General features: G+C 44.1%; 7 protein-coding genes across 8 annotated transcripts; 4 read left to right on the top strand and 3 right to left on the bottom strand.

Moving 5' to 3' along the window:
- Window positions 1–4,393: 4,393 nt before the first annotated feature.
- Window positions 4,394–4,762, bottom strand: LOC308258514 (small cysteine and glycine repeat-containing protein 9-like; the record flags this gene model as incomplete). 2 transcript variants are annotated; one of them, XM_080689144.1, is made up of 2 exons in its annotated part: window positions 4,394–4,611; window positions 4,717–4,762. In XM_080689144.1, the coding sequence occupies 2 exons, from the start codon at window positions 4,760–4,762 to the stop codon at window positions 4,394–4,396; spliced, it is 264 nt and encodes an 87-aa protein (XP_080545270.1). The 2 variants fall into 2 exon arrangements, with proteins under 2 accessions (XP_080545270.1, XP_080545269.1); XM_080689143.1 differs by having other exon boundaries at window positions 4,394–4,762.
- Window positions 4,763–6,847: 2,085 nt separating this feature from the next.
- LOC308258518 (uncharacterized protein) lies at window positions 6,848–7,177 on the top strand (the record flags this gene model as incomplete). Its single annotated transcript, XM_080689148.1, has 1 exon — window positions 6,848–7,177. The coding sequence occupies one exon, from the start codon at window positions 6,848–6,850 to the stop codon at window positions 7,175–7,177; it is 330 nt and encodes a 109-aa protein (XP_080545274.1).
- A 19,118-nt stretch (window positions 7,178–26,295) lies between these two features.
- On the top strand, window positions 26,296–102,921 carry LOC308258513 (uncharacterized protein; the record flags this gene model as incomplete). The annotated part of the gene is made up of 2 exons (XM_080689142.1): window positions 26,296–26,458; window positions 102,566–102,921. The coding sequence occupies 2 exons, from the start codon at window positions 26,296–26,298 to the stop codon at window positions 102,919–102,921; spliced, it is 519 nt and encodes a 172-aa protein (XP_080545268.1).
- On the top strand, window positions 42,870–51,474 carry SLC19A3 (solute carrier family 19 member 3; the record flags this gene model as incomplete). Its single annotated transcript, XM_080720040.1, has 5 exons — window positions 42,870–43,019; window positions 44,460–45,273; window positions 47,796–47,988; window positions 50,192–50,333; window positions 51,298–51,474. The coding sequence occupies 5 exons, from the start codon at window positions 42,870–42,872 to the stop codon at window positions 51,472–51,474; spliced, it is 1,476 nt and encodes a 491-aa protein (XP_080576166.1).
- On the bottom strand, window positions 101,117–101,455 carry LOC308258517 (uncharacterized protein; the record flags this gene model as incomplete). The annotated part of the gene is made up of 1 exon (XM_080689147.1): window positions 101,117–101,455. One exon carries the CDS (start codon window positions 101,453–101,455, stop codon window positions 101,117–101,119), a length of 339 nt encoding a protein of 112 aa, XP_080545273.1.
- A 9,097-nt stretch (window positions 102,922–112,018) lies between the features above and the next one.
- Window positions 112,019–112,378, bottom strand: LOC308258515 (uncharacterized protein; the record flags this gene model as incomplete). The annotated part of the gene is made up of 1 exon (XM_080689145.1): window positions 112,019–112,378. One exon carries the CDS (start codon window positions 112,376–112,378, stop codon window positions 112,019–112,021), a length of 360 nt encoding a protein of 119 aa, XP_080545271.1.
- An 8,343-nt stretch (window positions 112,379–120,721) lies between these two features.
- LOC308258519 (uncharacterized protein) lies at window positions 120,722–121,003 on the top strand (the record flags this gene model as incomplete). Its single annotated transcript, XM_080689149.1, has 1 exon — window positions 120,722–121,003. One exon carries the CDS (start codon window positions 120,722–120,724, stop codon window positions 121,001–121,003), a length of 282 nt encoding a protein of 93 aa, XP_080545275.1.
- Between the last annotated feature and the right edge of the window lie 11,159 nt (window positions 121,004–132,162).

Below are 132,162 nucleotides of genomic sequence, written 5' to 3' on the forward strand. Positions count from 1 at the left end.
CCAGCCTCGGAGGCCCCAGCACCGGCCTTTTTCACGGCAGGCTCTGATCCCGGCCTCGCTGGCCCCAGCACCAGCCTTGCGTCATGGCAGGCTCCGATTCTGGCCTTGCTGGCCCCAGCACTGGCCTAACTCCTCCTCGGCAGGCTCCAATCCCAGCCTCGGAGGCCCCAGCACCGGCCTTGCCTCACCGCATGCTCCGATCCCGGCCTCACTGGCCCCGGCACCAGCCTAACCCCTCGACAGGCTCCGATCCTGGCCTCGGAGGCCCAGCACCGTCCTTGCCTCATGGCAGGCTCCGATCCTGGTTTCGCTGGCCCCAGTACCAGCCTAACCCCTTGGCAGGCTCCGATACCGTCCTCAGAGGCCTCAATAGCAGCTTTGCCTCACGGAAGGCTCCGATGCCAGCCAGTGGCCCTGGCACCAGCCTAACCCCTCAGCAGGCTCTGATCCCAGCCTTGGAGGCCCCAGCATCAGCCTTGCCTTGCGGCAGGCTCCGATCCCGCCCTCGCTGGCCCCAGCACCGGCCTAACCCCTCGGCAGGCTCCGATCCTTTCCTCGGAGGCCTCAATAATGGCCTTGCCTCACAGAAGCCTCCAATGCCGGCTGTTGGCCCCAGTACCGGCCTAACCCCTCGGCAGGCTCCGATCCTGGCTTCAGAGGCCCCAGCACCGGCCTTGCTTCACAGCAGGCTCCGATCCCGGCCTCGAAGGCCCCAGCACCGGCCTTGCCTCACGGCATGCTCCAATCCCAGCCTCGTTGGTCCCAGCACAGGTCTAACCCCTCGGCAGGCTCCAATCCCGGCCTCGGAGGCCCCAGCACCGGCCTTGCCTCATGGCAGGCTCCAATCCCAGCTTTGCTGTGTCCGTCGCCGGCCTCACCCCTCGGCAGGCTTTAATCCGAGCACCCTCTTCGCCCAACTATTTGTCCCACATTCTCGAGGGTGCGTGGTGGTGGTAGCATTCTGCATCTGGGGTCATTACTTCAAAGGTTCCAGGTGTAATGCATTAGATCTCTGCCTCCCCTGAGTACTGGCCACTGCCATTGCCACTGCCTCCACCATTTCAAATCTTTCCCAAGCTCTTTTTCCACTCTGAATGTTGTCCAGTCTTCTAAGCATGCAAGACGGTAGCATTCAAACTTTGGTGTAATTTCTCAAAAAAAAAAAAAAAAGGAAAAAAGGTTGGTAGGATCCGATTTCTGCTTCTCCTGAATACAAAATACAAGTCTCCACTGCCAACTCGGAGACCACTTTCAGCACCGCCTTTCTCCTTGGTCTCTGCTAAAGTCTCTCTCCTTAAAGGTGAGGTCCAAGATTCTTAACCATGTAGAGAAGAAGCAGTTTTCCTTAGTGGGGAATTTTTCTAATAATTCCAGTTCATTTGGATAAGTTTTGTCTGCATCTCCAGTATCCTGGCATCCACCACCTCCTTGACCCCTCTCCGATATTTTCCTTTTTTCTTTTTCTTTTCTTTTTTACAGGGTCCTTCCGGGTGGATAGGGGTTCACCTAGGGGTGCCCCGCCAGCGCCTGCCCACCCGCCCAGGGTGGGGGCCAGGGGCCCCGGACCACGGGGTCCTTCCGGGTGGAGAGAGGGTCGCCTAGGGGCGCCCCACCAGTGCCTGCCCACCTGCCCAGGGTCGGGGCCAGGGGCCCCGGACCACGGGGTCCTTCCAGGTGGAGAGGGGGGTCACCTAGAGGCGCCCCGCCAGCGCCTGCCCACCCGTCCAGGGTCGGGGACAGAAGGCCTGGACCACGGACTCATTCTTTATTTTGAAACAGGGTCTCACTAAGTTGCAGAGAGCCTCGCTAAGTAGCTGAGGCTGTCAGCGAACTGCGATCCTCCGGTCTCAGCTTCCCAAATGCTGGGATTACAAGCATGAGCCACCACGCCCGGCTTCCGTCCCACTTTCTAGAATGTTCTTTTCCCCAGCAGTAGGACAGTTCACGCCCTCGTCGCTCTGTAACTTTGACCCCTTGTCACACCCCACCTGAGTCCTAGTTAGACCCCACAACTCTGCGATGCTTTATTTTTTCCATAATACTTAACTCATTTTAACATAATTTATTTTTAAGGAGCACAAAAAAACCACAATGGACCCAAGTCTGCTTGCTTCATAATAAACTCTAAGCAAAGCCTTCTTTAATTTGCTGCTTATTTTAATATTATAACAGGCCAGGTTCTTGCAAATATGGTCTAACACTAAGGCTTGTCACCCACAACCCATCCTCCTGCACCCTGACTACCAAGACAGCCCTGACCCTAAAGCCTGAATTCATCTTTCCTTAGCTTTTCTTTGGATGAGGTTTTTACTACATATAAAAGCATCCCTTTCTGTGACTGTGCCCCAATTTGCTTGTTCATCTTCTCTCCAGACGGTAGGAATTCTCATTGTTCTCAGGGTTTTGCTATTTTTGATACTGCTGCTTAGAGCATCCTTGCATGTGTCTGCTAGAACACTGGTACAGGGATTTATACACACTTGGAGAGCCCTGGGCCTCATGGGGCTAAATGAATCAAACAAGCACAAGCAAAGGCTACTTTATCCACTGTTTGCCATAGCGAAGGGATTAGTCACTGCTCCTAGCACTTTGGCAGAGGAGTGGCAAAGATTTGCAGAGTGGAAGAGTGAGACTGAGATTCATGATGGAGATTCAGCCATGCCCAGTTGGGACTGGAGGCGTTTGCATAGGGAAGCCCAGATGAGCTGACTAGCGATGGGACCTCCTTATGATTGTGATTGGTTAGAGGAGCTTATTTGGTTTTCTCTAATTGGTCCTAAGTTGGAAAGAAGGACGAAATTTAAAGAATCTTTCAGTTCTTAATCAGGCCTTGGCTACACCTTTGCTAGATAGTGGTCTGACTTCCTACACATTTCCTGTGCAAAGTAGATTGGCTGTGGGCTGGTTATGGCTGATGGTGGGTTGGCTTTCTGGGATGGCTGCTGCAACCACAGGTCAAAGTTCTCCCTGTACAAGTTGCTGGGCCATGGTTCCCATAGACATTCGATCATGACTAGGTTATCAGTTCTGTGAGCGCAGGCATTAGTCTCTGCTCTGTCATCAAAGTATTCTTGGTGCCTAGAGCAGTGTGTATAGCCCATTGTAGGTAGTAAGTATTTGAGTACCTACAAAATGAGTAGGCATAATGTCCCTATAAGAAATATTATGCTACTGGTGCATAGTTTTTAATTAGGCTGTTATTCTCAATAGTATAGGTGAACACATATCTAAGCCCTTCTAGTGATGCAGTAATGGTCCCAGTCTCGTGTGTGTGTGTGTGTGTGTGTGTGTGTGTGTGTGTGTGTGTGTGCGCGCGCGCGCGCGCATGACACACACATGCACACATGTACTGCTTCCCTTTGTTTGAAGTGCGATCTCACCATGATTCCCAGGCTGGTCTTGAACTCCTGGGCTCAAGTCACCTCCTGCCCTAGCCTCCCAAGGATCTGGGATAATTGGTATCCCAGACCCCACCCAGCTTCTTACATATAATTAAATAAGTTGTTTCAGCAAGTCACAAATTTTACTAGTAGATTTATTCATCTATGAACATACAAATGTTTTGTGACCATAATCTGCCAGACAGGTAGTTAACTAGTACTGATAATGGGATAAAAACCATGAAGCTATGATCAAATTTTAATCTGTTAATAGAACCAAACTGAAAATAATCAAGACCTAAATTGATTCACATTGCTTTTGGTGTTGCAGCTCAGCTGGCCTAGACACTGAGATTTAAATCTCTTAGCCAAGTTGAATCTAGGGGTAAAGAGAGTAATGAAATTTGAGTCCATGGATACAATGCTTGGGAACTTTTCCTGCCTTATATATAAGGAGAGTTGAAATCCTCCAAACTTTACAATCTGTGAAAACCTATAAAAGACAAATTTTCCATGATTATTCTAAAACCGTCTCAGATCAAATTTCTGGACTCTGACTTTTCTGGGTTGAATTGCATTTTTGGTTAGACACGTAAAAATAAAGAGAGGAGATGATGAGTCTTTGATGCCAATTTAATGTGGTTTATTGGGAAAAGATTGTGTTGTGTTTACAGACACAGAAAATAGTCTAAGCTGTTATGCTGTTATCCTAGTAGTATAATATTATAGTATTAATAAAGGAAACAGAACGCATAAGCGATGGGGGCAAGCATTTTCAACAGGGACATTTCAAGAGAGCATAACCTTAAGAACCATCGCTCTGTTTTGCTGAGCTCATGCTCTGATTGATGATCAGTGGAGAAGAATCGTGTTGGTGGTTTTCACTTGAGGCAAAACCTCAGAGCCCAGAGAATATCCATGCAACGCCCGGTGACCTTCAAATCGAAGAGACCGGCAGGGAGAGAGAAGATAGGCCCACCGGACAGTTGCCTGAGAGGCCAGTGCAGGTCTCCCTAGCAGCAGCACTGCTTCTTGCAGCCGCAGCCACACTTCTGCTGGCAGCAGCCGCAGGAGCCGCAGCCGCAGGAGCCGCAGCAGGTGCGGCGGCAGCAGCAGATGACGGGGGTGCTGCAGCAGCCCCCACAGCAGCCGCGGCAGCAGGGGCAGCAGGACGTGCAGCAGCCCACCCGGTAGCACCTGCACGTGGTGCAGCTCCCGCAGCCGCCGCAGCCTCCGCAGCCTCCACAGCCGCCACCGCAGCCTCCACAGCCTCCACCGCAGCCTCCGCAGCCGCCACAGCCCCCACCGCAGCCTCCACAGCCTCCACAGCCGCCACCGCAGCCGCCGCAGCCACCGCAGCCTCCACAGCCACAGCAACCCATAGTGTCAGTAGAGAGGACTCAGGTGAAGAGAGAGAGAGAGGACTCAGGAGAGGACAGGGAGGTCTGATGCTCCTTCTACTGGGAGGCCCTTAAGTACCCCCTCTGAGGAAACAGAGGCAGCGCGTGACCACTTCCTTGTTGCTTCTACAAGAGAATCTCATAATATATATTTACTTTCCCTTGGAATGCCACCTAGGTTTATTAGAACACATCTTGTGTTTAGTTTTCCAAGTGAAAGGCCATAAAAAAAAATGCAGTAAGACCTGGTGGAAGCCGTGGGCACAGCCAGGAGGCCCACATGATGCAGCAGGGGTGTTACTGAAGGTCTCGCATCTGAACAGCAAATAGACATGACCAGGAGGCGACTGCTTGGTGGTGGCCTCGTGTTCTTTCTGGGAGCTGGAGGGATGGAAGGGGCCTTTCGGCACAAATGGACCGGGGAAGCAGAGCTTGTCAGATTTCCTCACCAGAGCTCGTCCGCCCAGGAAGGGGAGGCACTGTCACCTGCCACGTGCTTCTAAAGCTTGGCGCTGCTAAGCTTTATATTCAGTGTGTTTACATGGTGTAATTGCATAGAAAGAAAAAATAAATCTTTGCCATGGTCTGGGATTTTTTTGTTTGTTCTTGCTTATTTTGTTTTGCTTTTCAGGTGGATTTTTATTGTACTTAACATAGGTAAGTGCTTTGTAAGTTCAGTGAAATTTAGGTGCTTAAAAAGTTTTCTCGCCAAGCATGGTGTGGCATGCTTGTAATCCCAGCGCTTGGGAGGCTGAGACAGGAGGATCGATCGTGCAGGTTCAAAGCCAGCCTCAGCTACTTAATGAGGCTCTCAGCAACTTAGTGAGACCCTGTTTCCAAATAAAATATAAAATAGGTCTGGAGTAAAGCCTAAAGGTAGAAAACCTCTGAGTTCCAGCCCAGCATCACAAAAAAAAGTTTTCTCAATTGATATCCAAAAGGAAAATCTATAGGCCAAGTAAGATAGCCCACCATAGCAGACAGATCAAGAAAAATAAAGCAGGAGAAAAGGGGATTAAATCAGAGTCGAGAAAAACAGTTGAATTTGAGGGAATTCGATCACTATAGGCTATTTGACCCATAACGAGCAATACACTACAAGGTAATAATCAAGTAACCATCAATTATGGATTTTACTAAAAATAATGATACAGGTATATCAGAGGTAACAAAAGGGAGTTAAATCTCCTTTGACTTGTAACAGAAACCAACTAAGCAGCCAAGAAATATTCATATAAAATAAATAATAAGAAATAGGAAGGCGGCCACTGGCAGAAACATCCAGAAAGATCACAAGTACAGTGCTGCCTCTGACAGAGGGCTGGAGAGAGACGTGGGATGGGAGCGGGGCGTGGAATTGTTTTAACCATGTATGCCTAAGGCGTTAATTAATACTTGAGACTTGTCTGAAGTCAACCGGCAGGACCCGAATTGCACAGGGTGGCCACACCACCCACCTCATTCCTTCTCCGAACAATAGCCCCCTACAGAACGTCTCAGCACAGCACTCGGTACACGACAGGGCTCCTTCATGAGGCCTCGCTAACTGAGAAATAACTTCCTTTTAGTTATGTCCCCGGCAACTCCATTGTGTTAAAAAAATATAGGAAAATGCTTCAGGAGATTCAACACCACGGTAAAGCTTCTCCATCTCGGTGCTGCTGACATTTAAGCCAGAAAATTCCCTGTTGCAGGGGATCGTCCTGCACATGGTAGGACGTCCAGCAACGTCCCTGGCCTCCAACACCAGTTTTGATGACCTCTCTCCCAGTTAAGACAACCAAAAATGTCTCCAGACTCTACCAAGTGTTCTCTAGAGGAAAATTGCCTCTCGGACTTTGGTTCACTGCTCTGCAGAAATGAGACGTGAGAGAGTCTGACCAGGAAGGACACCAAGGCCTAAGGAAGTGCTCCCGGGGCAGCTGGGGACAACCAGGAAGCAGCTCCCGGCCACGTGCCGGCCTTGGCGGGTATTTAAGGACCCCTGGCAGAGGGCAGCATCAGACCTCCTGTCCTCTCCTGAGTCCTCTGTCTCCTCTCGTCACCTGAGTCCTCTCTACTGACACCATGGGTTGCTGTGGCTGTGGAGGCTGCGGTGGAGGCTGCGGAGGCTGCGGAGGCTGCGGCTGTGGCTGCAGAAGTTGTGGGAGCTGCGGTGGCTGCGGAGGCTGCTGTGGCTGCGGAGGCTGCGGAGGCTGTGGCTGCTGCGGCTGCTGCGCCCCAGTGATGGTCTGCTGCTGCAGCCGCCCCTGCTGCGGCTCCTGCGGCTGCGGCTCCTGCGGCTGCAGCTCCTGCGGCTGCGGCTCCTGTGGCTGTGGCAAGGGCTGCTGCCAGCAGAAATGCGGCTGCTGCCAGCAGAAATGCGGCTGCGGCTGCAAGAAGCAGTGCTGCTGCTAGGCGGCCGCTGTTTCTGATCTGGGCAAGAGGCCTGGAGGCTGTGTGCAGTGCAGGGAAGGCCAGCTGCACCCTCCTGAGCCCCTGGCTCCCGCCCGCCCTGTCCACCTGCAGCACCAAGGGCTCCCTCTGACCTGGGCTCTGAAGGCCAGGGTTGTTTCTTTCCCTTCACAGTGATAGCGTGACGACTTCAGTATCTACCCTCTCCACCTCTCCAGTGCCTTCCTCCCTCTTCAGCCCTTCTCCTGTCTTTCCTTTTCCCTCTCTCTCCCTTTCTCTCTCTCTCCCTCCTTCCTCCCACCTCCCTCCTTCCCTTCTTTCTTTCCTTCCTTCCTCCCTTCTTCTCCTCCTCCTCATTTTTTCCTCTTCTTCTTCCCCTTCCTCCTCTTCTTCTTCTTCTTCTTCTTCTTCTTCTTCTTCTTCTTCTTCTTCTTCTTCTTCTTCTTCTTCTTCTTCTTCTTCTTCTTCTCTTCCTTCGTTTCTTTTTAGGACTGAACCCAGGAGCATTCTGCCTCTGAGCTACATCCACAGCCCTTTTTCATTTTTATTTTCAAACAGGGTCCAAGTGGCCACACTCAGGCCTCACTGAGATTCTGGTGGCCTCATGCTGTGCCCAGGAGGCCCTGGAAGTCGCGCTCCTCCTGTCTTGGCCTACCACGTGCTCCAAGTGCAGGCACCCGCCTCCGCGCCCAGCTGTGACCACATAAATTGCTTCACCTGTATCTTCCTGGCTTTAGCATCTGGGAAGTATTTCCTCTCCATCACCTTGGTAATCATCTCTTCATTTGAGGAAAAGATAAAATACCAGCATGTCATCAGTGCTGGTGGTAAAACACTGGAGACGCCACTCATGCCGACAGTATGTTTAGATTATGAGTTTAAAAGGAAAATATGGTAGCTAATATTTTATTTTCTTGAAAAACTTGTTTGTGATGATAAACTTTCTATTCTTTTGTATTGCAAGGTCACTCACTGCTTTCCTATTTCCATGTCTCTGTAAGAAGAAAAAGGCAACTTTCTCAATAAATGTTTCTAAATGTCTCTGCTGACTGGCTGTGTCTGTGTTCTGTAGGCGGTGTTCCTCACACAGGCGAGGACAACAAAACAAGTGACACCGGGTACCGTGCGATGTCTCGGCGTGGGTTGGGTTAGTGGACCAAGTGCCCTCCCTAAATTTGTCCTCTGGTGTCCTCCCTAAATTTTACAGTAAATTGAAGGTGAGTTCTGAACCCCTGGCCATCAGTGTCATGGAGGAAAGTCCCTGCCCACTCCTCCAGGTGCCCTGAGACGTGTGTCTGCAACGATGGCTGCTGGTGGTTAAGGGGCCACTTTACTCCGTGTCCCCAGAACTTCCACTCCCACCACTCACAATAGATGAGTGAGTATCCCCCGGTGTTCAGCCCAGCGCTGGAGACCTGCTGACAAGTAGCTTTGGCCTCCAAGAGTTCACATCAAAGAGGAAAACACATGGGTCATTCTCAGTTATAACAGATTCCCTGTGTCAAATTTTCTTTGGTCATTCTGTCTCTCTACTAATATAGCAACTATTCAAACATATTAACACTGTGTGTATGTGTTTGTGTGTGTGTGTGTGCCTGTGTGTGTGTGTGTGACAAAGAACTGAACCCAGTACCTTCTACCTCTAAGCTATATCCCTAGCCCTATTTTATTTTGTATTTGTAAACAGGGTCTTTCTATGTTTCTGAGGATCTCGCTAAATGGCTACAGCTGGCCTTACACCTGTTTCAGTCTCTCAGGTACCGGGATTGCAGATGTGGCCAGCACACCTGGCTCCCCTTCTCTTGTTCATCAGACTGTATTCATAGAGGATCTCCTCTCTGTTCTAATTGTCCTTTCCACGGGACTGACCACTCTCTAACATAGCACCCAATTTCATCTGCTTTTCCCTACTGCACCCCCTCCACACCAGATCCACAAAATCTTTGCAGATGGAAAGACTGGAAATCTGGATTTGATTCCATAAAATCCAGGGATGGGAAGGGTAGGGGTGGATCTTAGATGCCAAGAGTGTGACATCTGTTGATAACTGTTACCTTGAGCAAAGGTGCTTAGGTGGTAATGGTAATAGTCTCCACTTTTGTGTATGTTGGGCATTTTCTATTAAAAAAATAATAAAGAAGACATGAAAGTCCACTCTGACTATCAATCCCGTCCAAATCTTGGAAGTTTGTCTTCTTGCAGACAAATTCTATTCAGCCAGTGCTGTGTATTTTAGCCAAGCTGGTTCAAGATGGTAATGCAGGCCAAATATGAATCCAACAGCCCTTGTTTATTACTTAGTTATTTTTAAAAGGGTCTCACTACTTTGTGCTAGCCTCAAAAATCACAATCTTCCTGTGTCAGCCTCCGAAGTACTGAGATCCCGGGCATGTGAAACCTGGGATCCCATTACCTGGACTAAGACAGGTATATTTAACTTTGTTCATTGATCTATTCCAGCAACTAGAACAGTGTCTAGTACATAGTATTCACTCAATAAGTAACAATTTAATATCCAGACATGGTGGTACATGCTTGTAATCCCAGCATTACGGAGCCTGAGACAGGAGGATCACGGTTCATAGACAGCATCAGCTACTTAGTGAGGCCCTGTTTCAAAATAAAAAGAATGAAAAATAGTGCAGAAGGTGTAGCTTAGAGGTCGAATGCCCTTGAGTTCCACCCCCAGATCCACAAATATAAATAATAAATAAATAAATAAATAAATAAATAACAATTTAATCAGTTTTTTGTTTTTGTTTTTGTTTTTGTTTTTTGGTACTGGGGATTGAACACAGTTCAATCCGGGACAGACTCTATGTTCAAGCTATACCACCAGTTCAATTATTTGCTTATTTTGAAAAAGGGTCTTATTAAATTGCTGAAAGCCTCCCTATTGCTGAGGCTGTCCTTGAACCTGTGATTGCCCTATTTCATTCTGCCAAGTGTTGAGGTTACAGAAGTGTGCCAGTATGCCTGTCTATGATGATTTTTTAAACATTTTTTATTACAAAAAATTCCTAACATTCAAAAATACATTAAATTTCTAAGCTCTACTGCCAAGTCAACGTTATCAAGAGATATCACTACCTTGGCATCTCTGACCCACACCTACCCGCCCCACCCCTGGATCTTCTGGAATCAAATCCAGACCTCAAGTCTTCCCATCTCCAAAGACTCTGTGGCCGCCAGTGTGGAAGCTGCTCAGGCTCCTCTGACTCAACGGCGGTCAGAGAGCAGAAGGAAACATCTTCAGACCGGGCATCCTGCATCCATGACACGAAATGGAAAGCGAGTCAAGGACGGTGTGGGAAGGCTACAGGAAGATGGCGGAGAGAAGATGTCTGTGTTTAGTTTAGAATAAGAGAGATATTTTCAAGAGGCCACAGGTGGGGAAGGGAGTGGCAGTGGAGTATCTTGCTTTAAATAGAACTTTTTAAATGAATATTTTGAGCATCTTCCTGATAAAAAATGTCCTGCCAAAGATATTTGACATTGGGCATAAAAGAAAAGTTCATTCACTGGTCCCAGGTTTGTTGTACATATGACATTTGCAGAGCCCCTGAGAGGTAATGAGCAGCCACGCTCTCCTCCAGAAGAGAGATGGGAACCAGCATTCCCGAGAGGGAGAAACTCCCCAGGGAACAAACCTGCACTGGCCACCACTGTACACAAAGTATATTAAAGACAAAATGAGAAAAATGCAATTACTGCTGCTGGTGTTGGTGTCCAGAGTTACATATGAACAAATCAGAGGTACCTGGAATTGAAACCACAGACTCTGAAGAAACAGAGCAGACACTAGAATGGAGGCACTGGGGTCCCTGGCTGGGGCTCAGCAGAGTCAGGCAGAGCTGACTTGGAACCCTGGCTCAGACCCTCCCCGACACACACACACACACACACACACACACACACACACACACGCACACACACACATATCACACACACACACACAAACACACACATATCACACACACATCACACACACATCACACACACATCACACACACACACACAACACACATCACACACACACGCACACACACATCACACACACACATCACACACACATCACACACACATCACACACACACATCACACACACACACATCACACACACACATCACACACACACACACATCACACACACATCACACACACACATCACACACACATCACACACACGCACACACACATCACACACACATCATACACACACATCACACACACACATCACACACACATCACACACACATCACACACACATCACACACATGCACACACACATCACACACACACGCACACACACATCACACACACACATCACACACACATCACACACACATATCACACACACATCACACACACGCACACACACACGCACACACACGCACACACATCACACACACGCACACACACACGCACACACACACATCACACACACACATATCACACATACATCACACACACACATGCACACATCACACACACACACACACACAAACACACCACACACACACATCCCTTAAACACTCTGGACCCAAGTGCTCATGGGATCCCCTCCTCATAGGACCCATGTAAGGATAAATACGACTGTCCACCTGGAACCGAGTTATGCTCATGTGAATAGCTTCTGTCTCCAGCCTCAGCTGGAAGTAGAAGCTGCAAATAGAACCACAAAGCAAGTTTCCTGTGGTTTGGGGAACCTGATCAAGTAGCACTCAGGCTGAACGTGGGATTATTTCATGTCTAACAACTTGCACCTAGGCAGGACATAGACTACGTTTTTTCTTAAAAGTCAGACTTGGAAGACCCTGGGTCCCGGGCAGGGGTCAGGCGGGACACGCCGGAACCCAGAACATCCGGGTCCTGGGTCGCAGGACTCTGGGCCCCGGGCTGGACCGTGCGGAGCACGCCAGACCCCTGGAAAAACCGGGGTCCATCATAAGACCCTGGGTCCTGGACGGGGATCAGGCGGGGCATGCCAGACCCCGGAAGAGAAGGGCTCAGGTCGCAGGACTCTGTGCCCCGGGCTGGACTGCATAGAGCACGCCAAATCCCTGGAGAAACCGGGCCTAGATGTAAGATCCTGGGTCTCCGGCAGGGGTCAGGTGGGGCACGCCGGAACCTGGACAACCCAGAGCCCTGGAGGCAGGACTCTGGGCCTCGGGCAGGATTGCGCAGAGCACACCAAACCCCTGGAGAAACCGGGGCCCAGTCGCAAGGCCCTGGGCCCTGGGCAGGGGTCAGGTGGGGCACGCTGGACCCCTGGAAGAGCCGGGGCCCAGGTCGCAGGACTCTGGGCCCCAGGTGGAATCATGCGGAGCACTCTGGACCCCTGGGGAAACCGGGCCCAGGTCACAGTGCTACTGAGTGCCTGATCCCACAACCTCCTCAAACCACATATACTGTCTTCTCTTATTAAAAAAAAAAATGAAAAGAAAAAGAAAAAAGAAAAATAACAGAGAGGGGTTAAGAAAGCCGTGGCGGATGCCAGGATACTGGAGATGCAAACAAAACTTATCCAAATGAACTGGAACTTTTGGAAAAATTCCCCGCGAAGGAGGACTGCTTCTTCTCTACATTGTTAAGAATCTTGGACATCGCCTATAAGGAGAGAGTTTAGCAGAGACCTAGGAGAAAGGTGGTGTTGAAAGTGGTCTCCGTGATGGCGGTGGAGACTTGTATTCAGGAGAAGCAGAAATCGGATCCTACCAACCTTATTTTTTTGGAGAAATTACACCAAATGTCGAATGCTACTGCTGCGCATGCTTAGAAACACTGGACAATATTCAGAGTGGAAAAAGATCTTGGGAAAGATTTGAAATGGTGGAGGCAGTAGCAATGGCAGTGGCCATTACTCAGGGGAGGCAGAGATCTGATGCATTATACCTGGAACCTTTGAAGTAATAACCACAGAGGCAGCATGCTACCACCACGCACCCTCGAGAACGTGGGACAAATGGCTGGGGGAAGAGGGTGCTCGGATTGGAGCCTGCAGAGGGGTGAGGCCGGTGACGGAGACAGCAAAGCTGGGATTGGAGCCTGCCATAAAGCAAGGCCGGTGCTGGAGCCTCCGTGGCAAAGATCGGAGCCTGCCAAGGGTTTAGGTAAGTGCTGAGCCAGTGAGGCTGGGATCAGAGCCTGCCATGAGGCAAGGCCAGTGCTGGGGCCTTCAAGGCCGGGATCAGAGCCTGCTAAGGGGTTAGGCCGATGCCGGGGCCAGTAAGGCCAGGATCGGAGCCTGCAATGAGGCAAAGCTGGTACTGGGGCCTCCGAGGCCGGGATTGGAGCCTGCCGAGGGGTTAGGTCATTGCTGGGGCCAGTGAGGCCGGGATCAGAGCCTGCCGTGAGGCAAGGCCGGTGCTGGGGCATCTGAGGCCAGGATCAAAGCCTGCCGAGGGGTTAGGCTAATGCCGAGGCCAGTGGCCAGCATCGGAGCCTGCCGTGAGGCAAGGCCAGTGCTGGGGTCTCCGAGGCCGGGATCGGAGCCTACCGAGGGGTTAGGCCAATGCCTGGGCCAGCGAGGCCAGGATCGGAGCCTTCTCTGAGGCAAGGCCGCTAATGAGGCCTCCGAGGCCGTGATCGGAGCCTGCCTTGAGGCTAGGCCAGTGCTGGGGCCACCAAGGCCGGGATCAGAGCCAGCTGAGGGGTTAGGCCGGTGTCAGGGCCAGCGAGAACAGAATCAGGGCCTCCTATGAGGCAAGAACGCTGCTTGAGCCAGCGAGGTCTGGATCAGTCCACCGGGTAGCCAGGCCACTACTGGGGCCATCAAGATGGGATCGGTACTTGCAACGCAACATGCACAGAGAAATATCGCAGAAAATTAAAACCAGATGCTTCCCCTAATCAGCAATAACTAAGAGGAAAGGGGCAACAGGAAGAGGTCGAGCTATAGAAAGGGCCCTATAGTGAAGCAATTAAGGTGACCAATCAGAGGGTATGGAATAGAGGAGGATGGAGCCTCTTAGAAACGCAGGAGGTACATAAACAAATGTATCAAAGTTAATCACCAAACAAGCATGGGATCAAAGGAGGGGGAGGGAATGGATGGGGGCTGAATGAGGGCTAATTGGATGATGTGTGCTTGTATATCCTCTCAGGTCTTATATTCCAATGTGATGTATGATTACAATGCACCAATAAGAATAAATTTAATAAATAAATAAATAAATAATGAAAAAAAAGTCAGACTTGAGTTAGGGCAGGGTGGCATGCACCAGTCATCTCAGTACTTGAAGGCTGAGATAGGAGGATTGAAGTTTCAAGGCCAGTCTTAGTATCTCAGCAGGACCTACTGAAACTAAGTGAGGTCCTGTTTATAAATAAATAAATAAATAAATAAATAAATAAATAAATAGTTGAGGTTAGAGGTAGAATGCTTCTAGTTCATCCCTGAGTTCAAAAAAAATAAGACTTAAATTATTATTCCAACTATATGACTTTCTGATAAAGCCAAACTACAGAGATAGCAAAAAGATGAGTGGTTTCTAGAGGCTGGGGGCAGGCAGGGATGGCCAGGCAGGGCACGGAGGATCATGGACAAAACTGTTCTTTAAGACGCATATGAGGAACATGAGCAAACTCCACCCATCCCAAGCCACACAGTGGCAGCACCAAAAGGAACCCCGAGTGTCGACTACTGAGGGTGGCCAGTGACCTGTCAGTGTGGTCTGGTCACTTTAACCAGTGTCCTACTCCAGCAGGGGCGGTACTGCCAAGAGAGGCTGCATGAACGGGGTTCATAGGAAAGCACCTGACTTTCTTCTAGATTCTTCTGTGAAACTAAAATTGTTCTAGAAAGTACTTTCCTTTTAACAGAAATTACCATGGCTTAATCTAAACAAAGAAAACTGAGTCAGAGAAGGGCTGTGGCTTTCTTTCGGACACAAAGCCAGCTTGCAGCGGAGGACCTTGGCTCAGCCGTCCACTACCCAGCAGTGCAAGAGAAGAAAGTGGGACCTCACAGAGCCGAGCGCTCATTTGAAACTCATCATGGCCCAGGCCTCCTCCCTGCTGCATCTTTGGTCTTTTGATTTGTGAATCCAGAACACACATAGAGCTGTAAATAAAGGGAAACTTCCTGGCATTCCCATATTAAAAGCTTACTACAAAGCTGGGCATGGTGGCACATGCTTGAAATCCCAGCATTCCAGAGGCTGACCACAGGATCATTGGTTTTTGGACAGCCTCAGCTACTTAGTGAGGCCCTCCGCAACTTAGTGAGACCCTGTTTCAAAATAAAGAACAAAAAAATAGGGCAGGGGATGTAACTTGGAGTTCAAAATCCCCTAGATTCCATCCCCAGACCGGAAAAAAAAAAAAAGCTTAGTAAAAGGTTGTGGTGGGGCACACTTGTAATCTCCCCACACTTGGGAGGCTGAGACAGGAGGATCACGGAGGTTCAAAGCCAGCCTCAGCTCCTCAGTGAGGCTCTCAGCAACTTAGCAATACCCTATTTCCAAATAAAATATAAAATAGGACTAAAAGGGTAGCCTGGAGGTAGAAAGACCCTGGGTTTCATCCCAAGTACCTAAAAATAAATAAATAAGTAAATAAATAAATAAATAAAAACTTAGAACACACTGGAGAGGCTGTGAACTTCTCCCTGTTTGCTGCTGCCGCTGTGTTCCGCAAACAGTCTGGAGCTCAGCAGGCCTCCTGCACCCGGAGCATGGCACCAGGCGCTGGGCACCCGTGGGTGGAGAGGAGGAGATGCGTTGGCAAAACAGAAGACACCCCGGGAGGTCACAGGAGCGCTGGGCACCTTACTTAAAGATAAGACCAGATCCTGTAGAAACCTGTTAGTCCCAGGAGCAGAACTTGAGGAAGTAAGGGTCAAACAAGCCGCTCTGTCAGGTGAGGGAGTCTGACCAGGAAGGACACCAAGTCCTAAGGAAGTGCTCCCGGGGCAGCTGGGGACAACCAGGAAGCAGCTCCCGGCCACGTGCTGGCCTTGGCGGGTATTTAAGGACCCCTGGCAGAGGGCAGCATCAGCCCTCCTGTCCTCTCCTGAGTCCTCTGTCTCCTCTCGTCACCTGAGTCCTCTCTACTGACACCATGGGTTGCTGTGGCTGTGGAGGCTGCGGTGGAGGCTGCGGAGGCTGTGGAGGCTGCGGTGGCTGCGGCTGTGGCTGCAGAAGTTGTGGGAGCTGCTGTGGCTGCGGAGGCTGCGGAGGCTGTGGCTGCTGCGGCTGCTGCGCCCCAGTGATGGTCTGCTGCTGCAGCAGCCCCTGCTGTGGCTCCTGCGGCTGCGGCTCCTGCGGCTGCGGCTCCTGCAGCTGTGGCAAGGGCTGCTGCCAGCAGAAATGCGGCTGCTGCCAGCAGAAATGTGGCTGCGGCTGCAAGAAGCAGTGCTGCTGCTAGGCGGCCACTGTTTCTGATCTGGGCAAGAGGCCTGGAGGCTGTGTGCAGTGCAGGGAAGGCCACCTGCATCCTAAGCCCCTGGCTCCCACCCGCCCTGTCCACCTGCAGCACCAAGGGCTCCCGCTGACCTGGGCTCTGAAGGCCAGGGTTGTTTCTTTCCCTTCACAGTGATAGCGTGACGACTTCAGTATCTACCCTCTCCACCTCTCCAGTGCCTTCCTCCCTCTTCAGTCCTTCTTCTGTCCTTCCTTTTCCCTTTCTCTCCCTTTCTCTCTCTCCCCTTCTTTCCTCCCACCTCCCTCCTTCCCTTCTTTCCTTTCTTCCTTCCTCCTCCTCCTCCTCCTCCTCTTCCTCTTCTTCCTCCTCTTCTTCTTCTTCTTCTTCTTCTTCTTCTTCTTCTTCTTCTTCTTCTTCTTTTTCTTCTTCTTCTTCTTCTTCTTCTTCTTCTTCTTCTTCTTCTTCTTCTTCTTCTTCTTCTTCTTCTTCTTCTTCTTCTTCTTCTTCCTTTGTTTCTTTTTAGGACTGAACCCAGGAGCATTCTGCCTATGAGCTACATCCACAGCCCTTGTTCATTTCATTTTGAAACAGAGTGTAAGAGGCCTCAGACCTCACCGAGTTGCTGGCGGTCTCATAAGCGGCCCTTGGACCCGCGCTCCTCCTGCCTTGGCCAACCACGTCCTCCAAGCACAGGCCGCGCCCGGCTGTCGTTACTTCAATCGCTTCCCTGGATCTTCCTGGCTTTGGCATCTGGGAGATATTTTTTCTCCATCATCTTGCTAATTATCTCCCCATTTGAAGGCAAAGATAAAATACTAGCATGTTATCAGAGCTGGTGGTAAAGGCATAGTCACTCATGCCAACAATGTGTTTAGATTATGAGTTTAAAAGAAATTACGGTAGCTAGTATTTCATTTTCTTAAAACACTTGTTTGTAATGATGAACTTTCAATTCTTCTTATTGCCTGGTTGCTAACTGCTTCCCTATATCCGTATCTCTGTAAAACAAAGAGGAAACACTTTCAATAAATGTTTCTAAATGTCTCTGCTGACCTGGCTGTGACTGTGTTCTGCAGGTGGTCTTCCTCACACAAGTGAGGCCCATGGAACAAGCGACACTGGGTGACATGCAGTGTCTCGGCTTGGGTTGGGTTAGTGGACACTTGGTCCTCTGGTGTCCTCTCTAGATTTTACAATAAATTGAGGGTGAGTCCTGAACCCCTGGCCATCAGTGTCATGGAGGAAAGTTCCTGCCCACTCCTCGAGGTGCCCTGAGACGTGTGTCTGCAACGATGGCTGCTGGTGGCTAAGGGGCCACTTTACTCCGTGTCCCCAGAACTTCCACTCCCACCACTCACAATAGATGAGTGAGTATCCCCCGGTGTTCAGGCAGCGCTGGAGACCCGCCGACAAGCGGCTTTGGCCTCCAAAGGCAGGAAGAGGAAAACACATGGGTCGTTCTCAGTTTAACAGCTTCCGTGTGTCAGATCTTCTTTACTTGGTCATCCTAACTCTGCTCCTAGAACTATTCAAGCACATTAACACTGTGTGTGTGTGTGTGTGTGTGTGTGTGTGTGTGTGTGTGTGTTTGTGTTTGACAAAAACCTGATTGCAAACCTTCTACCTCCGAGCTACACCACAGACTTATTTCATTTTTTATTTGGAAACAGGGTCTTGCTATTCTCTGGGGCTCTCGCCAAATGGCTACAGCTAACCTCAAACTGCAATCCTTCTGTTTCAGTCTCCCAAGTAGTGGGAGTGCAGATGGGGCCACCACACCCGGCTCCCCTTCTCTTGTTCATCAGGCCTATATTCTTCTATGATCTCCTCCCTTTCTTAATTTTCTTCTCCACGGTTCTACCACTCTCTAACATGCCACCCTATTCATACACTTTTTCCTACTGCACCCCCTCCCGACCAAATGTAAGTCCCTCAAGGCCGATGTATTCTGTTTGGTTTGCTTTGGTGGTACTGGGAATTGAATCCAAGGGAATTCTACCACTGAGCTGCACCCCTAGCCCTCTGTGCCAGGCACTTTCCACCAAAAGCCGCTGCTATTAGAAATCTCCACGCATAAAATGACTCGGAGTCAAAATTACTATTATTGCAGAAATATACGGGGCAGCTGGGGAGAAGCCAGGAAAAGCTTCTGCCATTCCTTTACCCATTCCCTTTTTATTGAAGGTATAAACAAAGCATCACAAAATTATTAAACACAGAGGCCAGCAAGGCAATCACTGGTTAAGATAGGGAAGAACAGTAAGGCAGTCATGAGTTAAGCTTTAGGGGAGGGTCAGCACTGTTGGCAAATGAAGAAGACATTAAAATACACACTGCCGCCGAGCGCGGTGGCGCACGCTTGTAATCCCCACGCTTGAGAGGCAGAGACAGGAGGATGGCGCAGGTTCGAAGCCAGCCACGCTGGCTTAGGAGACCCTGTTTCAAATTAAAATGTAAAAATAGGTCTAGGAGTGTAGCCCGGAGGTAGAAGGGCTTCCAGGAACCTCAGTACCACAAATAAATAAATAAATAAATAAATAAATAAATAAATAAATAAATTCCACACTGCCAATCCATCCCTCTTGATCCAGGTACTGTGTACTTCAGCTGAGCTGCTTGAAGATAGTAATCTCAGTATGCAGGCCAAATATGATTCCAACAGCCCTTTATTATAATTTATTTATTTGGAAAAAGGTATCACTACTTTGTGCTAACTTCAAACTCACAATCCTCCTGTGTCAGCCTCCCAAGTACTGAGATCCTGGGCATGTACCACCTGGGATCCCATTACCTGGATTAAGACAAGTATATTTAACGTTTTTCATTGATGTATCCCAGCACCTAGAATAGTGTCTAGTTATAGTATATACTCTATAAATAAGAACTTAATGAAGGGGTTTTTTGGTACTGGGGATTGAACAAAGTTCAATCTGGGACAGACTATGTCCAAACTACACCACCAGCCCTATTTTTTTTTTTTATTTTGAACATGCTCGGCTATAAGCTGTTGGTTTTTTGTTTTTGTTTTTGTTTTATTACAGAAAATGTCTAACATACGGAAAAGTGAAAAATAGTACAATAAATTTCTAAGCTCTACTGCCCAAGTCAAGAGTTATCAAGAGATGTCACTACCTTGGCATCTCCGACCCACCCCTACCCGCCCCACCCCTGGATCTTCTGGAATCAAATCCAGACCGCAAGTCTTCCCATCTCCCTGCAGGGACTCAGAGCGAGTGCAAAACCATTGAAGAAATACGCCAGACTCATGGCCGAGGGCGTGACAACGGCGCCATATTGCCACCAGCAGCAGCAGGGAATTCACAGAGTCCACTACATCTCCAACAGCGGACTCAACAACAGTGAGTCAAATTGCGGCCCCTAGAGAAGAAATCCCAGTACAGCACTCCCAGGGACTTGACCCAGTGGGGGAGGGGCGGTGGCAGAGATATCACGCCATAGGAGAACGTGCAACCTGGCACCCCCCACAGTCTAAAGCAGCCTCTATCGACTCTCTGGGTCGGAGACTCTGTGATACAACCCAGTAAAGGAGTAGTGGGGTCTGAGATACTACTGACTCGAGATCCAGAACACCTTAAGTGAAGTCATAGTGACCCAAGGGAAGAACCCAGAGAAGGTACAAACTTCCAAAACCATGGGAAAGAGGAATAATACTGGAGCAATGAATGCCTACAACCCCACAACATCAGAACCCGATAAAACAGAAAATCAGAGATTTCTAGAAGATCAAATCAGGAAAATAACTGTAGAAATAATAGAGGTGCTTCGAAAAGAACTCAGAGAGAGCCAAAAAGAGATAAAAGATGCAATTAATGAAGTAAAGGCCTCAATTCAAAGCACAAACAACCGATTAGAACACATGGAGAATAGAATCTCGCTCTTAGAAGATGATCATTCCAAAAATGAACGCATAGTTTCTAATCTAGGAAAAAATATCCGACAGCAGGAATCTGATATTGAAGAAATATGGGCCCATTTTAAGAGAGCTAAGCTAAGAATAATTGGAATAGAGGAGGGAAAAGAAAGTGAAACCAAAGGGATCAACAATCTCTTCAAGGAAGTAATAGCAGAAAATTTTCCAAACGTAGAGCAAGAGGTTGATACACAGGTCCAGGAAACTTATAGAACCCCATTTAGACAGGATCGGAGAAGAGGATCCCCACGCCACATAATTGTCAAAATGACCAATGTGGAAGCCAAGCAGAGAATCTTAAAGGCAACAAAAACAAAGGGCCAAGTGACATTCAGAGGCAAACCAATTAGAATCACTCCAGACTTCCCAAACCAAGTCATGAGAGCCAGAAGGGCTTGGAGTAACATATTCCAAACTCTGAAAGAAAACAACTTCCAGCCAAAAATTTCCTACCCAGCAAAACTTTCTATCAAATTAGATGGAGAAATAAGAAGCTTCCATGACAAACAGAAACGGAAGGAATTTATGTCTTCAAAACCAGCACTAGAGAAAATACTCAAAGAGATTAACTACAAAGAAGAAATAGGTAACACACACCAGAACCAGAGAAACAAGAGTTTCCATCCAACAGACAACTAAGATTGGTTATCTTTGGAGATTCATTATTTATTTTAGTCTTTTACCTATCTCTAAATTGTATTGTTTGCTTTTATTGTTGTTAATTTTTAGGATTTCTAGTTGGAATATTAATATACCTTCAGATATAGCATTTGGAAATATTTTATCCCATTCTATCAGTAACTTTTAACTCTGTTTACATTGTCTTTGGATATATGATATTTTTTTAATTTTTAGGGAGTTTGTTTACCCTTCTGTTGCCTGTGCCATTGAAAACATATCCAAGAAATCACTGCCAATTTCAGTGTTGTGAGGTTTTATGACCCAGATTTTCTTCTAAAAGTTTATAGTCTTAAGATTTATATTTAGGTCTTTTATCTATTTTGAGTTAATATTTGTATATGGTGTTAGGTAAGGGTCCAATTTTATTCTTTTTCATGTAATTATTATTTTTCAACAATATTTAGTAAAAGATTATTATTTCCTCCACCAAATGTTCGTGGAAACCTTGTAAAAAATAACTTGACAATATATGGAATAATTTATCTCTAGGCTTTTATTTAACTCCAACACTTTATATATCTGCCTTTATAATGGTACTACACTGTTTCAAATATTGTAGCTTTATATGGTTTGAAATCAGAAAATATATATCTTCTAGCTTTGTTCTTTTTCAAGATCGTTTTGGGTATCTAGAGTCCATATTCCACATTAGGCTAGATTTTTTTCTGAAAAATAAGTAAATAAATGTATGATAGTTTCACCTAAAAAAAAAAGAAAAAGAAAAAAATATTCTCTGGTAAGAAAGAAAGCAAAAAGAAATATTGAAATGGTATCTTTAAGTCATCAAAAGCTTGGTATCAGACAAATGAAACTGTTCTGTGAGATTATCATTGTTAATTTTGGATAAATTGCTATAATACTAGATGTCCACCACTAAGCCAAGCATGGGAAGGAGGGATGGGGAGGGAAGGGGGTGGGGATCGGGTAGGGGCTAATTGGGCGATGTGTGCATGTATGTCTACAAAAGTTTTTTTATCCCATTATGATGTATGAATACAGTGCACCAATAAAAAAAAATTTTAAAAATGACTCAAAGTCAAAATTCCTATTATTACAGAAATATATGGCGCAGCTGGAGAGAAGCCAGGAAAAGCTTCTGCCATTCCTTTACCCATTCCCTTTTTATTGAAGGTATAAACAAAGCATCACAAAATTATTAAACACAGAGGCCAGCCAGGCAATCACAGGTTAAGATAGGGAAGAACAGTAAGGCAGTCATGAGTTAAGCTTTAGGGGAGGGTCAGCACTGCTGGCAAATGAAGAAGACATTAAATTCCACACTGCCTATCCATCCCTATTGATCCAGGTACTGTGTACTTCAGCTGAGCTGCTTGAAGATAGGAATCTCAGTATGCAGGCCAAAGATGATTCCAACAGCCCTTTATTATAATTTATTTATTTTGAAAAAGGTATCACTACTTTGTGCTAACTTCAAACTCACAATCCTCCTGTGTCAGCCTCCCAAGTACTGAGATCCTGGGCATGTACCACCTGGGATCCCATTACCTGGATTAAGACAAGTATATTTAATTTTCATTGATGTATCCCAGCACCTAGAACAGTGTCTAGTACATACTATATACTCTATAAATAAGAACTTAATGAAGGGGTTTTTTTGGTACTGGAGATTGAACACAGTTCAATCTGGGACAGACTATATCCAAACTACACCAACAGTCCTATTTTTTTATTTTGAACCTGGGTTTGCTAAATTGCTAAAAGCTTCCCTACATGCTAAGGCTATCCTTGAACCTGTGGTTGTCCTGTCTCATTCTTCCAAGTGTTTAGATTACAAGAGTATGGCAACATGCTCGGCTATAAGCTGTTTTTTTTTTTTTACATTTTTTTATTACAGAAAATGTCTAACATACGGAAAAGTGAAAACTAGCATGATAAATTTCTAAGCTCTACTGCCCAAGTCAAGAGTTATCAAGAGATGTCACTACCTTGGCATCTCCGACCCACCCCTGCCCGCCCCACCCCTGGATCTTCTGGAATCAAATCCAGACCTCAAGTCTTCCCATCTCCAAAGACTCTGTGGCCGCCAGTGTGGAAGCAGCTCAGGCTCCTCTGACTCAACGACAGTCAGAGAGCAGAAGGAAACATCTTCAGACCGGGCATCCTGCATCCATGACACGAAATGGAAGGCGAGTCAAGGACGGTGTGGGGAGGCTACAGGAAGATGGCGAAGAGAAGATGTCTGTGTTTAGTTTAGAATAAGAGCAGGTATTTCCAAGAGGCCACAGGTGGGAAAGGGAGTGGCAGTGGAGTATCTTGCTCTAAATAGAACTTTTTTTTTACGGGTTTGGGGATGGAACCCCAAGCTAAGCCCCCTGCCCTATTTGTTATTCTTTTGTTTTGAAACAGGGTCTCACTGAGTAGCTGAGGCTGTCCACAAACCGTGATCCTCCGGTCTCGGCCTCTGAAATGCTGGATTACAAGCGTATGCCACCACACCCGGCTTAAATAGAACTTTTTTAAATGAATATTTTGAGCATCTTCCTGATAAAAAATGTCCTGGCTAATGTCCTGACAAAGATATTTGACATTGGGCGTAAAAGAAAAGGTCATTCACTGGTCCCAGGTTTTGTTGTACATATGACATTTGCAGAGCCCCTGAGAGGTAATGAGCAGCCATGCTCTCCTCCAGAAGAGAGATGGGAACCAGCATCCCCGAGAGGGAGAAACTCCCCAGGGAACAAACCTGCACTGGCCACCACTGTACACAAAATATATTAAAGACAAAATGAGAAAAATGCAATTACTGCTACTGGTGTTGGTTTCCAGAGTTACATATGAACAAATCAGAGGTACCTGGAATTGAAACCACAGACTCTGAAGAAACAGAGCAGACACTAGAATGAAGGCACTGGGGTCCCTGGCTGGGGCTCAGCAGAGTCAGGCAGAGCTGACTTGGAACCCTGGCTCAGACCCTCCCCAACACACACACACACACAACACACACACACACACACACACACACACACACACATCACACCACACACACACGTCCCTTGAACACTCTGGACCCAAGTGCTCATGGGATCCCCCTTCCTCATAGGACCCATGTAAGGATAAATACGACTGCCCACCTGGAACCGAGTTATGTTCATGTGAACAGCTCCTGTCTCCAGCCTCAGCTGGAAGTAGAAACTGCATATAGAACCACAAAGCAAGTTTCCTGTGGTTTGGGGAACCTGATCACGTAGCACTCAGGCTGAACGTGGGATTATTTCACGTCTGGCAACGTACATCTAGGCAGGACATAGACTACGTTTTTTCTTAAAAGTCAGACGTCAGTTAGGGCATGGCGGCATGTGCCAGTCATCTCAGTACTTGAAGGCTGAGATAGGAGGATTGAAGTTTCAAGGCCAGCCTCAGCATCTCAGCAGGACCTACTGAAACTTAATGAGGTCCTGTTTATAAATAAATAAATAAATGGTTGAGCTTGGAGGTAGAATGCTTCTAGTTCATCCCTCAGTTCAAAAAAATAAGACTTAAAATATTAGTCCAACTGCAAAACTTCCTGATAAAGAAAAACTACAGAGATAGCAAAATGATGAGTGGTTTCTAGAGGCTGGCGGAAGGCAGGGTTGGCCAGGCAGGGCACAGAGGATCGTGGACAAAACTGTTCTTTAAGACGCATATGAGGAACATGAGCAAACTCCACCCATCCCAAGCCACACAGTGGCAGCACCAAGAGAAACCCCGAGTGTCGACCACTGAGGGTGGCCAGTGACCTGTCAGTGTGGTCTGGTCACTTTAACCAGTGTCCTACTCCAGCAGGGGCGGTACTGCCAAGAGAGACTGCATGAACGGGGTTCATAGGAAAGCACCTGACTTTCTTCTAGATTCTTCTGTGAAACTAAAATTGTTCTAGAAAGTACTTTCCTTTTAACAGAAATTAGCATGGCTTAATCTAAACAAAGAGAACTGAGTCACGGAAAGGCTGTGGTCTTCTTTGGTACACAAAGCCAGCTTGCAACAGAGGACCTTGGCTCTGCCGTCCACTACCCAGCAGTGCAAGAGAAGAAAGTGGGACCTCACAGAGCTGCGCGCTCATTTGAAACTCATCATGGCCCAGGCCTCCTCCCTGCTGCATCTTTAGTCTTTTGCCTTGTGAATTGAGAACACACATAGAGCTGTAAATAAAGAGAAACTTCCTGGCATTCCCATATTAAAAGCTTAGTACAAAACTGGGCATGGTGGCGCATGCTTGTAATCCCAGCATTAGGGAGGCTGAGATGGGAGGATTGTGGTTTGTGGACAGCCTCAGCTACTTAGTGAGGCCCTGTTTCAAAATAAGAATAAAAAAAATAGGGCAGGGGATGTAGCTTGGAAGTAAAATGCCCCTGGGTTCCATCCCCAGACCCGCAAAAAAAAGCTTAGTACAAGGGTGTGGTGGCACACACTTGCAATCCCCATACTTGGGAGGCTGAGACAGGAGGATCACGTAGGTTCGAAGCCAGCCTCAGCTCCTCATGAGGCTCTTAGCAACTCAGCGAGACCCTATTTCCAAATAATATAAAATAGACTAAAAGTGTAGCCTGGAGGTAGAAGGCCCCTGGTGCCATCCCCAGTACCTCAAAATAAATAAATACATAAAAATTAAATAAATAAATAAATAAATAAATAAATAAATAAATAAATAAAAGCTTAGGACACAAGAGAGGCTGTGAACCCTCCACCTCTCCCTGGACGAGGCTGCTCCTGCATCCACAGACAGTCTGGAGCTCAGCAGGCCTCCTGCACCGGGGCACGGCACCAGCGCTGCGCACCCGTGGGTGGAGAGGAGGAGATGCGTTGGCAACACAGGAGACTCCCAGGTATGTCACACGAGCGCTGGACACCTTACTTAAAGATAAGACCAGATCCTGTAGAAACCTGTTAGTACCAGGAGCAGAACTTGAGGAAGTAAGGGTCAAACAAGCCGCTCTGTCAGGTGAGGGAGTCTGACCAGGAAGGACACCAAGTCCTAAGGAAGTGCTCCCGGGGCAGCTGGGGACAACCAGGAAGCAGCTCCCGGCCACGTGCCGGCCTTGGCGGGTATTTAAGGACCCCTGGCAGAGGGCAGCATCAGCCCTCCTGTCCTCTCCTGAGTCCTCTGTCTCCTCTCGTCACCTGAGTCCTCTCTACTGACACCATGGGTTGCTGTGGCTGTGGAGGCTGCGGTGGAGGCTGCGGTGGAGGCTGCGGTGGAGGCTGCGGTGGCTGCGGAGGCTGCGGTGGCTGCGGAGGCTGCGGTGGCTGCGGCTGTGGCTGCAGAAGTTGTGGGAGCTGCGGTGGCTGCGGAGGCTGCGGAGGCTGTGGCTGCTGCGGCTGCTGCGCCCCAGTGATGGTCTGCTGCTGCAGCCGCCCCTGCTGCGGCTCCTGCGGCTGCGGCTCCTGCGGCTGCGGCTCCTGCGGCTGTGGCAAGGGCTGCTGCCAGCAGAAATGCGGCTGCTGCCAGCAGAAATGCGGCTGCGGCTGCAAGAAGCAGTGCTGCTGCTAGGCGGCCGCTGTTTCTGACCTGGGCAAGAGGCCTGGAGGCTGTGTGCAGTGCAGGGAAGGCCAGCTGCACCCTCCTGAGCCCCTGGCTCCCACCCGCCCTGTCCACCTGCAGCACCAAGGGCTCCCTCTGACCTGGGCTCTGAAGGCCAGGGTTGTTTCTTTCCCTTCACAGTGATAGCGTGACGACTTCAGTATCTACCCTCTCCACCTCTCCAGTGCCTTCCTCCCTCTTCAGTCCTTCTCCTGTCCTTCCTCCTCTCTCTCTCCCCTCTTCCCTCCCTTCTTTTTTTCCTTCCTCCCTCCCTTTTCTTTTCTCATCTCCCTCCTCCTCCTCCTCCTCCTCCTCCTCCTCCTCCTCCTCCTCCTCCTCCTTCTCCTCCTCCTCTTCTTCCTTCCCCTCCTCTTCCCCTCCCTCCCTTTCTTTCTTTCTTTCTTTCTTTCTTTCTTTCTTTCTTTCTTTCTTTCTTTCTCTCTCTTTCTTTCTTTCTTGGTATTTTACCCAGGAGCATTCTGCCTATGAGCTACATCCACAGCCCTTTTTCATTTTTATTTTGAAACAGGGTCCAAGTGGCCTCACTCGGGCCTCACTGAGATGCTGGCGGCCTCATAAGCAGCCCTTGGACCTGTGCTCCTCCTGCCTTGTCCTACCACGTGCTCCAAGCTCAGGCTCGCGCCTCCGCGCCCGGCTGTGGCCACATAAATTGCTTCCCCTATATTTTCCTGGCTTTAGCATCTGGGAAGTATTTCTTCTCCATCATCTTGGTAATCATCTCTTCATTGGAGGGAAAGATAAAATACCAACATGTTATCAGTGCTGGTGGTAAAACACTGGAGACGCCACTCATGCCGACAGTGTGTTTATATTATGAGTTTAAAAGGAAATTATAGTAGCTAATATTTTATTTTCTTGAAAAACTTTCTTATAATGATGAATTTTCAATTCTTCTTATTGCCTGGCTGCTAACTGCTTTCTTATTTCCATATCTCTGTTAAAACAAAAAGGCAACTCTCTCAATAAATGTTTCTAAATGTCTCTCCTGACTTGATTGTGTCTATGTTCTGTAGGAGGTGTTCCTTAGACACTGGGTGAAATGCGATGTCTCGGCTTGGGTTGGGTTAGTGGACACTTGGTCCTCTGGTGTCCTCTCTAGATTTTACAATAAATTGAGGGTGAGTCCTGAACCCCTGGCCATCAGTGTCATGGAGGAAAGTTCCTGCCCACTCCTCCAGGTGCCCTGAGACGTGTGTCTGCAACGATGGCTGCTGGTGGTTAAGGGGCCACTTTACTCCGTGTCCCCAGAACTTCCACTCCCACCACTCACAATAGATAAGTGAGTATCCCCCGGTGTTCAGCCCAGTACTGGAGACCCACCAGCAAGCAGCTTTGACTTCCAAGATTTTGCATCTAAGAAGAAAACACATGGATTATCGTCTCTCTTTTTTTTTTTTTTTTTTTTTTGCGGGTCTGGAGATGGAACCCAGGGGCATTCGACCTCCGAGCTACACCCCCTGCCCTATTTTTTATTCTTTATTTTGAAACCGGGTCTCACTGAGTTGCAGAGGGCCTCACTAAGTAGCTGAGGCTGTCCGCGAACCGTGATCCTCCAGGTCTCAGCCTCCCGAATGCTGGGATGACAAGCGTGCGCCACCACGCCCAGCTGATTATCGTGTCTTATGATAATAGCTTCCCTGTGTCAGACTGTCTTTGCTTGGTCATTCTGTCCAACTATTCAAGCACACTAACACTGTGTGTGTGTGTGTGTGTGTGTGTGTGTGTGTGTGTGTGTGTGTGTGTGTCTATCACCTGAACCCAGTGGCTTCCTACACCTGATCAACAGTCCTGCCCTTTTTATTTTTTATTGTGAGACAAGGTCTTACTAGGTTGCCAAGGTTGGTCTCGAACTCACAACCTTCCTGCCTCGGCCTCCAGAGTGTCTGGGTACATTACCAGACCCAGATGGCCTTTTGTATATATCAGTATAGCCAGGTGCCCCCACAAGAGACCCTCAGAACCCAGCCTAGGTGGCTGGCACACCTCCCGCAGGACTCCATATGGCCTCCCAGGACCTTGTGAAACAGCTGGGCAGTCCCTCCCCCGACACAGGACACAGGTCCTCCCCGACTCACGGTGTTCCCTCCCCTCCTCTGCCCTTCTCAGCCTCCTCCGCAGAGCAGAGTCACCCCAAGTGTCAGACCCTAGTCCTCTTCCCTCTCTTCTCTCTTGGGGGCTTGGGAGAATGGGGATGGAACCCAAGGGTATCATACCTCTGAGCTACATCCCCAGCTCTATTTTGCTTCTTATTTGGAAACAGTCTCTCTAAACCACAGAGGGTCTCACTGAAGTGCTGGAGCCGGCCTCAAGCCTGCCATCCTACAGTCTCAGGCTCCCAAATCCAGGCAATAGAGGCGTGCACCACCACGCCCAGGCCCTCCTCTTGCTCCTCAGGTCCATACGCTCACACATCTCGTCTCTTTTTTATTTTTCTTTTCCATGGCACTTGCCACTCTCTAACATACCACAGAACGCATGCGTTCTTCTCTACTGCACCCACCCACAACCAGAAGGTCACTTCCTCAAGGCCCATAGTTTATTTTTTAGTTTTTAGTTTTTGGTGGTAATGGGAGTTGAACAGAGTGGATTCTAACACTGAGCTACACCCTAGCCATTATTTTTTTTTTTTTACAGGGTCTCAAAGCCAGGCATGGTGGCACACACTTGTAATCCCAGTATTTGGGAGGCTGAAACAGGAGGATTACGGTTTGAAGACAGCCAGAGATAGTACTTAGGCCCTTTGCAACTCAGTGAGACCCTGTTTCAAAATAAAGAATAAAAAATAGGGCTGGAGTTGACACTCAAAGTACTGCAAATACACACACACACACACACACACACACACACACACAAACAGGGTCTCACTATGGCACTCTATGCTGGCCTTAAATTCGCAATCCTCCTGTCTCAGCCTCCCAAGCACTGGGATCCCAAGAATGTGCCACCAGACCTGGCTTGAGACAAGTATGTAACTTTGTTCACTGATGTATCCCAAGCCCTTAGAACAGTGTGTAGTCCATATGCTCCATTATTAACTTCTTAATAAGTGTTTTGTTTTGTTTTTGCAGTGCTGAGGATAGCACTCAGGGGCATTCTACCTCCGAGCTACACCTCAGCCCTATTTTTTATTCTTTATTTTGAAACAGGGTCTCACTGAATTGCAAAGGGCCTCCCTAAGTAGCTGAAGCTGTCCTCTAACTGCAACGCTCCTGTCTGAGCCTCCCAAATGCTGGGGTTACAAACACGCCACCATATCCAGATTGAGTGTTTTTTAAAACATTTTTATTATGGAAAATGCCTCACATACACAAGAGTGGAGAACAGTGCAATAAATATCTAAGAGGCATCGCCCTAGGCAACAGTCATCCACAGATGTCACTCCCTGGATATCTCTGACCCGCCCCTACCCTTCCCGCTGTGTGTTATGGAATCAGATCCAGGTCTCAGGTCTTCCCATCTGCAAAGACTGCGTATCCACCTGAGCGGGAACTCTTTAGTGCTCCTCTGGCTCTGTGCGGATCTGAGAAGCAGAAGGAAGCTCTTCAGATCCCAGCTGAGCTCACCTCCCAGGGAGAGGCCTGAAGGAAATCCTGACACCTACCTTTTTAGAAGTTTCACAATGTTCTCAGTCAACAAGGGCAACCTGCTGCACAGGGGCGGGGCGCTCCGGCTCCCAGGAGCCGCTGTCAACTTACAGACCTTGCCAAGGCTCTGTGATAAGAAGTATTATTTTATTAGATGCACTATTTGTACCAGATATTCTCAAAGGGCCAGGAAACATCCCACCCTTCCTCTTAAAACAAAACAAAAGAAAGAAAGAAAGAAAGGCAATGATTATAAACATCTAGGAGCCAGGATGTGTCAACTAAAATCAAGGCTCTTGTAAGTATTAGGTGTACTTCCTCCTCGCCGTCTTCATATGCAAAATAGGAATCTGGCCAGTTCGAGGGCCGGCTAGGGAGGCCTAATTAGCATATGCAAAGTGGGGGCGTGGTCTTCGGGTCCAATCCCTTAGCCCCTACCTCCGCTTATCCTGGATCCGGGACTGACATGGGAATACAGGAAGCGGACAGTGAGCGGCACTGCCTTCTCCAGGTAAGGACATCTCTCGAGCTAAGTTAACCCGAGAAGCGCCGTGGGCCTGGCGCAGCCTTCGCCCCTCTCCCCTGTTTGGAGGCCGAGGGTGTCCGAGGCAGCCCGGCGGTTCGGTTCGGCAGAACTGCAGGACGCACGTGGGAGCGAGCCCGCCGCTGCCTGGAGCCGCTGACCCTTCCTTCCATCCCCGGCTGGGCCCCGCGCGGCCAGGCCTGCGGGCTAGAACTGTCCTGTGCAGCCACCTGGACGAGCAGGCAAAAGAAATCCAGGATTCCGGGCCGGTGCCAGCAACTCCCATAGGTACACCTGTGTTCACAGGTGCTAACCACGTAGCGGCGCATTCACACATCCCAGCCCAAAGAGAGGTTCCTGGAAAAGAAACAGACCTGACGCTCTACTGAGAGCTGCTTTAAGTGAAACTAAAACTAAAACATAACTCATTTTCCGGATATGCTTTTTTTCAAACTTGCCTTATAGTATCTGGAGTGGACAAAAATACCATGTTGTTCAGTCACTTTTGGTAACAGAACAAGAGGTCGTATAAGAGAAAAGTGCTACTCAAGAATGTCACAAAACAATAGAACAGCAGTTTAATCACCTTAATTGGCTTTATTCTGTATTCTGGCGACACTTCATTCCATAAAATAGAATAAATGTTCCAATGGGCTGAGAGGAGGTTGGTTTTCATAGACAGAAAAAGGGTGAAGAATACAGAAACTGAACAAAATACCAATTGACCGTTTTTAAAGCTACTTTTTTATGAAGTGGGGACATAGACAAAAGAACAGGAAAATAATTAATTAACTTCAAATTATGTCAGGTTACTTCTCTTATGTAAAAATTAAGACCGTAGGCCTATAATTCCTGCTACTCTAGAGGCTGAGGCAGGAGAATCACAAGTTCAAGGCTAACCCTGCCCAGGTTCAGAGAGACCCTGTCTCAAAATAAAATACAGGTTGGGATCTACTCCAGTGGCAAAGTGTTCCATCGAGCCCCAGTACTCTTAAATAAATAAAATAAAAAATAAATTAAAGTGGAAAAAGGTAAATTGGAACTCTGCGGGGAGGGAGGCCACTGGTGTTTTCGCCCAGTCTCTGGGGCCCTCGTGCAGGAGTTTAGGCTGAGATAATGGTCTCCTATGATTTTTATTTATTAAACATGAATAGTCAAAGATGAAATTCTTGGCCTGTTGCGCCTGTTTAGGTAAAATTACCTACTATGTACCTTTCTGGAATTACTGTCCCCGGACTATGAGATGCAGAATTATCAATTCTGGTTGAATGTCTCCACGTTGATTACATTGGAAGGAATGAGAAAGAAGGTTTCTTGAGCACCTAGTATACGCCGAGAACCAGACTGAGCACTTTCTGTTTTTTAATTTTTATTTTTATGTGGAACGTAATGAAAATGGAATACATTCAGACTGTGCTTAGTACCCTCTCCCCCCACTTCCTCTTCCCCCTCCCAACAATGAGTGTCTTGGTTAACCGTGCTATATTTACATTTTACACGAATTCGGATATAGCTCCTTCATTAATCAACCTCAGCCTTCTTCCTCTCCTATCCTTCCATTCTAGCTTTGGTGAGGTTTTACCTCCATTGCCAGAAGAGTCTCACTAAGTACCTGAGGCTGGCCATGAACCTGCAATCCTCCTGTCTCAGCCTCCCAAGTACTGGGATTACAAATGTGCGCGTGTGCGCCCCACCCCAGGTAGACCGTCTGTATTCTAAGAGATGCCACGAGCAGGGACGGAGCAGCGGGGACACAAAGCTTCAGGCTCCAACCCCACTGGCCACTGCAAATCCAAACCTAGAAAGAGGGCCAGGGAGACTAGCTCAAGGTAGGAAGGTTTGCAGGAAGATATTAGGTTTTTAGAGCTGGTTTAATGATTTAACAACTAGTACTGAATTATATAAATTCAGAGAAACACATGGAGGGCTTAGTTGGTTTGATTAGATACATGATGAATAGTGACCAGTAGTAAAATCATTTTCAGAACCAGCACAGCAGTATAATCCCAGTACTTGGGAGGCTGAGAAAAGAGAATTACAGGTTCGAGGCCAGCCTCGGCAACTTAGCAAGACCCTTAGACCTCTGTTTCAAAATTAAAATAAATAAAATAGAGCTGGGAGTGCATCTAGGAGGTAAAATGCACCTGGATTCAATCCCCAACACCCCCATACACACACTCCAAAAAGATAATTTTCTGAAAATAGAGTTGTGCCTCTCATGCAGGTAAAAAAAAAAATAAATAAACACATTAAAGATTTTATTTTACTCATTAGGAAAGTGGAAGGCTCTTATAGCCGGATGGAAAGAGAAGCCATGGGAATGGGTATATTTATAAAACAGGGATATGGAATAATGCAATATAGATCAGGAATATTAAAACTAGTTTCTCAGGGGGGGAGGGAAAGGTTTGTCCCTTTACTGGATAAATAGAATTTGCATGTCAGAAATATTAAAACTGATTTCTCGGGTTTGGAAGGGAAAGTTTTATCCCTTCACCGGGTAAAACGAATTTGCATGTCTGTAGACACAGATTTCTATCAGTTATTGTGACTAGAGTTGTAAGTGAGCAGGAGCATTTCAAGGCTTTCCCTTGGAGCACAAAATCCTTTCCCCGCCACTAGGTGGCGCCTGTGACCAGATACCCACGGGGCATCTCCAAGGCTAGATTGGTTGGTTCACGACCCACCCGTGTTATGGTTTCCTTAGGCTAGTCCTGCCCTCACTCACACCCGAGAGAAGACGGACCGAACCATGAACATGCAGAGAAAATAACATAATTTGGGAAGTGATTCATTCCTGAGCAATGCCTCCTATAAAGAAAAAGTAGACCATGAAGTGTGTATTTCCGGGTCATTTTTTTCCTACGTTGGCAGTGGTTTTGCCCAGAAGCAAAACTATCCTGGCCTGTTTATTGAACATCTGAGCCCAGTTCACACCTTTTGAAGTTGTGTGAAGTGCTGGACAGAGAGAGGGAGAAACTGTGTGTGTGTGTGTGTGTGTGTGTGTGTGTGTGTGTGTGTTTTATACCTCTCTAATCATTTGTGTTTCAGAAAATCTGAATCTCTATTCTCTATGCTTGGTTTTGTTTTTTGTTTTTTCTTTTTCAGTAAGATTCCAAAAGAGAGGGCAGGTCATATGTTCCATGCTGAAGGCCTGGGGAAAGGGGTGGGAGCTACTGCTCTGACCAGCTTGGTTCTGGGAGGAGCAGAGTCCCAAACCAGGAAGGGGCTTTGTGGCTGGGATTTGCAGGGGCTGGCTGCTGGAAGGAGCACAGCTGGATCTGAAGGCAGCAAGCCAGTCCCAATTTGAGGACTGACAGTCAGGCCACCGAAAGCTCAGGTAACTGACTCCACCTGAATTAATTTAAGGACTATTCTGTGTGGCCAGACTTACAAGGTTTGTTGGCCTGTCCAAGCTTTAATTTCTGGGCACTATTTCCACTCTAAACTTTTTGGGACAGACTCAAATTCCAAGATTCTGTTCTGATTTTTGATTTAGATAGAGACCTTGCCCTGAGGTGAAAAATGTGGAATAAACTTGATCATTGTGCAAATAGAAAAAGTCCAGGGCTGCAGAGACCTGAACACAGTAAAACCTTTTGGCGATGGTGGTAGTGAGGTGGGGGTGAATTTACTTAAATTGAGGTCTAACTTACATACAATATAGAGAGAGATTTTGAGTGTTTATAATTGTATATACCCATGTATCTCTCTCCCATGAAGATATAGTATATAAAAAAGATATAGGATATTTAATCAGCCCCAAAAGTCCTCCAATGTAACTCATTCCCTCCAACCCCTACCTCATAGTCGACACAGTTCCATTATTTGTCCCCATGAAATATTATAGTTTTATCTGCTTTGGGACTTAACACAAATGAAATTAATAAGTATGTCCCTTTTGTATTTGCATTCTTTTGTGAAGCATAATGTTTGACATATAATTATTTTATTCCATGTATCCAATCATCTTTGTTGAGGGATAATTTAGTTGTAATAAGAGGAACATTATAAGCTTGCAGTGCATGGTTTTGGACAAGTGTTTGTAACCATCTCCACTCTCAAGTTAGAGAGCATTTTCATCACCCCAGAAAATGTCCCATTCTACTTTGCAGTCATCACCCCAGGGAGCCACTGATCTCATTTCTAGGACTGTGCATTCGTTTTGCTTGCTATGGGACATTATATACAGTTTTGAGTCTTGAGTTCTGATGTCACTCAAGTTTTTGCAATAGTGGACTACTTCTTATTGTTGACTATTAATTATTTAAATATGACATATTTTGTAAATTCTCCCATTTAATGGACACCTCAGTTGCTTCTCTTTTTCTTTTTTTCTTTATTGTTATGAATATGAACTTTCTTGGACAAATTATCAAATTATTTTCCAAAGACTTGGTACCATTCAACATTCCCACAGTGACTGTCTACAAATTCAGTGGCTTGAAATCTTTACCACCCTTTGGTATGCCGGTTTTATACTGATAGAAGATGTTTTTTGCAGTTTTAATGTGTCATTTTTGATGACTGATGTTGAGTACCTTTGTGTGTGTTTTCAGGCAGTCATTTTTGTGAAGTGTTTAGATCTTTTGCTAATATTTTATTATTGAGTTGTTATCATTATATAGAGTGGACGGTATATATACTGAGTATATAATAAGCATATATAGTGGGTATAACTCAATATACTCAATATATTATTAATATATTAATAATTATATAACCATTCTTCAACATATATAGAAGATGCAGTTCCTTTGTCATCTGTTGGTACCGTGGCTGTTTTAAGTCTATGGCTCTCCTTTCCAGTTTTTTAAGAGTATCTCTTGATGCTTCTGATTGATGGGGGCCTTGGCTCTAGCAGTTTTGTAAGCCAGAAAGGTGGGCCTTTTGAAAAATGTAACTGGTCCAGTATGAAATATGCAGTATTTGGTCTTGGTCCCTCGTTTCTTTGGGGGAGCTAAACCAGCTAAAACTCCTGGAAATTCCTGAGTGGTGAGAGTGGTTTTGTTATTTATAACGAACCTTTGGCTAACACCTGGTCTATGCTAATGAGCTTATTTTTTTATTTTTTTAAGTTTCTTTTTTAAATTTTTACTTTTTATAAGTGGAACATATTGAGAGTGGTGTGCATTTACATTGTGCTTCATGCCCTTCCCCCTCCATTCCCCCTCCCAATAGAGAGTGTCCAGGTTAACCATGTTGTATTTATGCTATTACACATATTCGTATGTAGCTCCTCCATTGAACAACCTCAGCTTTCTTCCTCTCCTATCTTTCCATTCAAGCATTTTTGAGATTTCCCCTCCATCATCTGGAATCCCTCTGGTATTACCACTACTCCCTAGCTTGGACATATTAGAAAAAACATATGTCCCTTCTCTTTCTGTGCTTAACTAATCTCACTTAACATAATGTTCTCTAGTTTCTTCCATCTTCTTGCAAATGCTATTATTTTATTTTTCTTTATAGCTGAATAGAATTCCATTGTGTATTTCCCATAATTTTGCAATCCATTCTTCTGTTGATGGAGATCTAGTCTGGTTCCATATTTTGGCTATTACAAACTGTGCTGCTATGAAGATAGGTATGCATATGTTGCTGTAGTTCTCTGATTTCAACCCCTTTGGAAAGATACCCAGGAGTGGTATAGCCAGATCAAATGGTGGATCTATTCCCAGTTTTCTAAGGAATCTCCATACTGATCTCCATAGTGGCTGAACTACTTTGCACTCCCACCAACAGTGTAAAAGAGTTCCTCTTTCCCCACATCCTCGCCAGCATTTGTTGTTTGATTTCTTTATGCTTGCCACTCTGATTGGGGTTATATGGAATCTCAGCATAGTTTTGATTTGCATCTCCCTGATGGCCAGTGATGAAGAACATCTTTTCATGTATCTATTGGCCCTTTGTATCTCTTCTTTTGTGAAGTGTCTATTTAGTTCAGTTGCCCATTTCTTGATTGGGTTGTTTGTTTTGCTAGTGTAGAGTCTTTTGAGATCTTTGTATATTCTGGATATTAGCCCCCTATCAGAGTGGTGGCTGGTAAAGATCTTCTCCCATTCTGTAGGCTTCCTCTTTAGGTTCTTGATGGTTTCCTTTGATGAGAAGAAACTTTTTAGTTTGAAGAGATCCCACTTATTAATTCTTGCTTTAATTTCCTGTGCTTTGGAAGTCTTATTGAGAAAGCTACTCCCTGTGCCTATATGTTGGAGTGTAGATCCTATGCCTTTCTCTAATAACTTCACAGTCTCTGGTCTAATTTCTAAGTCTTTGATCCATCTTGAGTTGATTCCTGTGCATGGTGAGAAGTAAGGATTCAGATCCAACTTTCTACAAATGAATAGCCAGTTCTCCCAGCACCATTTGTTGAAAAGGCTGTCTTTTCTCCAGCGTATGAGTTTGGCCCTTTTGTCAAAGATCAGTTGACTATAGATGTGTGGGTTTGTTTCTGTATCTTCTATTTTGTTACACTTGTCAGTGTATAGAGGAAGAAAAGACCCAGAATAGCCAAAGCAATTCTCAGCAACAAGAACCAGGCAGGAGGCATCTCAATCCCAGACTTCAAGTTATACTATAGAGCAATAGTAGTAAAAACAGCATGGTATTGGCACAATAATGAGCTTATTTTAGAGTGAGGCTTCTAGACAGACTGCGGACTGGAAAGACCACAGAAGCAAGTGGTTAAGGATTAGCGGGACAGAGCTTTGGGCCTTCCCATCAGCCTCCAAGAAGCGAGCCTGGGAGGGCCTGAATGCCAAGCTCTAAAACTCTTGAAAGAGTCTGAGTTGCTGAGCAAGTGGGGGTGCTGGCTGGGTGGCACCCCGAGAATGGGACCTCCAAGCCCCCAAACGTCGCCTATTCATCCTTCATCTGACGATCCATCTGTATCTTGTGTAGTATTTCTTGTAAAAACCCAGTAAACCGGTTTCCTTGAGTTCTGTGAGTCACCCCAGCAAATGAACTGAACCCAAAGAGGGGTAGTAGGAACCCTAGTTTACAGCTGGTCTGTCTGATCTAGGTAACAACCTGCCATTTGCAGCCTTTGGGGACTTTTCCCTTCACCTGGGGGATCTGACACTATCATGGTCTCCAGCTAGACAGAGTCAGGATTGAACTGAATGGTAGGACACACAGTTGGTGTCCAATGAGAATTGCTTGGTGTTTGTATAGAAGTGGTGTGTTGAGCGTGCAAGAGAGGGGGATACAACAGCTCACTTTTGAAGGCGGGCATGGTGGCACACGCTTGTAATCCCTGCACTTGGGAGGTGGAGACATTACAATCGCACAGGTTCAAAGCCAGCAGTGCTGTAAGTGTAGCCCGGAGGTAGAAAGGTTTCCAGAAACCCCAGTAAAAAAAAAAAAAAAAAAAAAAAAAAAGCTCACTTTTTGCCGTCATAGCAGATACCAGCTCGTTGGGCCCTAGAGACGAGTGAAATCACTTGCAAACATGCCTGGCGCAGCTGCCCAAATCCTTTGGAATTTGGAGGTTTGTAACTGCTTTAAATTAACTATCATTCACGCTCTTTTGTCTGAGATAAAGGTGTGGGGAGTAATGTGATGATTAGGCCACCTCATGAGGCACTGGGTCTAGTCCAGTGCGGTCCAGTTTGAGAGGTCTGGGATGTTTAGTAGAGGGTGGGCCAGAACTGGGAGGCGACTGAGATTCTAGGTTCCCTTTCACCCTATCAAGCATCTGGCTCCATTCTGGCCATATCTTCTCAGCAAACAGGAAGAGGATTTGATGAGGAGAGTCCTTTGCACTGTCCTAATCTTCAGTCTAGGCGGTCTGCTACGGGAAATCTATGTAGAACCTAAGCTGGGGAAGTCCTCTGCCTCGGGGAGCCCCACCCCTCTGAGCACATTGACTGGGAGAGGAAGAATTTCAACCTCTCAGGGGAAGAGGCTGTGGAATCTTGCAACCAAGGCTCCTCCTAGAAAATATCCCACCAAGTTTCTACAGTTCTTGCTTATTAATATGTTGCTTATCACTCACAAATAGAAAATACACCTAGAAATATCTGCAGCCATGGTTGTTTTGACATACACACAACCTAAGAATTAAGAGATACCACACTCTCTGTACCTGACATTTAGGTAAGGTATAGATTGGCTTAGGTCCCCAACTAAGGTTATGCAGTTCCCCAATGTACAATACATGAAACACTTTATGTGCATAATTATGGGAAGGTTTTAATTCACACAATGGCTCTGTAACTTAAGGCTAACTGAAGGAAACTCCACAGCGGAACCAGGAAATGGGTTCCGGCTTTCTCTTGTAACTCACTCCAAATGGGATTCTGCCAATGAAGTCGTTGTGATTTACTTCCAAAAAAAAAAAGGAAGACATCTTCCTTTCCCCCATTCCACAGAACTGAGATGACAGATGAGCTTATCTTAGAGTCAATATGAGAATTAGTTTCCAACATATCATTTTTTCCTATTATAAAGGAAAGAATGATTTAAGGAATTGGTGAAAGGTAGGGAAAAAATGGCATGGTATTGATTGGAATAAAAAAAGGAGAAAAAATTGAGCAGATACCAAGAAACAACAAACATGTAAGAGATGACAGAAAAACTTTCCCAAGATGGATAAAAACAAGAGCGAGAAGCCCCTCCCACCAACCTTGATCATAGCCCAGTGCGAGCAAATCTTACATTTTATGGGTAATAAAGACAAATTTTGAGCAACCTAAGATGATGTAGGTTTAGATATACTAGCAAGGGGATTATCATTTTTTGAAAAGCTACAGCACCTAACATTTCTCGAAGGAGAAGCAGCAGTAAAATACATGTCCTAAGGTGGATATGCAGAAATGTGTCCCAAATGGACTGATAGCAGCTGGACACATAATAATAATAGTGGAGAACTGGGGGGTTACTAGTGGAGATGCTGGGGCATTCTTCATAACACACAAAATAAGTGACATTACTACCCTACCAGCAAAAGGAGAAAGGAATGTGTTGGTTCCAAAATAATTTAGGTGGTCATGTCCAATACAAAGGTTTTAGTCGTCTGTGGAACCCACTCAGGGTCACTCGGGATAGCTGGGTCCATGTGTCTACTGCTACAGTTCCCGGGCCCCACGTGGTGTGCAGCAAGCAACTGAGGCAGAGGCCACGTGGTAGTCTTTGTTCTGCTAGGCAGACGGGACAGCCCTGTGACCCACTGTCCACTGGCTGAGGAGAAGAGCTGAGACCAGAGCTGCCTGCTGTACCCAGCCTGTGCTCTCTTGCAAAATCTCTCCTGCAAAAATGTCCCAGCCCATCATAGTAAGCCCCGATGTTGATTTAGCTGCTTCCGGTCCTTGTTAGAAGGAGCAGCTGGTGAATTTCTTATTATTTATAATCTCATATTTACTCCAACATGATATTGACTGAATGTGTTAAGTTATGATAGCTGGATGGGCTATTGGTTTTTTTTTTATTTTTAGTCCACTGTCCACATAGGGCTCTTATACTTAAAAAAATAGTGCTAGAACTTAGGAATAACACATGAGGATTACTGCCACAGGTGACTTTTTGAAGGATTATCTTCTTTGGAAAGCACAAAAAAATGAAGAGGGAAGGTCAATCTTGCTTTCCAAAGTGTCAACTCAGAATATCAGGCCAATCTGCATCCTTTAGGAGCAGTGGAGCAAGGAGGCGTTCAGAGAACTTTTAGGAGATGACATTATGGGGTCAAAATGGAACAATAAAAAAGAAAATAGGAGACGAACAATTTAGTTCAAAACAGTACGTGTCTTTGAAACCTGACGTCCTTCAGCCTGCACAAGTGTGCTAAGATGGCATTCATAGGTATGAATATGAGGGGCATGTAGACATATTTGCTCCTCTTCTTTGCTATGTAACTTCTAACCCAGTGGCTGTGTCCCTTGGTGTGCTCGTATAGATTGTGAACGAGCATATGTGTAGGTGTACATGTCTATTTACCTACTGCTAACCCCAACAAAAGTTGCGGAAGGAAACTTAGCCTTACTCTGTAATGAATTTGGATATTTACCATTTTTATATCATTATCTAAAAAGAAATCCTGGTAGCAACCCACTAAAATTTTTGACACTACTATCTGAAAAACACTAATTTAAAAAAAACTATAATTGATATTTTGAGGATATAAATGGGCTCCCTCAGCATAAGGTGATAGGGAAGATTAATAAAGTCAGAATTAGAAAAACTGAGTCTAAGGCCAAGCTCTAATGCAAAACCTGGCACAAATCTCATCGTCTCTGTCCTTCCATCTTCCCGTCTATAAGACGAGGGAAGTACTACCTTTATATACTCCACAGAGAGCTCACAAATTAATTTTCCAAATAGAAAAATTATATAGAGATCACATACACAACTCAGTTATAAGAGCTGTAGTCATGACAACAGGGAAGAATAGCATCTTCTCAATGGAAAGAAAACATAGGCTATGACCAATACTTTTTGTCTGTGTGCGCAGTACTGGGGGTTGAACTCAGGGACCTTCTATATTCGAGCTATACCTTCAACCCTTTTTAATTTTTTATTTTGTAACAGGGTCTAAGTTGCTGAGACTGGCCTCAAACCTGCCATCCTCCTGTCTCAGCCTCCCCAGTAGTGGGATTACAAGCATGCATTACCACAACCGGCTGGTGGATACATTTTTAAATTTAATAATATTTTAACATTTTATATTGTAAAAAAAAAACTTTATACATGCCACTGTAACAGTGAATCCCTGATCAAGCAATATTCTAGTTTTGTTTTATTTGTATTGGTGCATTATCGTTGCACGTATGTGAGAGTCATGGTGATATATTCATATATGTGCATAGCATTATCTGGTCTGGTTTTTTTCCCAAAGCTCCTTTTTCCCTTCCCTCCTTCCTCTCCCAGCCACCTTCCACTCCTCCACTGGTCTCTCATTATTCTCAAGAGGCCCCTTTTCTTTCCTTTATTTCTTTCTAGCTTCCACATAGGAGGAAAAACATGCCAGTCTTGATTTTCTGGTCTGGCTTCTCTCACTTAGCATGATGTCCTCCAGTTCCATCCATTTTCCTGAAAATGACACAGTTTTGTTCTTTATGGATGAATAAAGCCCTGCTGTGTATATATACCACATTTTCTTTTTCTGTCCCTCTGTGGACAGACACGTAAGTTGCTTCCATAACTTAGCTGTCATGAATCGTGCTGTTACACGTGGAGCTGCATGTATCACTATAGAATTCTGACCTTAATTCTTCTGCAAACATACCCAGGAGGAGGGCTGTAACTGGATCATATGGTGATTTCATTCTGACTTTTTTGAGGAACCTCCTTCCTGATCTCCACAGCAACTGAACTAATTTACAATCCTACGGTGCACAGGGCTTCCTTTTTCCTATCTTTGCCAGCATTTATTAATATCTGGACCCTTGATGATTGCCATTCTAACTGGACTGAGATGAGATCTGATTTGCATTTCCCTGATGATGACCATTACTTAATGACTTTTCATGCATTGGTGAGATCTTGACACCAAGCTCCTTTGGAGGAGAGGTAAGGATCTTGGCACAGGAACAGCCTAGTAAGAGATGAATGTGTGAATAAACAAATGATCATTCAGTGTGCTGAAAGTTTCACAGTCCGAGTGGGCAGATCATAGAAGGTTTGATGAGTTCAACCTGTGTTTTCTTGAAAGTACCTTACCTGCCACTTGTACACCGTTACTTTATTAGCTCCTGTTTTACTTAGGTTCAAGCATGTGTTGGGCCATTGCGTACCGTTAATTAGTAGCTACTCATCGTCATTATTGCTTCACCCGGTAGTAATGAAAAAGAAATCCATTGACAAAGAGGGCATGGCTGGCCGACCTAGAGCAGGTAAAGCTCCTCACTGAGCTTTTTATTTCAACTGCAGATGGATGAAACATTATCCTTTTATAAAACATCCAGAAAGCACCCAGATGTGTAGCTCAGTGGTAGAGCACTCGTCCAGCATGCATGGAGTCCTGGGATTAATGCCCAGTGCCATAAAAATAGAAATAATCAGCTTCTCATTTCATCCAAGATGCCAAAAAGTATAAACATCAGTAAATTTTTGCTGTTTCCGTTTGATCAGCCATGGATTGTTTCCGAACTTCACCAAGCAGTTCCTGGATCTATCCCACTGTGATCCTCTGTTTGTTTGGATTTTTCTCCATGATGAGACCCTCGGAGCCATTCCTGATCCCATATTTATCCGGACCAAGTAAAAATCTGAGCAGCACAGAGGTAAGTTAGTATACATATGTACTTAATGGATTTGATTTTATAGGAATTAAAAAGTCCATAGGGCTTCATTGAACTTGAAATAAGATGAACAGTTTGACCTCAATGACCCCATTTTTTATTTGTCACTTAATATAACTACTCTTTCCTCCTTACACCTGAAAAGTGGCAGCCAAAACACCCTCCGTGAGAAATAAATGTTTTAACTTTTAACTTTTATTGAGTCCTAATGTGTGTGTGTGTGTGTGTGTGTGTGTGTGTGTGTGTGTGTATGTAGTGCTGGGGATTGAACCCAGTGGCATTCTACTTCTAAGTTATTCCCCCAGCCCCTTTATTTTTTATTTGGAAACAGGGGAGGTCATTTACTCTTTTTGCATTCCCATGTGTGTTCGCTCCAACTTTGGAGTGGCTGAAATTTTTGACATATAGTGATGGATCAAGTTTTTAAAGGTCGATTTTAATGGGCCATAGTGGTGCATGTCTGTAATCTCAGGGACTTGGAGACTGAGGCAGGAGGATGACAGGTTCAAGGTCAGCCTGGGAAACCTCATATCAAAAAAAAAAATTTTTTTTTTAATGGGGATGGGGAGAGCGCTGAGGGTTTGGTTCAATACCTAGTACCAAAAGAAGGTTCCTTGAGTCTTTAGCATTGTAACTGCTTTATTCAATGTTGTTACTCTTAAACAAGAAGAAAAAGGTCTTTTTAAGAACTTTGAAAACCCAGAAGTGTCTGAAAAGCTTTTAACTAATTTTCCCAACTGTACATACTATTTAAACTTTAACCTAACACTTACCTCAGGAGGCCCATTGTCCCGCCATGTTCCGCTGGAATACAGCTAAGTATATGAATTAATTGGAGTTTCTTTCCTTTCTTTTTTCCTTTATCCCCCTCCCCCCACGTGTGTGTGTGGGGGGGGGGTACTCGGCTTCCTGGAAATCCTTCTACCTCCGGGCTACACTCCCAGACCTATTTTTTATACTTTTATTTGGAAACAGGGTCTCCTAAGCCAGCGGGGCTGGCTTCGAACCTGCGTGATCCTTCTGTCTCCGCCTCCCAAGTGCTGGGATTACAAGCGTGCACCACCACGCCCAGCTATTCCCCTTTTTTAATATTATTTTTACCTCGGGTTTTTTAAATTTTGTTTCGTAATTTTATTCTTCTTCTTTTTTTTCTCCAATAGAGAAGGGTTTGCCTTTTCTCCATAGTTTCTTTGAAACCCTGTTTTCTCTTACCCTTTTTCATGAGACAAAGAGATCTGATTGTGTGCAGAATTTTATTTATTTATTTATTTTATTGGCACACTACAGTTTCACATCATAATGTGGATCATCTTGACAATGGCATACACTCACACAGCACTCCCCCTCCCCCCCCCACGTGCTTGACTCACGTCCCTTAGAGCTGCTGCTGCCCCGCGGTCACACTGCCCATCCACTCCACAGATCACAAACGAGATCCTCCCGGTCTGGACCTACTCTTACCTGGCGCTGCTGCTCCCAGTGTTCGTCCTCACCGATTATGTCCGCTACAAGCCGGTCATCGTCCTACAAGGGTTCAGCCTCGTCGCCACCTGGCTGCTGCTCTTGTTCGGCCAGGGAGTGAGGGTCATGCAGCTGGTCGAATTCGTCTACGGCCTGGTGACCGCCACCGAGGTGGCCTACTACGCCTACATCTACAGCGTGGTCCAGCCGCAGCACTACCAGAAGGTGAGCGGCTACTGCAGGAGCGTCACGCTGGTGGCCTACACCACGGCCTCCGTGCTGGCCCAGCTGCTGGTGTCCCTGGCCGACGTGTCCTACTTCCTCCTCAACGTCCTGTCCTTGGCCTCTGTCTCCGTCGCCTTCTTCTTCTCGCTTCTTCTACCCATGCCAAAGAAGAGCATGTTTTTCCATGCAAAGCCCGGCCAGGCAGCTCCTCGGAGGCCAGCAGGAGAGGCCGCCGGCCCAGAGGATGCTCACAAGGGCCAGAGAGCAGTCAGCCAGGAGCCGCTGGCTGCTTCGGGGGATGTGGAGGGCGGCCCGCTGAGCAGCCCCCAGCCACCCAGCGCGGCCCTGAGGACCTTGGTGCAGTGGCTCCGAGACCTGCAGGAGTGCTACACCTCCAAGCGTCTGTTTTACTGGTCCCTGTGGTGGGCTCTTTCCACAGCGGGTTATAACCAGGTAGTGAACTATGTCCAAATCCTGTGGGACTACAAGGCCCCATCCCAAGATTCTTCAGTCTACAATGGAGCGGTGGAAGCCATTGCGACCTTTGGGGGTAGGTAGACATCGCTGTATGTCCCTTAGGTGGGCTAGACCTTCTGTTCATTTCTCCTACACTTCTCCACAGTGGTGATTTTACTCTGTTCAGAGCTAGTTGCATTTTTTTTTTCAAGAATGGAAGGGAACCTCGGCATGGTGGTGCACGCTTCTAATCCCAGAATTTGGGAGGCTGAGACAGGAAGATCGCCATTCCTGGACAGCCTCAGCTACTACTTAATGAGGCCCCTTGCAACTCAGTGAGACCCTGTTTCAAAAAATAAAGAATAAAAAAATAAGGTTGGGGGTGTAGCTCGGAGGTAGAATTCCCCTGGGTTTCATCCCCAGTACCACAAAGAAGAAGAAAGGAGAAGGAGAAGAAGAAGGAGGAGGAGAAGGAGGAGGAGGAGGAGGAGGAGGAGGAGGAGGAGGAGGAGGAGAATAGAAGAGACTGGTAAAAGAAAGAGTACCATGACCTTATTTATTTATTTATTTATTTATTTATTTATTTATTTATTTTAGTGGTACTGGGGATTGAATCCAAGGGCATTTTATCTCCTAGCTACACTCCCAACCCTCTTTTTAATTTTTTTGTCTTGAAACTGAATTTCGCTAAGTTTATGAGAGTCTTGCTAAGTTGCTGAGACTGGTATTAAACCTGCAATCCTCCTGTCTCAGCCTCCCAAGTACTGGGATTACAGGTGTGTGTCACCCAGGCCTAGACACCATAACCTTTTACTTAAAGTGTTATGGTTACAAGTAACTCAAGAACTCAGAGCTTAGAACTAAATTATTATATTGTAGTGAATCCCTCAGAATCTATTTCATTAGGACAAATGTTGATCATGTGCCCTGATCTTTTAGACTCTTTTTTTTAATTTAATATTTTTATTGGTGCTTTACAGTCTCACATCATAAGCAGTTGACTTTGTTTTTAATTTCAAAAGGAAACTATTTGCATAAGTAACGGGTCTTTATTAGATATTTTAGAAAACACATCAAGTCTTCTAAAATCTCACTGGGAGAGCCTCGTTGTACTCAGTTTTAGTGATCCTAGCCTGTACTACAATTTCAAAAGTAGTTTCTTTTGAGTTTGAAATGAGGGGTGGGAGAGATGTGTGAGTCAAGAGCCTCATATCAGAAGGAAATCTGCCTTTGAAGTTGACTCTACACTAAATATTTATATCTTAGTAAATGGAAACTTACATATCAAGGGGGACTTTTAAGGTGTTTTTTAAGGAAGTGAGATTTTTCCACACCCTTCTATACAAGTTTCAGAAAACTCACGTGGTCTCTGTTTTATTTTGTCTCCTTTTTGGAAAGGCTTCAGCTTAACTTCTGAAAACCAAGACTGTGCCCCAATTGGCTCACTAAAATAATTGATCCTACATTTCAAGTTCTGGGAGGAAAATAGACTTGGGAGAGAGGGCCTTTCCCTAGATCACATATGGGGAAAATTTTAATTTTTGATCATGTGAAACCTAAGTACCCTTCATTTTGTTAAAGTGAACCATAGTTACTAACCCAAATTACTGTCCATTAGTAAACCTATTAACTCTAAAGGTCAATATAGGTTCTTTCATCCAATGCCTAGAGAAAATGAAGTCAATAGAGTGTGGTGGTGTGTGCCAATGGCCCCAGCTCCTTGGGAGGCTAAGGCAGGAGAACCACTTGAGGCCAGGAGTTTGAGACCAGCCTGGTCAACATAGTGAGACCTGACTCAAAAAAGAAAGAGAGAGAGAGAGAGAGAGAGAGAGAGAGAGAGAGAGAGAGAGAGAAGAAGAAGAAGAAGAAGAAGAAGAAGAAGGAGGAGGAGGAGGAGGAGGAGGAGGAGGAGGAGGAGGAGGAGGAGGAGGAGGAGGAAGAAGAGAAGGAGGAGGAGGAGGAGGAGAAGAAGGAGAAGGAGGGAGAGGAGAGAAAGGAATAAGGGAAGGAAGGAAGGAAGGAAGGAAGGAAGGAAGGAAGGAAGGAAGGAAGGACAAGTCTGAAAGGCTTTAAGGAAGAGAAAAACGCCATGAGCATGTATCACTTCGAATCTCACCTTGATGCATAATGACATTGTACCAAGACGAGTAGAAAAAGAGTTTGATGAAAGCTGAAACTGACTATTCAGTGCAACATATCTGGTCTCCATCACTGAAAAATATACAATTAAAAGGAAAAAATATGAAAAAAAAAGATAAAAGAAAGGCCAGTAGAGCAAATGCACTCCCAGAGATGTATCTCCTCTTTTTCTATGCTGCATGTTGCATTAATGGCCGCGTACAGGCACCTTCCTGGCCTCTCTGCAGTCTGTCTAGTTCCTGGCACCTACTTGAGACTAATTAACAGTGTGATGACCAAGTAACTGAGAAAATAGGAAATGAAGAGACAAAAACTTGGTTGAAAAAAAAACCTTATCTCTTTGTTTAGACAGGTCACATGGTTTCTGCTAAAGCAACATATACATCTTTTCCAGGGTCGACCGGGGTTGGAGGAGTGGTGAGACCTGGCGCCCGTGGGCGACGTCGGTGCATTTGTTCTCCCCCTGTGTCGCTGTAGGGGCCGTGGCTGCCTTCGCCATGGGTTACGTGACCGTGGACTGGGACCTCCTGGGGGAGCTGGCCCTGGCCGTCTTCTCCGTGGTCAGCGCGGGCTCTCTGTTCCTCATGCACTACACACTCAACATCTGGGCGTGCTACGCGGGCTATCTGATATTCAAGTCCAGCTATATGCTTCTCATAACCATAGCAGTGTAAGTATGGCCAACCATCGCTTCTCCTCTTTCCTCTTCTCCTGAAGTTCCTCCGAGAACTTTCGAAGGATTTTAATCAATGGCGGTATCACATGTTAACTACACCATTTTTAAACTGAACACCACCAAGGCGTCTTTGCATTTCGCTCTTTGCCCTGAGAATGTTGGTAAGATTAGTCATCAAGGTGAAAAGCTCTGACACATTATAAACCAAAACAACCACGTGTTACCTGATTTTGATTTTGATTTTTTATCGCCATAAATTTGTCATGATAAACCAGAGGGAATGCTGCATTATTAGATTATTTTTATTTCCAATAGTTTGCCCTAACAAGGTATGGTGTGATTTACATTGAAATGCTTAAGTTCAGATTTTATCCCTAATTTTATGTAATTGATTCAGAAATTCTAAGCACATACTTTTTCAATGATCAAAATATTCTCAGGAAAGTCAAAAAATTGGGTATTGAAAAAAGTAAATGTAAAGGGTATAAGAAACCTTTAGCTGCACTGATACATAGAACCAAATGGTGCTTAATCATTTTCTTAAAATCTCTGAGATGTTATTTCCTGTCATCTTTGCATCCACTTTTGCCAGACATATATTGTCAGAAATTATTAAAAATGATTTGGTTCATATAAGCACAGTTAAAACTGAATATAGGAAATGGTGCATCGGTATTAACCAAGGGAGATAAGGAACATTTGAATTTCAAGTTGTATGAAAAAAGTGAAGACCAGCTTTATCAAATTTGTTTTTAACTTGTAAAAGAAATGTTTGATAAACAATTGAAAAAACACAGAAATATGCATCCCAGGGAAAATATTATGAGACAAAGAGATGAAACAAGTTTGCAAATTACTTTTTTTTTTTTTTTGGCAATACTGGGGATTGAGCCCAGGGGCATTCTACCCTGGAGTTATACCCCCAGCCCAATTTTTTTCTTTTTTCTTTTGAATCAGGGTCTCACTAAGTAACTGTGGCTATCCCTGAGCCTGCAATTCTCCCATCTCAGCCTCCCAAGTACTGGGATTACAAGCATGTCCCACCATGTCTGGCTTACCCTATAGGATCTTGATTTAACAAATGAAATGCATGCGTCTTGAGTTCTTTTTTAAGGTGAAGACTTTCAGGTAAGACTACATTTTTTTTTCTTTGCAATTAAAAAAAATTCAAGCTGGACACTGTTATGCCAGCTACTTGGTAGGCTGTAGTAAAAGGATCACAATTTTGAGGCCAGCCTGGGCAACTTTTACTGAGATCCTATCTCAAAATAAAATAAAAAGGGCTGGGGATATAGCTCAGTGGCAGAGAGCCCCTGGAATCAATCTCTAGTGCCACCACCGAAAAAATAAATAAATAAAAGAGAGAGAGAGAATTCAAATAATGGGGGGGGGGGGTATTGGGGATTTAACAAAGGAATATTCTAGAGGGACATTCTATAGAATCTCTGAGATATACCTCTAGACTTAGTTAGTTAGTTAGTTAGTTTGAAACACAGTCTTGCTAGGTTTCTGAGAGTCTCACTATGTTGAGAATTCAGAGACTTTTACCTTCATTCCAAGAAATGTAGGAAGATTTAGAAATCTGTATAATTAAAAATTAAATTAGCCGGGCATGGTGGCGCACACTTGTAACCCCCGCGCTTGGGAGGTGGAGACAGGAGGATCGCACAGGTTCGAAGCCAGCCGCTCTGGCTTAAGAGACCCTGTTTCCAAATTTTAAAAAAAAGTATAAAAATAGGTCTGGGAGTGTAGCCTGGAGGTAGAAGGGCTTCCGGGAACCCCAGCACCACCAAAAAAAATTAAATTATAGGTTCATCGTATTGTATCACAACACATGCTGAATCTTCCAAAGACTCATTCACCACCAAACTTTATCAAAGCAACTAATTGACGATAAACTGAGTAACACTCAAAAAAAATTTTCTCAAATTGAATAGTATTTTCATGAAAATTCTTGGCAAAACAGTATCTAAAGTCAGATAATATTCCAATAATATATTCCAATAATTATTACAATAATACATCCAATAGTCTCAAACACTAAATTGGATAGGAGTTTTTCCGTGTTACATTTAATTCAGCCTTTAACAATATGTAATTCCATTTCTTACCTCCATGTTCGTCTAGCTGAGATTTAGACAGGAAGCGCCATTAACAACATTGTTTTCTATTTCTTCATATCTCATATGACGATTAGGTTTCAGATCGCAGCTAACCTCAGCGTGGAACGCTATGCCCTGGTGTTCGGGATGGACACGTTTATTGCCCTGGTCATTCAGACCATCATGACCGTGGTCGTAGTAGACCAGAGAGGGCTCCACCTGTCGGTCAGCATTCAGGTAAACCGTAGCCCTTCTGTCTTTCTACTAATGGAGTTGCCGGGAACTTAGGATAGCTACGTTACCTCCAGAGTTTTTCAACCTTGAAACTATATATTTAAATTTCTTGAATTCCTTGGCTAGGCAAACTTAAAAATATGCGATTCTGCCAGGCATGGCGGTGCACGCTTATCATCCTAGTACTTAGGTGACTGAGACAGGACGATTGCCAGGTTTGTGACCAGCCTTAGCTATTAGTGAGGCCTTCTGAAACTTAGTGAAACCCTGTTTTAAAATAAAGAATAAAAAAGAGGGCTGAGGGTATAGCTTAGAGGTAGAGTGTCCTTGGGTTCAATTCCCAGTACCACAAAAAAAAATGCAATTCTTTAATTATATGATGACACCAAATAGTTTTTGAGTAATAATTGAAACTAGGTCAACATGTACTTGGATAAGGGAGGCAAGAAGTAGCCTCAGGTCTTCAACTGATTCTTAAGAGACACTGCACGTAAGTTAGGCATAGTAGAACGTGCCTTAGTCCCAGCACTTGGGCGGCTGAGGCTGGAAGATCGCTTCAGTTCAGGACTTGGAGACCAGCCTGGGTGATATAACACGACACTGTCTGGGGGAAAAAAAAAAGAGTTTGAGACCTTACTGGTAGCACTGTACCAGCTTCCAAACACAGACATGTCGATTGGTGAGAGTTATCATTATCTCTAACCTCATTACACTACCGATAATAGCTAGGGTTTGAACCTGTTATCTTCTCCAAAGCCAGCCACTCACAGTCCCTACACTGTTCACATTTCTACATATGCTTTTTCTAAGAGAGAAGAGAGGATTGTCCAATCTCCGTGACCCATAGAAAGATCCTGGGTCTCATTTACCCGGTGACCCAAGCACACTAACAACATCATCACTGATATTTTACCAGGGATATCAGTGGTCAGATTCCGTATGTGACTAATTCCTTGTTTTCCTCCAGTTTTTAGTTTATGGGAGTTATTTTGCAGTCATTGCTGGAATTTTTCTAATAAGAAGCATATACATCCTCTATTTGGCCAAATGCCGGAAGGAAGCAGCGAGCCTGGCTACAGCTCAGAGTCCAGCGAAGCAACACCCACGAGACTCAAATGGCGCCGTCCTGTCCACCAAGCTCTAACCTCATGACATCAACTACTGTGGCTGTCCAAGTCAGTGACCAGAACGGACTTGAGAAGGGTGGTATGATTCCCTTTCCCACGAATCTGGGTTCCAATCAGCCTTTTCCAGCCCACAAGGAAGGAAACTTCAGCTTTAGACCAGGTGTCTGTGCCGGCCTCCGGAAGCTGTTAAACAGCTTCTCACGGGGACCGCCCTACATAGCAGTACCTAGAAACTTCTAGTTCTGACCACTCGTAAGAGCTTGCGTGTGGCACGGAAACAACTGAGAACACTCCAGCGCCCTGGAGCGGATGCTTCCCGGTTAGTGAGCCTGTTGGCCCCATTAGGACTGTCACGTGGCTTAGATGCTCCTTTGACCTAAGCGGGCCGCACGGGGGCGTTTATGTCACATGAGCTATTTTGCTGGTCCTTCCAGTAAGTGTCTTTCTGTTTTAATTTACAGTTCTCTTACAGAATTTTAGTGCGTTTGGTCCTTTTTCTAAGGCCTGCTTTGTAACACCGAGAATAGCATTATTCATAAGCTGCGATCTGATCATTCTATCATTGTAATTTTTTCGTGCTTATTTTCTGCTCTGTGCTCTGCTGAGCTTCGTGTTGACACTCTACCTCCGGAATAGCTCCAGATGCCCCTGTGTGGCCATCACTTCGATTCCCAGTGGCTTGGGAGAGGCGAGGAGCCTTCTCCCCACCAAGACGCCAGAAAGGTGTTCACATGCGGTTATCAGCGTGGTATTTAACACAGAACACTGTAGAAGGGACTTCCAAAGGTTTCTACCAGTGTTTATAAGTAAGAAACCATTTGGGGGAGTTAAACATCTAATTTTTTATTTATTTTCATGTTTTTGGTGCTAGAAATTGAACCCAGGGCTTCACACATGCTAAACATGAGATCTACCTCTCTGTATTATACCCCAAGCCTCCTTAACATCTGATTTTCAAATACAACAAAATAAATAAAGTGTATCTGAAATATTTAAAGAGTCTAATTTTTGATGGGTTCTTCTGACAATTATCGGAGTGTATCTGTCATTCGTAATGTAAACAGTGTAGGCTGTTTTGAACAGTCTGCTCTGGGAATGAAGTATATCGATTTAAGATTTGTTCAAATACACTTCACTACAAATCCCAAAATTTATTCATTGGACTGAAAATAAAATTCAGACCAAAAGCCAATACAGTATGACCTGTTATGACAAATTTCATTAAATGGGGCTAGAAAAATGCATCACGGTACATTAGTAAACTCAGCGGTGATAAAAATGGGTTAAAAATAAGGAAGATCTTTAAGCAGCAACACAGAAAAAGCTCTAAAATAATCAAGTGGAATAAAGCCAAGCACCAAATTATAGTAAATGCAGAAATTCATTATTTGTGTAAAAATAAGGAGAAAAAGAACTGTACTGGCCTATTTATGTACATACAACTTTTTAGAACAGCAAATGAAACTAAGAATAACGATTACCTGCTCTGGAGTAATGGAAAAAAGGAGAAAGACATTTTTTTCAATGGTGATTAATACTTATACCATATGAAGTACCCACCTTCATGCTCAAATAAAATACTACTTGCAAAAAGTATTTAACCTTTGGCAAAATTAGCATTGAAAGAAAAGGAGCAAGAGGTTTGTTATATGTAACCATTGTGACGATTTTACATTTTTTGCAATTTGCATGGGTAACTAAATGTGCATTTGGCTTAACTCAAAGAAACAAACAGCAGGAAAAAAAATTGCAGACCTGGAATTAAAATGTTAAGTTATTTAAGCAGGGCATGGTGGCGCACGCTTGTAATCCCAGCATTTGGGAGGCTGAGACAGAAGGATCGTGGTTTGTGGAAAGCCTCAGCTACTACTCAGTGAGGCCCTTTGCAAATCAATAAGACTCTTGTTTCAAAATAAAGAATAAAAAATAGGGCTGAGGGTGTAGCTTGAAGGTAGAACATCCCTGGGTTCCATCTCCAGTAACACACACACACATAAAAGCCCTCCCATAAGTACCAGTCAACCAAAGATGCCGGATGATTATCAGTCCCAGCTGCAGTTCCCCAGTCATTTGAGAGGCTCGTGGTTATTGTGAAACTGGTCCAAAGTCTAGGACATAGGAAATAATGCAGGTGCAATTTGAATTCAGGTGCGTCTGATGGCCAAAGCTGCGGCATTTCCACTCTGCCACCTCCTCTCCTGACTGCCAACCCTCAGGCAATGCGTCTACTCACAAAAGATGAAGACCTTCAGAGGAGCCCACTGAACAGCAAAACTTCAACTTGTAGTATCGTGGGGAAATGAGGGATAGGATCTTAAGTGGGATTTTATTCAGATGTAAGTACGAAATATTTTGAGCTAAAGAATATATATATATATATATATATATATATATATATATATATATATATATTTGGTGGTACTGGGGGTGGAACCCAGAGGCTTTCTACCTCCAGGCTATACTCTCATACCTATTTTATATTTGATTTGGAAACAGGGTCTCACTAAGTTGCTGAGAGCCTCACTAAGTAGCTGAGGCTGGCTTCAAACCTGCGCGGTCCTCCTGTCTCAGCCTCCCAAGCGTGGGGATTACAATTGTGCACCACCATGTCCAGCTAAGCTAAAGAATATTTTGAGCCGGGCGTGGTGGCTCACGCTTGTAATCCCCGCGCTTGGGAGGCAGAGACAGGAGGATCGCGCAGGTTCGAAGCCAGCCGCGTGCGCTGGCTTAGGAGACCCTGTTTCCAAATTTTAAAAAATGTAAAAATAGGTCTGGGAGTGTAGCCCGGAGGTAGAAGGGCTTCCAGGAACCCCAGTACCACCAAAATTTTTTTAAAAAAGAATATTTTGAAAAATACTTTATAAGACTTCTTTACAGAAAGCCAGAAAAAAAAATCAGTGATGATAAATTTAAAAAGATAACATGGTTACTCTTTTTTTTTTGAGGTACTAGATATGAAACCCAGGGGCATTCTACCTCCAAGATACACCCCCAGCTCTAGTTTTTATTCTTTATTTTGAAACAGGGTCTCACTGAGTTGCAAAGGGCCTCACTAAGTAGTAGCTGAGGATGTCCTTGAACTGGATACTCCTGTCTCAGCCTCCCAAATGCTGGGATTACAAGGGTGTACCACCACACCCAGCTACACAGTTACTCTTTCAAGGAACTCACTTAGAACCTAGCAGGAAGATAAATAAGGTCAATAGACAAGCATGCCCTTCCAGAGAATGTTAGAAACGGAGTGACGAGAGCCAGGATGACCAACTCAACCTGCTGGAGTTAAGGAATTCACAAGAAGTTACAGGTGACTGAGCTGACTCCTGAGTCCTGGGCTTGAGTCGGTGAACACGCTTAGAAGGTTTAGGGTATTTGTCTTCCCTTAGAAGCCATAAAGCAGATCCAGTGGAATAATACGTAAAGATATCGTGACATCCTCTGAACATCAACATCCTCCTTTATTTTTATTTGAATTATTAACATAGATGGTTTTAACGTAGGGGCCTGCCTTAAACCTCAAAGAAAAAGTTTTGTGATTAATTTTCAATATTTCTTCCCAAATATGTTGTTTTGGGTTGCTATGTTCTTTTTCTGAAATTAAAAATTAAAACAATGATTTATTTGAATAGAAAACTTTCACAATTAAGGGCCTACGATCTGTTCATACTCGCTTGACTGACGCTCTAAAATAAACCTCTTACCGCATCTATATTTATTAACTTTTATTTCACATGTAATTAAGCCAACCTTAAGACACATTTTTGAGAACACATGTACCTGACTACATGTTTCCAATTTAGTAGTATCTGTGGTCTGAAAACGTATCCAGTCTATTGGCAATATTGTAAAGTCTCAAAGATTTGATCCTTAAGATGCCTATTCATTGCTTTCCCTTCCCAGCAATAGTCTATGTATTCTGTCTTACCATTTTAATTCTGTACTAGGACACAGTCTCAGATGTATTGTGAGAGCATCTGGGAGCGATTGTTCGCTAGTGACTCCTCCATTTCTGCTGAGGGTAAACATCTTGGCCTATAAATGTCTCAAAAGAACCATTAAGTTTTACTCATTAAGAGCAAGGAGGTAGAAAGTCATTGGTCAGATGTGCTCTAACCATATTATCCTATAGCTATGATTTAAAGTGTTTGGGAAAGTAGCCCCAGTTTTATAAAATATAACCAGGCTGATTTCTAATGACTTCCCAATGGGCAACCTGCGTATCTGCTTTTGGCAAGTCTTGGGTCACTGACAAAATAGACGGAGCCTATCATGAGCGGTTTCTACAGTAATCATGTTGATATAAATTTTTCTCTCTGCCAGCCCGTTTTTCATCTCTCAGCAAATTATCTTGGCCAACCTTGGTGGAGGGATGAAAAGATTTCTGTAGCCAGGCGTGGTGGCGCACGCTTGTAATCCCAGCATTCAGGAGGCTGAGACTGGAGGATCACAGTTCGCAGACAGCCTCGGCTACTTACTGAGACCCTGTTGCAAAATAATGAATAATAATAGGGCAGGGGGCGTAGCTCAGAGGTCAAATGCCTCTGGGTTCCATCCCAAGACCAGAAAAAAAAAAGAAAAGAAAAGAAAAGAAAAGAAAAGAAAAGAAAAGAAAGAAAAAAAAGAAAAAAAAAGAAATACACGTCCCATATTTCACTTCACACTGCATCAATGCCAATCTGTGAACTGCATCAAAACGAGCTGCTGAGCTGACAGTACTGCATATGACTCTGCAGGGATAGTAGATTACTGCTGTATTAGAAATGCCTTTAAATGTCATAATAGGTTCAAGAATTCCATCTCAGTGATATTGGCAAAGTCATACATGCAGAAAGAAAGACATTTTTTAAATCTTTGCCTTATTGTTTCAGTTTTTTTATTTCTGATAATTGTATATAGCTCATAAAAGATTCACATGGTAAAACAACTATATATATATATATATATATATATATATATATATATGTATTGTGAGAGTATACAACTATACACACACACACACACACATGCTTCAAACTCCCTTTGAGAGTTCTTATTTAGGTCTTTTCTTAAAATAAATTTACTGATTGATTATTAACAGTTGTTGATTGTACATTTTGTTGCCGCTTAGTAACTTGATTAGAGCTCAAAAAAAGAAAGTCAAGAATTAAGCCAGGTGTGGTGGCGCACATTTGTAATCCCAGTACTTGGGAGGAGAGAAAGGAGTATCACAGGTTCTCAGCCAGCCTCAGCAACTTAGTGACACCCTTCACAACTTAGTGACCCTGCTTCAAATAAAAGAATAAAATAGGATGGAGAGTGTAACCCCCAGAGGTAGAATGTCCCAGGGTACAATCCCCAGTGCACGCACATGCACACACACACACACACACACACACACACACACGCATGCACACATGCACACACACACATACACACACAACGAAATAAAGTTGGGAAATAAAGTGAAAATCCTATCAAATCATGTCAGCACATTTTAATCCAAAATGAAACATCTTTAGGAGAAAGTAGAGGCTTATCTCTAAAGTGGAGGGACTTTGCTCACTTCCGTGTGATCTGCTCCTAACCATAGTTACCACATCAAGTCAAAAGCAACCTTTCATATTTGTGAATGTTGACAGTAAAGACCCATTTACAGACACCATTGCTTTCTGTTACGTTCTTATCGTGAGCAGGTTTTGTGAGCGCCTTTGTTCCTGCTGATTGGACCATAAAACAAACAGAAAGGCTTATCTTACAAAACCCACGTCCATGATATAAACATCATTCTGCAGGCACATTTACAACTTTTAGTCAGATGTGATGTTTTTAAAGCATTAAGATTTTATTGGCGGTGGTGCTGGTCATTTTGGCCACTGGTAGGTCAAAGGTGCAGTTATATTTGAAAATGTTGGTCAAAATGGAATTCACCATTTATACCTTATGCAAATTTTCACTCCATGCTCAAAGAGCTACTGTGTAAACCAATCCAGTTCTGGTACCTAGAAATGGGTAACATTAAGGCTACTCTGAGCTTCTCCCATTATCCAAAATGATGGTATTTCACAGCTTCCTTTAATATGAGTATGATTTATTCTAAGAATTGGAAGAATAATTCCTGTAAAGGAACTACAAAGTGTGGCTCCAGTGTCTCCACATGTGGCTTCAGAAAGTTGTGTTTCATTGAAAGTCACCTTCACACTGAGCTTGTGTAAAAACCAACTGTCACTGGCAAATTATTCAGACACCCACATAGAGTAAATAAATATGTTTATATGCAATGTTATGCATATTAAACAGAAGTATATCATTGGCCCTATTTAGCTTTCTAAAACAACAGTTTAGTGCAGTATCTGTTTAAAAGAGATAATGCGCAGCTTAACAATAAATAAAGGGAAAGGAAAATAATATTCGGTGACTTGGTGACTCATGTTATTTGCTTGCATTGAAATGTCTTACTTCTGTGGAATACTAAAATACTAAAAACCTAAAAATCTATAATGTGTCCTTTTTGAAAGATAGTTAAAATAATTCAACACTGCTTTGTTCTTATATACTTTTAAGACACAGCTACATGAGGTTTTTTATAAATTACTTGATCACTAGTATACATTTACTCTTGGCTATTAGCTACTAACAGAATTTGAAAAGCCTACAAATTGTGTATGTAATTGTCTAATTGTTATCAGTAAGTTTACAAAATAGATAATTATCAGCAACAAGAATTTGGTTATTCTAGATATAAATTTACCTACCAAAAGCTAGAAGTGCGAGAGTGCGAGAGAGAGAGAGAGAGAGAGAGAGAGAGAGAGAGAGAGAGAGAGAGAGAGGATGAATGTTGATGGAAATTGAACCTGCCAGGGCTTTGTACATGCTGGCATTCTCTACCACTCAATTATACCACCAGCCCTAACATCATTTTTTCAATTAACCATAAAGCAAATAAAATAATGAAAGTGAGCAATGCTTTCATTCTCCATTTTAAGTGACTACCAAGCAGCATCTGAAACCAGATGACAGCCAGACACATTTTTGCAAGTTGTTCTGAGTGTTTGAAACATTAATGATTAAGCAAATATTAGAATATTTTTCTAGGAATTTTACAGTGATTACTATATTGATGGATATGTAATTCAAAAAAATAAACATTACTTAGTTACATTCCTTTCTGTATCTAATTATTCTCACTGAAAAAGATATATCATCAACAAATACCTTATAATAAAGTAATAAATTATAATATAATAAAGTCTAAGTTGCTCAATCTGGCCTCAAATTTAGAATCTTCCTGCCTCTGTCTTCCAAGTTGCTGGTATTACAGGTATATGCCATTTTACCTGGCTCCCACACTACTTATTTGTTCTCTTTGCTTGCTAAAGAAGAGAGTTCATAGCTGGATGTGGTGATAAATGTCAATAATCCTAGTACCTGAGGCTGAGACAGGGGAAACACAGGTTTGAGGTCAGCCTCCATAACTTAGTGAGACCTTGTTTCAAAATAAAATATTAAAAAGTCTGGGAGTGTAACTTGAAGGTAGAATGCCCCTGGGGTTCAATAACAAGTACAGAAAAAAGAGGAGGAGGAGGAGGAAAAAGAGAAGGAGGAGGAGGAGGAGAAAAGGTAAGAAAAGAGAAGGGAGGGAGGGAAAAGAAAGGAATTCATAATTGGTTTTTGTAATGTATGATTTTTTTTTTTTCTGTTCTGGGAATGGAACCCAGGGGCTTTTACCTCTGACCTACACTCCCAGCCCTGTTTTTTTTTTTTTAATCTTTATTTTAATAGTTTTTTGTTTTTGTTTTTGTTTGTTGTTGGTTTTTTTTTTTTTTTTTTTGGTGGTGGTGGTGGTACTGGGGTTCCTGGAAGCCCTTCTACCTCCGGGATACACTCCCAGACCTATTTTTACATTTTTTTTTTTTTTAAACAGGGTCTCCTAAGCCAGTGCGTGCGGCTCCTGTCTCTGCCTCCCAAGCGCGGGGATTACAAGCGTGTGCCACCATCCCCGGCCTTTACTCTTTATTTTAAAACAGGGTCTCAGTAAATTGCAAAGGGGCTCTCTAAGTAGTAGCTAAGGCTGTTCACGAACCACAATCGTCCTGTCTCAGCCTCCCAAATGCTGGGATTACAAGCGTGCACCACCACACCCAGCTGTAATGTCCGACTTTAGACTGCTGAGAACCACGGTATGGAATTCTATGTCCAGGTGTCAGGAAGAGACTCCTTCACGACTCCCTTATCACTCAGGCTGTGCTTGATCAGAGAAGACAGAACCAAAACTCTGGGCTCAGGGAAGCTCGTTACCTCCTGTCTCTCGTCACTGCTCTATCTCTTTAAAGGCCTTTTAAAAATCGAAATACATACACCAGGCATGGTGGCGCACCTTGTAATTCCAGCACTTGGGAGGCTGAGACAGGAGGATCACAGGATTGCACCAGCCTCAACTACGTACTGAGGCCCTCAGCAACCTAGCGAGACGCTGTTTCAAAATAAAGAATAAAAAATAGGACAGGAGTGTAGCTCAGAGGTAAAATGTCCTTGGGTTCTATCTTCAGTACCAAAACTAAAAAAATCTAAAAGCATTGAGCAAATACAGTAACTGAGTTAGAGTTAAGCTGCAGTGTTTCATCATGTTAAAAAATAAGAAAGAAAATGAAACGGAACCTTATAAGTAAGCATATGAATGTTTAGGCAAAGGTAGGGTGATCCTTCTCTTCCTGAGTCTCGTATGCAGTCGCACAAGGAGAAATTGTGTTTCAGAGCTTCCGTTTGTACATCTCTAGTTTATTTTTAAGTACACCCAGAAAATAATTACATTTGCAATTGAACCCAAAAGCATATATAATAGTAATCCCAGTACTTGGGAGGCTGGGACAGGAGGATTGCACATTTGAGACCATCCTCGGCAACTTAGCTAGATCCTGTTTTAAAATAAAGGACTGAAAGAGTCAGGTAGAATGCCCCTGGGTTCAATCCTCAGCATCACCACCAAAAAAGAAAAAAAGAAAACGCATTGTTGGAGAACTCAGCCCATGTTGCTCCCTGGTGTTACACACAAAATACCAGTGTCTTGGACAACACTGTTACTGGTTTAGTTTCCTCTTTCTCAGATCAGTCGTAAAGACAAATGACCTGGTAGAAAGATATATGGGCTACAAGGGTCATTAGGTCAACTCCCCAGCGGGGACTGACAGAGAACTGGCTGAATGGACTATGCCCGTAAATACAGAGAAAAATCGTGGGCCTGGCACCAGCTGCAAGTGTCTTCAGACAAGAGACAGGAAAAACACGGCAGCACCTCGTGAGCGTAGTACAGGGAGTCAGATGTCTGGCCTTTGGTCCTAAGAACATAAATTGCGTTTGAGATCCTGGAAATAGAGGCCTTATCAAAGAAAATGATGGAGGTGAACAACCAACTCTGGAGACAGAAATTCAGGTAAGATGTCATAAAAGAAAATGGAGTGCGGAGTGTTCTCTTAAAAAATCATTCTAATTTGATCTTCCAGGAAGAAAATTATGACTTCGGAAAAGACCCCTGTCTCCGAGGGCTGTGTGCATGTATGCCTCTATCACTTTGAATTTCATCATGATTACCGTGCACCGATTAAAAAAAGAACAGAAAGCGAGTTAAATAGCAGGAATGCGAGCTGTCTTCTGGTCACTAACAAAATTAGGTGCTGAGAAAAAGCTGAAAACAGCGTCTCCAAGAAGTTGTCGACGAGGTGCATGGATTGGTCTTTAATCCATGAACCAGCTCTCTCCCTGGTGAGGCGGAGGCTTCACTGACCGCAGTGATCCACCTGCCTGGTCCCTCCTGCCTGCTGGAGAAGGGCAAGGCAGGCGCCGAGCTTTATTGCTCGGTGGTGGAGATCGCCGCAGGCGCTAACTGGTCACCCTTAGACAGGAATGTTGGGATTGTGGACGGCCTCGTGTCGTGGTGGAACACTCAGAACCCCAGGCTCACCTCATTAACTTCTTTTCATTGTTAGCTGACACTCTACCTCTGCGTAACCCCTCTTCGGCTCTAGTTTCAAGACCACAAAGGTCAGCCATGTTTTACCTACCTGATGCAAGACACAGCTGGAGAAAGTTATCTTTCCAGTTGTTCTTCCACCTACTGACTTCATCAAATACCAGGGCACTTTATTTATTTATGTTTATTTGTATTTATTTATTTATTTGTTTGTTTGTTTGTTTGTTTATTGGTGATACTGAGGTTCCTGGAAACCCTTCTACCTCTGGGCTATACCCCCAGACCTATTTTTTAATACTTTTTACATTTGGAAACAGGGTCTCTTAAGCCAGCACGGCTGGCTTCTAACCTGAGCGATCCTCCTGTCTCCTCCTCCCAAGCGCGGGGATTACAAGCGTGCAACACTCCCGACAACCAGGGCACTTTATTTGATCCAGAGAAGGGAGTTGTGGCACTGGTGAGTCATTTTTTATCATTGATAAGTGTGTAAACTCATAAAGCATCGTGTGTGTGTGTGTGTGTGTGTGTGTGTGTGTGTGTGTGTGTGTGGTCTGGTGATCAAACCCAGGAGTGTTCTACCACTGACGTACACTCCCAACTCCTTTTAATTTTTATTTAGGAGGCAAGGTCTCACTAAATTGCCAAATCTGGCCTCAGACTTATGATCCTCCTGCTTCAGCCTCCCCAGTAGCTGGGATGACAGGTGTCTACCACCGTGCCTGGATATTTTTATGTAATGTTAAATGTTTTATAAAAGCAAAGCAATCAAAGGAAAAAAGAAAGGCAGAGTGGAAGGCAAATCTTCCTGCTCCCTCCTCAGCCCCAGCTCGTCTCTGAAGAGACCACCGTCAATGCTCTTAGCGGTTTCTGTGACTGGATCTTATCTCATGGAAAAGCCAATGTCTAAGAGGCTAGTGTTGGAGAGAAAAAATGCTTTATTTAGTGGCAAAGAATGGAGAAGCAGGAGCTTTGCTCACAACCAACCTCTCAACTCCAGGTGGGTAAGAAGCCACAGATCCAGCTTGAAGTAATGAGGCAGAGATACAGGCTACTAAAGGGAAGGGACATCGTCTCTTTTGGCAATAGGCAGAGCTCTTCCAGGAATTCAGTGCCACCTCTTTTAGCTCCTTTCATGGTCTGACATTTCCTATCATGGTGGCTGGTGGGTGTTTTTAACCTGGGGAGGAAAGAGGCTGGGCAAGTCTGGGCCAAGTTAACCCGGTAGTATAGTTCTGGACAAAACATTTCTCAAATGATCAACGTGTCTACACGCAGAGCTGAGCAGAAATCTGACCCAAAAGCAGCGAAGGGGACAGAAGCAAGACAGAGAGAAAGAGATGTCAAGCCTTCGCATCCCATTTCAGGTACTCGCCCAACAGACATCTGCAGACCAACTGATGCGTCAGTGTCCTTACCAAAGAGTCCCTGAAAGACAATCTATACGCCAGGGGTGTTATCCACAGCAAAGCTAGCAGGAGACCTACACTGTAGCACCCAGCTTTGCGGCCCCCAAACCCAGTGATTTTTAAGTCAACTAAGAACATGTGAATCTAGGGGGTTATTTAGGTTTCTCCTCTGTAGCAATTTTACTTAGGAGTTTCACTCAATCTCTGGAAGATACATCCATGGCCTTTTTTGTTGGTCTATGAATTTGTAATACTATTCATTGATTTATGCCCATAAGAGTTAAGAACTTAGTTAATTTAAATCACAACTCCCTAATAAAGGCATGTCACCGAAGTTCCTCTGTTGATCGTGTATTGTCAAAACATTCAGTATCTTCTTTTTCTTGTACCACTCAAACACTTGCTTTTTCCCTCCTACCTTCCAAAATGAGAATAGAATGCTACACCCTTAATTAATCTTCACGTCCCCTCTCCTCTTACAGCCCCCAAAGTTTCTCCTACTTCCACACTATCTGGGTTAATAACATTTTCTTTTTTGTCTCTAACTATGGAGCCAGTTTTCCACGATATGACAGTAAAGCAATTCTTCTTTTTATACTTTTATTGGCGCATTATCACTTCATAGTGATAATGGCATGCGTGTACTTTTACCCTTGGTGGTCAATTCTAAAAGTTAAAGTCAACAAATAGTGTCTGCATAATTACTGCTCATAAATACTGGCCCAGCCCAGTGTACCAGGGTTGTATATTGCACAGCTTTTCTTGTGTTTATCTCATTCATTATTAACTCTCTTCCCTGTTTCACAGCAAAATGATTTGTTCTACTGCCAGCTGCCAGCACACTTGGGCTTTCCTGACATGTTTGTGTTGTCTTCAACTTACGTTTGTGACTAGAACTCAAGGCACAAGCTTTGCTGTGTGGTTTTAGCGTGCTGGCTTGGGGTGGGGGTACTGGCTTCTGTAGCAGACATTCAAGGGTTAGTGTCTTATTTGACTGGCCCAGGAAATGAAGATGTAAAGTAAATGGTCACTTACTCCCCTGAGGGACGCTAAATGGAGCGTGAATTTTTGAAATCGGTTCAATGACTCGCGGAGAGCGCGGCCATTCCGGCCTCTACCACTAGATGTCGCCAGCAGCACAGGGTCGTGCTCAAGAGACAAGTTCAAGATGCGGAAAATGTTCAGAGAGCCCTTGAACTGATTTCAGGAACTCATGGGGATATAAACGACCACTTATTACAAGTCCCCATTTAGAGAAGAGGGAGCCTGCCCTGTGCCTTAGGGAGGGACCAGAGGCAAAAAGAAAAAAAAAACTAAAAGTATTTTAGCTGTGATAGCTGTGATACCATTTTTGTGGTACTGGGGATTAAACCTCTGACTGAGCTACATCTCCAGCCCAATTTTACTTTTTTTATTTTGAAACACGGTCTCACCAAGTTGCTGAGGCTGGCCCCTAACCTGCGATCCTCCTGTTTCAGTCTCCTAAGTTTTTCAATTAGGTGTGAGCCGCCACTCCCAACTCAAGGGAAGAGAATATTTAAATCAGAAAGGAGTGAGTGATCACAGGTATCTACTAATACTGGAAGTAAAGTAATAGGCTGCCAAAATGTTCTCATTAGGTTTGCAAGCACAGGAGTTTTTACTTTAGAGAGAAATATTTTCACTTGGAAGGCAGGATACTTTAAGATGGGTTAAAAGACGAGAGAGAGAAAGAGGGAGATAGAGACAGTCAACAGAGATATCTTCTTCAACAGGCTGATTGGTGACGGAGGAGATAGAGCTCAAACGGTCATTGAAGGCTGTCAAGTCAAGAGAGAATTCTAAGATGGAAAATATTGAATACATTTTTAAACGAGGAGAATGCATTTATGTAAGAGAAACAAGATATATTCTCAGAAGGGGAAGGAACAGGACACCAGGTCCTAATGAAGGGACTGGCCCACCTTGCATCTGAAGGTCATTCTCCCCAAAGCTCCCCCCTCACTGAGAGCCAGAACTCCATCCGAGGCTAGGCACTCTTCTGAGGAGCCTCGGCTCCCACGGGGAGCACCATCTTCAGCCTTCCCTCAAGGTGACCTTACTCTGCAAATTGGCTGGCTGTTTCTAGTCAGCAAGTATAAGTACCTTTATAGAAGTACTTCTATCTCTTGCAGTAGACAGGACTGACTCCTAGGAATTCCAGAAGCCAAGCATGAGACACATCAATTCTCTAACATATCACATTTATGTTCAGGCTTTCAGACTTTGTTTTACATCTGAGAGTACACACACACACACCACACACACACACACACACACACACACACACACACACACACACACAGCCTCTACTCCCCACCCTCAAGTTCAGCAGGGAAGAAAAGGTCTTGTAAGCCGGGTGTGGTGGTGCACAGCTTACACATAATCCCAGCATTTGAGAGGCTGAGACAGGAAGATTGCAGTTCACAGACAGCCTCGGCTACTTAACAAGGCTGTTTACAACTCAGTGAGACCCTGTTTCAAAAAAAATAAAAAAGACTAAGCGGGGCGTGGTGGCGCACGCTTGTAATCCCCGCGCTTGGGAGGCTGAGACAGGAGGATCACGCAGGTTCGAAGCCAGCCTTGTTGGCTTAAGAGACCCTGTTTCCAAATAAAATATAAAATAGATCTTGGAGTGTAGCCCGGAAGTAGAAGGCCCCTGGGTTCCATCCCAAGCACCACCAAAAAATTTTAAAAATAAAAATAAAAAATAAATAAAAAGACTAAAAAAAAAAATAGGGTTGGAGGTGTAACTCAGAGGTACAATGCCCCTGGGTTCCATTCCCAATACTGCAAAAATAAATAAATAAATAAATAAATAAATAAATAAATAGGTCTTGTGGTTGGAAGACAGATGATAAAATCCCATGATAGCCAGGAAGATGGGAAGATGGGCCTCAGGGTAACTTAGCAACTTCAGAAGCCCTCTGAGAGGTCCCCTGCTTCCCTGTCCATTGCTAGCTGGACATTATCATCCCCATCACCATCTGCCCTGGTCCCTCCTGTCACAGAAGAAACCTGAGCATTTGCTTGGGCTTGGGTAAGCCCATATGGTTGCCAAGTCAGCTGCCAATTAGAGGCACATCCATGAGATTTGGACATTGACACATGGCATTATTTTTCAAGGCAGTTATCTTAATTACAGTCAAACGCAGTATAGAATTCCTTCTGGAAAAGGCCCATGGATAAATATAAGTAGCCAAGGCACGCTTGTTGTTCCCACACTTGGGAGGCGGGGACAAGAGGATGGCACAGGTTCGAAGCCAGCCGCGCTGGCTTAAGAGACCCGGTTTCCAAATAAAAAGTATAAAATAGGTCTGGGAGTGTAGCCCGGAGGTAGAAGGGTTTCCAGGAACCCCAGTACCACAAAAAAATAAATTATATATATATATATCCATTATTTAGCAGTATTTAAATTTAAACTTCCTGAAGCCTGGAAGATGTTATCTAACATAACTAGGGCATATAAAATAAAATGCCATTAAAATTTTTAAATTACTAGATTGTACCAGATATTGTACTTTTTAACCCCAGAAATGAAAGTGGAAATTTTTTTATAAATTCATATAATGTTCAGATTATCTGGGTACTATTAGAATCATTTAATAAAAGACACTGACATTACCATGTAAACTATTTTTAGGGGGCAGGCACTAATGATTGAATCCAGGGGCATTCTACCTCTGAGATACACCCCTAGCCCTTTTTTTTTTTTTTTAAACAGGTCTCACTAAGTTGCTGAGGCTAGCCTCGAACCTATGAGCCTCCTGTCTCAGCGTCCCAAGGACTGATACTATAGGCACGTGCTACCATACCCAGTTCCATTTAAACACATTAACATTTTATATATGCATATATATTTATCTGCTTTGCGTTCTATTTCTCTGGAGGACTCTGACTGACACATGACCAGTTTTATGTCATATACTTTGATACATTAGTTAAGTCACCAAAAGTGTTCTAATCGAGCACCTACGAAGTACTAGGAATAGAGCAGGCACCAAGATAGGTGAAGTTCCTCCGTCCTGCCTCTTCTCTTTTAGAGAAAAGAAACAAAACCCCAACAATTAAACATATTGCTCAGATAACAGCTGGTGGTCTGGAGTCCCTGTCTATAAAGGTGGTATTTGAGTGCAATCTGCTGGAAGTAACAGCACTCGGCCTTCCAGCAGGTGGAATAGGAAGCCCAAGGCCCTGAAGGGGACGTGCATCCTACTGCCTGGGCATTCTCACTACTTTGCAACTCCACAAATATTTTGATCCAGAAAAAAAGTACCTTGGGTTGCAGTCAGGAGACAGATTCTAATACGACCTTATCTTCTAGTTTCTAAAATGGAAAAGATGAAAAATTAGGACCAGATAAGTGTGTCTCCTCTCCAAAACACCCCAAAGGCAGTCCTTCTGTACTGAAGCTGTGTGCCACACCCTCCTCCCAGCAGTGTCCAAAGCACAAATCAAGGAACATTCCAGTAAAGAAGCCTGTGTAACTTTAACCTAATGTTCCCAACCCTGTTTGCTCTCGAACCTTATTTCTATGATTAGCAGAACAGAGGTCAGTGGAAACGCATTTAGAAATAGTGGACTCAATGAGCCAATTTATCTCTCAACTTGAAATTCTCTGAATAAAGGAAAACAAAATCATACAACCAACAGCCCCAGCTGGCAGAGAAAGATAACTGTAAAATAAAGAGACAGGAGGGACAGCTTTTTAAAGTTATCTTTAGAAGATAACGTTTCTTAGCTGTAATTTTCTTTGTGGAATATTTGTTCACAAAAAAGGTAAGACAAAAGGCAACTGGCCAGCAAGTGAGAGTCTGAGATGAGCCAGGAAGCCCGGCCTGGACTTCGTGGAGAGTCAATATTACTCCTTCCTGGCAGGCTGAAGTCACACTGCCCTTTAGTGCCACCTCCGAGGGAAGTAAAGCTGTAAAGTCTGCAGAAATCCTCCTTTCACCCCTCCACGAGGTTGGCCAAGACAATTTGCTGAGCATCTGCTTTCATAGGCAGGACCCCAACCACCAGCAGCAGCAGCTTCCCCTGGGAACTTGTTGGAAATTACAAAATTTGAGATATGATAAAAAAAATTCAGCTAATTGTTAGAAATGATAAAGTCAACGAAGTAGCCAGGTACAAAATCAACTTACAAAAACCAGTGACTTTTCTATACACTAACCATGAATCCACTGAAAAAGAAATCTGAAGAACAATTCCATTCACAATAGACAAAAAAAAAAAATTCCTAGGAATTAATATAACCAAGGTGGCAAAAGACCTCTCTAATGAAAGTTATAGAACACTGAAGAAAGAAATTGAAGGAGACCTTAGAAGACGAAAAGGCCTCCCTTGTTCTTGGATAGGCAATATAAGTATTGTCAAAATGACCTACCAAAAGCAAGCTACAGATTCAATTCAGTCCCTATCATAATACAGTGTATTCCTCGTGGAGTTAGAAATAAAGAAAAACAGGTACTAAAATTCAGGTAAAAGAAGCAAAGATTCAGCATAGCCAAAGCAATTCTGAGCAGTAAGAGCTATGCTGGAGGCATCACTATATTTGATTTCAAGTTACACGATAGAACTATGGTAACAAAATGGAATGGCATTGGCATAAAAAAAAAACAGACACATAAACCAATGGAATAGAAGAAACAGACAAATTCTTATAGTTACAGCTTGCTGGTTTTGACAGAGATGCCAAAAATACATGTTAGAGAAATGATAGCCTGTTTTACAAATGGTATTGTAAAAACTGGATGTAGAAGAATGAAATTAGACCCCTATTCCTCATCTTGCACAAGAGTCAACTCAAGATGGATCAAAGACCTAGAAATATTGAAAGAAACTTTGCAATTACTCAAAGAAAAAATAGGACCAACTCTCCAACATATAGGTGCTAGAAAAGACATCCTCATTAAGACTCATAAAGCTCAAGAAATAAAACTGAAAATCCATAAATGGGATGGCATCAAATTAAAATGCTTCATTACACCGAAGGAAACAATCAAGAGTCTGGAGATAGAACCTGCAGAATGGGAGAAAATCTTTGCCAGCTACTCAGGTAGAGAACGATTATCTACAATATATATAAAAAAAACTCAAAAAACTTAATACCAAAAACAATAACCTAGTCAAAATGAGAAACTGAAATACATACCCCTCAAAATAAAAATATATAAAAGGCCAACAAATAAATGAAAAAAATGTTCAACATTATTAACAGTCAGAGAATTGTGAATAAAAACTACACTGAGATTCCACCTAACTCCAGTTTGGCAATCATGAAGAATACAAACAATAATAAAGGCTGGCATGGATGTAGGGAATTAGGAACTCTTTTACACTGTTAGCAGGAGGAAAATGACAGACCAAAGATGCTCTGGAAGCATCAGCCTCCTACATAGAGGTGCCTTCACTGCCAACATGGCTCACTTGTTCCCCAAATATGAAGACTGGGTAAAGGAAAGCCATGACTAGGAACAGTGTACCTCAGGTGGGAAGATAATGTAAAATAAATTTACAAATAGAATAATGACTAAACCATAAAGAAATGCATGTATTTGGTTTGAAAATTACAATTTTCTTATAAAGGCAGATCATCTGAAAAGTTTAGGCACTCCCTTATCTTCTCTGCATTTCATATAACATTCAATTTTTCATACTGACACCACAGTATTTTATGAGAACAGTAAGTTATCAAATACCACATGGGGTACATAGCCAACATTCATTGCCTAGCTAAAGATATTTATGGGTAGCTACAAAAACAATCTGGAAAATTTCACCTTATATGTAAATAAAGAGTCATCTGTCCTATTTCTACTTGACAATAATGAAAATATAGAAACATAGAAAACTAGGACAGAGCAAATTTAACTTTTAAAAAATTATTTTGGCAATTCTGGGAAAGAATCTGGGACCTCATGCATGCTAGGCAAATGTTCTGCCATTGAACTACATCTTTAGCCCTAAATTTTTAATGATATTGATCACAAATTTTGTGCAAAATATTAAAAATTTAAGTTAAGTATACCAAAAGTCTGTATCTGTTTCTTAGGATGACTATAATAAAGTACCACAAACTGAGTTGGTTATAACAACATTTATGACAACATAAATTTATTGTGTCGTAATTCAGGAGGCTAAAAGTCCTAAATCAAACAGTGGAGAGGTCATGTGCCCTCTGAGACCCGAGGGGCGGGGAGGGGGGAGGGACTTCTTCCCTGCATCTTCCTCCTCCAGTTTTTACCAGCAATCCTTGGTCTTCCTTGTCTTGTAAAATGGGTAGCTAGCTTTGCCTCTGACTATATCTATCATCTTACTTTTTTTTTTTTTTTTTGCGGGTCTGGGGATGGAACCCAGGGCATATGACCTCCAAGCTACACCCCCTGCACTGTTTTTTATTCTTTATTTTGAAACCAGGTCTCACTGAGTTGCAGAGGGCCTCCCTAAGTAGCTAAGGCTGTCCGCGAACCGCGATCCTCCAGGTCTCACCCTCCCGAATGCTGGGATGACAAGCGTGCGCCACCACGCCCGGCTATCATCTTACTTTGTATGTCCATGCCTGTGTCTCTTGTCCATTTCTACTAAGGACACTAGCCATCAACTTATGACCAACCCTATTCCAGTGCGCAATAATTTTATTTTCCAAGCAGTCACATTTGAGTTACTGAGGGTTAGAACTTCAACATATTTCTCAGGGACAGAGTCAACTCACAATATTCCTCCCACTAGGCTCCTAACACCCATGTCCTTCCAACATGCAAAATCTTTACCACATCAACATCATCCTAACAAGTCTTAACAACTATTTCAGCCTCAAATTCATGTCCAAAATTCTGTCTAAATATCATCAGCTGCTAAGTCCCAAATAGGCATCACCCAGGTCAGTTACGGATGAGACGTGGAACATGATTCATTTGGAGCTAAAATTCCTCTCCAGCACAGACTGGTGGAATCAGAAACAGTTGTCTGTTGGTAAAATACAATATATAGACATAGAATAGACATTTCCTTTCCACAAGGGTGGATTTTGGAGGGGAAAAGAGGTAAAAGAAAAAGGATGGAGAGAAGAGAGTAGCTATGTACAAGGAAAGAAGCTTGGAAGAGGGTTTGGGAAGAGAGTAAAAAAAAGGCACACACACTCACACACAAAAAAAGAACAAAAAACCAAAACAACACCAACAACAAACTAATGCAACTCTACAAATATATAAATACTCTGCAGTCTCTCTCTGTGCAGACACTGAATGCCACCGGCACCTTTCCTGCTGCAGGCTTGGTTCTCTGAGTCTTCCTCAGTCTATGCAGATGGCCGGTATCACTGGGGCTGAATCTAGTGTTAAGTGCAGGTCACCTTCCTGCTTTCCACAGATGTGGAGTCTCAGTCTCTCCCTGCCCCATAGGTGGCAGATGCCTCTGAGACCAAACTCAGTGTAAGAATCTCTGTTCTCCACAGCTAGGGCTGGACTGGTCTGACTTCTCCCCATTCACCACAATTGGTTGGTCTGTGGTGATTTCAGAGATCCTACTACTGTTAAGAGTAGATGTCCTCCCACACTTTCCACTGATGCAGAGCTTAAGTCTGTCTGATCCTCTGCTATGTCTAACAGCAGACTCCATCCCCACCTTCTCCAAGTTGAACCACAAAGTCTCAGACTCAGGGAGTTTGTCATGGCTGTGTAAGTCCCTGGGGGTGTCGCACTGGGTGTTCTCCTTCAGGGACCGGGGCTTCACTTAAGGTCTTGTTGAGCACTGGTCTGGATCTCTGGCAGGTGTGATGAGCTCGGCCACCGCTGCTGGAAGTTGTAGCAGGAGTTTGCGCAGGAGGAACTGATGGCTTACAATTCCAGTGCTTTGGGTCCTGGGTTGTTTTCCTGTTTGTCTCTGGAGTCAGGTGCAGTGAAGCAAGATGGTGCAGCCACAGCGCCCATGGCCACAAGATGGGTGGGTTTCTTTTCTGCTCTCTGATCAGTCTTCTAACCTTTTTATTTTATTCCTCTTCTGATAGTGTGTCTGGCTCTGTAGAACGTTGTTTTTAAGGAAGTGGAGCTCGGGTGTCAGCAGGACTGGGATGTGTTGCTTCCCTCCTCCATCGCCATCTTCCCAGAAGTCCACTCTGGCCTTTAAATTATTTTTCCTTAGGCTCATTCTGTCTTCTTCAGTCTGGAATGGCAATATTTCTGCTGGTATAACATTCTTGAAAACTTGGTCAGCCTCCAGGGGGGTCGCAGGGGTCCAAGCCGTCAGACAAGAGCATTCTCCATACATCTCTCCCGAACAACTTCTTCTCCATCCCTAGCTTCTGCTGAGATTGTTAATCATTCCATGGGTCACACCCATCACTTATTTAGTTGCCACACTCTTGGCTACTTCTATAATACACTATGTAGAGAGGCTGAGAACTTTCCAAATCATCTTCAGTTTCTTTCTCTCTCTCTCTCTCTCTCTCTCTCTCTCTCTCTCTCTCTCTCTCTCTCACACACACACACACACACACACACACACTTCCCATATTTTACTATAAATAGCAAGGAGAAATCAGGTGAACCTTTCATGCTTTACTTGGTAAGTCCCCAGCCAAGTACCCAAGTACATGAGTACTTCCAGGTTTCATCCTCCTCCGACAGTGAAATTCAACCAAACTCTTTCCCCCATAATGATGATCACCGCTCTCCTTCAGTGCCCAGTAACATGTTCTTCCTTCTTACCTGAGATTTAACCAGGAATATCTTGACTATCCGTAGTTCTAGCAACATTTCATCCATGATGATACATAATTCTTTAAGGCAATAGATGTTTTCTTTAAAGCTGTCCTAGCCTCTTTTCAACCCTCAATATAATTTCCTCCAATGCCTATATGTCTACCAATAGTCTCTTTAAAGGTTCTCTAGGCTTTCTCTAGCTTCAGAATCTTTATAACCCTATTTATCACACAATCCCCAAAGCCACTTCCACATTTGGGTGGGGGTGGGGGTACTAGGGATTAAACCCAGGAGAATTCTACAGCCCAGCCCTTCTTTTTATTTTTTTAACTTTTTTTTCTGAAAATATCCATTTATTGAGTCACAGAAAACTGAAACATTGACATTATTTTAAACTCACTTTTCATAAGGTTATGAGAAGATTCACAGTGAAATATTTGTGTTTGTTGTAAATACCAAATATTCTTTCTGTTCCACATTCATCTCTAAAAAAATATTTAAACAGGGTCTTGCTAAGTTGCTGAGGTCCTTACTAAGTTGTTAAGGCCTGCCTCAAGCCTGCAAGTCTCATCCTTCCAAGTACAGGGATTACTGGTACATGCCAGTACCCTCAGTGACTTCTACATTTTATATGGTTCTTATGACAGTACCCTTGCCAAAGATGATATCAAACACTTCATTAAGCCAGGCGTGGTGGCTCACGCTTGTAATCCCCGCGCTTGGGAGGCTGAGACAGGAGGATCGCGCAGGTTCGAAGCCAGCCTCAGCTACTTAGTGAGGCTCTCAGCAACTTAGTGAGACCCTGTTTCCAAATAAAAAATATATAAAATAGGTCTGGGAGCATAGCCTGGAGGCAGAAAAGCCCCTGGGTTCTACCCCCAATACCACACATACAAAATAAAAATTCATTGAATCCATGACTTCCTGGGAGACAAAGAAATGCCATTGAAAGAGATTGTCCTCATGCTAATTCATGGTATCCAAATGGCAAGTTCCATAATATAACTATTGAAAAGAACTTGGAGCCAGATGTGGTGGCACACAACTATCACCTCAGTATGACAGGAGGATCGTAGGTTCAAGCCTAGCTTCAGCAACTTAGTGAGCTCCTTAGGAACATAGCAAGATCTTGCTTTAAAATAAAAACTAAAAAAGGGTTGGGCTATAACTCAGAGATGCCCCTGGGTTCAGTCAAAAAAAGGAAGGAAGAAGAAGGAAGGAAGGAAGGAAGGACGGGAGAGGGAGAGAGAGAGAGAGAGAGGAGGGGGGAGAGAGAGAGAGAGAGAGAGAGAGAGAGAGAGAGAGAGAGAGAGGAGAAAGTATGCTTCATCGCTATTAAAAATGATGCGGTCACATGGTCGGTGTGTATTAACCAACACTGCCAGTAAGAAAGGACAAGCCCATGTTCAGATGGGAAATGTTCAATGCAATGTTGATTTAAGTGCTCTGGATAAAAATGCTTTTAATGCTGAGTCATGATGAGCAGAATTATAGAGGTCCTTTTATTTCAACTTTTTAAAAAGCACATACAATAAACGGACACTACTTTAAACTATATAGAGAAGAATGTAACTGAGTTAGTAAAATATTTGAGTGGGGAAGTATGGTATAGACAGAATGTGCTTTTAGCAGAACCTCACTAAACTCACCAAGTATTTCTCAGAGTGGACAATGGTAAAGATTTGTTCAATTCAAGAGGAGGAAGATTTATGAGTTTTCTTATGTCAGTATTGAAAAGTGCCTTCAGACAATTTAATTTTTAATGAAATAGTTCTTTTTGAAAATTTATTTAAGCTATCAGTTTTGTTTTCCAATCTCTCCTTACTGGTGTGTGTGTGTGTGTGTGTGTGTGTGTGTGTGTGTTACTGGGGATTAAACCCAGGGGCATTCTACCTCTGAGCTACAGCCTCAGACCCATTTTTTTTTTAATTTTGAAACTGTCTTTCTAAGTTGCTGAGGGCCTCCTTAAGTTGCTGAGGCTGACCTTGAACCCATGATCTTCCTGTCTCAGCCTCCCGAGTATGTGAATTATAGGCATGACCACCACACCCAGCTTTTCTCTTTACTCTTGCAGCCTTGAAATGGATTGAATTTTTAATTTATTTCTGCAATGCTAGAGATGGAACCCAGGGCCTTCCACACACTAGGCAAGCTCTCTACCACTAAGCTACACCCTCAGTTCATTTTGTACAAATGATTACACAGTTTGTACAGATGACCAACAGTCCAATTAACTGAGTCGGACATTATGGGATTTTATTCAATCAGCAATTTGGTGGTCTTTGCAATTTCCTGGATGACTGGGTCTAGATAGGATTCTCAAAAAGACACAGTATTTATTGTATTAGGCGCTGCCCTGAGTCTACTCCTATTGATTCCGTTTCCTCCTCACAAACAACAAAGTGGATAGCTTTTATCTTCTCTTAATCAGTACAACTCAGAATCATTAAGGAATACAAATGATGTCAGATGGCTAGGATTAAGCACAACAGGAGAAAACAGGAGTCAGCTAATCCACATCACAGTAGTAACTGGAATGCTTGTGAAACACCGGCCTGCTGGGGCAGCATGCCACCTCTGTGGTACCAGAACCCAGGCTCCGGGAAAAAATGCTGGGGCAGACATCCCAGACCATAAGCCAACTTGCTTAGGTGGCCAGGCATTTGCATCTTAACACAATTAGGACAGAATCGAAGTACATGTTTGGTAAATTTTCAACTGATTCTCCAATGACCTTTGGAGCAGCAGGTTAAGAATTAACTAAAAGCTGCTGCCTGCCTGACATATTAAAAATTATGCCACTGGGATGATCTGGGATTGAAAATTCCATGTTTGAATTTTTTTCAACAGCTGTAACTCCACCATTAATTTTAAAAAGAGGAAAATGTCTTGGAATGAGAAAAAGAGCCCTAAGCAAGGACTGTTTGAATCTCTCATGGCCAGTTTTTTGTACTATTTGATTTTAGATGGGCCCCATAGTCAAAGAATACCATATGCTTTGTGTTTTTAAAGCTCTTCCTAGGTAGTCATTGGCTTTCCATAGACAGAAAAGACAGCCCACCAGTCAGAAGGGCTGCATAGCCTGAGTGCTGACAGATACAGGTCTTTTGTCAATAAACAAAGATACCAGCAGGGGGCAGCCTGGCATCCCTCCTACCCAGAGTAGGGACAAGGATTTGCTGAAGATGGTGTTCCACATCATCACTTGTTACATGAATCCTTTCCCTGCAGTAACGATGGATCCTTCAATTTGGCCAAACTCACCAATCCTCCCCTTTTGAGTTAGGCAGTCTACTTTTACAAACTTGCTGCCAACGTTAGGGTAGAATCGGAGTTTAATGCCCAACATAAAAACCTGAAGCCACAGTTTGTCCAGGCCTCAGATAGTAATGTTCCATTGGTGCCACAACAATACCTTTGGTGGGTCAGAGGATGTCTTAGGCTGGGTGTCAGAGCTGATCCCTGCTCTCAGAAAGCTCTCAGGCTAACAGGAAGATATGCATGTCAACACCTTTCAAAGCAATCGGTGCTGCAAATTGTGGAGCTTATGTTCACTGATGGCACGGTGTATGACAGGCATTGTTCTAACTCGTATCAATGTATATCATCTTCACAACACATTAGCAGCCCTTCTTTACAGAGGAGGAACCAACATGCAAGAGGTCCAGTCACTTGTCAAAGGTCACATGTTTTGTAAGTAGCAGAGAAGGAATTGGATCTGATTATTGTCTGCCTCAAGTCAATGCACTTGACCACTATGCTGTAACATCTTTCCAGAGCTAGAATAAGGTAAGCCATAATGTGAGGAGAAGGAGAAGAGGAGGAGGAGGAGGAGGAGGAGGAGGAGGAGGAGGAGGAGGAAAGAAGAAGAAGAAGAAGAGGAGGAGGAGGAGGAGGAGGAGGAGGAGGAAAGAAAAAGAAGAAGAGGAGGAAGAGGAGGAGGAGGAGGAAGAGGAGGAGGAGGAAGTAAAAGAGAATGGGCGGAGGAGGGGAGGAGGAGAGAAGAAGAGGAGGAGATGAAGGAGGAAGAAGAGGAGGAGGAGGTGGTGAAAAAGGAGGATGAGAGGAGAAGAGGAGGAGAAGAAGAAGAGGAGGAGGAGGAGAAGAAGAGGAGGAGGAGGAGAAGGAGGAGGAGGAAGAGAAGACAAGGAGGAGGAAGAGGAGGAGGCAGAAGAGGAGGATGGGAGGAGGAGAGGAAGGCTCCTTGAAGGAAGTGGCCAAGGACTGAGTGGGTGACATTTAGCCTGGATCTTCTAGTGACCTTCTTCTCCCTTCAGTCAGATGACCTTGAGATTTATTCTGAATATAAGTTTTCACTTCTCATCATCAACAACACAAATGAGAAAAATATAAGAATGTGGGATAAATATCAACTTAGAAACCTAAGAGTTGTGTTTTAATTTTAGTCAAGACTCAACCTTTTTTAGATGTCATGTGGGATTTTTTTTCTGTAAATATGTATTAAAAACACCCAAATCATCTGGATGAATGGTGGACAGTTCAAATTATTTTATTTATGCTAGAAGAATGTTTACTTTGAGTTTGATACTTTAAAAAAGTGATCCGTGCCAGGTGTGGTGTCACACACTTGTAATCCCAGAGTTTTGGGGGCTGAGATAAGAGGATCTCACAGGTTCAAAGCCAGCCTCAGCTACTTTGTGAGGCTCTCAGCAACTTAGTGAGACGTTGTTTCCAAATAAAGTATAAAAAATTGATCTGGGAGTATAGCCCGGAGGTAGAAAAGCCCCTGGGTCCCACCCAGTACCACACAAAAAAGTGATCCATCTATCAGTTTGTGAATCATACTCCCAAAGCCTACTTCATTCAGATTTCAGTGCTCCCTAAAAATGGCTGTGTTAGTCAACATTGCATTGTTGTGACCAAAATACCTGACAAGAACAGCTTAGAGGGGCAAAGATCTATTTGGGCTTCTGGTTTTAAAGGATTTAGCCATAGACAGCCAGCTCCATCGCTCCAGGCCTGAGGTGAAGCCAAACATCATGGTGGGAGAGTGTGGTAGAGGAATCCACTCTGCTCATGGCAGCAGGGAGCGGAGAGCACCAGAGGAAAGGGCCAGGGCACAGCCGCAGCGACCTGCCTCCTAGGACTAGGTCCCACCGCCCAGCAGTCTGTTCGGCCATCGGTAGATTGATCCACCGAGGACATCAGAGTCCAATGATCCAGTCACTTCCCCAGGCCCCACCTATGAGCTCAAGAGACTGTGGGGAACATTTCAGAAGCAAGCCATAATAACGAGTTCCATGTCATCAACACACATTAATTAGCTCTTTAAGGAGGATGAGGCTGATGTTTGCTTAGCAAGTGTTTCTTTCTCTAAAGAAAGTCTTTAAGACTGTCTTTCTTTCTCTAAAGTCTGCCAACCTCACCTTTTCAACCTTCTGCCCCAAATTTCTGCTTCAGGAGAAATCCCTTGTTTTGTTTTTGTTTTTGTTGTTTGTTTCTATTTCTAAAAGTCTAAACGAGGATTTGACTGACTTACCTGAGCCGTACTTGAGATCGTCTCATTAGTGACCCCACTGTTCTAGCTGAGTTGAAACTGCATCCCTTCCTCTTGTGTTTTCAAATAATCATTAGTTCTCTCTTTATATAAGAAACCCAAGCCGGGTGTGGTGGTGCACACTTGTAATTCCCGCGCTTGGGAGGCTGAGACAGGAGGATCGCACAGGTTCAAAGCCAGCCTCAGCTGGCTTAAGAGACCCTGTTTCCGAATAAAAAATATATATATAAATAGGTCTGGGAGTGTAGCCTGGAGGTAGAAGAGATTCCAGGAACTCCAGTACCACCAAAAAAAAAAAAAAGAAAAAGAAACCCAAGTTGGGCGTGGTGGTGCATGCTTGTAATCCCCGCACTTGGGAGGCTGAGACAGGAGGATCCACAGGTTCGAAGCCAGCCGCAGGTGGCTTAAGAGACCCTGTTTCCAAATAAAATATAAAATAGGTCTGCGAGTGTAGCCCGGAGGTAGAAGGCCCAAGGGTTCCATCCCCAGTACCACAAATAAATAAATAAATAAATAAATAAATAAGAAACCCAAAAGCCAAGGCTCCAGCTCATGTATCTTGACCTGTGGCTTCACAGTTGCTTCACAGTTACAATGATGTTTTCCATTTTTATAACTGAGTACAGATAGATAGAAGAGGGAGAAGAAAATATATGTTTTGTGAAAAGAAATCAATTGGACCAATGGATGGTCTTCCTACTTACTCTTTTTATTTTATTTCTTTTAATTTTCAATGACAATTTAAGTATGATTCATTGCCAAATTTTGGCAAGCCATTCCTGGGTTTTCTCCACAGTAATTCTCTACTTATTTGTTTTTTTTCTCGATGATGAAGCCATCAGAACCATTTCTCACACCTTATTTGTCAGGACAAGATAAAAACATGAGTCTCAGCGTGGTCACTCAGCTGACCGGCTTGTCTTAGATTCAAGTCTAGTTATAACTATGTCTAACGTTTCAGGTGGTAAACAAAAGCCGGCACTTTTTACAATCTCAGTGTGAACAATAGATTTGAATAATGTTTACGGGCTGATCATGTGAAACTATAAACTCTTCAGCTAAAACAAAACTGGAGTACGTGCAGAACGACCGCACTTCATCTCGTAGTTGTACAAAAACAACAGAGGAAAACACCATTGCTTATTATCGTTAACCTATAATCATGCCATCCCTACTTAAGAGTGTAAGACTTAGAAGATAATATGCTGGGTGCAGGACAGGGAGGGGGGAAGCTACTAAAAGAATTGTGAAAATTCCTCTGAAGATTTCTTTCTCTTTATGTATAAAGATTCAGACTTTCTAATTTTCGCCAGGTGTAGTGGCACACATCTGTATTCCCAGTACTTGAGAGGCTGATACAAGAGGATCACAGGTTCACAGCCAGCCTCAGCCCCTTAATGAGGCTCTCAGAAACTTAGTGAGACTCTGTTTCCTAATGAATAAAACAGGGCTGGGTGTGTAGCTCTGGGAGAGAAGGGCCCTGGGTTCCGTCCCCAGTGCCACACACACACACACTCCACAACTATTTCTAATTTTTACTCAGCTCCAAGGGTGTAGTCTTAATTCTGTGTTCTTTAAAGTATAGTTCCTGGACCTGTGTATCAGCATAATATGGAAATTGGTTAGAAACGTACATTCTTAGCCGCCATCCCAGTCCTATATTCTATTTTGTGTGTGTGGCACTGGAGTTTGAACCCAGAAGTATTCTACCTTCGAGCTATACCACCAGAGCTTTTTATTTGTTGTTTTTGAAACAATATTCACTAGGTTGCTAAGTCACCCTACTTGGCTGAAGCTGTCCTCGAACCTGTGATCCTCCCGTTTGAGAACTCCCAAGAACCTGTGATCCTCCTATCTCAGAGCTCCCAAGAACAGGTGTGAGCCACCACACCCAGTAGTATTGTCTTTTTTTTTTAAGAAATCTCATAAGTAAATATGATCTATGCTAAATTCTGAGAACCCGTGTTTTAAGCCATCGAGCAATAACAGGACCCAAGAGAAACTGTATCTGTTCATTTTCCTTAAGAAAATAATTAACTAACATCAGTTTCATGGCTGGTTATTGGGCCTATGGTAAAATGTCAGGTAACAATCTTCTCTCTTTTGGAGTCTCTTTCCTAGCATCTGTCCACATTCCCCCTGTGTCCTGGGGTTAGGGCAAGGCCTCTTAATCCTGCACGTATCTGAGACTCTGGGTTCATGTCATGTTCCTCTGCCTTTCCCTCACACTCTCTCTTTGCCTAAAATGCCGGAACAATACCTACCAGTTTATTTCACAGGATTTTTTTTTTTTTTTTTGGCACTAGGGATTGAATCCAGAGGCATTCTATCTCTGAACGAACCCCTCATCCCTATTTCATTTCTTATTTGGAAACAAGGTCTCACTAAGTTGTGGAGGGCCTCACTAAGTTGTCTGAGACTGGCTGAGAACCTGAGATCCTCCTGCCTTAGCCTCTCACGTACTGGGATTACAAGCATCCACCACCATGCCCAGATACAAGTTTGCTTTTTAAGATCAAAAAAGATCATGCGCTTGGGAGGCTGAGACAGGAGGATCGCGCAGGTTCGAAGCCAGCCTCAGCTACTTAGTGAGGCTCTCAGCAACTTAGTGAGACCCTGTTTCCAAATAAAATATATTAAAAAAAAAAAAAAGGTCTGGGAGTATGGCCCGGAGGTAGAAAGCCTCTGGGTTCCACCCCCAGTACTACCAAAAAAAAAAAAAAAAAAAAAAAAAGATCATGCATTCAGAAGTATTTGAATATTGTAGGTCTCCAGGAAAAAAAAAGACATTTTTGTTATTTTTTAGATTATTTATTTTTAATACTGGGATTGAACTCAAGGGCATTCTGCCTCTGAGCTACACCTCCAACTTTTTGTTTTGTTTTATTTTGTTTTTGAAACACAGTCTGGCTAAGTTGATGAGGGTCTTTCTAAGTTGCTGAGCCCTCAAACTTGTGATTCTCCTGTCTCAGCCTCCCTAGTGCTGGGATTAAATAGTGCCTGGCATGATTTAATTTTTAAATAAGCACACAACAAATGATTAAGCTCTCAGATTGTAATCTTAGATAGCAGTTGTATTTATTTTAACATTGAATACTAAATATTTAAAAAATAAGACTTTTGTCCCAAAATTTAAGAGACAACTACTGTAATAAAAGATTGGTGAAGGCAAATGTGGAGGAGGAAATGCCACCTGGTTTCTCCAAAGAGGCGCCACCAACTGGTGTCCTGCTGACCAGAGACGGCTTGTCCCGGGACAGTTGCATGGCTATGGGTTGAGATATCAAAGCCTTTTCCTTTTTCTAATCTTTTGCTAACTCTTGTCTTGTTTTGCAGTCTAAATAGAGGGGGCAAAATACAAGCCATAGGCTGCTACAGCTAACAGCGTTATGCTTTTAAGAAGTTGTGGGGGGAAAAATATATGTAGCAAGACTTTAAAAGAAGGAGAAGGATGATGAGAAGGAGGAGAAAGAAACGGAGGAGGAGAAGGAGGAGGAAGAGAAGGAAAAAGAAGAGAAGGAAGAGGAGGAGGAAGGGGAGGAAGGGGAAGAAGAGGAATAATTGTGGCCCACAAGCCCAAAGAATTTACTTTCTGTTCCTTAAAGATTATAAGTATTAAGCTCAATTTAGTGGGTTGCTAATCTCCTTTCTTCCTTCTACTTTTCCTTTACTCTTCTCTTCCTCCTCCTCCTCCTCCTCCTCCTCCTCTTCCTCCTCCTCTTCCTCTTCCCCCCCTCCTGCCCCTCCTCCTAAGCCTCCTCTTCTTCCTTCTTCCTTTTGTGGAACTGGAGAGCGAATGCAGGGCCTTGTGCATTCACGTACTAGATAACGTGTTCTACCACTGAAATACACACTCAACTTGATCAGTATTTTATTTTTTATTTTTTGTGATACTGGGGGTAGAACCCAGGGGCTTTTCTACCTCGGGGCTATACTCCCAGACCTATTTTATACTTTATTTGGAAACAGGGTCTCACTGAGTTGTAAAGAGCCTCACTAAGTAGCTGAGGCTGGCTTCAAACCTGGACGATCCTCCTGTCTTAGCCTCCCAAGCGCTGGGATTACGAGCGCGTGCCCCCACGCCCGGCCTTGATCAGTATTTTAAATCAAAGAATAGGCAGGACAGATAGGACAGGGTAAAATAGGGAAATATCAACCTGTAAGGATAAATTCTGCTGTGTGGAAATTCTTTTCACACATACACACACACATACACACACACATATGTACATATTATATATATACTAGTTGATATATACTGGTTGAAATATATATATTTTTTCTCAGCCATGGTCAAAGAAATTTGAAAGTTACTACTCTCGGGCTGCCTTATCATTTCAAGAATTGCTAAGGACAGGACAACTGAGGTCATAACTCTCTTTATGTTTCATTCTGACTTAACACTTGTCTTTACTCCCAGCTCCTCCCTTTCCTACCAGATCCAGATATCTGGGAGAATAAGAGTTAACTCCAGACCAGACTTGTATACCCTTCTCTCGTGTCTCTACAGTCATTATACCACCCAGTATAATTTCCTATCTAGTTTCTCATCACAATGTGCTTTCATTCTATTGTTGGTTAGAAACAGAGACATGATTCCCCCCAGCAAGGAGTGATCCTTGATTGCGGTGTGGTAACGTGGCGCAGGCAGGAGAGGGCCCCAGTGGGGTGGCTGTTAACACGCCAGAATATTGGTTATTTCCCTTTGAGTGGGCTGCTAAGTGGCTGCTTCATCCTTATTCACTTACAGATGGGTTTCTGCATTTTATATAACATCAGAAAAAGGCAGGAAGACCTAGTGACCTGGAGGAGACGTGCAAAGCCCTGTAGGGTGGACAGTCTCCATGTCCATGATTGAATTAACTCTTGAACCTCTCCTGGACTTTCTGCTTAGACAAAATATCCCTCTCACTGAGGAGCTACAGCAACGGGAGGAGGGGTAGATCTCATCCATGGACCCTTCCTCCGTCACATTTGAAGCACTTCCCTAGGCAGTGAGACACAGGGAGGGAGGGACAGCAGTGTCGAGCACCAACACCCTAAAATAAGAAGGGCACAGCCCAGAGCTGCCTTTGAAGTTATCCCGACAATGCACGTGTGTTTTCCTGCCATAGCAAAACACTCACATCAAATGGGGACTTTGAAGATATTTGTTTTGAACTTGACTTGCTTCTACCCCCACCTACGTATTGTAAATTTCAGAGCCCATTGTTGGGTTTGTATTCCAGTTTTCCTTTCTGAAAATTTCCATTTGACTTCAAGAAAAATATTTTAGGATTTGGTTCATATTAAGCCCATATCCACTCTAAGTACTTACTTCTGGGGAGAAAGGGGGGAAATTTCTCTCCTATCCGCATGATCCCCCTTTTACTTGAGCATGTGTAGAGAAATCACCATCTGAGACCCTTGAAACTCTTCGTCTCTTTGTAATGGCAAGGACCCTAATGAGTATCAAATTTTTAGCCAAAACCAAAAGGATTGGTTGCTGAACTAAGCCCTCACAAAAATTAAGCCACTTTGTGTGTGTGTGCGCGTGTGTGTGTGTGTGTGTGTGTGTGTGTGTGTGGTACTGGGGTTCCTGGAAGCCCTTCTACCTCCGGGCTACACTCCCAGACCTATTTTATTTTTGGAAACAGGGTCTCTTATGCCAGCACAGCTGGCTTCGAACCTGCGCGATCCTCCTGTCTCCGCCTCCCAAGCACAGGGATTACAAGCGTGCGCCACCACGCCCGGCGCTAAGCCACTTTAAGAGAGAAAGCTGCAAAGGTGTGGAATCTGACAGTAGACGGCTCAGCTCTAGCATACAGTAGGGATACATCCGACGCGGGTCACACACCGCACATTATAGTGAATCTCTCCTGGGATGTGTCTTGCAGCCGCACGCACTCCCAAATACATGCCTAGTTAGGCCAGCGCTTGGGTCAGTGATTCTCACTCTCATAATATTCTTAATATTGACATTTGGGGCTGGATAATGCTTTGCTCGGGTGGGGCTAGGGGAGCTGTCCTGTTCCTTCCTCATAGGACTCACAGCTCCATCACCAGCCTGTAAACCACTAGATGCCAGGACACGTCTAATCATGACATCAAATGCATCTTCACATACTGCCATCCATGGCTGAAAATGACCTGGGCTGGGGCTAGATTAGGGCTAGGGCCAGTACTCCTTTATAACCGCTATCATATAGTATTAAAGCTACACATTTGTTACATCTAATTTCCCCCGCTAGATCATACAGTTTTCAAGGGCAAGGAAACGTTTGCTACCATCTTGTCCCAAAGAGAAGCTCAAAGATGCTTGAAGAGTAAATGAATAAGCAAATGAAGGGGATGAGTAAACCCACACGTGGAGACGAATGCAGAGAGAATTCTTGAAACGCACTTTGGTGCCTGTCAGGTATCTTGAGATTTTTTACTGTATGTATGCATGCATGTATGTATGTATGTATGTATTTATGTGTGTCTGTGTGTGTGTGGTACTAGGGCTGGCATTCTACCTCCAAGCTCCACCCCCAGCCCTACTTTTTATTCTTTATTTTAAAACCGGGTCTCACTGAGTTGCAGAGGGCCTCACTAAGTATCTGACGCTGTCCGCGAACCGCGATCCTCCTGTCTCAGCCTCCCGAATGCTGGGATTACAAGCGTGCGCCACCACACTGGGCTTGAGTAGTTTTTTGTTTGTTTGTTTGTTTGTTTGTTTGTTTGTTTGTTTTTCAGCGCTGTGTAATAAAGCACCCTGAAACTCAGTCCACCTAAACCAGGGTTCAGAGAACACTATCTCAAAGGGCCAGCTCGTAACCATTGTAGGCTCTGCGTATCACGTGGTGTCTGATCTGACTGTTTAGCTCTGTCTTTGTGACTTAAAAGAAGCTGAAGTCATACATAAATAAATATGCAAGACTGGAGTCTAATAAGCTTTATGTATAAAACAGCTGGCTGGACAGCCCACAGTCCATCCTTTGCTGATGCCTGCTTTAACTAATAATCATTTCTTTTTTTTTTTTTTTTTTGGTGTACATTTTTTTTTTCTGATAGAACTAGTATCCTTTATTTTTTTTCTTTTTTTTTTTTATTGGTGCACTGTATTCATACATCATAGTAGGATACATAGTTTTGTAGACATACATGCACACTTTTCCCAGTCAGCCCCCACCCAATCCCCACCCCATTCTCTCCCTATCCCTCCCTCCCATGCTAGGCTTAGTAGTTGACATCTAGTATTATGGCAATTTATCTAAAATTAAAAATGATAATCTCACATAACAGTTTCATTTGTCTGATACCAAGCTTTTGATGACTTAAAGATAACATTTCAATATTTCTTTTTGCTTTCTTTCTTACCAGAGAATATTTTTTTCTATTTTTTATTGAGTAGGTTTTTAAAATGCTGTTTCAGAGAGGAAAAAGAAGACAGAGATGAGCGCAAAGAGAGGTAGAGAGAAAGAAGCCTTGCTGGCATCAGAAACAGGGCAGGTGGAAAGGTCACGGCAGAAGAGGGCAGTCACTCCAGATTAGGAAGCTCAGGCTGAAGTCCTTGGCAGCCTTGCTCTGAGGACCAGGTGGGCACAGTTCTCTGTTTTTTCTCATCCAGACTTGAATCAGGCTCCTCTCTTTGCTGCAGGCCGCCGGCCCTGGGCGGGCACTAGAAGTGTGGATGTGCTGCCCCTGTCAGGGCTCCTGGGAATCGCTGAGCACAGCTGGACGCTTTCCTGGTGGACCTCACCGCGAAGTTCCCTCCATTGTCCCGCTTCCTCCACGGAGATCGTATTTATCTCCACCCATCCCTCATCTGCCCTAGGGGAAAAAATAAAAATAAAAAACGCTCTTCTGTTTGGTTTTGAGAACCTTGCCACTTTCTCTGATCAGAGTCTTCTTCCTATGGCAATAGAATCTCTTCTAAACAAAAAGCCCTCCAGTTTTGTTTATATTTGACACCAGGTTTCTGAGCCTGGATTTTATCATGTTCAAAGACCAGAGGAAAGAAAAAACAGGCTTCAGTTGTTCTGTATCAAACTTTAAGAGAAAAACATAGATACAGTTCATAGAATTAGATCAAGTGATTTTTTTTTCATTTAAAATGTGCAATAGGTCAGTATTTTATTTTTACCATAGGCTTGAAGAGTTTCAATACTTTCACAGATTTTCTTTCTTCTTTCTTTCTTCCTTCTTTTCTTTCTTCCTTTCTTCCTTTCTTTCTTTCTTTCTTTCTTTCTTTCTTTCTTTGGTACTAGGGATTAAACCTAGAGGCATTCTCCCTCTGAGCTATTCCTTTAGCACTGTTTTTTTTTTTAATTTTGAAACAGGGTGTCACTGGGTTGCAGAGGGCCTCACTAAGTTGCTGAAGCTGACATAAATATGCGTTCCTCCTGTCTCGGCCTCCAAAGTACTGGAATTGCAGGCATGCGCCACCACGCCCAGCTCACGATATAAATTTTAACAAATCCGCAGGCTATTTTATTATCCAAGCAGGAACAAGGTGTGGTATCCGCTGATTTCCTTTCTCCTTAGGAGCAGTGGAGCCCTCACTGTGAGCTACGTGGAAGTCCACTGAGATCTCCTCTGCCGCGAGCTGGCCCTGGGAATCTTCTCAGCAGCACGCGCGGGCTCCCCGTTTCGCATGCATTTTACAACTTACATTGGGTGTGTTACGCTGGCCTTTTGACCTTCAAGCCCAGTTACATAACCAGAGCAGCTAAGTATCAGTTCTTTCTAAATCGGAAACAACAAAAAGTGTTTATTTATTCTTCAGTCCCTCTGAATAGCATTTTGCAATGTTATATTAAATGCTTCCTACAAAAGACAATGGAACTATATTCGTGTGTGTGTGTGTGTGTGTGTGTGTGTGTGTGTGTGTGTACAAGGCTCATTTGATGCTGGAGTATACTTCCAAGCCACACTTTCAGCCCTTTTTATTTTGTATTTTGTAACAGTGTCTCACTAAAGTGCCAAGGGCCTCACCTGCTGAGTTGCTGAGACTGGCCTTGAACCTACAATTCTCCAGTCTCAGCCTCCGAAATATCGGGATCACAGGCCTGTGTCACCATGCCTGGCCTATATTCCTATTTTAATCAATGTTCTCTCAGTACTTCACTAAAATTACTAATCGGGGGGGGGGGGGGGAGGAGTGCTCACAACTGATAAACAATGATGTATTTTCAGGTTCTGATTCCATCTCATTTAGCAACGTAATATAAGACATTATTCTATGTAAATCTAACCAAATTTCATCTTTATTCCCAATTTTCCTTGTCTACTTAAATCATCAGAGTACATTAGGGTCACTTCCTTTTGAGACAACTTATCATATTCTCAGGGTTGTTATAGACATGAAATTTTTCTATAAAACTACATGTAAGTATAATAAATACTATATCAACAGTAGTTTAAAATAGAAAACATTTATCTAAATTAATTTAATTTTTTGTGGCTACTGGGGATTGAATCCAGGGACATTTTACCTCTGAGCTACACCTCCAGCACTATTTTATTTTTTGTTTTGAAGCAGGATCTCACTAAGGTGGGGCCTCACTAAGTTGATGAGGCTGGCCGAGAACCTACGATCCTCCCGTCTCAGCCTCCCAAGGACTGGGATGACAAAGCATGACCACTGCACCCAGCTCTCGATTAACTTAAAGGTCAACAGAGTGAGCCAAGGGGAATGCATGCTGCTTGAAGAACATGTGAAGGCCCGGACATTGTGTTCGATATCATTTGTGGTGAGGTGCTTTATTTAATTAGCAAGTTAATCAGAAATAAAGCAAACATCTGAAAGTATTAGAAATTTAAATATACTAAATTTCAAAATAAAAACATTTCTCAGACAGACAAAAAATTAGCAAAATTGTTGTGGCCCACACTGAAAGAAATACTACAGAGAGTTTTTTAGGCAGGAGGAAATGATCGACATTGGAATGGAAGTAATGCAGGGAAAACACACGAAAGAAAATTGGAAGAATGAACACTAAGTAAAGCTAAGCAAATTTTTTATAACAATGGTAATATAATAATAATAACTTGATGCCAATAAATTTGAAAATTTAGATAAAATGTACAAAACTCAAAAATTATAAATCTCAAAAATGGATATAGCCGGACGTGGTGGCACACGCTTGTAATCCCAGCATTTGGGAGGCTGAGACTGGAGGATAACGGTTTGCGGACAGCCTCAGCTACTTAATGAGGGCCTCTGAAACTCAGTGAGACCCTGTTTCAAAATAAAGAATAAAAAATTGGGCAGGGGGTGTAGCTCAGAGGTCAAATGCCCCTGGGTTCCATCTCCAGACACCCCCCCAAAAATGGATATAAGAAGAAATTGAAAAAAAACCTTGAAAAGCCCTATGAAAGAAAAATAATCCTTAAATAAAAACATTCACTCAGATAACATCAACAAAAAAGTAGAAATTATCTAAAGGAGAACCAATAAAAATTCTGTATTTGGCCTCGAACCTGCATGATCCTCCTGTCTCCAGCTCCCAAGTACTGGGAATCCAAAAGAGTCCATCACCACACCGGCCTGTTCATTCTCTTTTACCTGATTTGTCAATTCATTCAGGCAACTAGTGAGGTTAATGAAGCATTATTTCCAACATAATTAATTTGGGTTACATTTTTCTAACATAGTTGCCAGGTAGTGGTGACTAAATACAGTGTTTTCATGTCAAGTGACATATCAGTGGGCCAAAAAGGGACCTTGACCTCAAAGATGTGTGAAATTTGGTAATAAATGAAATTATCACTGGTCAAACTTGGAATATAGGTAAAATATCACTTTTTATAATTCTGATAGACTATCGTTTTCTATATGTGTGAATCTAATCCATGAAAATGTATTCACGCCTAATTATTTCTCTAACTTCTAGGCAAGTTATAGAGTTAGCAAGTGTAAAATACAGTTTTTTGTTTTTTTGTTTTTGGCAGAGGGTTAGTATTCAGGTTTAGAAGAAATTCTACGATGGTAGAATTAAAACCATGAAGCCGGGCGTGGTGGCGCACCTTGTAATCCCAGCATTCGGGAGGCTGAAACCTGGAGGATCGTGGTTCGCGGACAGCCTCAGCTCCTCAGTGAGGCCCTCTGCAACTCAGTGAGACCCAGTTTCAAAATAAAGAATAAAAACTAGGGCAGGGGGTGTAGCTCGGAGGTCGAATGCCCCTGGGTTCCATCCCCAGACCCGCAAAAAAAAAAAAAAAAAAAAAAAAAGAATTAAAACCATGGCATCCCTGGTTCCAATCATCATGTGATAGAACTTTACGTAAAATAATCTGTGGTTCTTACATGAAAAGATGTTTTTGCATTATTTTTATGACGTAAAAACTGAACAGCTTCAAAATTAGAGTAGTTATCTAGTGACAACTATTCCTTAAAGGAGGCAGAGACATCGCCCAGCGGGTTCATTCATAGGCTGCTGGTGTTTACACTGGTTCCTGCTCCACAGAAAGCACATGATAAATATTTCTGGAAAGAAACAAATGTGAATTAATACAGTAAAAAAAAAAAAAACCCTTGGGGCTATTAAACTTAATTTAACCATCCCATGGTTATATAGGTATAAACTAATGTTTAAAAATGCTTTAGATTTTATATTCTGAATCGTATGGAGTAAGTACATTCTAAAAGAAATTATATATTACTTTTATTTAAGTAATAGAGTCAGTTGGGAAATTCCCATCCCATAATTCCATCAGACACAGGACATAACAGATCAAAGAACATTTCAAGGTAGTTCTATCTTTTAAATTATAGACATTCCAGAGGCTCATCTATATTTAGTGCTAAATATCCAGGAGAAGAGCATAAATACAACAATCTTTCTCCAAGAACTTACTGTATTCTCTGTATGATAGCTCTCTGTCTCTACAGTGGCCAAGGAGTTGCCACTGTGAAATGACCCAGTAGGCAGGGCGTGGTGGCGCATGCTTGTAATCCCAATACTTGGGAGGCTGAGACAGGAGGATCGCACAGGTTTGAAGCCAGCCTGGGATACTTAGTGAGGCTTTCATCAACTTAATGAGACTCTGTTTCCAAATAAAATATAAAAATAGGTCAGAGGTATAGCCTGAAGGTCGAAAGCCCCTAGGTTCCACCCCCAGTGCCGAAGAAAAAGAAAGAAAAGAAAGAAAAGAAAGAAAAGGAAAGAGAAGAAAGAAAGAAAGAAAGAGAAAGAAAGAAAGAAAGAAAGAAAGAAAGAAAGAAAGAAAGAAAGAAAGAAAGAACCCAGCTGGAGCTTCAAAATAAGATATTAGAGAGTATGATTACATGTCATTTCAGGTTCCATGGAAATAACTTTTGAACTGAGACTGAAAAATCTCAGGATTCAATGCCACTCTCAGAACTGTGTTTTTATCTAAATTCACCCCCATGTACTGGTCTTAACCAAAACCAAGTAATCACTGCCAAGCTGTTTAGGAATCTGCACAGATTAAATCAAGATTCCAACACAGAATAATTTGTATGCTAAAATGAAATCTGCCGTTTGATTTAATCTAGGCTTCAAACGCATACATCTTAGTAAAACATTTGTTCAGGGAAAAAATGGTAGCTGAAGAAACACCTTCCATGACGAGCCCCATTTGAACCACCTGTCCCGTCCATTGTGTGAGACCTAGTGGTTATTTGGGGGATTTGTTATATTTAGTTGGTAATTTTTTTTGCATAGAAAGAAGCATTTTCACTGAATCACAATGAAAAGAGAACTTGTACTGGCTGTTCAATGAAAAGAATACTTGTATTTATTTTTTTCATCTGAGGATTTTCATATGAGACATACTAATAGCTAAAACTTTTCATTTGACTTCTTTTTTTTTTTTGCGGTACTGGGGATGGAACACAGGGACATTCTACCTCTGAGCAACACTCCTAGCCCTATTTTTTATTCTTTATTTTGAAACAGGGTCTCATTGAGTTGCAAAGGGCCTCACTGAGTAGCTGAGGCTGGCCGCGAATCTACAATCCTTCTGTCTTGGCCTCCCAAATTCTGGGACTAAAAGCGTGCACCATCATGCCCAGCTTTGACTTCATATTTTTTAAAAGGATTCACGTTACAAATGTTTTGGCTAAATTACATGGAAAACTCTAAACCACATTTGTCGATCTTGGTAGACTATATTTAAAACCCAGCACAATCATTTAGAATGAATCAATTGTCAGAATTAACCAACTGTAAGACAATCTGTGGGTTTCTATGAGAAAAAATTAACTTAATGCTAATTTAAACAACCAAGGGGCCATTGGTTAAATTTCCAAATGAGGCTGGATGTAATGGCGCACGCTTGTAATCTCTGCGCTTGGGAGGCAGAGCCAGGAGGATCGCACAGGTTCGGAGCCAGCCTCAGCTACTTAGTGAGGCTCTCAGCAACTTAGTGAGACCCTGTTTCCAAATAAAATAGAAAATAGGTCTGGGAATATAGCCCAGAGGTAGAAAGCCTCCGGGTTCCACCCCCAGGACCACACACACACAAAAATAAATCCCCCCACTCCATTTGCCTGATTTAATCTATCCCTGCTAGAAGAGCTTCTAGAAAGAGTCAATAAGAGTGTAGGCCTCTCTGCAAAGCCTTGGGAACAACCCAGTTCTAAAAGCCCACACGTGAGGGGTGTGGAGTGGCACCTGTGCCTGAAATTCTAGGCTACATGGGAGACCAAGACGGGAGGATCACAGCCTCAGCAACTTAGTGAGTCCCTGTCTTAAAAAGGGCTGGGAGCCAGGCGTGCTGGTGCACGCTTGTAATCCCAACACTTGGGAGGCTGAGACAGGAGGATCTCAGTTTGCAGCCAGCGTTAATTGCTTAGTGAGGCCCTTTGCAACTTCCCAACTTAAAAAAGAGAATGATTTTTAGAAATAAAAGTATCAAGACACATCATCAAAGGTGACTGAGAGATTAAGGGGGAAATCTCATGAGAGGAGACTCTTTATTCTTTTATTTATTTATTTATTTTTTGAGGAGTTGAATAATAATCTTGACGTTATACAGACCTTTACTGAAGGCCTAAGAATCTACTATATGTTGGGATGTGAAATAATTTTCTGGGGGACTCTTGTTCATAAAAAAAAAAAAGTGAAATTCATGATTCTAAGTAAAGAAAGGTTTTGAAGGGAGCAAGTAAATAGCCACACAACATCTGGAAAAGTTAAATTATTTTTTTCCTTTTTTTGTGGTGCTGAGTATGGAACACAGGGGAATTGTAATTCCAAGCTACACCCCCCAGCCCTATTATTTTTATTATTCCTTTACTTATTTGTTGGGGTACTGGGGATGGAACCCAGGGGCATTGTACTTCCGAGCTACCCTCCCAGCCCTATTTTTTATTCTTTATTTTGAAACAGGGTCTCACTGAGTTGCAAAGGGCCTCACTAAGTAGCTGAGGCTGTCTTCAAACTGCGATCCTCCTGTCTCAGCCTCCCAAATGCTGGGATTACAAGCGTGTGCCACCAGGCCCTGGGTGAAAAGTTAATATTTTTATTTTTTGTTTTTTTGCGGGTCTAGAGATGGAACCCAGAGGCATTTGACCTCCGAGCTATACCCCCTGCCCTATTTTTTATTCTTTAATTTGAAACAGGGTTTAAGTTGCGGAAGGCCTCACTAAGTAGCTGAGGCTGCTGTCTGCGAACCGCGATCCTCTGGTCTCAGCCTCCCGAAAGCTGGGATTACAAGCGTGCGCCACCACGCCCGGCTAAAGGTTAATATTTTTAAATAATCCTTCAGGTCTGGGCTTGTGGCCAGTGGTTGACAGCTTGCCTAACATGCACTAGCAATCTCCAGTAAGGCATCCACACCCACACACACACATACTACAGGCAATCCTTTGATTAGGTCAAAGAAGTCATAAACCCCACAAGTTTCATGGCAGAACACCCACCTATGGGCTACTTGTTATCGGATCCATCTCTCTTGCCCACCACAATCTGCAGGGCTGCACTATGGAAAGGGGAACGGACTGGGTAAACATCAAGGCTAGAACAAAGGAATTGAGAAAAAGACCCCCCTCGCGCGCACTAAAGTCGTCACCCCCCTCACACCGGTTTTCTGTGCAGGGTTTCGAAGTGTGAGATATGAAAATCCACTCCTGCCCCCAACTCTGAGAAATGCGCGCGAAAAAGAAAAGAGAAAGGCCATGCGCATGCGCGGTGGTGCCTGGACACACCCATCCACCGCGCTGGGCCGGGGCAGCTCCTCTCTGGGTTCCTCGGTTGGGACTGCAGTGACCCTTCCTCCCCAGCGCTGTGGCCGGCAGCCGGGCACTCAGCCTCGCCGGGAACCAGCCAGACAGCCCCTGGCTGCGGGCTCCATTAGATGATCTAGCCGGGATAACTGGTACTGTCAGTTCACCTTCGATTAGATTTAAAAAACCATGAAGCTGTATTTCCAGTTGTAATTCCAAAAGGCTTAGTGCAGAAAGGGGCACTCTTCATGGAAAGATTACCTCGCCAAAAGAAAAATAGGGACGTCATTATTTTAAGTGCATGGAATGGGGATTTGTTTGGATTTGGGACGGTCTCGTATGTATCAAAACGAGTTTTCTATCATTTCATTTATTTATACTAAGGGTGGAGTTCAGGGACGTTTTACCTCCAAGCTACACCCCCGTCCTGTTGTATTTTTCATTTTGAAACAGGGTCTCCCTGGGTTTCTGAGGGTCTCGCTAAATTGCTGAGAGTAACCTCAAACCTGTGATCCTCTTGTCTCAGCCTCCCAAGTATTGAGATTATAGGTGTGTGCCACCACACTTAGCATTTTATTTTATATTTAACAAACATATAAAAGTCAGGCAGGATGGCACACACTTGTAATCCTAGTACTTGGGAGGCTGAGACAGGATCACAAGTTCACAGCCAGTCTCGGCTACTTAGTGAGGCCCTCTGCAACTTAGTTGGTACCTGTTTCAATCAATCAATCAATCAATCTATATATCTATATATCTATATATATATATATATATATATATATATATATATATATATATATGGCTGTGAATGTAGCTCGGAGGTAGAATGCCCCTGGGTTCCAGCCCCAGTATTATATAAAAAATAGACATATAAAAATATATATCTATACAAATGCTACTGATGTGTATGTGTATATTCCATGAAGTACCAGATACAGTACTGTGATCAGATGCATGCATGCATACATACAATGTATAATGATCACATCAATGCAAACAGCATCTCTGTCTCCTCAAACTTTATTATTTGCATGTGCTGAGGAACTTCAACTTCTTCTCTTCAAGTTATTTTGAAATGTATAATTTGATGCTGGAGACTATAGTTGTTCTGGTGTACTAGGTACCATTAGAACTACCCCCCCCCATGCTGTGGGGCCACCGCTCTCTGCCTCCCACATGGCCCCTTCTCACTGTGTGTACAGCCTGTGGCTTTTGGATAGACAGTCCAGAGATCCGAGCTGAGGGTTTTTACCTGATATTCACCAACTTGCACACGGGGTGGGTGTGGCCTGTCAGCCTAAGGCTCTACTACTTCATAGACTAGTTTGGTGTTTTAACTTGGATTATGGCTGAAATGAAAGACCAGATTTTCATTATCAAAGGAGATAACTACTTATATAGATTTTCCATGATTTGGTTCCTGGACATTCAGATATCACCTTGTCTTTATGCTTTTCTTGTCCTTGGAGGAACAGTGCTGAGGTTGAACTTGAAGAAGGGAGCCTAAAATAATTGGTAATACGTATCCTTAAAAATATTAAGGAAAGTTCAGCATTTGGGAGGCTGAGAAAGGAGGATCGCGGCTCACAGACAGTCTTGGCTACTTAGTGAGGCCCTTTGTAACTCAGTGAGACCCTGTTTCAAATAAGGAATTAAAAAAAATAGGGCTGGGTGTATCTCAGAGGCTGAGGCACAAAGATGGCAGGTTCAAGGCCAGCCTGGGCAATTTAGCAAGACCATGTCTCAAAATAAAACATAAAAGGGGCTGGGGGTGTAGCTCACTGCTTAAGTGACCCTGGGTTTAATCCCCAATACCATCAAAAAAAAGTGCTATAGATAAAATTCCACCAAATATGAATTTATGATTTTTAAAAATCTAAAATCTTAGAATACAAAGTATGTGTTCATGCCAACTGAAATGATAAATAGCATGCTCAGGTCAACAAAGATTTGAGAGTAAAAATTATTTTTAGCATTAGTAAATAAGTAATATGTTTGACATACATATACAACAGAATAAGAATAGGATAATATACTTCACAAATAATCACGAATATTTGAAGAAAATAGAACTAATCAGAATCAAAAGAGTAATGGACATGTTAAGAGCCAATTATATACATATAATTCTGTGGGGGGGTGTCTAGGGATGGAACCCAGGGGAATCTGACCTCCAAGCTACATCTCCTGCCCTATTTTTTTATTCTTTGAGTCTCACTAAGTAGCTGAGGCTGTCTGCGAACTGCGATCCTCCGGTCTCAGCCTCCCAAATGCTGGAATCACAGCATCTGTCACCACACCTGGCAAGAAAAATTATTGACCTGGAAGAAATCACCTAGATTATAGCATAGAGCAGCATACATGGAAAAATTATTAACACATGTGTAGAAAGACAGTTCAGCAAATATCTCTGTGGAGTTCCTTGAGAAGATAATAAAGATAGTAGAGAGACATATAATGAAATATTCACTGAGAGATTTTCAGACAAGATAATAGTTATAAATTCTCAAACTTAGAAAGACTAACAAATCTCCAAAAGGGTAAATAAAGGAAAAGAAACTCACGTCTAAGCACACTGCAGTGAAACTCCAGAATACAAGAAGGAAGAAAAATAGAAAGAGAGACCTTTAAAATGGCCAGAAGAATATAAAGCACATCACTGAAGAGAAATGGCAATTAGATTAACAGGCGACTTCAACAGTGAACAATGGAAGTTGGATGAACAGTGGAATAAGATCTCCAAGGTGCTGCGGAAAATAATTGCCAGTTTGGACGTATACACGAAGAGAAACCATGTTAGAAAAGAGCGAAGCAAAAACATTTTTAGACAAACACAAGTGGAGCGTGCGTGTCATCACCAACAGACCCTGACATCAGCAGCATCTAAAGGAGGCACTTGAGGAAGGAGGAAAATGACCCAAAAGAAAGGAAAGTGATTAAGAGAGAATGAGAGAAAAGGTAAACATAGGCATAAACCTAGACAAACAGTGACGATGTAAAACACCAATAACTTCTGTTTTTATCTTCAGGAGTTTGCAAAACAGAGAATACAACCATACTAGACAGTGAGGGCATATAAGTCAGTAGAAGAATGTTCAAAACCAAGGACTTTTGCTCTGCTGAAGGTAAAAATCATTGATTAGACGCTGCCAAGGTGGTGCTGCGATTTGAATGTGGCCACCAAAAGTTCTTGACGTGGTGTTAGAAACTTAGTCCCCCAAAGTCTTACAATTGGTGGTATTTAGAGGCTTTGGAAGGTAACTAAGATTAGAGAGGGTCATGAGGATTAGGTTAGGTCATGAGGGCGAGGCCCCATGATGGCCTTGGTGACCTTGTAGGAAGAGGAAGAGAGTCCAAGCTAGCAAGCTTGCCCTGTCTGCCACCTGACACCCTCTGCCTTGTTATGATGCAGCCAGAAGGCCTCCCCCATGCCACGTACATGCCTGCACCATGCTCCTGGACACCCCTGCCCCCAGAACCATGAGCCTAATAAACTTTTACTGTTTGTAAACTCCCTGGCCTCAGGTATTTTGTTATAGCAACAAAATAAGAGAAGTGGCTTACCAAGCAGAGGAAAGAATAGCAGTCTCTCTGGTAGGAAGGCATATCCAATCCCATGTTGTTTAGGATTGCTTGTGTGCAGCAATAATAAATTGCACACTGCCTTTTTATAAGTTTTACTATTGCTTTTAAATTGTCTACAGGTAATTCTTCCTCCTTACTGACTGTATACAGAGCAAACCACTGCTATCACCTCCATCACCCTTGATACACCACAACTCTATATCAATATTTCAAGTGTAGCTACTAAAAAAATTAGATTATGCAATTTTTATACAGATTGGAAGAATAAAGCATATGATATGGGAAAATATTAACACAAGAATGTAAGCAAGGAAAGAGAGAATTGAGAAGCAAGTTAAAAATGTAAAAAAAAATAAATAAAGACAAAAATATATCAATTATCCCTATTAGGAAATAAACTCCCAGATCAAACTCCCAATTTAGAGTCAAAAGGGAAATCAGAAGAACTCATTAGATATTATTTATGGTTAGAATAAAAAACCACCTGAGTCTGAGAAAAGCTACAGTTTAAAAACAAAAAACAAAATTCAAGAGGCAAAGAGAGATTGACAGTATATCTGTCAGTCAATGGCAATGTGTGGAACTTATTTGAATCCTGATTCATATAACAAAGCTAAAAATACTATGAGACAATCAGGTAATTCAATCATTGACTAGATAGTTCTAAGGAATTGTTAATTTTATTGGGTATGATAGTAGGTTTACTAGTTATGTGTTTTAGGTCATTCTACCCTAGTTCTTAGTATTTTATGTGACTTACAACTTCGACTTCTAACTAAATAAGAAAAGTGCAAATGTTTCCTACTAGCCAGATATATAGTATGTAAGTCAAATTTGGGCATCATGTAATTTGTACTATTCCTTTTCAAATATTTTTTGTGACTCAGTAGTGATATTATTATTATATTCACACACATGATCTTATGAGTCTTAAAGTTAATACTTTGAACCATAACATGTATAGAGAAAAAACATGTGTACTGGTTGACAAATAACATAACAAATCATTATCGCAGGAAATTATAAGACAAATACCCCTCTACTCACCACGCAAGAAAGAGAATGTTGCCAATAGCTACAAACTTCTTGCTTCTGATCACAAGTCTAGTTTTACCTTTTTAAAAAATATTTTTACTTATATAGCAGGCATTCTGCTACGGGTTGTTTTGCCTAAAATTATGACTAAGTCATTTCATCATCAAAGCCAAATTTTTTAAAACATTGTGTATATCCTCTGTCTCCAGTTCATCTCTTCACACTTTTTCTTAACCCCATACCTATCACTCTTGTTTTAAGTCCTTTGCTTGTCCCTGTCATGGTCAACAATGACATCACTTTGGCCAAAACAGTAGTCAATTGTGTGTCTTCTCCTTGGAACAGTTCCTCGTTGACTTGTAGGATACCATGCACTTTATTATTATTTGCGTGTGTGTATGGTACTAGAGATTGAACCCAGGGGCATTCTACCTCTGACGTACTCAAACTCCCCACTCTTTTCTTTTCTTCTTTTCTTCTTTTTTCTTTTTGAAACAGGGTCTCACTACATTGCTAAGAGTTTCGCTACTTTTCTGAGACTGGCCTCAAATCTGTGATCTTTCTGTTTCAGCCCTCCCAAGTACTGGGATCCAGGTGTGTGCCACAACACCTGGATCAGCACGTGCTCCTGACTTCCCTCTTTCCTGGATGCTCCTTTCTGTCTCCTTTGCCGCCCTCTCCTCTCAAAGGTTTTAACCTTGGAAAGCCTTAAGGTTAACTCCTATAAGCTCTTTTCTCTATATACTGTTGGGTGATTTCATGTAATCTCTCTACACTGATGACTCAAAAACTGATAATAGCTCATGCCTTGACTCCGTGAGGTGTAGCTGGGAGGTAGAATGCCCCTGGGTTCCATCCCCATTACTGCAAAAAAACAAAAACAAAACAAAACAAAACAAAAAACCTAAGGGAGATAATCCTAGACCATCTGGGTGGGCCTGATTTAAACCCCTGAAAGATCCAAAGAAAAGAATTTGAATTTTCTTATAAAGGGAGAGATTCTATTTGTGGACAGAAGCTTCAGCCCAGGCCCCAGAGTTCTGTCCCCACCCCATTCTGATGTCCCACCTGTAAGGTTTAAGTCACCCCCTGGCCCACAGGGGGCAGGGCCGGAAGCTAGGAGGTGGAGCTCTGTGATTCCGGGAGGGAACCAGGCCTCCCGGGTCCGGAAGAAGAGAGTGCAGAGTTCAGAGAGGAGCCCGAGAGGGAGGGACGCACGCTCTCCCCCGCCACCAGCCCCCGCGGCCACGCGGGGGTTGGAGGCCGATCTCCCACAAATAAAGGCATCCATATATCTACTATGGATCTCTGCGTGTCTCTATGCGACTGGGGGACACACACGCTCATTCAATCTTACACCACCCTCTAAATTTGGGGCTGCCTTTGTGACCTCCACCATCAAGTAAACTGTGTAATGAGTCTCTAGATCTACATTTCCTAGTGGTTCTGCTTCTCAGGTAGGACAGTCACTGATACAGATTCTGGTAGAAGTTATGGTTGCAGAGAACCAGAATCTTCAGAGATTTTCTGAAAGTGGTTAACTAATCTGGTTATATTTAAGGCCATCGGTGTAGCCTAAAGCAACAAGAAAAACATGTTCAATACAGTCCTAGAGGCCAGAAGTCTGCAATCAAGGCATTGGCAGGGCATGTTCTCTTCCAAGGCCCTAGGGGAGGATCCTTCCTGGCCTCCTCCTCGTGACTGATGGTTGACAGCAATCCTCGGCATCCTTAGCTTGTAGACACATCACTCCAATCTCTGCCTCTGTGGTCACATGAATGGAATTCGTTGCTGGAGCAAGAGGTAGGGAGAAGGATGAGCTCAGCTCAGGGCTTTAAAGTTCCAGCTCAAGTACTACATTAGTGTCCCAAAGGCCTGTGTCCAGACTGAAAAAGCTAATATTCTGAAAAGCAAACCCAGGATCTTATCCTGCAAATGGCTGGCATAAAATGTAAAATGAATTTTGAGCCTCTTGAAGCTGAGGACATCTAACACTTAAGTTGGGCTCAATCTTTTTTTTGCAACAGATGAAACTCTTTGACTGCTACCTCAGAAGGTCAGCCCTCCTTTACCTGAAGGGCATGTAGTGACCTCCCCTGAGGTAAGTGCTTCCCAAGGCACTGCACAGTGTCCCCACCTCCTCTCTTTGCAGGACTTCTAACCACATTCAACTCCCAGCAGGTCCTGAAAGGTGAGGTACAAAAATGTGACCAGTGATGAGGTGTGTCTAGAGTATTGTTAGTCGTCCGCTTTGCGGTCACCTCAGTCCGGCTCAGGAGGGGCACAAACGGCCCACCCAAGTGGGAACTGTTTACACGCAGACAAGTTTCCAAGGACCAAAGGGACCAGTAACCAGAAACCCTGACCGATAAGCAATGACCTTGGCGGTTTCCTTGTTGACCCTTTCCTTCCCTGATTCATCTGTGACTACCTTGGTGTTATTCCTTGAATCACCCCGTGATTTCTTTCTGTTTCCCGTGATTAATAATTACAATGTTTTGTTTATAACTCTCAATAAAAGCAAGATGCTAGTGGAAGGATGGCAGGAGACATCTCTCTCCTCCCGGCCTCCCCAGCTGCCATGTTGACTCCGTTGTCATTCCTGAGAGAGACGACTTCTCATCAGTCAATCAACATCAATGCCATCCACTACAGAGGTGCACCCCACACTAAAAAAAAAAAAAAAAAAAAAAAAGTTTTCTCAAACTTTATGGACATAAATCTGCTGGGGAGAACATTAGACCATGGGGAAGGGAGTCCTGAGGGCAAATTGATGTTTCACTGAGGGGAGGGGTTTGGTCCCCAGAGTCCTGTCCATGGCTTTATCTGTGATCCTTTGCTTGGGATACCCTGATGGCAAGTGTTTTCAAAGGCTTTGCTCAAAATGCTCCTCAAGTTTCAGAGCAGATGCCAGGGACGCATGTGGTCAAACAGAATAGAGGAGAAAAGACTTTTGATGGGCATATATTTTATTAGGAAATTCTGATAATATTACATAATAACTAAAAATGCAAAGAAAAAAAGAAGTATTGCCTGCAGAAAAGGAAAAGTGGGACAAAAAAAGGGGGGGGGGACAGAAAGATGGTGGGCACACATGGAGCCGCGTAGGCCGGGATGAGAGCAGGGCTCCCATCCGGGCGCAAGCAAATTTCCTCCATCAGACAGTGCCTAACAGCCTGGACATTTTTTTAGGTGGGAAGATTTTAAAATGTCCAAAGATAGGAACAGAGTCCAGGACCAAAGAGAGATGGAAGAACATACAAGAAGAAAAAGAAGTCTTACCAAACAGTGGCTACCTAGCAGCAGCACTGCCTCTTGCAGCCGCAGCCGCACTTTTGCTGACAGCAGCACTTCTGCTGACAGCAGCCCTTGCCGCAGCCGCAGCCGCAGGAGCGGCAGCAGGTGCGGCGGCAGCAGCAGATGACGGGGGTGCTGCAGCAGCCCCCACAGCAGCCGCGGCAGCAGGGGCAGCAGGACGTGCAGCAGCCCACCCGGTAGCACCTGCACGTGGTGCAGCTCCCACAGCCGCCGCAGCCTCCGCAGCCTCCACAGCCGCCACCGCAGCCTCCGCAGCCTCCACCGCAGCCTCCGCAGCCGCCACAGCCACCGCAGCCTCCACAGCCACAGCAACCCATAGTGTCAGTAGAGAGGACTCAGGTAAAGAGAGAGAGAGGACTTGAAGAGGACAGGGAGGTCTGATGCTCCCTGGGCTGGGGGAGTCCTTAAGTACCATCTTGGGGAAGGGAGAAGGAATGACCAGGACACATGATCGGGTCCCTTCCTTGTTGTTATGGAAGCATCATGAGGGCCGGCCTTTGTTTACATGCTTAGGGACTACCTCTGACCAGTGCACTTGCTGACATTAACTTTTCTTCTCAACAGATATTTTAGAAGCAACGCAGGAGATTCTCGCCTCTAGGAGGGGCTCTTCGTTTTCCTACAATACTTTTAGACCTTGCAGGTTTTGAATTAAGAGATGTTCAGGGTTGCAGCCAGCCTTTTACCTCCTTCAATACTTTTTCCACCATATATCGAGATGAATCACCCTGATCAACGGGAACTCTCAGACATGAACCTTAAATGGAGCACATCCTGTTTTCGATACTATTCATGAGTTCAACATTCGTTCGGTTATTTTATCATTAAAATGGCCACTTCCCCATTTGCAGCTGCGTCAATAACACGAGCTGTTTGAAGCCAGAGACGGTGCTTCCATCTCACTCGCCCACGTCTCAGCGCCGGCAGTTCACATGGCCCAGGAGCTCCTATGACGTGGTGGCTGGTCAGCCCTGCCCATGGCCCCCCTCACACACACACACACACACACACACACACACACACACACACACTGCGTATTTTCTGAGCATTGTGGAAAAGAAAAGAGACTGCTTAATCTCTCAACAGCCTGGTCATAGTCATGCATCCCAGGAACTCTTAGGCGTGTGTGTGGTTTTTTTTCCATTTATATACAGAAATGTAGTTTTAGAAAACAGTAGACAAAAATGAAAATGTGGAGAAGACAAAGATCTCCAAGAAAGGAAGTAATTAAGAGCTGGTGAGATTCTGGCATGAGCATCAGGTTGTAGCCACAAGGAAGTGGTCACGCGGTGCCTCTGCTGCCCCAGAGGGGGTACTTAAGGGCCCCCAGCCAAGGGAGCATCAGATCTCCCGTCCTCTCCTGAGTCCTCTCTCTCCCTTCACCTGAGTCCTCTCTATTGACACCATGGGTTGCTGTGGCTGTGGAGGCTGCGGTGGGGGTTGCGGAGGCTGCGGTGGGGGCTGCGGAGGCTGCGGTGGAGGCTGCGGTGGAGGCTGCGGTGGAGGCTGCGGAGGCTGCGGTGGCGGCTGCGGAGGCTGCGGCGGCTGCGGTAGCTGCACCACGTGCAGGTGCTACCGGGTGGGCTGCTGCACGTCCTGCTGCCCCTGCTGCCGCGGCTGCTGTGGGGGCTGCTGCAGCACCCCCGTCATCTGCTGCTGCCGCCGCACCTGCTGCCGCTCCTGCGGCTGCGGCTCCTGCGGCTGCGGCTGTGGCAAGGGCTGCTGCCAGCAGAAGTGCTGCTGTCAGCAGAAATGCGGCTGCAAAAGGCAGTGCTGCTGCTAGGCAGCCCTGCGGCCTCTGTTCCCAGACAGGAGATGCCGAGACTCTCCTCTGACCTCTTCCCCAGCACCCTGTCCTCTCGCTTTCTCTGGGCTTGCGTCCTTGGCCTGTGACTTCTGGCCCCTGCCTCTCCTCCTTTGGAGTGTCTAGCCTTCTCACCTGTGGCATTTTCTGCCTAAGAGCCGTCAACCCAAGGTGCGAGACAGCCCCGCCCCTAAAGAATCCTCATCATTGAACTCACTCAAACACAATGTGGCCCATTGTGCTTTTTCACAGATCAAATTATTTCCCTCCTGTTCTTGTGCTTTTATCTCTACACATTTTCTCTCTCTCTCTCTCTCTCTCTCTCTCTCTCTCTCTCTCTCTCTCTCTCTCTCTCTCTTTCTCTCTGCTCCTATTCATCAACATTTTAAAATTTCCTAATAAAATTCAAATTCATCGCTGAACATTTTTCTTCCCCTTTACTTTTAGTGTTACCATATCTCACATCCTGAAAATCCCAGGTCTTCTTAAGAAGTCCTTGGTGATGGCGGTGGTGGCGGGGAGGCCAGCGTCCCTGAGAACAGCGCCCGCCTTGCTGGCCGCTCTCCAGGAGCAGTGCGCACACAGCATCTGGACATCCGCTGCTCTCCGCCATTTGAGTTCAGGTCTGAGGTGGAAGTTTGGGGAAATGCGTTCGAAATTCCACTCTTTTCACAAAGAAACAATTCCAAATACTGCTTAGCTATCGGTCCCAGTTCCATTGCCGGCCAAGGTAGAGAGGACTGTATTTGCTTTAGATTTCCTTCCGCTGGGATCTTTTACTTTGGGCTTAGAGAGCAGAGTCTCAGTACCTGCTACTGTTTTGGTTCCCGGGTAATTCAGCCAGCCGTGTGCACTGAGGACCTGGGCATGGCTCAGTTAGCTTTTCTATCTCTAACTATACAGTGAGTGTCGTGGGTTGTGGTTGTGCTAAGCGGGCAGGCGTCGGTGGACATAGGATTGATCTACATTCTCCTGATTCTCCGGCAACGGCCTTGAGCTTCTGCGCTTGTTTTGAAGATATTTGCTATTTTCATCTTGTTGAAATCAATCTAACCATGATTAGAGTCTTACTGAGATGTAGGATTCCTTTCAGAATCATTTGAAATCTTACTTATTAACTTTAAACTGCAACTGTGTTTTTATTGTTTTTTTTTTTTCTCTCTCTCTCTGTTTTTTAGACTCATGAGCCTAGGAGACTGCAGTAGTCCCTCGTCTGTGTCTTTTTTCCAGTTTGGGGAGGTTATATGCTAGATAGAAAAGCCTGTCTAGATGGATAGGATCTGTTTCTTTCATTCCTAAGAGGACACTTGGTCCTAGTCATCTTCCCCAATGGCTATCAGTCACTTTAATGATACAAAAGAAAAGACAAGTGACATTTTATGACTCAGACCATGAGTAATTGTTGGAAGCATTAAAAACACTTTAGGAGACTGTAATGGATTGGGAGAGTATGGTTGTGGCGAAACTGTTCCCGGGGACCCCTGTTAGGGTCCCAGACACACTTTCCCTCAAACCACAACAAAACCCCATACAACCAAAAACAGAAAATTACCGTGGGTTCTTGTCCTAAGCTAAGAATAAATATGCATAGCTTGGACAGTTGCTGAAGATTTAAAGAAGTTTATTAAAAGATAGAAATACAGAGGATAGGTACAGCTCCATACCAGACTGGCATGGAGGGGTGACTCGAATGAATACACCAAAGGGATCACATGTGGACTGCCTTTTTTATACCCATGACCCCCATCTTGTTTACGTAATTCTGACATAGTGAATGTCCCTGTAAGGTACCTCCCCCAGCAAGGTATGGCAAAGTGTCTCCTTTCATGAAGGTCGACCCCTCCTACCATCTTAGCTAGCTTATCCAATCATGTAGATCTGTCTTTAGATAGAGAAAGGCCTAGTTCTCCTCTCCTATTGACTTGCTAATTACATGTAGCTAAGTCAATCTAAGTTTCAATAGCTGTTTGCTTCCTGACAAAAGCCAAGCCTCTCTCTAGGTCTGCCGCCATTTTGACACAATTATTTTTGAAATATATTAATAATCATAGCTTTCTCAAATCTTTCTAGGCCATTCCCAATACTGGCACAGACAGCATTTCCTGGAAATTGTTGGTGCCAACCCCTCCCCCGCATCCCCTTCAGCCAATGGCATAAAGATTGTGAGGCTCTGTTCCCACCAATAGGAGCGCAGCACAGAAGCCCCATACGGGAAGTAAAACACCCAGCAGTTTTCTGTTCTCTCACCTGCCTAACTTGACTAGTGGCAGGATCCCTTTATCCAAAAGGCAAAATCTGCCTTTCTGAGCCACTTTGGAATTTGTATCTTTTCTCATGATGCCAGGGAAATTTATTTCTAACCTGGGGAGCTGAGGCCAGATCAGACCCTGCCAGGGGTGACTTTGGATGGGGTGAGTGCAAAAAGAAGTATGTCCTAAGCCAGATGTGGTGGCATACACCCGAAATCCCAGTACTTGGGAGGCTGAGCTGGGAGAATTTTCATGTTCAAGGGAAACACCAGCAATTTAGGGAGACACCCTCAGCATCTTTGCCAGAATCTGTTTTAAAATAAGAAAGGCTGGAAGTGTAGCTTGGAGGTGGAAGCTTCTGGGTTCAATCCCGAATACCAAACAAGGAAGTATGTCTCAGGCCAAGTGATGTCAGCCCAGACATTCCTACCAGAGGTGGGGACAGACTTCTGAAAATGTGCCCTGGAGCACTGGGTCTCCTGGCTTCCTGTTCTTTGGACTGGCTGAGCTCAGAATAGCTGCACAGAGCGTTTCTAGCTGGAGGCTGTGTGGTCACGGGGCAAAGGTCATCCCCTGTGATGTGAAGGTCAGGTCAGCCAGCATTTCTGTTCCAACCAGCTGTTTCCTCCTCCGTGTTCATGAAACCTTCTCTCTCATAGGACTAGGTCCAACTCTCCTCTGCTTATGACGTTCTTGTCATACTAGATTATGACCCACCCTAATGACTTCATAACTTGATTACCTCTTTAGAGACATTATCTATCTCCAAATCACATCCCCATTCTGGCATATCAGGAGCTCCGACTTCTGCACATGAGTGAACAAAGCGTGGAGACCTCGTATGCTTTGTCCTTTGTTTAGGTAATTTTGCTGGCTAACCTGTGTTCATTCTAACACGGGTCCCTTTCTCTTTTGTTTCTAGTAACTATTATCGATTTGTACCTCTCTTTTCCATGGCAAACTGTCACCTACTTAGCAGAAATAATTGAGCCTCAGTGTCCCACAGTAGGACCCATGCCTGGAAGACGCAAGTTGGCTATGTTAGAAATAATTTTTCATGGCCGGGCGTGGTGGCGCACGCTTGTAATCCCCGCGCTTGGGAGGCAGAGACAGGAGGATCGTGCAGGTTCGAAGCCAGCCGCGCGCGCTGGCTTAGGAGACCCTGTTTCCAAATATAAAATGTAAAAAGAGGTCTGGGAGTGTAGCCCGGAGGTAGAAGGGCCTCCAGGAACCCCAGTACCACCAAAAAAAAAAAAAAAGAAAGAAAGAAATAATTTTTCATAGCATCAAAAAAGGACATGTGGTCAAAATTTGCTTGGCAAGGAGATTTTACTTAAAAGAGGGTGCTCCAGGTATTGTATTTGAGAACACACTGACAAAGAACCTGGTGGATCTTATATTCCCGATGCAAAGCTCCTCCTGCTTTGAACACCTGTTGGTAGGAGTTACAGCTTTGCATTCTTCATCAGGGAAAATAGGGGAGGGTCGGTGTTACAGGTGGGGAACTGCTCCGGGGACCCTGTTGGGCTCCCAGAACTGTTTCCGTGAGAGAAAAAGAGATGTAGCCACGGGTTCTTGTTCTAAACTAGGTATATAAAACTCTAGTTTGAACTCTTGCTGGAAGCTTAAATGAGTTTCTTATTACAAAGATGGAAAGATAGAATATAGATTAATACAGCCCTATACCCAGGGTAGTATAGGGGGGTGACTTGAAAAGAAGTCACTGAAGATTCCTGGATACAGAGTATTTTATAACCAGTCTTCTGACCCGACTAGATCCACCCTTTCTCCTAGATCCACCCTTTCTCGGGGCAGGTCTTTTGATAGACCTGCCCTGTCTCTGGCACAGACCCCACACCTTTTGTTACACTCCAAAATGTGTTAATTGCTTATCAGGAGTCTGGGATTCCCCCACATTCTTGAAGACATTTGCTTCTCTTAGACATGTAAAAAGACCCTAGGCTTTTGGGCTTCTTCTGTTCTCTCAGTAATTACCTTTGGTGCCTGGAAATCTGCAGCCCTTTCCTTGAAGCTCCTGGCTTTTTTCTACTGAAGTTATTTTCATATTTTTTTTGAAAATATTTCCAAATACTGATACATTAATACATTCTGACACCTCTTCCCAATACTGGTACATTCAGCATTTACAATCTCTTAGGAGACACTAATTTTGTGAAGAAACTAAATCCCTATCAAATTACAAAATGGCATTTTAAGTCAAACTATTCCTTTGACAGAAAAGATACAATTATATTCTCACAACTATGGGACAGGGGAGTACTGTGTGGTAAATTTTGAGCCTCTTTTCCTGGTAGTCTGGTGCACAAGTTCTCCTCCCTGCCATCCTCTCCTTGAATGAGACCTAGTAACACTCAAAAGCTCCAACAAAATCCTGCCTGATATGTTGCTGCCTCCTCCTCCTTTTCCTCTTCCTCCTCCTCCTCCTCTTCCTCCTCCTCTTCCTTTTCCTCTTCCTCCTCCTCCTCTTCTTCCTCCTCCTCTTCCTCTTCCTCCTCCTCCTCCTCTTCCTCCTCCTCCTCCTTTCCTCCTCCTCCTCCTCCTCCTCCTCCTTCTCCTTCTCCTTCATTTTTTTTAATGATGGGAATTGAACCCAAGGTCATTCTATCTTTGAGCTACACCCTCATCCCTTTTTGAAAATTTTAAATTTGAAACTGAGTCTTGCTAAGTCCCTGAAGCCAGCCTTGAACCTGTGATCCTCCTGTGTCAACCTCCCAAGTGCTGGGATTATAGGCATGCACCTTTTACTTGCAAACCACTCCTGGAGCCCAGGATCAAGCCATGGTCTTCCCTGCTCCTCACCTGGCTGCTGAGCCCTCTCCCCAGTGCTCCCTCCCACCTGCACCCCCTGGCCTGCATGACTCCCTCTCTCTCTAGGATCTCTGAGCAGAATAAACTTCGCATCCCTGAGCCTTCTTTCTTCCTCTCATGATTATACCAGACACCTCATTAAAAACATCTAATCCAGGGTGTATTCATTTGAGTCACCGCTCCATGCCAGTCTGGTATGGAGCTGTACCTATCCTCTGTATTTCTATCTTTTTAGTAAACTTCTTTAAATCTTAAAAAAAAAAAAAACATCTAATCCACTCACTCTGCCTCCTGGCTTCTCTTTTCTACAGATTCACGTCAATACTGCGCAATGACACTGTCCACTTCCATAGCCTGAGAACCAACTTCCCGTTCCAGTGAGTGGGAGGGGATCACGGGTCCTGAGTAGAGTCCAGTCTTAGATCTAGGGTGGGCTGCATGTTCTGGGATTCTGCTGCTTGGCATTGCCATCTGGGAAAACTGACTCAAGGGGTCCTCACTGGGGAGGAGCTGTTGTAAAGAGAGATAGGAGAACTGGGGCTCCCCTCCCAGGCTCCCCCCTAAGGACAGCGATCATGGGTAGAGGTGGTTGTATGGATGCAGATGGGAGAGGAAGGAGGAGTCAGGGGGGGCACCCCAGGCATGAATCTCAGAGGTCGAGAGTAACTAGGGGCCTCTGGGTAGCCTAGAGGTACTAGGGGCTCTGGACTGTGGCAGGTAGGAAGAAACTGGAGCAAGCCAGATGAGCATGCAAACTCCCTTGTCAGCCCAGAGTCGGGGAGCCTCGTCCACGTTCCCTCCTGGAGCTCCGTCCCCTGACTTTCAGGGGTAAGAGATGGCCTTTCTGTGGACCCCTCTTGGAGGTCATCTTATTGGAGATGCCTACTGAACTAGTGTTTCCTTTGTTTGTATCATTCCACTGGGTCCCTGCAACCCGTTTAAGCTCATGTCCTGTGTCCGGCTCTGCTCAGAATGACAAGAAAACACTCCCCATGCACTTTGGGCTAGTGTGATAATGTCTTCCCTGAGACACGCCCCAGGAGTTTGGCTTCCCTTGGCCCAGCCTCACTGCCCGGGCTGGTAGGGCCCCATCCACCATCTCCTTTTACTCTGATGTTGCTGCTAACTAAACCACAATGGCTCAGGAATCTGAGTCTATGCAGAAAAGGGCCAAGACGCAGTACAGGATATTCGCAGAAGGGGTGTTGGGGACACACTTTACAGCGCATGTTTACACCCTTGGGGTGCTTTAAACACAGTGAAAGCTGATTCTCTGGTTTGGAATGGCTGATGGGCGAAACCCCTGGCACCCAACACGGCTAGAGCCCAGTCGGCTGCCTGGGTCTTGGAGAACAAGTCAGAGGACACGGAAGCCTTGTCGTGAGCCATGGTTGCCAAGAAGCAGAGCGCAGATGATGCAGCTCGTGAACAAGCAATGCAGGGAGCCCCGGGGCTCTGGCCGTGCTGCCTTGCAGTCATCTGAGCAGCGGAGCCTAGAGCACCAAGAAGGGCTTGTGCTAGAAGAGGACCCTCGTAGACAGAGAGAGACCTTCACGAGTAAGCCTCCACAATGACCATGCGTCTACAGGACTCCGTGACCATGTGGGAGATGATTAAATATTTTTGCATCAGACTTTAGTGACTAAGTGCCAAGACTGCCTGCTGCCTCGGCATCTATGTGTTGAGACCCCACTCCACATAGTTAATCGGCAACAAGCCCCGAGAAGGAGGTGTCGTCTCTGGCCAAAGTACCCCCCACTTTTAGATACCCTTCATGACTATTATTTTCTTGGTAATGATTCCTTTTAACTCTCTACACGAATTGCTCCGGTGATGTGAGATCAGGACTATAAAAAGAGATTGAGTCCGTGAAAATAAATTCTCTAATAATTTGTCTAAACGCCCTTGGCTTTGCTCAATAATAATGAAAAACTGGCCAGAACTCAGATGCTGTGATAAGCATTCCAGCTGCAGCAATCACAAAGGGTCTCCGACCCTCATTCCTATCACTAATTTAGGTTAAGCCATTAACTCTCCCTCATTCCTATCACTAACTTAGGTTAAGCCATTAACTCCGGTAAGGTAGCTCAGTTCAAGGTAACTCTGTTTACCCTTGAGATCCTGCCTAGAGACAGAGACAATAGAGCCAAGGAAAAAGATTGTTGACTTTTACGCCCAGTATGAGCATTCCTGGAGACAGAGAGACTGGCCGCATGGTTAGGAATGAATATGACAAAATAAAGGACAGACATTCTAAATATATACGTATGAAGGAAAGGAAATACCATAAGAGTAAGAAAAGCATTTTTGCATGGAGAAGAGCTTATCATAAGAACGTCCCAACTGGGAAAGAAAGGAATTAGAAAGTTAGAAGCAGGTTGCAGAGAGTTTGTGACAGGGAAATGGATTATTAAAGATGGATAGGCTTTTAATAGGCTTGTTGTCTAAAGAAGAGTGCTCAGCAGTTAAGGAAATACATCTGACAATTAAATCCAAGAACTTTGTGGTGTTATTTGTGGTATTTTGTCTGCCAAACTGTGTTGTGAGTTTGCTTAAGCTTTCAGATTTAGGAGATAAGATGCCAACACCTGAAGAAACTCTATCGCATCCACCTGAATCACCACATCTCCCCACACTTGCTATATGAAATGAGCCCAAAAGATGGAAAGTTCCAAGAAAGTTAAAGAAGATTCCCCGAGAAGTCTCCAAGCCTTGGGCATGCCTGTTTCTTTTGGGAGGTCGCCCTTTGGAACTGCTTATCTGCAAGACCTGGGAAAGAATCGGAGTTAATCTCTCGAAGGCCAACAGCCAGCTGAAGGACTAGTTTTATTACCTTTGTTTACATGTCATTCATTATTATTTCACAGTGATCGCATTTACTCCCTTTTCTCTTATTAACTTTACTGGTGAAGGGTATAAATTTTTCGGGGTTTCTGTAATAAAGTGTCATTGGCTCAAGAAGCCTTTGTCCACCTCAGGTTCTTTCTAAAGCGTCGTACCTAAAAACTTAAGGAATTCATAGAGGGGAAAGAATTGCTGCAGATAAGTTTCTGCAGAACTTCACCTGCCTTTTGCCCCATCTTTCTGAGGATTTGACCGGGAGCGGACAATTACGACCCGACTGAGTTTAGTCTGCGACAACTAAGACTCTGTCCAGGGAGATATTTGCACAATGTTTTGGTTCATGACACTGAAATACCAAGGTTGGGAATGTGCTCCCCCCTATCCATCCCTTCTCCATAAAACCACAAATTAATCATCCCCTAATCTGTCTGTGTCTACTGAAGCCAATGTATCTCAATTTTGACTCTTTGCTGCCTTTGTACATATAGAATTGGCCTTATCTAGCCGAGCGTGGTGGCGCACGCTTGTAATCCCAGCACTTGGGAGGCTGAGACAGGAGGATCACACAGGTTCGACGCCAGCCTCAGCTACTGAGTGAGGCTCTCAGCAACTTAGTGAGACCCTGTTTCCAAATAAAATATAAAATGGGTCTGGGAGTACAGCCCAGAGGTAGAAAGCCTCTGGGTTCCACCCCCCGTACCACCAAATAAAAAAAAAAAAAAAAAAAAAAAAGAATTGGCCTTATCTGTTGCAATAAAACTCATTTTCCCCGTGGACAGTTTAGAGACAAGAAAGAAGAAAGAGACAAGAGGCAGATTGAGTGTAATTTATTAAGACAAGTTGCTTTGTATATAAAATATGCCGATGTAGTGGTAAAACGAGGGCATAAATAAAGACATTCAGAGGCATATGAGGAGGTAGAGCATTAACTCTCTTGACTGCATTGGGTTGAGGCTATGATTTGAATAACAACTGGCAGAGAAGACAGTGTGTATACTTTGGTGGTTACTAAGTGGGGCAGGGTCATGGAAACCATGGGAATGTCCCAGGGCTGGGGTCCTGCTTGTGACCTGTGAGCAGGAGGGAACAGACGGAAAGAGGAAGCTCATCCATAGCCCTTACCTGGAGCACAAGCCCAGAGCCTGGCCGGCCGCCTAGCAGCAGCACTGCCTTTTGCAGCCGCACTTTTGCTGGCAGCAGCACTTCTGCTGGCAGCAGCCCTTGCCGCAGCCGCAGCCGCAGGAGCCGCAGCCGCAGGAGCGGCAGCAGGTGCGGCGGCAGCAGCAGATGACGGGGGTGCTGCAGCAGCCCCCACAGCAGCCGCGGCAGCAGGGGCAGCAGGACGTGCAGCAGCCCACCCGGTAGCACCTGCACGTGGTGCAGCTCCCACAGCCTCCGCAGCCGCCGCAGCCACCGCAGCCTCCGCAGCCGCCACCGCAGCCTCCGCAGCCGCCACAACCGCCACCGCAGCCTCCGCAGCCGCCACCGCAGCCTCCGCAGCCACAGCAACCCATGGTGTCAATAGAGAGAATTCAGGTGAAGGTAGATGGAGGACTCAGGAGAGGACAGGAGGTCTGATGCTCCCTGGCTGGGGGCCCTTAAGTACCCCCTCTGGGGGGAGAATTGACCACTCAGGGCCACTTCCCTGTTGTTGTTATGCAAATATCTACAGCAGAATCTCACATGGGCTTCTGTGTACTTCCTTTCTGGGTCCTTCTGACTTGATAAACTTGCTAAATTTAGATTTTACTTTTCTTTTTAGAGCTACTAAAATAGGAGAAAGCCATTCCTTCTGTTTTGTTTCTCTTCTCTCTCTCTCTCTCTCTCTCTCTCTCTCTCTCTCTCTCTCTCTACTAGAATTTTCCTGAGTTATTCTTCTCAGTCTTATTAGCCCAGAGCTAAGATTTTTTTCCCCCTACATCATATATAACTTTTTTTTTTTTTTTTTTTTTTTTTGGTGGTACTGGATATTGAACCCAGAGGCACTTTACCAATTCAGGTACATCCCCAGACCCCTTCCCTGGTTTTTGAGACAGGGTCTCACTAAATTACTCAAGAAGGCTTCAAACTTGCCATCCTCCCTCCTTAGTCTCCTGAGTAGCTGAGTTTACAGGGCTGAGCTTCTGGGGCCAGCGTATAACATTTATTAACTTGTAGAACATCCCTTTAGCCAGAAGAGAACATTTTGGAAACTGAAAGGGAAAACACCAATCCCAGGTCATATCATTACATCCGAGTCGGCGGCATCCTCTGGATAGTTCTTTTTCCCGTAACATGAATGAAGATCTGATTTAGAAAAGGCGCCTGCACTGTTAGGGGCTGTAACTGAGCACGCTTCTGTGTGTCAGCAGACAGCAACACACTCCAAGCAGAACATCCCCGAGTCACTAGCCGACCTCTGCCATCTCAGCCTCAGAGGAGGCCTCTGCCATCTCAGCCTGTTACCTAAGAAGGACGACCCAGGAGGTGTGTTTCTGACAGCTGCCTGGCGTCCAGGTAATCACGAACCAAGAGGCCCCCAGTCCCCATGGATCCGTGCGGGGATAAAATGGGCTGGTGGCTGCGGGTTCAGCCTTTCTTATTTTTCATTCCTTTCTCGAAATATGTGCTTTTCTGCCATGTAACACAGGGGTTCTTGACAGCTGTGACCTTGATCTTAGACTTCCCAGACTCCAGAACTGTAGAGAGTACATTGATGCTGTTTGTTTGTTTGTTTGTTTGTGTTTGTGTGTGTGCACGTGTATGCGTGTGTGTGTGCATGTGTGTATGTTTAGTATTGGTATTGAATCCAAAAACATTCAACCTCTGAGCTATACCCCCAGCCCTATTTCATTTTTATTTTAAAACAAAGTCTCACTAGGTTGATGAGAATACTAACAGCCTCATTTATCTCTGAGGCTGTCTGAAAACCTGTGATCTTCCGGTCTCAGCCTCCCAAGTACTGTGATTTTTATTTTACTTTGAGACAGGGTCTAAGTTGGTACTGGGGATTGAACCCAGGGACATTCTTCTTCTGACCTATATCCCTGGCCCTTGTTTTATTTATCTGGAAACAGGTTCTCACTAAGTTTCGAAACATCTTACTATACTGCAGAGGTTGGCTTTGAACCTGCAATCTTCCTGTCTCAGCTTCCCCAGTACTAGAATTACAGGTGTGAACCACTGGGCCCAGCTGTTCTGTTCTTTATCAGTTTCTCTCAGGTACCCTGATATAGCAGCACAAACTGGACTAAGAATAGAAGTAGAGGCAACAGGAAGTGTGCCCTCTCTTTTTGAGCTGGGCTCTCCATCGTCTCCTGCCTCGTCAGCAGCAACTGGTCCTCAGGCCTTTAGACTCCAATTGGGACTTATGCTCCTCAGCTTCCCCGGTTCTCAGGCCCTCTGACTTCCACTGAATGACATCTCTGGCATTGCAGACAACAGATCATGGGATATGTCAGCCTCCTTAGTAATTATGTGAGCCGATTCCCACAATAAATCTCCCCTGTGTGTTTATACATGTATCTTGAGGTTCCATTCCTCTGCAGAACCCCACCCACAGCCGGAAATGATGCTATGCTCTGGATTCTTGACACTGAGCTTTCTTTAGGTAAATGTTTAGTTATTATAAAAGAAGTCTTAGTGACAGCTTCTCTGAGAATGCAGCTCTGAATTCCTTTGCAAAAATAGACAGACAAGCCAGGTGTGGTGGCGCACGCTTGTAATCCCAGCACTTGGGAGGCTGAGACAGGAGGATCGCACAGGTTCAAAGCCAGCCTCAGCTACTTAGTGAGGCTCTCAGCAACTTAGTGAGACCCTGTTTCCAAATAAAGTATGAAATAGGTCTGGGAGTGTAGCCCAGAGGAAGAAAAGCCCCTGGGTTCTACTCTCAGTATCACACACACACACACACACACAAAAAAAAAAAAAAAAAAAAAAAAAAACCAGAAATAAAGTGGGTTAGTACCACAGCAAATCCTGCCTGCCCTTCTCTGGCATCAGTCATTATGGTTTGTGGGTGAACTCTTGTGCAAAACAGTTCATTTCTGGTTGACACTTTTTCCCCCAAATTTTGATATGTAATAATTTTCTTTGAAGGCTTGATAATTTTTCTTCCTTATTTCAGAGTAAAGACAACTAAATTGCTTAAATAACTACATTGGAAAGTGCTCAAGGAAAAGTCTTTTTTCCACACCATCATCTGGTATTTATGTCCAATTTTCTAATCTGCAGGGTTTATCTGTTTTCATTTAAAACAGATAAGCTGGGCATGGTGGCATACGCTTGTAATCCCAACATTTGGGAGGCTAAAACAGGAGGATCGCAGTTCAAGGACAGCCTCAGCTACTTAGTGAGCCCCTTTGCAACTCAGTGAGACCCTGTTTCAAAATAAAGAATAAAAAATAGGGCTGGGGGTATAGCTCGGAGGTAGAATGACCCTGGGTTCCATTCCCAGTACTACCAAAAAAAAAGAAGAAGTGTTAGAGATGTGGAAGCCAGTGGGAACTATGATCCATGTTTCGGGAAAGTGGTTGATGACAGAACCAGGACTCGGGTGTGAGAATCAAAATGGAAGGGCTTTTTCAAGCTTTGGCCAGATGGGCCATAGCCCCCAAGGCTGGATTAGTGAAAGGAGAGAGATGAGCTGGACACGTGCTGCTCCCAGGGGACATCACTGCGGGAGAGAAAACAGGGCCATCCTAGTCGTAACAACCAGCCTTGTGCTGAGTCTCCTACTTCCATACTTGCGTGCAGTGCTCAGAATTGAATTCAGGGCCTTGAGCCTGCGAGACAAGTGCCACGGATCCGCGTTGAATGTACTGATTGGTTAGCTGATAAATCGAGTTACTTGACATTATTCACTACGAGGGCCCTCTCACCTCCTCCCAGGCCCTCCTGCCCTATTAGCCATGATTCTGGAAGTCCACAAGGTGGGCTCAGTGTGCTCACAAGCCCACCCCTCTCTGCTACCCTGTGGGAAATCACTACAGTTACCCCACATACAAAACTAGGCTTCTCTATAGATCCCACTAATGACACTTTTGCTTCTTTTTTGAAAGATTTTTTTAAACTAAAAATCGAAAAAATAGCATTTGGCAGTGATCCAAATTCATTCAGAACGTATCAGCATTCATATTTACCTATATGTGGGCGGTCAGCTCAGCTTGGCCTGTGGCAAACAGCAATCCCCATCTCTCCAGTCGGGCAACCCGTGAAGCCCAAGTCATTGGAAACCATCAGGCATTCCAAGGTGCCTCCCCTTCGTCAGTAGCATATGATCCTGCAAAAAGCAGGGCTCAGACGCATGAGCGTGCCTGTTAAAAACAGCCAGCTGTCGCTGTCCTAAATACACCGAGGATGCTACTGGGTGCAGCTACCAATTAACTTCCTGCTTCTGTTTCTATTGTGAAAGATAAACATCCCAGCAAAATCCCACCAAAACAACGTCATTTGTTAAAGGCAATATGAGTAACACAAAGAAATCCAAGTCTAAGTTACTGCAAACTAATGAGCCAGATGAGAAGTCACTGTGGAAATTAAAGATGAAAAAGGAATGACTTAAATTATGGTCCAATAAAAGGAAAGTTGTCTGAAAGTCACGGTGGGTGAAGTTTCAGCAGCATATTAGGCCTTCTAAAAGAAGTGGCAGATCACTTCTAATTAAACAATTTTTTTAAAAAAAGGTTTTATGAAGAAGACAGAGTTTGAGCTAGGTCTTAAATGGAAACCTGGCTTTGTGTAGGTAAGCAGAGAAGAAAGATGCCCAGAGGGCGCAGGATGCAGGCTGGGATCATCCTTCGGGAGCTGATCCTCCGCCTCCAGAAAGATGTGACCTGATCCTTCCGTACATTAATTCCCTAATGGAAATAGCATGCTGGCATCATAGAGTTACTGTGAAATATGCGTCATAGGTTTACTATGAAGTCTGCATGTGATGGTGCATCGCAAACACTTAGAAGAGAGGCTGGGACACAAATAAGCGTTAGCTGTTGCTAGCCTTTCCAGGTAAGCTACCCACTACGAAAGAAAGTCAAGAATGTATTCAGGAAACAGAAAGGAAAGTAGTTTGCACAAAGGAAGGCAGTGGGAAGATCATTCAAGAGAGTTAGTATATATTCAAGCTAGAAATAAATTTGAAACTAGTTATGAGGTTTGGGGCCATGCAAACTTTTATATATTTCTTTTGTAAGTGAATTCTACAGCATGGGGAAAATGGTATTTCGGGAAGATGTATCCGACGGCAGCTTCTAAGACAAAGATGAAAACGCAGAAGCAGGCCAGTTGGATGGCTCTAGGTAGGGAATTTCATCCCCATTCAAAATCCTCGAGCACAAGCAGTCTTACTGAAATTTTTATCACAATACATTGCACTAATGAGTAAGAATCATTCTCCAAGTGAGAGTCATTCTCCAAGGCAATAGCATTTGAAACAGAAAGACAAGCTGAGCGTGTTCTCGCTATCCCCAGCTCAGCACCAGCAGGAAGCACTGCATTCCCCTGTGCTAGGTATCACACGCTTCTATATTTAAAGAAGCTATTCTGGGATGGAGGGATAGCTCAGTGCTACGGAGCTTGCTTAGCATGTAGGAGGCCCTGGTTCGACCCACAGAAATACACACACACACACACACACACACACACACACACACACACTGTGCTGCTGTATTTACTAGTCACATTTTATTCCCACTCAACAAATCAGGTTAAACCTTTGGCAATAAATGTCTCTTTGACTGGCTGTGGCAGATGAATCTCCTGTCCAGGTCTCCGGAGGAACCCAAAGAAGGCTGTCTGAGAAGGGAGGGTTTGTAATAAATATATCTACTACTTACTTGTAGTTAACAGTTATGGCAGAGGTACGATGTGCTCAACACGTGCTAAACGCTTAGAAATGAGACAGAGACCACAGCAAGGAGCCAGGCAAGTTCTGCAAAGACAGGCCACCCAGCCGGGAACAGTGTCCTCAGGGCCAAGGACACTCGGGCTGGTGGTGGCTGGTGCCAGACACATGCGGGATCTCTCCTTTGGCACAGCACTTTGGCCTTTGTACAGGAAACACAGCAGCCACACAATCATAACTTGGGTCTTTACATTCGTGAACCTCCCTTGCGGCTGTTGTGTTCCACTAAAAATGCCTTCATCCACCGTCAATATTTGACTCCTTAGAGATTCAGGTCAGCGGCTATCCACTCCCGCTCACTGCTGTAGAGACTGGCCTCCCTATTTTTCCCCCTCTATTTTGGTTCTATCTCCAGGCTGTATCTCCATTACATTAAAACAGAGGAAGGGGAGAACAAGAACAAAGAAAATGGTGTTGGGTAGCGAATAAAGGAGAGACCAGAGGGGACCAAGATCGGCCAGTGCCACCTGAAACACTTGGCAGGCATAGCTGTGCCCCTCAGCCCTGCCCTTCTCTGTGCCCACTCATCCCTGGACTCCCCTCTTTCTGCAGGACTACATCCAACTGTCTCCCCTTTCTCCAGATGAACGCCTCCTCCAAACTCTTCCCTCTGGGAAGGTGGCACTTCCGACCACAAAGTCCACAACACTGCACGGATCTGCCCAGCTCTGCTCTTGCCTTGAGCCAAGAGTGGGGCGAGTACGCATGCTCGAGACCTTACCCCATCCCGCCGTCAGAGGCTGGTCCTCCACCTGTGCTTTCAAAGACATCCTTGTCCTTTTAAACCTCCTTTCTCGTGCATTTTCTTCTTAAATTCTTAATCCCCGCTGGACATCTACGAGGTGCGGCCCATTCTCAACATTACAAACAGAGCAATGAACTCCCCAGCTTTCTAGACCCTTCTCAACAGCTTCAAAACCCTTAAGATGATGTCTCTCCTACCTCCAAATATGGAATCTTCTATTGAGCCCAGTCCTCCACCAGCTACTGCCTTTCATTTCTCTGCACTTGAAGAAGAAATTATCAAAAATAGAATAAAGCCGGGCGTGGTGGCGCACGCTTGTAATCCCAGCGCTTGGGAGGCTGAGATAGGAGGATCCCGCATGTTCGAAGCCAGCCTCAGCTACTTAGTGAGGCTCTCAGCAACTTAGTGAAGACCCTGTTTCCAAATAAAATATAAAAAAGGTCTGGGAGTATAGCCTGGAGGTAGAAAGCCTCTGGGTTCCACCCCTAGTGCCACCAAAAAAAAAAAAAAAAAATAGAATAAAGTTCCCTTTCGATGACAAAAATGAGAATGGCTACATTTTTTAAAAAATGGAGTTTGCATTGCTAGCATGAATGTGGGACAGGGCAATTAGTAAGGTATGCATAAGATTACACACAATAAAAATATGTGATTATATCATTTAAAGATAATTACTAGGATACCCACATTCATAAGAATGAAACTAAAGCCCTATCTCTCATCAAATAACAAAAGTTAACTCCAAATGGGATTAAAGATGTAAATGTAAGACCTGAAACTGAAAAAAAATAGAGGAAAACACAGAAAAAATATTTTAAGAACCTTGGTATTTTGCAGGCAGCTGTCAAGTTAAAAAAATTTAAATCAGTGTTTTCAATAGAATTGCAATGGGTTTTATTAATGACTTTGGGAACAATTAACATCTTTTAGACATCGAGGCTTCCTATCCATGAACCTACTACCTTTCTCCACTTATTTCTTTTTTTATGTCCCTCAATAGAATTTAACAGATTTCTCCATAAAGATCTTGCAGTTCTTTAAAATTATGTGCTGTCTATTATAATTTCATTGGTATTTTGAATGGGTTCTTTTTTAAGTTAAATTCTCTTTCTGGCATATAACAATCTCTTTATTTCTGAATATTGTTTTGGGGGGAATTTTCCCCCTCCAGGACTTCTTGTCACCTCTAATGTATTGATGTGAACTGGTTTATTTTATTTATTTTTATTTTTTGGTGGAACCCAGTGGCTTTCTACCTCCGGGCTATACTCCCAGACCTATTTTATATTTTATTTGGAAACAGGGTCTCACTAAGTTGCTGAGAACCTCACCAAGTAGCTGAGGCTGGCTTTGAACCTGTGCGATCCTCCTGTCTCAGCCTCCCAAGCGCGGGGATTACAAGTGTGCAGCACCACGCCCGGCGATGTGAACTGTTTTAAATGGTGGCATAATAGTCAATATACCTTGCCTTACTGGGCTTTAAAATCCATTGTGTGTGTGTGTGTGTGTGTGTGTGTGTGTGTGTGTGTGTGTGTTCCTGGAGATGGAATCCAGGGGCTTTCTGCCTCCGGGCTATACTCCCAGACCTATTTTTATATTTTATTTTGAAACACAGTCTCACTAAGTTGTTGAGAGCCTCACTAAGTAGCTGAGGCTGGCTTCGAACCTGCGCGATCCTCTTGTCTCCCAAGTACTGGGATTACAAGCGTGCGCCACCACACCCACCTAAAATCCACTTTAATAGATACTCCATATACCTAGATCATTACTTCTGGAGGGAGACTGAAGACAATGTGCGTATCCAGCTATCCACGCTAGGGCGAGGCGACTTCCCTCTGCTGGGGCAGCACTGGCCTGTGACGGTCAAGGGCGCTGGGTCTCCTCGGCTGAGGTCATCGCTACTAACCAAAGGACTTGTACTCTCAGGCAGACAAGACAGAAAAAAAGAGTTTTTTACTAAATATTTCAGAAAATTCTGATCCCATTGTTGAACTAGAAGGAAATCTATCTACAACCAAACCAAGAACCACGTTGTACGTGCTCTGGAGGAAGCACCCAACAGGAAATTCATGTCCACCTGAGATACTGGACAAAACAACAGCAAGGAAGTGGACATGTGCCAAGCCCCCTGCGGAGTATTTAAGGACCCCTGGCAGAGGGCAGCATCAGCCCTCCTGTCCTCTCCTGAGTCCTCTGTCTCCTCTCTTCACCTGAATCCTCTCTACTGACACCATGGGTTGCTGTGGCTGTGGAGGCTGCGGTGGAGGCTGCGGCGGCTGTGGAGGCTGTGGCTGCAGAAGTTGTGGAGGCTGCGGAGGCTGTGGCTGCTGCGGCTGCTGCGCCCCAGTGATGATCTGCTGCTGCAGCCGCCCCTGCTGTGGCTCCTGCGGCTGCGGCTCCTGCGGCTGCGGCTCCTGCGGCTGCGGCTCCTGCGGCTGTGGCTCCTGCGGCTGCGGCAAGGGCTGCTGCCAGCAGAAATGTGGCTGCGGCTGCAAGAAGCAGTGCTGCTGCTAGGCGGCTGCAGCCCCTGGTAGCACTGCTGGGATGCCCTGGTACCTGGGTAAGCCTTTTCCAGTTCTCCCCACTTCTCTTTCCCTGACCTGGAAGACGCTCGTGTTCATTCAAGGGCTGTCAATCTGATTCCCTCCTCTCTGTCACATCACAAGTCCATAATTTCAGAATATGGGTGGATATCGGTGTGAACCAGAAGAGCCATAAAAACCAGAGAGGCTCGAGCTGCTGGGAGCCAGTCGCACGTTTAACAAGTAGAAGGTGGTGCCCTACTTACTACCTTCTGTGATTTTCTGAAATTCTTTCACCCTGCCTCACCGCCCGTACCTTTTCCCTTGTACCACACATCCCATTACCTGCCGTTCCTGCTGTATTCTTCCACCCAGGACTCCTGTAACCCTGAAAACTAACTACAGACTAATGTGCCGTGATCGAGGAACGATGATCTCTTGTCTACATTCCATTTGTGTTTTATAAATTCACCCAAGTTCAATAAAGAAATCCTTGTTGGAAAGAATTTCTCCTACTGTCAGATTCATTCTTTTAAGATCAATGTCCTGCAGAGATGCGCCGGCAGGCCCAACACTCAGCAAACCACTGTGCACACGCAGGAGCGAGTTTCAGAGCAGACTCAGGCCTTACATATCCGTGCGTGTGTTCCCCGTCCCAGTGTCTGTGACATTCGTTTCTTTGAAGTCAATGAAAATGTTATTCTTCTCTCCCCAGATGCCTGCATCTCACCTCCAAGGGGGAGGGCCAAAGGTACATGAACCCAATTGGGCTGTTTCTGTGCCAGAAAACAGCAGGTGTTTTGTCCCAGATCAGCCTAACTCACCCCTGAAAAGAATAATCTTAAGACAAATGCCATGTACTTTCAGTTCTGCCTTGATTTCCCCCCCTTTTCTAATCCCAACTAGACATATATGGCCTTAGAAACAGAATACTTATCATGCAGACAGATTTTCCAAAGAGGCTGTGACCAGATCAGACAAGCAGGTATTTCATTCAGGTGAGGGGAAAAGGAATGAGAGATTAGCTGCACACTGACAACACAATGTACAAATAAATTTAAAACAGTATTATTTAACAACTGCTCACCAGAATGAAATACGCGCGTGTGTGTGTGTGTGTGTGTGTGTGTGTGTGTGGTACTGGATGTTTCATCAAGCAGTATCCTACCTCTGAGCTATACTCCTAGCCCTTTTTATTTTTTTATTTTTAAACAGGGTCTCACTCACTTACTGAGTGCTGGCTACAAACCTGTAATCTTCCTGTCTCAGCATTCCAAGTACTGGCATTACAGGTGTGTGCCACCATGCCCAGCAAAAATAAAACAATGGAGGACAAATCGAACATAATGTGCAAAATCTGTATCAAAATTACAGAATTCAGATGAAAGAAATTGAACACCTAAATAAATGCAGGAATGTATCGTGTTTGAGAATTGGAAGTCTCAACATAATAAAAATGCAAGTTCTCTTCAAACTGATCGAAGGGTTTAGAATAATTCTAAAATTCACGCCAGGCGTGGTGGCGCACGCTTGTAATCCCCGCGCTTGGGAGGCGGAGACAGGAGGATCGCGCAGGTTCGACGCCAGCCGCGCTGGCGTAAGAGACCCTGTTTCAAAAATACAAAATAGGTCTGGGAGTGTAGCCCGGAGGTAGAAGGGCTCCCAGGAACCCCAGTACCACCAAAAAAAAAAAAAAAAAAAAAGAATAATTCTAAAATTCTAGCAAAACCTTTTGTAGACAGAGATTAATTTATTCTAAAATTTATACAGGCCTTTACTCCAAGTAAAACAAATTTTTAAAGAAATAAAGTGAAAAAATATGCATATATTAATCAAGACAATGAGGTATATATAGAGAAAAAGAAATAAAGACCAATGGGACAGAATAAAAGACCCAGAAATAGACCAAGACACAATTCCTGCATGATTTCATTTTGAAGAATAGACTTACAACATAGATGCTACAGCCACTGGAAGTCCACAGGCATAATAATAACATAATAATAATAATAATAATAATAATAATAATAATAATAATAGTTCAACCTTACATCTTATACAAAAATTACCTCAAAATTAATCATGGGCATGGAGGCACACACTTGTAATCCCTGCGCTTGGGAGGCGGAGACAGGAGGATCATGCAGTTTCGAAGCCAGCCTCTCTGGCTTAAGAGACCCTGTTTCCAAATAAAATATAAAAATAGGCCTGGGAGCCAGGCGTGGTGGCGCACGCTTGTAATCCCTGCGCTTGGGAGGCAGAGACAGGAAGATCGCGCAGGTTCAAAGCCAGCCATGCTGGCTTAGGAGACCCTGTATCCAAATAAAAACCTAAAAAAATAGGTCTGGGAGTGTAGCCCGGAGGTAGAAGGGCTTCCAGGAACCCCAGTACCACAAAAAAAAAAAAAATAGGCCTGGGAGTGTAGCCCAGAGGTAGAAGGGTTCCATCCCCATTACCACCAAAAATAAAAAATAATAATAATAATCGTGGATTTAAATGCAAAAACGTAAAACTATAACTTTTAAAAGAAAATATTTGAGACTCACAGTTAGGTGAAAAGTTATTAGATTTGACACCAAAAGCAAGAACCAAGAGCTGTAATAGAAGAAATCGATAAACTGGATCCCATCAAAATTAGAAAATGCCAAGACTGGGCATGGTGGTACACACTTGTAATCCCAGCATTCGGGAGGCTGAGACTGGAGGATCATGGTTCTAGGCCAGCCTCAGCTACTTAGTGAGGCCCTTTGCAACTCAGTGAGACCCTGTTTCAAAATAAAGAATAAACTGGGCGTGGTGGTGCACACTTGTAATCCCCGCACTTGGGAGGTGGAGACAGGAGGATCGCGCAGGTTCAAAGCCAGCCATGCTGGCTTAAGAGACCCTGTTTCCAAATAAAAATGTATAAAAAATAGGTCTGGGAGTGTAGCCCGGAGGTAGAAGGGTTTCCAGGAACCCCAGTACCACCAGAAAGAAAGAAAGAAAGAAAGAAAGAAAGAAAGAAAGAAAGAAAGAAAGAAAGAAAGAAAGGGAGAGAAAGAGAGAGAGAGAAAGAAAGAAAGAATTTAAAAAAAAAAACTAGGGCTGGGGTGTAGCTGGGAGGTAGAGTGCCCCTGGGTTCCATCCCCAGTACCACAAAAAATGAAAAGAAAAGAAAATGGCAAGAGACATAGAAATGATTTCACAAAAAAAGATATATATATATGACACTCTCCTTTAATCCCAGTACTTGGGAGGCTGAGACAGGATGCCAGGTTCAAAGCCAGCCTCAGCAACTTAACAAGGTCGTAGCAACTTATTGAAACTATTTTCAAATAAAAAAGTAAAATAGGTCTGAGGGTGTAGCTTGAAGGTAGAAATATCCCTGGGTTTAATCCCCAGCACCACAAAAACTAAAATAAAAAATAAAAAGAGGATACATGGCAAACAAATATGCACATAAAAATGTTCGATACCATTAGACACTAGGTTGATGCAAATTTAAGATGCAATGAAATATCACTACAGATCGATAATAATGTTAAAATAAATAGTAATGCTGATGAGGATGCAGAGAATCTGATCCCTCATCCATTGTTAGGGGGATGGACAAAGATAGAGCCGTTCTAGGAAAGTATACGGTGGCATTTCACAAAGTCAAATATATGCTTACCATATGATTCAGCAACTGTACTCGTGTACATTTATCCCAGAGAAATGAAAAATAATGCTCACACAAAAACCTTATCCATGAGTGTCTACAGCTGAACAGTACGAACAGCTTAAACCTGGAATGGAAGCAGGCTGACATCCTCCAACAGGTGAATGGCTGAACAAACTTTGGTATATCCAGCCATCGAGAATCACTCGGCCGTAAAGAACAAGTAATGACACAGAAAACTTGGATGATCTCAAAGGAATTAATACTGAATTAAAAATAAAACTATCTTAGAAGGATATAATCTCCTGTAACACACACACACACACACACACACACACACACACACACACACGCGCGCGCGCGCGCGCACACACGCACGCACACATGCACACACACCATACTACTTTATAACCCCATTTACATAACATTTTTTTTTTGAGAAACTGGAAATAGAACCCAGGGGCATTCTACCTCTGAGCTACACCCCCAGCCCTAACTTTTATTCTTTATTTTGAAACAGGGTCTCACTGAGTTGCAAAGGGCCTAAGTACCTGAGGCTGTCCAAAAACCGAGGTCCTCTTGTCTCAGCCTCCCGAATGCTGGGATTACAAGCATGTGCCACCACGCCCAGCTACATAACAACTTCAAAATGATAACAATACAGAAATGGAGAACCACTGGGTGGTTACTGGAAGTGGGTGGCATCATGAGGTGGCTTTGTGAGAAGCTATTCTGTACCTTGACAATGAGGATGGTCTCACAAATGCACATTTGTGGGAAGATTGCGCCGAAGCAAATATTCGCAAAGGAGCGCTTGCAAAGCTGGTGAAACCTGAACACGCCAGTCACAGGGCTGTCAGCTTCTCATTGTGACGTTGCACTATAGTTACGCAAGATGTTACCATTGTGTGTGTGTGTGTGTGTGTGTGTGTGTGTGTGTGTGTACTGGGAATGGAATCCAACTCAGGAGTATTTTAACTCTCAGCTACACCTCCAGCCCTATTTTTTTTTTTTTTGTAGTACTGGGTATAGAATCCAGGGGTATTCTACCTCCAAGATACAACCCCCAGTGGGGTTTTTAATTCTTTATTTTGAAACAGGGTCTCACTGAGCTGCAAAAAGCCTCACTAAGTACCTGAAGCTGTCCGTGAACCACGATCCTCCTGTCTCAGCCTCCCAGGTGCTGCAATTGCAAGTGTGCGCCACCACGCCCAGCTTCCTACTTTATTTTTTTTATTTTGAAACAGAATGTCAGTAAGTTTCTGAGGGCTTCACTAAGTTGCTGAGGCTGGCCTTGAACCTGCAATCCTCTTGTCTCCACCTATCTAGTACTGGGATTAAGGACATGCACCATCACACTTGGCTACCTCAGTGTTATTTCTTAATATTGCACACAAATCTACAGTATCTCAAAATAAAAAGTTTTTTTAAAATAAATTTTGAAAGTCATCAAGGTGTGTACATTAACACGGCATCCAGGGGAAGGGAGATGCTGCACTGCCATCCCTCCTCCTTCCCTCCAGCCACCCTCCTTGCTTAGCCTCAGCTCTGACCATCAGTGATGGTTTTAAATTTGCCTATACTCACTCTGTCGGGATTGCCCTGCCTTCGTCTCGTGCACTTACGATGTCTCTCTCTTTCACAAACACCCCCTTCTTCTTCCTCCAGTGCCATCAACCTCTGCGACCAGCCACCGTCTCTTGCCTGAATAAGAAGCATCACCTCTCCATGGTCTCTCTGCATCACTCTTACTCCTGCTAAATTCCTCTTTCCACAGGGCAGCTCAGGTTGGACCACATCGCACCCAGCAGCGGCTCCCTCCTCCCATGGAGGGAGGCCCCCTGGAACCACCTGGTCAACCTCGCCTACCAGCCACGCCTGCCCTCTTCCCAATTTCTCAAACACACGAAGCTTGTGCCTTCCTTCACATCTCCATCCTCATGGTTCCCTGTGCCTGGAAGGGTCTCTCCAGGTCTTTGCACAGTTGACTTCTGTATCATGTTCAGAACTGAAATTAAATATCACTTTCTCTGAGTCAGCTTTGCTGACCCCTCAGTGTGAAATTATCCATAAGTGAGCCTACTCTGTCTGCACACACCTGGCAGTTGCTTATCAGTTGGCCCTTGTTTACTGCTCCCTCTCCTCCGGGGATGGGTGAAGGCTCTCTGCCCATCTACCTGATCAATGCTGCCCTCCTGGTACCTGCAATAGGGCCAGGAGCATAAGCAAGAAATGCCTGTTGAATGAATAAAGGAAAGCTCTGGGCATCTTTCGCCCACCAGCTCTGCTCCTCCTGATCACTCACAATTACTCCCCTGGCTGTGCCAGCATCTGCCCTCTACATGCTCGGACCCCCGTGTTGACAGTATAAGACCTGTGCCTGTTTACAAGGCCCTGAAGTCCTTAAGGGCAGGGACCACGTGGTTTGGGTCTCCAATTCCCAGGCCTTTTCACAGTAGACAGCATCAATTAAAATTTGATGAGTGAATGACTTCACCCTCTTACCAGGGGATGACACCAGCTGATCAGGTCACCACTGATCCATTTAAAGCCATTTAGGAGGCCAGCGGTGATGGGTATCGAACAGTGTCTTAGATGAGGCAATGGGTCCAACATGGAAGACCTAATTAAATATGCGGCTGTGCCTGTTTCAGGCTTCTGGCTGAAGACATTCTGAAGGTAGAAAACTTACAAAATGAACAGCAAAGCAAAGAACCCAAAGCACAACTGTTTCTTCTGGAAATATTTGGAGTTGAGATTAAAAAAAGAGCACATCAGCTAAAACAACAGGAAAAGAAAAGGCTCATGAAAACAACCCAATGAATTTAGTTTGAAATAAAATGGGTGGTTTCCGAAAGGAAGGGATGGGCGAGTGACCTCCAGGGTCCACCAAGGTTCCGGGAGGTCAGCAGCAGGTGACGGAGACCTGAACAATTGCACTATCCTGAAACATTCCGTTTTTAAAATCCCTGCTGGTGCTTTAAAAAAAAAAAAAAAAAAAAGACACTAAGGTGATTGCCCTTGTTCCTGTAGAGTTTTGGTTGTTATTGTCAGTTTTGTGGCTTGCTAGAGGAAACTATAATCAAATGCAGACAAAATTGAGCTTAAAATATGACAAAAAATAAATAAAACCAAGTCAACTAGTTAGGCAAAGAACAGAAAACTTTGGCACTAAAGAACCCCAAAATATCTAACCAACATGGAGCCTTCGCTATGCTCACTAGCTAATCTGTCTCAACCGGTTTTGAACAGGCTGAAACGGAGAGACTTTCCCGCCAGCTGCCGCCCACCTGGCCTGCATCTGCAGACATCGTCCATGCGATGCCCAGGATGGAGTTGCTGGGTAGCCACACTGGCCCCAAGGGGCAGCTCCTTTGTTCTGTTCAACCACCAGCCCCTTGATCCTGGGGCCAAAGTTTTACCAGCCAGACCAAAGCAAGAACAAAGAGATATATCTGTTCCCTGCGACCTGAGGTCTTCAAAATGGCTTTTGACTATTCTTTTTTAAGGAAGATGTTAATGGATATTCTTTTTTCTTTGAATTATACTGACACCGAGCAGAATAAAGAATTAGAAAATAAGAGCCATTGAAGAGAACATAAAACAGGTGCCTGGGCAACACTGCTAACCCAGCAGGCAGGACACAAACCCTCATCAAACAGATCTGAGAGGTAGAGGATATGAAAACTCTTACCCAGAATAACCAGCTTGGAATTGTTCATCAGGCTGTGGGAATACTCTGTGGGACGCTATAATTACCACTGGCAGCTCCAGGAAGCCTTTTGAGCTTAAGGTCAGAACAGAGCCTTGTGGTTGCAAGGGTGAAGGGCTGGGACGGCTCGGGAGGACGAGGCAGAGGGATGGCGGCCATGAAACAGTGCAAACTGGTAACTGACAGGATAGCAGAAAGCGTTCAATGCAGAAGACCCGTTTCATTATCTGTCCTTTACTTACCATGGTGGCAACTTGGAATGAGAGTAATGGGCGCAGAGGGTGGTGCGAGCTGACCAGACTCTCTGCCCTGCTGTCCGTAGTCCCTAGCCCGCTGGAAGCCTGTTTCTTTCCTTGTAAACATTGGTGGTTCAACTCTCCCAAGGGCCCCTTCTAGCTTTGAAATTCTCATGTGAATTTAAAAAAATACACAATGATCCATGTTAACTAAAAAGGTATGCTCAAGACTTATGTGTATTAAGGGAATTATTGATTTGTCTAAAGAGGGCAGGAGCAGTTGTTTTTACTTGATCTAGATTGAAGATTTCATTTTTCTTAACTTTGTACATACAAGGAAGGTTTATGAAGTGCTTTCAGTTGAATTTATTGTCCTGGCAAGAAGCCAGGCAGGTAATGCTGAAACTCTAATTTTAATTAATATAAACACAGAGGCCTAAATCTTGTTTGTTTATTCATTCGTTTGTTTGTTTTTTTATTTATTTGGGGGCTGGGGCTGGGGATTAAACCCAGGGGAATTCTACATCTAAACTACACCCCCATCCCTATTTTATCTTTTATTTGGAAATGGTCGGCCTTAGTTGCTGAGGATCAAACCTGCTGGGATCCTCCTATCTCATTCTCCCAAGAACTGGATTCATAGGTGTGTGCCACCACACCTAGCCTCAAATCGTATTCCTTTTTTTGTGTGTGTGTGGTACTGGGGATTGAACCCAGGGGCATTCTACCTCCGAGCTACACCCTCAACTCTTTTATTTTTAGTTTTGAAACAGGATCTCACTGGGTTGCTGAGTCTCACTACTTGCTTAGGCCGTCCTGTAGCCTGTGATCCTCCTGTGTCAGCCTCTCAGGTACTGGGAGTAGAGGCATGTCCCACCACACCTGGCTTTCAGATCTTATTCTTAAAAAATGAACCCAAACCCGAGACAAATTTAGACTCTAAGCAGGAAAATGCATAAAAATAAAAGCCCATCTTAATAATTAGGAATGACTAAATAAGAGTCCAGTGATAATAAACCCTTATGGAGGGCATACATACATCCATTTCGTTTAAATCTGATAACAACCATGAGATCCACATGATCAATATGGTCCCAAGATCAAGATGATCCGCATTTTACAAATAGAAAAGTAATATTTTGGGGAGATTAAATAAACTGCCAAAGATGTAAGCTTGTTGAGTTTAGGAGTTGGGAGATTTGAATCCAGATTTGAGAAATTCTCCAGCCATCTTCTTAGTTAGGCAAATGCCCTCGAGCCCAGAAACCGGGCGCTGGATTAAGCCTAGCACCTAGGCCTTTGTATATTTTTAGCAGGGATTGCTGGCATTGTTATTTCTCTCTGGTTAAGGCTAATTAAAGAAATGAATAAAAGACAACCAAACTCTTGATTTGGGCCATGCCAGCTTACCATTACTTAAGAAATGATATCAAGTTCTTTCTAAACTGGGGCATTTTTCCAAGTGTGCCTTGGCTCTGAATCTCCTGTAGTTTTTTCCACCTCCATTTATGTGTGTGTGTGTGTGTGTGTGTGTGTGTGTGTGTGTGTGTGTGTGTGTGTTACTAGGGATGGAACCCAGGGGTAATCTACCTTTGAGTGACACCCCAATCCCTATTTGTTATTCCTTATTTTGAAACAGGGTCTGAGTTGCAAAGAGCCTAAGTAGCTGAGGCTGTCCATGAACCACGATCCTCTTGTCTCAGCCTCCAGAATGCTGGGATTACAAGTGTGCACCCCCACGCCCGGCCCATTTGTACGTTTTGCGTCCTCCTCTCAGGCAGCTCTGAAATGGATTCTCTCATAATAAAATCACATTCCGTCTGGTTTGTTGATCTGGGCTGCCATGGTGTCCTGTATTCTAGAATGATCGTCATCCTAGTGCTGGAATGTCCTTGGCTGGGCTGCTGTCACCCCTCCCGAGCAAGCAGGTGATGTTGGGTAAATGGCCGGTGGCAAAGGCTGATCCAGGAAGGGAAGCCAAATACCCACTAGCAAGGAGGACAGCACTTCACCACCGGGAAATGAGTCACCCACCGGGCCGATTCCATTGCCCTGGGGAAATGAGTCAAAGGAATTTTATTTAAGGTCCCTCACTTAGCGCACTCAGCCATTCACTTGTTGAAATTAAAAAAAAAAAAAAAAAGTCCATCTCACTTAGTGCACTCAGCCATTCACTTGTTGAAATTTAAAAAAAAAAAAAAGTCCATCTCACTTAGTGCACTCAGCCATTCACTTGTTGAAATTTAAAAAAAAAAAAAAAAAAAAGTCCATCTCCCACTGCCAGGCATGGATTTTGTGCCAGGATTTCAGATGAAAGAGCTTCACAGTCTTGTATTTGAATGTTTTATCCATAAATAGTTATTGGTTATTGCATTGTTGCCTTTTTTAAAATTGAGATATAATTCACATACCATGAATTTTTCTCTTTTCTTTTTTGGTGGTACTGGGGATGGAACCCTTCTACCTCTGAGATACACTCCCAGACCTGTTTTTATATATATATATATTTTATTTGGAAGCAGGGTCTCTTAAGCCAGCGCACGCGGCTGGCTTTGAACCTGCGCCATCCTCCTGTCTCCGCCTCCCAAGTGCGGGGATGACAAGCGTGCGCCACGATTTCATGCCCAACATGAAATCTTGTTTTTAATTAAAATTCACAAGGCTTACTATTTAATTTCAGAACTAATTAATTTTTCCCCATAGAGAAGCTTTCTACCCATCAGTGGCCGCTTCTTATTTCTTCCTTCCCCTATCCCCTGGCAGCCACTGCTCACCGGGCTGCCTTCTTCAAAATGGAATCACAAATACGTGGCTCTTTGTGCCTGGCTTCTTTCACTTGGGGAAATGCTTTTAGACACAGCCCCACTCATGCAAGACTCAGTACTTCATTCTTTTTTATGGCTGAATAATGTTCCATTGTATGGCTAAGCCGCAGCTTACTAGTACTCCTTCCCACCGTTGACTCACGAATCGGCTGCCATCAACATCTGTGCACAAGCTTTTCTGCAGACTCATGTTTTTACCTCTCTTGCTTATACACTTAGTTGCTGAATATGGAAACTCTATGTTTAACTTTTATAAAACAAAAAAATGCTGAAAGCTTTACCAACTTTTAAATAGGAACAAAAATGGTCAAGTAAGTTTAGATTTTATTATGGAAAAATAATTTCTCAACAGACATGATATTTAGCCATCTATTAAGTTCTTCATTTGTAAACTGGCTTTCCAGTGATGAGTGATTAGATATCTAGCAGCCATCAATAATTATTAAAATGCCTTCATATGATGTGAGCCACAAACATTGGCTTGGAATCAAATGCAGTCTTTTTTTTTTTTCTCTCAAAATGCCAAGACAAATGTTATGTGTATTTATTGTTTAATGCCAGTATAAGGTCTCACTGGGAATATAACAACTTTATTTTTAGGTGCCACATCTGCCTTACATAATTTTCAATCTTTTAATACTTGAGATATTGTCCTATCTTAGATGCTTAGCAGAAATAATTTATATTTTTTGGTTTTTACTTTTGGTGGTACTAGAGATTGAACAGAGAGGTATTCTG

Source organism: Muscardinus avellanarius (genome assembly GCF_963383645.1).
Source record: "Muscardinus avellanarius genome assembly, chromosome: 2".
NCBI classification, from domain to species: domain Eukaryota; kingdom Metazoa; phylum Chordata; class Mammalia; order Rodentia; family Gliridae; genus Muscardinus; species Muscardinus avellanarius.